This window comes from Hyla sarda, chromosome 10, assembly GCF_029499605.1.
Source record: "Hyla sarda isolate aHylSar1 chromosome 10, aHylSar1.hap1, whole genome shotgun sequence".
NCBI lineage: Eukaryota > Metazoa > Chordata > Amphibia > Anura > Hylidae > Hyla > Hyla sarda.
In genome coordinates, this window is record NC_079198.1 from 80,243,174 (window position 1) to 80,387,352 (window position 144,179).

Consider the following 144,179-nt stretch of genomic DNA (forward strand, 5'->3'; position numbering starts at 1 on the left):
GACGCCTTTCGGAAAAACGCATGTCAATGCGGGTGGCTAGATGAATAAGTTCATGCAGGTTAGCAGGAATTTCTCGTGCGGCCAGAACATCTTTAATGTTGCTGGATAGGCCTTTTTTAAAGGTCGCGCAGAGGGCCTCATTATTCCAGGATAATTCGGAAGCAAGAGTACGGAATTGGATGGCGTACTCGCCAACGGAAGAATTACCCTGGACCAGGTTCGCAGGGCAGTCTCAGCAGAAGAGGCTCGGGCAGGTTCCTCAAAGACACTTCGAATTTCCGAGAAGAAGGAGTGTACAGAGGCAGTGACGGGGTCATTGCACACCCAGGCGGTGTGGCCCATGACAGAGCTTTCCCAGACAGAAGGCTGACTACGAAAGCCACCTTAGACCTTTCAGTAGGAAACTGGTCCGACATCATCTCCAAGTGCAGGGAACATTGTGAAAGAAAGCCACGGCAAAACTTAGAGTCCCCATCAAATTTATCCGGCAAGGATAGTCATAGGCCGGAAGCGGCCACTCGCTGCGGAGGAGGTGCAGGAGCTGGCGGAGGAGATGATTGCTGAAGCTGTGGTAGTAGCTGCTGTAGCATCACGGTCAGTTGAGACAGCTGGTGGCCTTGTTGCGCTATCTGTTGCGACTGCTGGGCGACCACCGTGGTGAGGTCGGCGACAACTGGCAGTGGAACTTCAGCGGGATCCAGCGCCGGATCTACTGTCACGATTCGGCTGGCAGGAGGTGGATCCTCTGTGCCAGAGAGGGATTGGCGTGGACCGTGCTAGTGGACCGGTTCTAAGTTGCTACTGGTATTCACCAGAGCCCGCCGCAAAGCGGGATGGTCTTGCAGCGGCGGTAGCAACCAGGTCGTATCCACTAGCAACGGCTCAACCTCTCTGACTGCTGAAGATAGGCGCGGTACAAGGGAGTAGACAAGAGCAAGGTCGGACGTAGCAGAAGGTCGGGGCAGGCAGCAAGGATCGTAGTCAGGGGCAACGGCAGGAGGTCTGGAACACAGGCTAGGAACACACAAGGAAACGCTTTCACTGGCACAATGGCAACAAGATCAAGCGAGGGAGTGCAGGGGAAGTGAGGTATAAATAGGGAGTGCACAGGTGAACACACTGATTAAGCCAACTGCGCCAATCAGTGGCGCAGTGGCCCTTTAAATCGCAGAGACCCGGCGCGCGCGCGCCCTAAGGAGCGGGGCCGCGCGCGCCGGGACAGGACCGACGGAGAGCGAGTCAGGTACGGGAGCCGGGGTGCGCATCGCGAGCGGGCGCCACTCGCATCGCGAATCGCATCCCGGCTGGGAGAGGTATCGCAGCGCACCTGGTCAGCAGATCTGACCGGGGCGCTGCAATTGCGAGGATGTTGCGAGCGCTCCGGGGAGGAGCGGGGACCCGGAGCGCTCGGCGTAACATATACAGTCACTCACTAAGATATGATGGTACTTCCAGTAGATATCCACAGTCACTCACTAAGATCTGATGTACTTCCAGTAGATATCTACAGTCACTCACTAAGATCTGCTAGTATTTCCAGTAGATACTTACAGTCACTCACTAATATATGATGGTATTTCCAGTAGATATCTACAGTCACTCACTAAGATCTGATAGTAAGTGACTGTATATATATCTACTGAGAGTACCATGAGATCTTAGTGAGTGACTTTAGATATCTACTGGAAGTACCATGAGATCTTAGTGAGTGACTGTAGATATCTGCTGGAAATACCATCAGATCTTAGTGAGTGACTGTGGATATCTACTGAGAAGTACCACCAGATCTTAGTGAGTGGCTGTGGATATCTACTGAGAGTACCAATATCTGATGGCATTCCCAGTAGATATCTACAGTCACTCACTAATATATGATGGTACTTCCAGTAGATAACCACAGTCACTCACTAAGATCTGATGGTACTTCCAGTAGATATCTACAGTCAATCACTAATATATGATGGTATTTCCAGTAGTTATCTACAGTCACTCACTAAGATCTGATATCTACTGAGAGTACCATGAGATTTTAGTGAGTGACTGTAGATATCTACTGGATGTACCATGAGATCTTAGTGAGTGACTGTAGATAGCTACTGGAAATACCACCAGATCATAGTGAGTGACTGTAGATATCTATTAGAAGTACCACCAGCTATCACGCCCCCTCCCGTAGGCTTGCATTGAGGGGCGGAGCGTGACATCACACGGGGATGGAGGCGTGACGTCACACACCGCCGGCCGTGTGGTCGCCAGTAATCAGACCCGGAGCGAACACGCTCCGGGGACTGATTATAAACGGGGTGCCGCGTGCAAGATCACAGGGGTCCCAGCGGCGGGACTCCCATGATCAGGCATCTTATCCCCTATCCTTTGGATAGGGGATAAGATGTCTAAGCACCGGAGTACCCCTTTAATGAGTGACTGTGGATATCTACTGAGAGTACCAAGATCTGATGGTATTTCCAGTAGATTTTAACATTCACTCACTAAGCTCTTATGGTACTTCTTACAAATATCTACTGTCACTCACTAAGATCTGCAGGTACTTCTAACAGATATTTAGAATCTCTGTGCAGATACTGGTGACTTTTGCAATAGTTTGCGTACTGTTCTGACTGGCAGAAACAGACTCTGGGTTACCAACTCTCCATGTGTTTCAGTCTGTAACCCCTTTTTGCATAGGATGAGCATGTGCTCCCTCTCTGACCACACCCAGATCCTTCCTCCTCAAGCACCTTCCATCTCCATGTATATCTACATTTCTAGGTATATTTGATTTTGTTACAGTTTACAACCCTGTTTCCTTTAACACATCCTAGCCTTTTGCTTTGTCCTATGTAGAATGTGCCCAACCTCAGCTTGATTCTGACTATGTACCTGTGCTTCCCACCCTAACCCGTTTGCCCCTCCACTGACCAAGCACTTCCAGCCTAAGATCTCTGCCTAATCCCTCAATGCTTAACATTAGCTTCTCTTGATTCTCAAGACCTGACAACTTTTATACATGGACTGCTTCTAGAACTTGCATCTTGCTAGTTCCTTGCAGTTAAGTAGAGATCCCCATATGGTTAAAGAGTGAAAATCAGGGGCCTACTTAGACAACACCCTCATCCTACTTAGACAACACCCTTTTGCATTAATTCAAAACACAATCAGATTAATTCCAAATTTTTCCGAAAATGTGGATTTAGTTAAACAGCATGATCCTATATAAATGTACACCTATTGTTTTACATTGCTTTTCTTTTGCAGGAGTAACCATGTAGCTGACATAGCTGTCCTGTTACATGGTTAGAGACTAGGTGACATTCTAAATCCATATACAATTTAAAACACCACCTGTGAGAAAGGGGGAGGGGTGCACAGCTAAAGAGGGTGCCATTCCCCCTGAGTTGTACATAAAAGCAAAAACTCAGGGGGAATGGCACTCAGGGGGAATGGCACCCTCTTTAGCTGTGCACCCCTCCCCCTTTCTCACAGGTGGTGTTTTAAATTGTATATGGATCCAGCATGTCACCCAGTCAGAGGCTATATGCCCAGCAGAGGTGAGTTGGTATCTGAGTGTTAGGCTCAGAATTTGTGCTACAGTCCCATCCTAAATGAAGCCACCTCCCCATAGTGGATGAGGGACATGTTTTGATCAAAAAGTGCGCTAAGAGCCTCAATATTTTGAACAATGTGTGCTGCTGCAATCCTCTTTTTTGAATACTCTGTATCTGCCACAGCAGTGTGCACCCATGTATTAGGTTGTTGTGCTGGCTATTTTTCTTTTTGCTTGTATGTACAACTCAGGGGGAATGGCACCCTCTTTAGCTGTGCACCCCTCCCCCTTTCTCACAGATGGTGTTTTAAATTGTATATGGATCCAGCATGTCACCCAGTCAGAGGCTATATGCCCAGCAGAGGTGAGTTGGTATCTGAGTGTTAGGCTCAGAATTTGTGCTGCGGTCCCATCCTAAATGAAGCCACCTCCCCATAGTGGATGATGGACATGTTTTGATCAAAAAGTGCGCTAAGAGCCTAAATTTTTTGACCAATGTGTGCTGCTTCAATCCTCTTTTTCGTATACTCTGTATCTGCCACAGCAGTGTGCACCCGTGTATTAGTTTGTTGTGCTGGCTATTTTTCTTTTTGCTTATATGCTCACATGTAAGGTTGTCTTTGGGAAACAGAGAAATTAGTTCTGCCAGCATTGCTGCAGAGGTTGGAGGGTCGGGGTGGGGTGTTGTTAGGATTCGGCAGGCTGGAGGTGGATCCTCTGTGTCAGAGAGGAATTGGCGTGGACCGTATCGGTGGACCGGTTTTAAGTTGCTACTGGTATTCACCAGAGCCCGCCGCAAAGCGGGATGGTCTTGCTGTGGCGGTAGCAACCAGGTCGTGTCCACCGGTAACGGCTCAACCTCACTGACTGCTGAGAGCGGCGTGGGACAGGAGGACTAGACAGAGGCGAGGTCAGACGTAGCAGAAGGTCAAGGCAGGTGGCAAGGTTCGTAGTCAAGGGCAACGGCAGAAGGTCTGGTAACACTGGTAAGGCAAACTCAGAAACGCTTCCACTGGGCACAAGGCAACAAGATCCGGCAACGCTGGGAAGGGGAAGGGAGGTATTATAGGCATTGAGCAGATAGGAGCTAATTACACTGATTGGGCCAGGCACCAATTAGTGGTGCACGGGCCCTTTAAATCTTAGAGAGCTGGTGCGCACGCGCCCTAGAGAGCGGAGCCGCGCGCGCCAGGACATGACAGCCGGGAAACGGGACAGGTGAGTAGATTGGGATGCGACCCGCGAGCGGGCTCGTCCCGCTATGCGGATCGCATCCTCGCCGGCAGTGTCAGTGCAGCGCTCCCGGTCAGAGGGTCTGACCGGGGCGCTGCAGAGGGGAGAACGCCGCGGGAGGAGCAGGGACCCGGAGCGCTCGGTGTAACAGTACCCCCCCCTTAGGTCTCCCCCTCTTTTTATCTGCTTGTCCCTTCATACGAGACAAGGCCATTGGGAGCGACTCTTGAGTCTCCTTCCAGATAACGGAGAAGTCCTGGGTTACTTCCTCTAGGGCAGGAACTCCAGAAGAAGTGGGAAAGGGGAGGGGGGGCAGAGGGTGAAGCTTGACACGGGGCAGAGTGTTACCAGGAAGGGGGCTATGAGGAGGCAAGATCTCTGCTTCCTTTTTGCCGAAAAAATCTGAAAAATCCTGGTAAGCCTTGGGAGGGACCGGTAAGGGTGGAACCTCAGGAGTGAGACAAATGGGAGCAGATGTGAGGCATCGTTTGTGACAAGAAGGACCCCAATTTTTGATCTCCCCGGTGGTCCAGTCAAGGGTGGGAGAATGACATTGGAGCCATGGCAGACCGAGGAGGACTTCAGAGGTACAGTTGGGCAGAACAAAAAATTCAATTTTTTGTGATGCAGTCCAATGCTCATAAGCAGGGGTTCTGTGCGGTAACGCACAGTGCAGTCCAATTTTTCTCCGTTGACAGAAGAAATGTAGAGCGGCTTGATGAGACGGGTTACTCGGATGCTGAACCTATTAACAAATGAGGCCAAAATAAAATTTCCTGCAGAACCAGAGTCCAAGAAGGCCACAGCTGAGAAGGAGGAGTTGGCAGAAGGAGAAATCCGCACAGGCACAGTGAGACGTGGAGAAGCAGAATTCACACCAAGGGATGCCACTCCCACGTGAACAGGGTGCGTGCGTTTCCCAGACGCGGGGGACGAATAGGGCAGTCCACTAGGAAATGTTCGGTACTAGCGCAGTACAGGCATAAATTTTTATCTCTGCGACGAGATCTCTCTTCATGGGTCAGGCGAGACCGATCCACTTGCATAGCCTCCTCGGCGGGAGGCACAGGAGTAGATTGCAAAGGATTCTGGGAGAGAGGTGCCCAGAGATCAAGGTCCTTTTACTGGCGGAGCTCTTGCAGTCTTTCAGAAAAACGCATGTCGATGCGGGTGGCCAAATGGATAAGTTCAGACAGGTTAGCAGGAATTTCTCGTGCGGCCAGTACATCTTTGATGTTGCTGGATAAGCCTTTCTTGAAGGTCGCGCAGAGGGCCTCATCGTTCCAGGCTAGCTCTGAGGTGAGGGTACGAAACTAGATGGCATATTCGCCTACGGAAGAACTACCTTGGACTTGGTTCAGCAAAGCAGTCTCGGCAGAGGAGGCCCGGGCTGGCTCCTCGAAGACACTACGGACTTCAGTGAAGAAGGACTGGACAGTGGCTGTGGCAGGATCATTGCGGTCCCAGAGCGTTGTGGCCCATGACAAGGCCTTTCCAGACAGAAGACTAACTACGAAAGCCACCTTAGACCGCTCTGTGGGAAATTGGTCCGACAACATCTTCAAGTGTAGGGAACATTGAGACAGGAAACCACGGCAGAGTTTAGAGTCCCCATCAAATTTGTCCAGCAGGGACAAGCGGAAGCTAGGAGCGGCCACTCGCTGCTGAGGAGGTGCAGGAGCTGGCGGAGGAGATGGTTGCTGTAGCTGTGGCAGAAGTTGCTGTAGCATGGCGGTCAACTGCGACAGCTGCTGTCCTTGTTGGGAGATCTGTTGGGATTGCTGGGTGACCACCGTGGATAGGTCAGGGAGACTTGGCAGCGGCACCTCAGCGGGATCCATGGCCGGATCTACTGTTAGGATTCGGCAGGCTGGAGCTGGATTTTCTGTGACAGAGAGGGATTGGCGTGGAACGTATCGGTGGACCGGTTCTAAGTTGCTACTGGTATTCACCAGAGCCCGCCGCAAAGCGGGATGGTCTTGCTGCGGTGGTAGCAACCAGGTCGTGTCCACCGGTAACGGCTCAACCTCACTGACTGCTGAGAGTGGCGTGGGACAGGAGGACTAGACAGAGGCGAGGTTAGACGTAGCAGAAGGTCAAGGCAGGTGGCAAGATTCGTAGTCAAGGGCAACGGGAGAAGGTCTGGTAACACTGGTAAGGCAAACTCAGAAACGCTTTCACTAGGCACAAGGCAACAAGATCCGGCAATGCTGGGAAGGGGAAGTGAGGTATTATAGGCATGGAGCAGATGGGAGCTAATTACACTGATTGGGCCAGGCACCAATTAGTGGTTCACTGGCCCTTTAAACCTTAGAGAGCTGGCGCGCGCACGCCCTAGAGAGCGGAGCCGCGCGCGCCAGGACGTGACAGCCGGGGAACGGGACAGGTGAGTAGATTGGGATGCGACTCGTGAGCGGGTGCGTCCCGCTATGCGGATCACATCCCCGCCGGCAGTGTCAGTGCAGCGCTCCCGGTAACTGGGCTGACCGGGGCGCTGCAGAGAGGAAAACGTCACGAGCGCTCCGGGGAGTAGCAGGGACCCGGAGCGCTTGGCGTAACAGGTGTGTTTGTCAGTGCACCTTCCACTGCATCAAATTGGCCTGCATGACTGAAATCCTAAAAGGAAACCTCTTCTAAAGATGATGCACAAGAAAGTTCACAAACAGTATGCCGAAGACAGGCAGACTAAGACATGAATTACTGGAACCATGTCCTTTGGTCTGATGAGACCAAATAAACTTATTTAGTTCAGAAAGTGTCAAGTGTGTGTGGTGGGAGGGTCATGGTCTGGGCCTTCATAAGTGCTGGCACTGGGAGCTACAGTTCCTTGAATGAACCATGAATGCCAACATGTCTCATGACATACTGAAGCAGAGCATAATCCCTTCTTTTCACAGACTGGGCGGCAGGGCAGTATGCCAACATGGCAAAGACTCTTAACACGCCTCCAAGACCACCACTGTCTTGCTAAAGAAGCTGAGGGTAAAGGTGAGGGACTAGCCAAACATGTCTCTAGACATAAACCTGTGGGGCATCATTAATCTAAAGGTCTCTAACATCCATCAGCTCCATGATGTCCTCATAGAGGAGTGGAAGAGGATTCCGGGGACAATCTGTAAAGCTGTGGTGAACTCCATGACCAAGAGGCTTAAGGCAGTGCTAGAAAATAATGGATGCTAAACAAAATATTGACACTTTGGGCCCAAATTGGACATTTATGTCATGTACTTACTTTTGTTGCCAAGGTTTAGATATTAATGGCTGTGTGTTGTGTTATTTTGAGAAGACATAACATTAAACATTGTTATGCAGGCTATGCAATCACTATGTTTTATTATATCAGTAAGTGTCATTTCTTATAAACATATAATAAAATATTTACAAAAATGGGGAGGACTCACTTATGTTACATACTGTATATATTGAGAGAGAGAGAGGACATGAATGCAAGAGAGAGAGAAACAGTGAGATATGTGGATAGACAGACAGACAGATAGATTGACAGATTTTGAATGAAAATTAAACATTAAAAAGTTTGCTAGCTCTAAAATCCCATTAAAAGTTCCTAATAACTGTCTATTACCTAAAGAATACAGCACATTACATACATGAAACATTTGGAAGTGCCTCTGGAGTTATTTACTTGCTGTACTGAGATGAAGTGACCTGTATGGGTGACCTCAAATAAAACGCTCTTTCTTGGATCATCTTTTTACTGCACTACATCAGTGCTCTTCTCATTTATTTCTAAGCAACAAAAATTGAGATTGGTTTAAAATGACAGCAGCCTAATATCTCTTGTGCAGGGATAAAAATGGAAAAGAGAGTATGACAAAATCCATTCATGGATATGGAAAACGTTTCAAATCAAGATTGAGAAAATTCTATTGAATTTTAGATATTCCCAAGTGTTTTCTTGGAAAAAGACAACAACCAAAAAAACATTGCATACTTGTAATTGTAACATTTCTAGAATGTGATAGAGGACATTATACTGAGAAATTGCTTATTTTCAGAACAATCCACCATTTACGTAGCGTTTCAAGGAAAATATACAAGATCACATAACCCAGCATTTAAGATGAAGTCATAGATGTTTTTTTCCTGGCAGATTCTTTTCAGCTGAAGAAATTCAACCAAAACATTATGGATAGATCTAAAGTGCAAAAATCATAACACTTTCAATTTTGCACCTTCAGACCCCATAGGGGCTATACCATGCAATCTTTCGAATGAATACACTGTTTAATGCTATGACCTAGCATAGCATTGATCAGTGTTATCGGTGCTCTGCTGCTCCAGCCTTCTGAGGCTTCCTGGAGCAGTAGAGGAGCGATCGGACGGCAAGGAGGCAGGTGTCCACTTAGCTGATCAGGACATCGCGATTTTACGGCTTGGGTCCTGGCTGTTTTTAGCAGTCGGGACTGACTGGGTTTGAAGTGAGCTCAGCTCATCAGCACGCTTTAAGCACTGGTAACGGGACTAGGGCATACCTGTATGCCCTTAGTTCTTAAGGTGTTAAAGAGAATCTGAAAGCTGCATTCATCCATGACTTTCATTAGCATAATAGAAGGGCGGGGCCTATGGGGAATTATGTAGGAGGCAGGGGAACTCGGACAGCCGGCTCCCCACCTCCATTGTGCGCTGGGGTGCATTAGGAATAATAAGCATAACACAGCACCTAGTTACTCTGTTTCAGTGAGTAACCCCTCATTTTACAGCTTTTACCCGCACTGTAACCCAGTATACTGACTTTCGTGAAGGTAAACTAGCTGTCAGATTCCCAGTTGCCCAAACAGCACCAAATGTTTCCATGTCATTTGACAATGGAACCATAAGTAGAGGAGCCATTCACAGTGAAAGTGGTTAAAAAAGTTGTGTGTATGGCCACATTCACTGTGAATTTCTTGTAGAATGGCTAGGGCACGCAAATCTGTTTGAGCTTTACAGCATATAGCTTTGTTTTTTTATTTTTACAAAATAGGGTAAGGCTATGTTCACAACATTGTTTCAAGCTTAAAGCAAAAAACTAACTAAAAAAATGGCTGAAAATAACTGAGAAAGGAGTATGGACCACGAACATGTATCAGATCCTTTGTGTATATTTGTTGTTTTATGGTTATGTTTTTATAACTTTCCATAAAAATTTTGCCATCGGATGTTACTGGAACATAAGTTTTAATTGGTAATGGTCATGATCTAGGTGAGCAGAAAAGGAAAACGCGTATTTGTGAGAGTTCATTTAGAGCCGATGGAAGCCTGATCCCAAGGCTTTGAAGGTTCACACATTGTGCAGTGTGCACAAATGTGCAGAGTGTCCCCCCGGAATACACGGGCAGACATTCCATACGTTTGGATAATCCGGCAGGTGCTAGGACCGCTTGGAAATGCGCTGTCTCATAGACAGCAATGTATTATAATCGGAATCCACAGAAAGAATAGACACGTCTATTCTTTCTGCAGATGCTGAAATCAGGATTTCCTTCATGCGCACAGTGCAGCAGAATGTCATTGAAATCAATGGGACTTTGTTGCAGCTGAATGTCCATGCCTAATATTCCGATGGAATTTGGCACAGACATTCCGCAGTGTGAACGTACCCTTAGGAGCCACACTCTCTTCTAGAAAGTAAGTTATCTGCGAGGGGTACTTTGCATAAATTTTAAATGCCACTAAGGATTTTAAGTGCCGGCCCACTCTCCTGTTTTTCTGGTCTTTTTGTTTTACAGGAGAAGGAAGGGATGAGCAATGCATGGCATTTTTGGTGCCTGAATGCATGATAGGATGAGAAAGTAACACTGAGATTACATCAGGGCTGCCCAGCAATACTTTACAGCTAGCAGCAAGATCACATGACTGCAGGTTAGCCAATAATTGTTTGCATTATGTTACATACAGCTCCTAGGCCAATCAGGAGACTATGTAGGGGTGGGTTTAAGAGACTGATAAAACCCTAAGTACTGCATAATTATCTGTAGGGGAATCTATGTCATATAGACAACAGTATTCACCCAGTCACCCTATTGTACTGTTGCTTAATTCACACCTGGGCAAGTTGTTGGTGGTGCAGTTGCTCCCGTACCATTTTGTTGACTCAACGGCGAAGAGGAAACTAATGATGATTGAGCCAGGAGTGTGGCCACACCGTGGGTGAAAGGAAGCTGGAATTAACTTTTTCGTGATGCCAGGGCACCGTTAACCTCCACGGTCCGAGGGTGAGATAGCTTCTCCTGTGCCAAGTGTGGGGACAACGATGACACCGATGCCTGGTTAAGGATAACTATCTTTACTGTTGCAGGAATTAGTAAATCTGTGACAGTTCAGACTTTAATGCAGAGGGATATGCAGAGTGTAGCTCAGGGAGACTGTCACCTTGCTGAGACTTGTAGTAGGTTAAACTGCAGATTAGTGATTAGGGTAGCCCACGCTGGATTGAGGACCTTTGTGCTGACTGACTGAAGACTATGTCTCTCCCCAAGGAATCTGTGCTTACCACCTGTGCGCTGGGGTTTTCCTGAGATTGGCGTGGCTGCAGACTTTAGGCTTTTCTATTCAGGTATCCTCTCACTCTCTCCTCTCACACTTAACTAAACAGCTCCCCCCCTACACTGCATAATTGCTAATGTTGTGGGACTCCCATTGGGGCGTCAGGGTCACCTGGTCACTCTGCAGCATTCCCTTAAGGGACAGTACGTAATTTAACACAATATAACACAGGAATACAGCACAGTATAATAAATTATTCTACGGAGCGGTGAGCCTAACATGGAGATAGCAGGGATGCGCAAGGCAATCTTTAGGCAACATGACAGCATTTGGTGCTGGGAAACCTCAGGAGGAATGACCAAAGTTCACATCTGGCTGGCAGGAGGAATCGGATGAGGAATTGGGACCTGAGGAGGATTTTGAGATGAAATCTGTCAAAAAGAAAGGGGACATGGAATATACACAATGTGACAGTAATGATGATAATGAGAATCATGATGACCAACCTTGAGATAGAGGCAGAACAAGACAGGCCTTTAGAAAAGCTGGCAAGGATGGCAAACGGTATGCTTTCTTGCTTCTACGCTGATAGGCATATTGAGGGAGATTTAGCAAAACCTGTCCAGAGGAAAAGTTGCCCAATTGCCCATAGCAACCAATCAGATTGCTTCTTTCATTTTGCAGAAGTCTTTCCATACAATTAGAAATCTGATTGGTTGCCATGGGCAACTGTAAATTTTTCCTCTGCACAGGTTTAGAAAAATCTCCCCCATTGTGTGTTTAAAAGAAAGAGATGATTATTAGATAGCCACACTCTTAGGCTGCTTTCACACTATAAAAATTAATCCGTAATGACAACCGTCATACAAATCTGGAAAATTGGCCGTTAAACGGCCGTCAGAAAATCCCATTATAGTCTATGGGATCTTTTTTACAGCCGTTTTCAACCGTTATCGGCCCGGTATTAATAACGGCCGTTATTTTGTGACGGGCGATAGTAACGGGAGAAATAGTGCATGCACTGTTTCTTCCGTTCATTCACCCGTCACAAAATAACAGCTGTTATTAATAACGGGTGATAATGGGTTAAAATGGCTATTAGAAAAAATCCTATAGACTATCGGGACTACGGAATTTTCTAACGGCCGTTTAACGGTCGATTTTCAAGATTTTTATGACGGACGTTCATTACGGATGAATTTTTATAGTGTGAAAGCAGCCTTAGTGAGAACTTAATCAAAACCTGTGCAGAGGAAAAGTTGACTAGTTGTCCATAGCAACCAATCAGATCGCTTCTTTCATTTTTAAAGGCCTTGTTAAAAAATTAAACAGACAATCTGATTGGTTGCTATAAGCAACTGGTCAACTTTTCTTCTGCACAGGTTTTGACAAATTTTCCCTTAGACCCTTAATATAAAGCGAGAATGGGGAAATTGTTTTTCACCTTTTGAGAAGGAGCATCACTTGAACTTTTATAAGGAGGAGATACACAGTTAACTGGCCGCAGTTTTGAAGCAGCAAACACCTGTCGAACGTGTGTCTACTTTCCGCTCCACGCTGAGTCAACTCTTCACTTTCTCTGTCCTTGCAAGAGGCAGGAAAAGTAGCAGCAGAAGCATCTTCACATTGGAGTACATGATGACTGTTTTTACCTCCAGTATTCCACTCTGACATGAATCCCCAAAGGAATGTACACCCCCACCTGATCACACCTGATGCATACCTAAGCTGTGCCATTTCCCTAACAGACATCATGAGCCCGGACCTTATGGACTTTTGAGTTAACAGATTAGACTATTGACAAGAACTTGCCCAGTTTTTAATGGGTGCTCTGTCTTGTCTATTCTGTAGTGTAGCATCAGAGATAGAGGTGGGGCATGAGGAGGGATTTAGGTGGAATAGGGGTGCCGCAGAGGTGTGGCTAGGGGTGGAATCTCACAGGGGGCCCTCGCTTTATTTGGTCCAGGGACCCTGAGTGTGGTCAGTCTGCCCCTGGGTCCACCCATTACTGCTTCTACCCTGTGAATATCGTCACTAAAGAATATTAGGAGATGGATAGATGGATAGATAGATAATATAGATAGATAGATAATATGCATAAAAATTCCAGAAGAGCAGCACAACTAGTCAAAAATACTAATTAGTAGGTGGTGCATGCTGAAAAAAGACCTTGGTCCAGTGGACAACAGACAGTGGTAGACTGGTGATATTTGGAGTAGCCAGTGGAAAGAAGGTAGTGGTGGACTGATTGTAGTTGTAATAGTCAGTAGACAGTAGTGATGAGCGGCATATGCCATATTTGAATTTGCGATATTTCCTGAAAATATGCACGAATATTAATCCTATATTCGCGAAACTTGCATATTCTATATATACGCGGTTATTTTCGGATAACTATCTACCTATCTATATTATCTACAAATCCAGACTCCAGCAGCACACAGGTTTGGTGAAAGAAAAGTGGATATTTATTGCATCACCAGTTAAACAGAAGCAACGTTTCCTTGAAAGCTTGAAAACGGTGGCGTGAGGCCGCGGAAACTTTGCTTTTGTTTAACTAGTGATGCAATAAATATCCACTTTTCTTTCACCAAGCCTGTGTGCTGCTGGAGTCTGGATTTGCAGATAATTTAGATAGGTAGATAGTTATCTGAAAATAATCGCAAATATATAGAATATGCAAATTTCGTGAATATAGGATTAATATTCGTCCATATTTTCACGAAGTATCGCTTATCACTACTGTCTACTGACTATTACAACTCCAATCAGTCCACCACTACCTTCTGTCCACTGGCTACTCCAAATATCACCAGTCTACCACTGTCTGCTGTCCACTGGCTACTACATCTATCACTAGTCCACCCAACACTGCCTGTTGTCCTCTGGTTACAACTACCACTAGTACATCACAGCTTTTTGCCTGCCGGTTATAACTACCACCAGTCCACCACCTTGCTTCTTCTACTACAGCCAGGCCTACACATACACAACCCATGCTCCCAAAAGAAGGGATACTTTTTTGGTTTTTCATACAAAAGCTATTTCTTCTTTACTATTCTGGGTCACCAATCCTGTTGCAGCTCCCCAAATGATGAATTTTTGGAACAGCTGCATACAAGCCAGATATCACCAAGCACAATGCCAAGCTTCAGATGAAGTGGTGTAAAGCATGCCACCACTAAAATCTGGGGCAGTGCAAATATTCTGTAAAGTGAAAAATCATTCTTTACTATCTGGCATAGATATCGCAAATGCCAAAAGAACATTACTTTCCTGACTGCATAGTGCCAGCTGTAAAATTTGGTGGAGGAGGGATAATGCTATGGGATCATTTTTCAGGGGTTGTTCAAGACTAGAGATGAACAAACTTTTCAAAAGTTTGGCTCTGATGGTTCCCGAACTCCGGCAAAAAGTTATTGTTCTTAACCAACATGGCAACACATATGACTGGGGGTAAACGAATGGAATCCTGTGGTTACTAACAGGTTGAATAAAAAGACACTGCACTACTGATTTTTTATAAAGCTTTTAAAATTAATGTCCAAGAGTGATCCCTATTTGGAGGCAGATATCTGCTGGTGTTTATATGCCCACAGAGGTATAGAAAGAAGCAATGGCTTTTCCAAGTGGTCCTAAAGATTTAAGAGTAGCAACAGGTTTTGTGCCTAGAACATGAAGAGGCAATGGCTTTTTACCAGCTATAAAAGAGACACACTGCCAAATCTATTAGAAAGTCTTCCTAGAGGACTTGAAGCTGTTATAACTGCAAAAGGACAAACTCCATCTCAATACCTATGGATTTAAAATGCCAATGGTGCACCTGCCCCGGCCCATAGAATACAAGACCTTCTTAAACAACTGTCCTTTAGGATGCAAATAAAGTTGAAAATTCTGATGTAGCAGGAAACCATCATTAATTTGCCTCCCGTAAACTAAGTGTTAGGATTCGGCTAGCTGGATGTGGATCCTCTGTGTCAGCGAGGGATTGGCGTGGACCGTGTGGGTGGACCGGTTCTAGGGTTGCTACTGGTATTCACCAGAGCCCGCCGCAAAGCGGGATGGTCTTGCTCCGGCGGTAGCAACCAGGTCGTATCCACCGGCAACGGCTCAACCTCGCTGACTGCTGAGAAGGCGTGGGACAGAAGGACTAGGCCGAGGCAAGGTCAGACGTAGCAGAAGGTCGGGGTAGGCGGCAATGTTCGTAGTCAATAGCAACAGCAAGAGGTCAGGTACACTGGTAAGGCAAACACAGTAACGCTTTCTCTGGCACAAAGGCTACAAGATCCGGCCAGGAAGTGAAGGGGAAGTGAGGTAATATACACACGGAGCAGATGGAAACTAATTAGAGTGATTGGGCCAGGCACCATCATTGGTGCACTGGCCCTTTAAATCTTAGAGAGCTGGCCCTAAGGAGCGGAGCCGGACGTCACAGCAGGGGACCAGGACAGGTGAGTGACTTGGGATGCGATTCGCGAATGGGCGCGTCCCGCTATGCGAATCGCATCCCCGCTGGCAGAGTCAGTGCAGCGCTCCCGGTCAGCGGGTCTGACCGGGGCGCTGCAGAGAGAGGAACGCCGTGAGCACTACGGGGAGGAGCAGGGACCCGGAGCGCTCGGCGTAACACTAAGAGGGGGGTCTCACTTAATCTAAAGAGTGGAGGCGCAAAGAGGATAGAGGCTGAGAGTTCACTTCTAAACCATTGGGTAGCAGCGCAATGATGTCATAACTAAGAGGTCTGCTGGAGTTAAGGTGTGTAATGGGGGGGTATCTGCCTTTGTACATGGGCGGCAGTGGTCTGGCTATATACATTATGGGAAGGGGTGCTGCTTACACACATGAGGGAGGGGGATCTGCCTAAATACATAAGAGGACTGGGGTCTGCCTATGCATGAAGGAGGGGTCTGCCTATATACATGAGGAGGGAAGGAGGGTCCGCCTTTCCCAATGAGCACACTATTACAAGTTGCATCTTTGCAGTGTGCATGTAAAAGTCTGCGCATATTTTAAAACATGTGTTCTTGAACATTACTAATTATTCACCCGGATTTATCAATCTGCCTGAAACCTAAACCAATCGCAGCTTAGCTTTTCTTTGATAAATCCAAGTTGGGCCTTTAACCTTAATTTGCATGTGGAGATATATAATGTGTGTGTATATATATATATATATATATATATATATATATATATATTTATATATATATATTACACATGTCTGAGTATATTCATAAGATAGTTATATAATGTATGTAAACTGTTGAATATATATATATATATATATATATATATATATATATATATATATATGGATGTGTGTATAAAGGTCTGATTGTGTAAGCACAGTATATATGTTTATTATGTGTCTAAATGTCTTTGAACAGCACACCTCCAATCAATAGTCAGCTACAAGGAATGCCTGGGCCTGCAAGTGTCATTTCTGTGAAGCACTGACTGTAGGTTTGTTTGGAGGGTGGGGTGTCTCTAAGCAGCACACGCTTTGTCTCCACAGTACACAGAGCTGTGCAGCCATGTTATTTCTATTGGATTCTCCTCATCTGTTGTCTGAATTAAATAACTACTGCTCCCATTATCCTCATACAGTGAACACAAAGAGCTTCTCAAGCCCGTCATACAGCAAATGGTCTGTAAAATGCATTTTCCTGATTTATGCCATCCTCAGTTCTTCCATGCCCTCTCTCTCTCTCTCTCTCTCTCTCTCTTTCTCTCTCTCTCTCCCCTCTCTCTCTCTCTCTCTCTCTCTCTCTCTCTCTCTCTCTCTCTCTCTCTCTCTCTCTCTCTCTCTTTCTCTCTCTCTCTTTACAGAAAATGTATGTGGTATATTTGAGTTCTGCAATGTGTGGGCTGGAGAAGCTACCAGCAAGCATTGTTATATCACTGAACAGTATCTTCATTTATACAGCTAAAAAAAAACAAAAAACCTCATATGAATTATATTACATTTTAAAAACATTGTAAATCTTCTGTCATGTAAAGCAATGATAATCCTAGTGTGCTGTACACCAAGGCTAAAGTGAGGGGCTGTTCGCTTCTGTTCACTCCCTATTACATGAAGCAGGGAGATAGATCATGCAGCAGATTCCTCATCGCATGCCTCCTGCAACATGAGCTGTGCTGAGAAACCACCTTCCAGCTTCAGGTAACAGGGCTAAGGAGGTACTCCGGGTGGGGGACACCTCTAGTAGGTAGCTCCTTTGGGTAGAGAAGGGGGAAGGGAATCTTTAAATTTGAGTTTGCTTTCTGTGATCTTTTAATTATTGATTGATTTTTCTTTATCGCTTTTGTGCACCTATGCATATCCAGAAGTATGGCTGCCACAGCCTATTGTAATGTAGAGTTGCTGCATGGATCAGTTGTGATCTTTTACATGGTGAAGATTTAGTGAAGTTTACCTTTGTGCCACCTATTTTTCTGTATACTTTATCAATAAAGTTTGATTGCAGAAGCAGAAAAAAAAAAAATATGGTATCATCAACATTGGACAAACAGCTGTTGTAGTGAATCTCCATCTTAAATTGTATTGGGGGCAATTAAAGAAGAGCATGTACAGCTGTAAAAAAAAAATGCAATTCATGGGGTATCTGTGTTTACGTGTTCATCCATGGAGGTGACAATGATTCCTAGGAGGTGAGGGGAAGGAGTATGGGTGAATGAAGGGGATGGGATTCTATATTTCTGCATAAGCATTGAAGGGGTAATCTGCTGCTAGACATCTTATTCCCTATCCAAAGGATCACAGGGGCCCCCAGGATCTCCCGCAGCACCCGGCATTCTAAACAAATTCTGGTTTCCTGCGGCAGGGGTCGTGATGTCACGGCGACTCCCCTCATAGTGTCATGCCACAACCCCTCTATTCATGTCTATGGGAGGGGGCGTGGCGTGACATCACGTGGGGCGTGGTCCATGATGTCACGATCACGGCCTCCAGCTCCGAGCCTTCTGATCAAAATATTCAGAATGCTTGAGCACCTGAGTACCCCTTTAATGTTTCATACAAGAAGTAGCACGGCACTGCGTTTGTGGAGGAAACTAACGTGTTGGATGTGCGTTGGTGTAGCTGGGTGCTGCTGGTGGTGCTCTGACACAATAAGATTTTCATATGGTATTCAAAGAAAAGAGAAGAAATCGGCAACTCACCATCTCAGCTGGTATATTATTCTTTATTGAAGCATACTCACGTTACAATATAATAGAGGGAGAGGGTAGTGGGGGGATAGTGATGTGCGACCGAGCTCCTGTTTCGCACACTAAGTGTGCGAAACAGGAGCTTGGGCGCACATCACTATCCTCCCACTACACTCTCCCTCTGTTATATTGTAACGTGAGTATGCTTCAATAAAGAATAATATATACCAGCTGATATGGTGAGTCGCAAATTTCTTCTCTTCTCTTTGAATACCCCTTTAATGTTATTTTGTTCTCGGAGTGTAGCTAACCCTGTTTTGAAGCTCTCAATTGTTCCTGCTGTGACCAGTTCCTAAGGTAGACTGTTCCATAAATTCACAGTTCTTATGGTAAATAAGGCGTGTCGCACCTTGAGACTAAACCTTTTTATTTTTTTCTCCAGCCAGAAGGAGTGTCTTTTGAGGGAGTTTTACTTGGAACAGTTTTTACTCATATTTTTTGAATGGGCCATTTTGTACCCAAATAAGTTGATCATATCCCCCCTTAAATGTCTCTTCTCTAGACTAAACAAATTTAAATCTTTTTGTCTTTCCTTACGGCTAAGATGTTCTATGCCCCTTATTAGTTTCGCTGCGTGTCTCTGTACCCTTTCCAGCTCTATGACATCCCTTTTATGAACCGGAAAGTCACCTCCAAAAGGTTTTGCCAGGGAACTATTTTTATTTATTTTTTCTCCATACAATATTGTAACATCCTGGCAAAAACCTCAACAAGCTACCACTCACATCATATACCCTGGGTGCTGACATATAGCATATACATTGTATGATATTGTATCACAATATCACATTTTAGTCATTTTGTGAAACACATTTTGGGATATTATGATCCAAGGGGAAAGTTAGAATGGAGATATCTGTATTTCTAGAAAATGAACAATCATCTTAAATATTAGCTTGTTACAGTAGATACAGTTTTTGTTTAAATGGTCAAGTTGGAGATTGCAAAAATAAATCACATTGTATAAAATACTCTGGCCAGGACAGATATGTGTATTTATTCTGCTGCATGTACACATGGCCTTGAATTTAGTATAAAATATAAAGACTTAATTTCTTAAGTAATTTCATAATATATTATTATCAGCACTGCTTATCAGTTGTGGTTGACAGGTAACCCTACCCATGCTCTTTTGGTGGCCCCTGGCTCCTCTATTCCATTTGTGGCATTGTCTATGCTGTACAATAGATCATTTTTAATTATCTATTTATTGCAATAATGTCATCTCATCATAAACCCCTGTAATGTTAAAGGGGCCCTATAACTCCACACATTTGTGGCATATTGATTGGCTGTGAATATTTGACGACTGCTTGTCTGGTACTAAACCTCTAGACATCTTATCCCCTATCCAAAGTATAGGGGATAAGTGTTAGGATTCGGCAGACTGGAGGTGTATCCTCTGTGTCAGAAAGGGATTGGCGTGGACCGTGTCAGTGGACCGGTTCTAAGTTGCTACTGGTTTTCACCAGAGCCCGCCGCAAAGCGGGATGGTCTTGCAGCGGCGGTAGCCACCAGGTCGTATCCACCGGCAATGGCTCAACCTCTCTGACTGCTGAGATAGGCGTGGTACAAGGGATAAGGCAAGAGCAAGGTCGGACGTAGCAGAAGGTCAGGGCAGGCAGCAAGGATCGTAGTCAGGGGCAACGGCAGGAGGTCAGGAACACAAGCTAGGAACACACAAGGAAGGCTTTCACTGGCACAAGGGCAACAAGATCCGGCAAGGAAGTGCAGGGGAAGTGAGGTAATATAGCCAGGGAGCAAGTGGAAGCTAATTAGACTGATTGGGCCAGGCACCAATCATTGGTGCACTGGCCCTTTAAATCTTAGAGAGCTGGTGCGCGCGCGCCCTAAGGAGCGGAGCCGCGCGTGCCAGGACGTGACAGCCGGGGACCGGGACAGGTGAGTGACTTGGGATGCGATTCGCGAGCGGGCGCGTCCCGCTATGCGAATCGCATCCCCGCCGGCAATGTCATTGCAGCGCTCCCGGTCAGCGGGTCTGACCGGGGCGCTGCAGAGAGAGGGATGCCGCGAGCGCTCCGGGGAGGAGCAGGGACCCAGAGCACTCGGCGTAACAATAAGATATCTGATCGTGGGGATCTCGCCGCTGGGATGACTGGCAATGCGGGGCGGAGACTTGTGACGTCACGACCATGCCCCCTCAATGCAAGTCTATAGACTTGCATTGAGGGGGTGTGGTCATGACATCACGAGTGGGCGTGGCCGTGACGTCACAAGCCTCCGGCGCTGCACCCAATGCTCTAAACGAGCGCCGGGTGCAGCATGGAGATCGCAGGGGTCCCCAGCAGTGGGGTTTGGATAGGGGATAAGATGTTTTTGGATAGGGGATAAGATGTCTAGGGGCGGAGTACCCCTTTAAGGGATCATCCCAGATAAAGAAAATAAGATTACTATGGAGACTATTAGCAGAAATGAGGCAGTAGAACATGTACAGTCATCTTTTTTGTGAATAGGACATTCAGAAATAGATGATCAAGTCTACATAACTCTTTCTCCTCACCTCCTTTAATTTGCTAACAATGCAGTTCCCTTGAGAGAGAAGTTCTGCACGGTGTCTTTTCAATAGAAAAAGGAATGAGATAAGTCAGGACAGGGCCAGCTAGGACAGGGCCCCCTCTCTCCAAGGCCCCATAGCAGACACATTGTCTTTCACTTTGATACATATACCCTTGGTGACAGCATGTGTGCAGGCCCCTCTTTTTCTCAGATGTCCAAGATGTATGTATGGCCTCAGGTAAAGTCAAAGGCTGGATCTGGTACCCCAATAATGTACTAGGCTGACCTCCACTTTCTTCAGTATTTTACGTACAGTGCAGTTTACTTGACAGCCCAGCTCTGGTAATAGACTTTTAAAGTAAGATTCTCATGAATACAAAGAACATTTTTAGAAAATATGATAACTACTATACCCGTAACATGCTTTTTGTTTTGGTCCATACCTGAAGAATAATTTTGCAGACAATTTTCTGTAAATGCTACTAAAAAACCATAGGCTATTTTGTTTCTGTCACCCATAGACGAAGCAGTCAGCTAGCAAAAATGAGAAATGTAACTTTTGCTGATATTTATAACAGTTTCAGTGGTTACATAGTGTACTGTTTTCTCTCTGACAGACGCTGATGGAAGCCGCTGTTCTTTTGATGGCTATGTGACAGAAGTGGTAATGCTGATTTCATGTCGCATAGACTAGCTGGCATGTTTGCCTTTTTTGCTTTCTGACTGGTTGACCGGTGGTATACCAATGCAAAATAGCTTTCTAGCTTTCTGTTTTCACATCTTTGTTTTTAACCCCTTAACAACCATGGACGTAAATGTACGTCCTGGTGCTGTGGTACTTCGCGCACCAGGAAATACATTTAAGTCCTGTACATGACCGCGAGCATCGGAGCGATGATCGGATCATGTGCTGCAGGTCCAGGCTGCTTATAGCAGTCAAGGACTCGGCGGTAATTGCTGACATCCGTGATCGCTCAGATGTCTGCCATTAACCCCTCAGATGCCGTGATCAATACAGATTACAGCATTTGCTACATTTTATGCTGATTTGATCGCCCGCGGCACGGCCTTGGGGATCAGATCAGCTAACATGGCGGTGGATGGAGGTCCCCTCACCTTCCTGGCTTCTTCTGCTCTGGTTTGAGATCGAGCAGACCAGAGCAGAAGAGGACCGATAATACTTAGCAGTGCTATGCTAGGTCATCAAAATAGAGGGATTTTAAATGTACTTATTTGGTTAAAAAGTTTGCAATTTTTTGAAAGTGCAACAATAATAGAAAAGTATGTAGTCATGCATATCATTTTAATCATATTGACCCACAGAATAAATAACACATGTTATTTTTACTGTAAATTGTATGGCATGAAAACAAAACCTTCAAAAATTTGCCAAATTGTAGTTTTCTTCTTAATTTCCCCACACAAATAGTATTTTTTTGGCTGCGCCATACATTTTATGCTAAAATGAGTGATGTCATTACAAAGGACAACTGATCACGCAATAAACAATCCCTCATACTAGTCTGTGGATGAAAATATAAAATAATTAAGATTTTTAGAAGGCGAGGAGGAAAAAACGAAAATGTAAAAATGAAATTGGCCTTGTCCTTAAAGGGGTACTCCGCTGCTCAGCATTTGGAAGAAACTGTTCCAAATGCTGGAGTCGGGAGCTCTTGACATAATAGGAAGAGGGTCATGTGACACATGAAACTTATTGGGAATTTCACAAGAAAAACAATGATGTGCTTGGTTTTAACGTAACTTTATTCTTTCATGAGTTATTTACAAGTTTCTGACCACTCATAATATGTGTTCAATGTGCTGCCCATTGTGTTGGATTGTCAATGCAACCCTCTTCTCCCACTCTTCACACACTGATAGCAACACCGCAGGAGAAATGCTAGCACAGGCTCACAGTATCCATAGTTTCAGGTGCTGCACATCTCGTATCTTCACAGCATAGACAATTTCCTTCAGATGACCCCAAAGATAAAAGTCTAAGGGGTCAGATCGGGAGACTTTGGGAGCCATTCAACTGGATATGCAAAATTGCTACATGATGATGTGTTCCCCTCTTTATGCACTGAAGCTGGCATGTTCCCTGAGTTTTTCCAGCAAGATGGTGCACCACCACATTATGGGTGTCAGGTCCGAGCATTACTAGATGAACAGTTTACTGGAAAGTGGATTGGTTGTCGTGGGCCAGTTGAATGGCCCCCAAGGTCTCCAGATCGGACCCCCTTAGACTTTTATCTTTGGGGTCATCTGAAGGCAATTGTCTATGCTGTGAAAATACGAGATGTACAGCACCTGAAACTACGGATACTGGAAGCCTGTGCTAGCATTTCTCCTGCGGTGTTGCTATCAGTGTGTGAAGAGTGGGAGAAGAGGGTTGCATTGACAATCCAACACAATGGGCAGCACATTGAACACATTTTATAAGTGGTCAGAAACTTGTAAATAACTGATGAAAGAATAAAGTTACGTTAAAACCAAGCACATCATTGTTTTTCTTGTGAAATTCCCAATGAGTTTGATGTGTCACATGACCCTCTTCCTATTGAAAAAACAAAAGTTGGATTCAAAATGGCCGACTTCAAAATGGCCACCATGGTCACCACCCTTCTTGAAAAGTTTCCCCCCTCACTTAATATCACCAACCATTCCCATTTTATTAAGGTGTATCCATAGAAATGGCCCACCCTGTATATCATACACTAAATATTAAGTTACAGATGCAGCAATAATATACAACATTTGTAATGTATTTTATACCTTATTAAACCATAAAAAGTGTCAAACAGAAATACATAATAGGGTTATGCCAAAATGAAAGGGACACTTAAAGGGGTACTCCCCCAGAAAAAAAAAATTTAATCAACTAATGCGAGAAAATTAGACAGATTTGCAAATTACTTCTATTCAAAAACCTTAATCCTTCCAGTGCTTATCAGCTGCTGTATGTTCCACAGGAAGTTCTTTTCTTTATGAATTTCCTTTCTGTCTGACCACAGTGCTCTCTGCTGGCACCCCTGTCCATTTTAAGAACTGTCCAGAGTAGGAGAAAATCCCCATAGCAAACCTATCCTGCCCCGGACAGTTCCTATAATGGACAGAGGTGTCAGCAGAGAGCACTGTGGTCAGACAGAAAGGAAATTCAAAAAGAAAAGAATTTCCTGTGGAGCATACAAAAGCTGATACATACAGGAAGGATTAAGATTTTGTATTAAAAGTAATTTACTTTTTAACTTTTACTGTTTAACTTTCCGGCACCAGTGAATAAAAATAAAAAAAATAATAATAATGTTCTTAAACCAAAGGGAATTTTTCCTTCCCAGCATAACATGGTGAGAGTTCCTAGCTGCCCTGCTCCGCTTCTTATCAGATGGCTCAGTTTCCCAGATCAAATGCCTGCTCTGGTTCTCTAGTATTAACCAGGTAAAATACTGTATGTGACCAAAAAAGGGGTCACCTAATATTATAAAGCAATAGCAACTCTGAGAATGAAGGTATCACAGAGTTTAAGACTGGGCACCATTGTTTTTAGAGGTAGCACTTTGTATAAAGATGGGTATATGTATTTTGGATCTATCATGTTTTCTGGATGCTGGACTTTCTCCTCAGCAGTTTCCACTGACAGGCCTAAGGGTATGTTTACACTAACGGGTTTACAGTAAGTTTCCAGCTCCAAGTTTGAGCCCCAAAGGGTTTTCAAAGCAGATTACATTGATTTCAATGGAAAACCTGCCTTGGCTCAAACCTGCAGCTAGGAACCCATTGTAAATCTGCCCATATATACATATCCTTAGGCTGCCATCACAAGTGGAAAACTACCACTGCATCTCTTGAACCAAAGCCAGATGTGGAATTATAAGGATAAGAAAATATAAATTAAAGACTTATACTTCTCATTCCTGCTGAAACCACTTCTGGCTTTGGCTCAAAAACTGCAGTGTCAGTGTTCAAAGTATAACCTGACAGCAGCTTTCTCTTTGCCACCTGGTTAAATAGGTTACAGATTCTTGCACAAAAAATGGCCAAGGCTTCACTGTGAAAGGAAAGTCAATAAAGTGCAAACAGTTCTGCACCAGAAATGTTGCCCCTTTAGTCTCATAATCAGTGGGGGTCTCTAGAGGTTGTACCCCCAGTAGTCCTAAAGTGAAGCCATATCCTAGTGAGGGGAAACACCTTGTAATGGGAGATCAGTTAAACTACTTTAGATTGATTTTTTTTTTCTCTATAAAAAGAAACTGTGCTAATCTTTTTGTTTTTATTGCAGAAATTAGACAATGGCATCAATAAAATCCAGCAGAACGTGGGCGGACATCCAGGAAAGGTAATTGAGTAAATAATATAGATATAACACTAGGAGTTATGTAATTTCCTATTTTTCTATCTGGCCAAGAAAAGAGTGCCATCCTTCATTTCTCAAGATGGCACAGTGCATCAATGTTAATAAGCATCAGGATGAAATCTATTACTAAAAGAAGCTCCTGGGACCTCTCTGTATCAGAAGCATTTTGTATCAGAAACATGAAAAGCTTTTCAGTTATCATCAGTTATTTGCTTTACATACAGTACTGAGTTATACCTCAACCACAGGGTGATATTAGGACTACTGTGGGATATTAGCCCTGTAGAGCCGGCAAATAACTGTGAAAAAGCAGTGATACAGACATATAGTTCAAACAGGGCTTTTACTGTCTTTATTCTTCCAGCGCAAAACAAAATACAGACTTTAGTTACAGGCATAAACAAATACAAAATAAATCCTGTTTGTCCAGCACTTACTACACATAAATCTTCATCTATATAGGAGGCTCACTATCAGCCATCCAACAAAATAGGCATCAACAATAGGTTACTCAAATCAAGATAACATCCCCTCTGAGGCTGCACACCTCACGACTCCAACTCTCATCAGAGGTTTCTCACAGCCTCAGCTTTCAGACTGAGTTATACCTTGTTTTACAGCCCATCAATGAGCTGTCTTCAGCACCTGTACTGATCTGGGCTACACTGAAAACCTGAACTGGCCAAGAAAAGGGATGAAAGGTCCCACTTCCAATCCTGCCTTCCATCCCATCCATGATAATTAAATACAAAGGATAGGGGATAAGATGCCAGATCGTAGGGGTCCCGCCGCTGGTCCCCAGCGGCGGGACCCCCGCGAACAGGCATCTTATCCCCTATCCAAAGGATAGGGGATGAGATATCTAAGTGCCGGAGTACCCCTTTAAGGCCAGGTAACAGGATTTATCAAAGTCCTTAGCAAGCTTAGTGTTGCCAGGGATATTACCTATAGTTGGAAATCCCATATCTGACCCAGCTTTCCCTGGAGGAGATATGTACTTCCTAAAACCTGGTAGCAACATACAGATATATTGAGGACATATAGCAACCCATGAACACCATTCCTGTCATTGTTTTACACTACCGTTTGAACGAGTTGTACAGATCCATAATAATGAATCCATAATATTTTGGGTCAGGCCATATTTTATTTGATGTTATATTATAGAGATATTGCCTCTTAGAAGCATTGTTTCTAGAAAAAAAAATTATAAAAAACCTTAATACCATGCTTCAGCACTATGAAAAGGCACTTTATTACAGAACATTGAGCACCAATTGAACCAGAGGGACAGCTCTGTACTGTGCTTGAGGCTTTAAAGTTTTTGCAGTAAAAATATATTAGCATTTTGCATAAATAAAAAATTACCATTTTGCATAAATAAATAAGCCATGCATACAGTTATTAATGTAATGAGAGTAAAACAAGCTATCCATAAAGGCAGCTGGTATAGCAAAATCAAGGTTAACTCATCCCAAAAGAAGAGTGCAGATTGAATGGTAACTTTTGTTTCAGGCTAATAAAAAATATGCATCAAAAATTTGAAACCTATCTCACCAATGAATAAATTTGCCCAGAATCTGGGCCATTATAAAGCCAATACTTCTGACCAGTGGCACTCGCTTCCTTTTATGTCACTTACTATACCAAAAAAATGAACTAAACACAATGCAGTGCCTCTTTAACCAGGGGGAAAAAGAACTTTGGGGCAAGGGGATATACCAAAACTATGTCCATTGTATGGGGTATAACAAAATAAACCTTTACTTATCTCTAACACTCCCACGGTGCCTCCAGTGTTTTGCTGCAGTCCCCCATAGTCATTATCTTCCTGAACTGTAGTGCGACTGGGCCCAGTGTGTCACACTATCGCTCAGCAAAGTAAGCAGTAAGGTCCGCATTAGCCAGCAATTCACTGAGTGGCAGTGTGACACACTCGGCCTTGGTGCTTTCCGAGCCCGACAGTCACGCTGCAGCTCATAAAGACGACCACTGCAGGGGACTGGAGCATAACACCAGAGGCATCACAGGAGCGCTGGAGGTGAGTACAGGTTTATTTTGTTATACCACACACAATGGGCATAGTTTTGACCCCCCCCCCCCCCCAAGCTGCTGGATAACTCATTTTAAGCAGCGTGATCAAACTCTGCCCTTCCTAGTATGACCTAATGTTAATGTCCAGGTGGGTCCACCCTGGGTGTGTTATGTCGACACTTGAACTAGGTGCTTACTAAACTTTCTGCAATTGCTTTCCAATAAACACCAAAACATTGGGAAGACCCAACCGAAATAAATGAAGATAAACATGTAAGGAACAATAATTCTACATATAGGCTGTCTATATACAATCTCCTTCTACATAAAATCTATGACCAGAAACCTTGAGTAAAGATACTCAGCTGTTCCAATGCATTTTAACAATTATGTATCCTCAGGAGACTATAGTGGTCTTATGAAGTTAAAACTGTAAGATAGTGAGCAGGTCCACACTTACTACAACAAAATAACCCCTAGGGGTAAAAAAAAAAAAAAAAAGCCTCTGTGTTCCATGTGTCACACTAATTTGTTAAAACTTAACCTTTAATTGTGAACAAATAATAAAGTAGGAAACACAAGTATTAAAATCACAATACCACTGTGCTCATTTACGTCTATGAGATAAGCCCATCAGTGTGGGTGGGATGACCCTATTGATAAATCTATGCAAGGATGTTAATTGCACCTCATGTTGTATTGAGGTGACAAAACAGAGTCACTCAAAGGTGCTTCCTAGTGCAAAGGTCACAATAGTCACTGTTAAAACACTTATATATGTGGCAATACTATTATCTGATATCTCCCCTCAGAGAGGTGTTTGGGGAGGTCCCACACCACGGCAACAACCACCTGCCGTGCACTGCAGGTGTATGTCTTAGAACTGAATATATTGGGCACTTTAGAAAGACATGGTGTCCAGTGGAATGGCTAAAATACACAGCTGTCACCTCCCGACATGTTTCGCCACTTTAGTGGCTTTATCAAGGAGACAGTGTAGGTATTATTTATATCAAAACTGCCTCCCAGGTAGATGCTCACCAACAACTTGAGGGTGGTCTTTGGATGAGGCCTATCTTACTGACAACCACTGTTGTTGCTTATGCATTAACAGTGGGGCAAAAAAGTATTTAGTCAGCCACCAATTGGGCAAGTTCTCCCACTTCAAAAGATGAGAGGCCTGTAATTTTCATCATAGGTATACCTCAACTATGAGAGACATAATGAGAAAAAAATCCATAAAATAACATTGTCTGATTTTTAAATAATTTATTTGGAAATTATGGTGGAAAATAAGTATTTGGTCAATAACAAAAGTTCATCTCAATACTTTGTTATATACCCTTTGTTGGCAATGACGTTTTCTGTAAGTCTACACAAGGATTTCACACACTGTTGCTGGTATTTTAGCTCATTTCTCTGTGGCTGTCGCTGGGCAACACAGACTTTCAACTCTCCAAAGGTTGAAATCTGGAGATTGGCTAGGCCACTCCAGGACCTTGAAATGCTTCTTATGAAGCCACTCCTTTGTTGCCCGGGCAGTGTGTTTGGGATCACTGCCATGCTGAAAGACCCAGCCATGTTTCATCTTCAATGCCTTTGCTGATGGAAGGAGGTTTTCACTCAAAATCTCATGATACATGGCCCCATTCATTCTTTCCTTTACACGGATCAGTGGTACTGATCCCTTAGCAGAAAAACAGCCCCAAAGCATGATGTTTCACCCCCATGCTTCACTGTAGCTTTGGTGTTCTTTGGATGCAATTCGGCATTCTTTCTTTTCCAAAAACGACGAGTTGAGTTTTTACCAAAAAGTTCTACTTTGGTTTTAACTGACCATATGACATTCTCTCAATACTCTTCTGGATCATCCAAATGCTCTCTAGCAAACTTCAGACGGGCCCGGACATGTACTGGCTTAAGCAGAGGGAGACATCTGGCACTGCATGATTTGAGTCCGAGGCGGCATAGTGTGTTACTGATGGTAGCCTTTGTTACTTTGATCCCAGCTTTCCGCAGGTCATTCACTAGGTCACCCTGTGTGGTTCTGGGATTTCTGCTCACTGTTCTTGTGATCATTTTGACACCCCAGGGTGAGATCTTGCATGGAGCCCCAGATCGAGGAAGATTATCAGTGGTCTTGTATGTCTTCCATTTTCTAATAATTGCTCCCACAGTTGATTTCTTCACACCAAGCTGCTTGCCTATTGTAGATTCGGGACTCCCAGCCTGGTGCATGTCTACAATTTTGTTTCTGGTGTCCTTTGATAGCTCTTGGCCATAGTGGAGTTTGGAGTGTGACTGTTTGAGGTTGTGGACAGGTGACTTTTATACTGATAACAGATTCAAACAGGTTCCATTAATACCAGTAATGACTGGAGGACAGAGGAAACTCTTAAAGAAGAAGTTACAGGTCTGTGAGAGACAGAAATCTTGTTTGTTTGTAGGTGACCAAATACTTATTTTTCACCATAATTTGCAAATAAATTCTTTAAAAATCAGACAATGTGATTTTATGGATTTTTCCCCCCCATTATGTCTCTCATTAGGCCTCTCCTATCTTTTTAAGTGGGAGAACTTGCACAATTGGTGGCTGACTAAATACTTTTTTGCCCCACTGTAAGTGTTGGCTTTTACATTTCTATTAATACCCTGGAATGTTGTGTATTGGTATTACTTTTTGGTTGGTTATTGGTTTATTAGTATTATTATTAGTATTATGTCAATAAACAACTTTCTAGAACTTTTACTTTTTAAAGAGAGTAATTGTTACTTACCTTGAAGAATAAATTATACACATACACTTAACCATTGTTTCCTTCACAGTTTAAGTCGTGTAAGACAACAATATGGTCTCTTACCACGAGCAGAATGGGATGATCTCATTGCCGTGACCTCGTATGAAAAGGCTATGTCAGCAAAACACAAGAACAGGAGTCTGCCGAGGCCATTTCTACCAAGGTAGGTCTCAATTACATCTTATAGAAATAATTGATCAATTGACTTTTTACTGGAGGAAAGAGATCAAATCTTCCCAAACCCTTAAGTTGATGCTTGTAACGCAGGTGGTTGGCAGCTGCCAGCATGCAGCGTGTCCCGCCGCTTACTTTCACTGACCCGCACACTCAGCTCCTCCTCTCTGCTGTAGACTCCCGACATCATCCTCAGTACTGTCACAGGCTGCAGCAGTTACTGGTGCACATAGGCGTGCGCAGCCTATTGCATTAGGGTGTGCACCATAAAGCACAAACTCACGCCGCGCGCGTGCATATATGTATATATACGCACACATACACACAGTTAGTATAGTTCCCCCACATTAGGTGCAGTATAGTCCTCCCCACATTAGGTGCAGTATAAGTCCCGCCACATTAGGTGCAGTATAGTTCCCCCACATTAGGTTGGCAGTATAAGTCCCCGCACATTAGGTTGGCAGTACAGTTCCCCCACATTAGGTTGGCAGTACAGTTCCCCCACATTAGGTTGGCAGTACAGTTCCCCCACATTAGGTTGGCAGTACAGTTCCCCCACATTAGGTTGGCAGTACAGTTCCCCCACATTAGGTGCAGTACAGTTCCCCCACATTAGGTGCCACCTAATGTGGGGGAACTGTACTGCACCTAATGTGGGGGAACTGTACTGCACCTAATGTGGGGGAACTGTACTACACCTAATGAAGGGGAACTGTGCTGCACCTAATGCGGGGGAACTGTACTGCACCTAATGCGGGGGAACTGTACTGCACCTAATGTGGGGGAACTGTACTGCACCAGTACAGTTCCCCTACATTAAGTGCAGTACAGTTCCCCCACATTAGGTGTAGTACAGTTCCCCACATTATGTGCAGTACAGTTCCCCTACATTAGGTGCAGTACAGTTCCCCTACATTAGGTGCAGTATAGTTCCCCCACATTAGGTGCAGTATAGTTTCCCCACATTAGGTGCAGTATAGTTTCCCCACATTAGGTGCAGTACAGTCCCCCCACATTAGGTGCAGTACAGTCCCCCCACATTAGGTGCAGTACAGTTCCCCCACATTAGGTGCAGTACAGTTCCCCCACATTAGGTGCAGTATAGTTCCCCTACATTAGGTGCAGTATAGTTCCCCCACATTAGGTGCAGTATAGTTCCCCCACATTAGGTGCAGTATAGTTCCCCCACATTAGGTGCAGTATAGTTCCCCCACATTAAGTGCAGTATAGTTCCCCCACATTAAGTGCAGTATAGTTCCTCCACATTAGGTGCAGTATAGCTCCCCACATTAGGTGCAGTATAGTTCCCCACATTAGGTGCAGTATATCTTTCCACATTAGGTGCTGTACAGTTCCCCCACATTAGGTGCAGTATAGATCCCCCACATTAGGTGCAGTATAGTTCCCCACATTAGGTGCAGTATATCTTTCCACATTAGGTGCAGTACAGTTTCCCCACATTAGGTGCAGTATAGTTCCCCCACATTAGGTGCAGTATAGTTCCCCCACATTTGGTGCAGTATAGTTCCCCCACATTAGGTGCAGTATAGCTCCCCACATTAGGTGCAGTATAGTTCCCCCACATTTGGTGCAGTATAGTTCCCCCACATTAGGTGCAGTATAGCTCCCCACATTAGGTGCAGTATAGTTTCCCCCACATTAGGTGCAGTATAGTTTCCCCCACATTAGGTGCAGTATAGTTTCCCCCACATTAGGTGCAGTATAGTTTCCCCCACATTAGGTGCAGTATAGTTTCCCCCACATTAGGTGCAGTATAGTTCCCCCACATTAGGTGCAGTATAGTTCCCCCACATTAGGTGCAGTATAGTTCCCCTACATTAGGTGCAGTATAGTTCCCCTACATTAGGTGCAGTATAGTTCCCCCACATTAGGTGCAGTATAGTTCCCCCACATTAGGCTGGCAGTATAGTTCCCCCACATTAGGCTGGCAGTATAGTTCCCCCACATTAGGTGCAGTATAGTTCTCCCCACATTAGGTGCAGTATAGTTCCCCCACATTAGGTGCAGTATAGTTTCCCCCACATTAGGTGCAGTATACTTTCCCCCACATTTGGTGCAGTATACTTTCCCCCACATTAGGTGCAGTATAGTTTTCCCCACATTAGGTGCAATATAGTTCTCCCCACATTAGGTGCAGTATAGTTCTCCCCACATTAGGTGCAGTATAGTTCCCCCACATTAGGTGCAGTATAGTTCCCCCACATTAGGTGCAGTATACTTTCCCCCACATTAGGTGCAGTATAGTTTTCCCCACATTAGGTGCAGTATAGTTCTCCCCACATTAGGTGCAGTATAGTTCCCCCACATTAGGTGCAGTATAGTTCCCCCACATTAGGCTGGCAGTATAGTTCCCCCACATTAGGCTGGCAGTATAGTTCCCCCACATTAGGTGCAGTATAGTTCTCCCCACATTAGGTGCAGTATAGTTCCCCCACATTAGGTGCAGTATAGTTTCCCCCACATTAGGTGCAGTATACTTTCCCCCACATTTGGTGCAGTATACTTTCCCCCACATTAGGTGCAGTATAGTTTTCCCCACATTAGGTGCAATATAGTTCTCCCCACATTAGGTGCAGTATAGTTCTCCCCACATTAGGTGCAGTATAGTTCCCCCACATTAGGTGCAGTATAGTTCCCCCACATTAGGTGCAGTATACTTTCCCCCACATTAGGTGCAGTATAGTTTTCCCCACATTAGGTGCAGTATAGTTCTCCCCACATTAGGTGCAGTATAGTTCCCCCACATTAGGTGCAGTATAGTTCCCCCACATTAGGTGCAGTATACTTTCCCCCACATTAGGTGCAGTATACTTTCCCCCACATTAGGTGCAGTATAGTTCCCCCACATTAGGTGCAGTATAGTTTCCCCACATTAGGTGCAGTATACTTTCCCCCACATTAGGTGCAGTATAGTTCCCCCACATTAGGTGCAGTATAGTTTCCCCCACATTAGGTGCAGTATAGTTTTCCCCACATTAGGTGCAGTATAGTTCTCCCCACATTAGGTGCAGTATAGTTCCCCCACATTAGGTGCAGTATAGTTCCCCCACATTAGGTGCAGTATACTTTCCCCCACATTAGGTGCAGTATACTTTCCCCCACATTAGGTGCAGTATAGTTTCCCCACATTAGGTGCAGTATACTTTCCCCCACATTAGGTGCAGTATAGTTCCCCCACATTAGGTGCAGTATAGTTTCCCCCACATTAGGTGCAGTATAGTTTTCCCCACATTAGGTGCAGTATAGTTCCCCCACATTAGGTGCAGTATACTTTCCCCCACATTAGGTGCAGTATACTTTCCCCCACATTAGGTGCAGTATAGTTCCCCCACATTAGGTGCAGTATAGTTCCCCCCCATTAGGTGCAGTATAGTTCTCCCCACATTAGGTGCAGTATAGTTCCCCCACATTAGGTGCAGTATAGTTCCCCCACATTAGGTGCAGTATACTTTCCCCCACATTAGGTGCAGTATAGTTTTCCCCACATTAGGTGCAGTATAGTTCTCCCCACATTAGGTGCAGTATAGTTCCCCCACATTAGGTGCAGTATAGTTCCCCCACATTAGGTGCAGTATACTTTCCCCCACATTAGGTGCAGTATACTTTCCCCCACATTAGGTGCAGTATAGTTCCCCCACATTAGGTGCAGTATAGTTCCCCCACATTAGGTGCAGTATAGTTTCCCCCACATTAGGTGCAGTATAGTTTTCCCCACATTAGGTGCAGTATAGTTTCCCCCACATAGTTTCCCCCACACCAGCTCGTGTTCCGTGTTGGTCACTTACCATTCCGGCCGGCGCGCGCATCCTCTTCCTTGAATCTCCGCTCCTCTGTTGCTATGGGCGCACGCACGGGACGTCAATGACGTCCCTGCGTGCGCTACTTCCCGGCGGCCCCTGTGTTTTGAAAGTTAACACGGGGGCCACTGTAGAAAGGTAACCGGGACATCCTTGTGTCCCGAAAAGATCTTTCGGGACACAGGGATGTCCCGAATGTGACGGGGGGGTCCTCTGCGGGCTGCTCATGGTGGCCTTGGATGCCTCCCTGGGCTTGATTAGGGTGTGCCTGGGCACAACCGGCACACCCCGTGCGCAAGCCTATGCTGGTGCACCCTGTAGGGGCCATACACGTGCAAAGACTGTCTTCAATCCCTGCCAGGCACCACCTACATAAAAACACTCCTTCCTTTCTGTGGTGCCTGAGAGAAAGTGTAGTTTTACTACTAGCAAGGGTATCCACTGTTGATCTGATCTACTGTGCTCCCATGTTCCTGACCCAAGCCCGTTACCGTATTCTGCCTCTGTCTGATCCTGCTTGCACCTTTCTGGTTCTCCAGGGCATGACCTGGATTGACGACCACACCTCTGTCTGTTGATCAAGCCTACTTCACCTGGCTGTTTCTCAGCTCCTCAGTGCTGCTGTTCTAAGCTATAACACCAAGTCTGCTTCATCAGACTACCATCTATAGTGTCAGCTCTACCCACCTGCCTGTATACTCGATCCTTGGGACCGGGGTGTTCTTGCCTGCCTTACCAGCTTTCACTTAACAAGTAGTGTTGAGCGGCATAGGCTATATTCGAATTCGCGAATATTCGCGAATATATGGACGAATATTCGTCATATTCGCAAATATTCGCATATTCGTAATAGTCTCGTTATTTTTCGCATATGCGAATATTCACACATACGAAAATTTGTATATGCAAAAATTAACATATATGAAAATTCGCATATGCGAAAATTAGCATATGCAAATTTTCGTATATGCGAAAATTCGCACACCAGTCTCACACAGTAGTATTAGAGCCTTCTTACACCACATAAGCTGGAAGCAGAGAGGGATGATCACTGTGATGTGTACTGTGAAAAAAAAAAAAAAAAAAAACGAATATTCGTAATTACGAATATATAGCGCTATATTCGCGAATATTCGCGAATTCACGAATATGCGATATTCGCGAATAAAATTTGAATTGCGAATATTCGCGAGCAACACTATTAACAAGGACCACACTTGAGGCTGTGACCTGGTGTCTCCACACAGCTGAAGTCCAGTTTCTGCATCCTGGAGTGGGATAAAGGGTGAAAATCAGTCAAACATTTAGACTCTGCTCCCAAGTTTGTCCCAAAGCTAAAACCGTCAGTTGGGACATTACAATCCTAAAGTATACTGTCATGTTCTATTTAGGTGTTCACATATTATAGAAACAGTACATGAAGTTACCATAGGTCCTTGGCAGGAAGCTAGACAGAATTCTCCTTAATAGAAGAATGGCATTCTTAGCAAAAAAAAAAGTAGTAGCAGTGGTCCATATCTTATGAAAGTACATACAGGGGGTAATATATATTAGATCCTTCTGTCTTCAGTGGTAAAACCCATCATCATTGTGCCATTGCTTCTAACTATCAAACACTTACCACATCATCTCTCAGTATAGTCAACCAACTTTATAAGGATATACAACATTTTTTAAAACTTTTTTTTTATTCTTGCTCAGCCCATGTTATGGTACATAAAACCCCTTGGGGGATATTTATCAAAGTTGTCTATGTCCCGCATCAATATAGACCAAACTACAGAGTGTTTGGCCGGTCTATTGTGCGCCTAATTTATCAAAAGTCGCACGGCTCTTGATAAATTCTGTGCACAGACTTCATGATCTATGCTTTAGTCTATATTTAAACCTGCTCCAACATGGTCTGACATTTTGGCGTACTTTCAGCCCATGCGACTTGTCGCTGAAAAGTCGCTTTTGAAAAATTCAGCACCAATGCATTTTTCAATGCATTTCAGTCTAAAATAGACTAGCATACATCATGTTCTAAAAATCCTCTGGAGCAAAAGTCGCAGAAAAGTCGCACATATTTAGACTGTGACTTTCTGTGCGACAATTGTAGACAGGAAAAAACAGTCTAAATCCTTTGAAAAATATCCCCCTTTATGTTGTATTATATGGCTATATGGTTATATTAGTTTGTGTTATATGGATTCAATTACAAGTTAAGTCCATCAGAGAACCAATTCTTTTAAGCTTTTCTCTTCTCTCCAGAGGAAAACTTTAAAATGGCTTACTAATGGGCTCTAGTAGTCACTTGCCCAAGATGGCCCTACTAAATGTAGACTACAATGCTTATAGAACTATGAGACCTGTTTCCTTAAATTTAACTGTTATAGAAGACATTAGGCATTCTATACCGTACACAATAATTTAATAAAAACATAGCTTGTTACAAGGTCAATGAGCTTTAAAGGGGTACTCCACACTTGGACATCTTATCCCCTAGCCAAAGGTTTGTGTGTAAGATGTATGATCGCGGGAGGTCTAGTCGCTGGAATGCCCCCATGATCTCCAAGCCAGGACCCCGGCATTCTGAATATTCATGTTTAGAATGGCGGTATCAGGCGGCTGTGTCTGTGACGTCACACCCCCTCCATTATTGTCTATGGGAGGAGGCATTCTGAACATAAATGAGTGCTGTCCCAGAGATCACGGGGGTTCCAGTGGCCAGACCCCCACGATCAGACATCGAATCCTTTGGATTAGGGATAAGATGTCTAGGGGTGGAGTACCCCTTTATAAGAGGGAATAAGTGTTTTGTCCCATAATAAATAGCATGCAACAGGCAAATAGTTCAGCACTCAGAGGTTAACTTATTGGGTGGAGCTGTGCTGCTGAATTCTTATATTCAATTTACGTTGTTTTAAATGTAAAATCCGGACAGTGCATAAACATTGGTTTGAGGCTGAATATATCCTCCAAATCTGTATTTGGGTTTGATATTTCACAAAGTTTACCCCTGCTGTTTTTATATGCAGTAGTGAACTTTGAAGAGAAAATGTATTTTATTTATATTGCTAAGCTGCCGGGGTACTTCTTGTCTGCACATTGACATCTGTGGAGAAGCACGCTCCCTCCTTTGTCTGACATTTTCATTATAGGGTCTTTCATATTGTGTAATTCTTTTACACAGTGACTTGTTGTTCTACCTCTGTTCACTTCTTGGGAACTATATTTATTTTGTTCAAATTGTATATCATCACACTGAAAGTATAAGGAAACATGCAATAAATCAAGTTCGATTGCATAGTAAATGTATCTACAGGGTAATAATAGCAGCAATATAGGCAGAGTGTTAATGACTTGATACTTATATGAATGTGTTTATTTCCCTCTATTCTTTCTCCAACCATTTGTTACAAATTACATGCTTGTTTCACATAAGTACTGTTGTCTAGACACAGCACATGCAGATTTGCTCATTTTCAATCATTTGCCAAATGAACAAGTTTGTAACTAAGAATGGAGAGAGTTCATTGGAAAGCTTATGTTACTTAAATTTAATGTATTTGCTTTAGGCTAGGTTTCCACCTTTTTAATGTTTTTTTTTTTTTTTTAACAAAAATGCCAATAAAAATGCCCATTCTGCCGCAGTTTTTTTTAATTTTTGTGAAAAAACGCTACGGACAAATGTTAGCTGCAAGTCAATAGGGAATGGCATATCAACTTGGCGTTTTTCAGTTTGGCATTTTTTTATATCCTTTTGGTGTTTTTCAGCTATTTTTGGCTCCTTGGATGTTTTTTAAAAGCAACCTCTTGTTTAGACTTTGGCGTTTTTTTTAAGGAAAATCTTAGAAGTCTATGGAAGTGAAAAAATGCCATGTGGGTTTTAACTTTGACATTTTTGCAGGTGGTTTTTATTCTTTTTTGGACTTAGCATGATGGAGATACCTTTTTTAATAAAATTTCGGAGGGTACAATTAAAAAAAATTATAAAAAAAAATACAGTAGTGATGGAAAAAATAGTATTTAACAAAATTTTTATTATTTGTGACAAAATTTTTGTTCATTTTTAGACAGGAATCAATTTATGTGGGCGGATAGGGAACTAAAAATGGAGCCAACAATAATAAAAATTTAGAAAGGGGCCATTTAAATGTAAAAATAATCTATTTTTTAAACTTTTTATCAGTAATGTATTTTAATAATGTGTTTAATAACAGATTATTCCATGATGGGAGTAGTAGTACCTGTACTAATAGACAGATAGCCCGGGTGTCTCTTCTGACACCTGTTGCGATCCTCCTATATAATATATAGATGCGGGCAGCACAGCGGCTTCTCTGACTTTGACTCTGACTTTGACACAAGCCGTTCTCTAGAGGATTTCTTCACTCACTGGTCATGGTAACATGAGACACTGCTTAACAAAAAGTTGGCTGCAAAATTACTGACACATAGATTCCAAATGAAGAATTGCAATTGGTATTTCTAAATGAGAATAAATATGTTGAATTGTGGTGATACTATGTATTTAATAGAAATGTTTTGTATCACATATCTTATAAGTCTAATTTTGTTTTATTTTAATATCCCAGCCTCACATCCAAATCCAACTGGGATCTCAGGAAATTAGACTTGGAATATGTTGACACGAAGAGACGTAAACAGCATGAGGGGTAAGTTTTGGAATAAATATTAGAAGCTAGTTAGGCTGGGTTCACATATGTCTGGGATCCAGCATAGATGATCTCAGCCTAGATCTCGACGCAACTGATGCCATTACTGATAACAACGTGTATCAGTTGTCAAAAGTTGTATGGCATCCGGTGTCCATTGTTTCATCCAGCATCTCAATTTTGACGCCAGAGGGTTCGACATGCCGGACAGCACCAGACAGGAGAATGCAGCAAACTGTGTTCCCCTTTCTGGTGCCATTCAGCGTGTCCAACCCTCCAGCATCAAAATTGATATACTGGTTGATTGTAAGCTGTCCCTTAATATCTCGTTCCCTGCATGGAGCTCCTATATATGTTTGGTATTTCCACAACAGAAAGGTAATTTCAAGTTTTTATGTCCTTGATACAATGGCCCTGATTTACTATTGTAAACTTGACATGATTCGTTGGGTTGTTAACCAGATTCTGTCTGTGCCAAAATTTGTGCCAGAAATGAAAGAAACCTGACCAACTCCCCATTTTACTGAGAAAACCCCCAAAAAGGGGTGTAACCACTGGGAAAAGGGCTATGGCTACCAAAAAGGGAGTGTTCCCAACCTTTTCACAAAAACCAAACATATTTACTAAGGTTTACACAATGTGGTGGATTTGAGCTGAGGAAAACCCACAGATCAGAGCATGTGTAAAAAAAATTATATAAAAAAAGCTAAATGTAGGGGAAAAGTGCAAAATGTAGGGAAACCTTAGTAAATGCTGTGGAAAAAATTGTAGGGAATTAAAACCCTCAAAGAAACCTACAGAACACTCTTAGTAAATCAGGACCAATATCTGTTATTAGAATGCCATCTTTACATGTAGTTTATAGTACTGTTACCTTCTGACGAGGAGGCATTCCTAGACTACGTCCTGCACCAGTTCCCTAGTACAATGCAACCTTCACCATTGATAAACCGCACCAGCATAATGGGGGTAATTTATTATTAAATGGGCACTGTCACCAACTTTATTTTTTGATATGTTGTAGTACTTATGTACTACAACATATCTCTAATATATAGAAATAGAAAGATCATCCAGCTCTCCACCGCCGCCTCAGTGCGCGGACTCGTGCGGACACCACGTAGACGAACAATTGAAAAGTAGAACAATGTCCAGCACAAAGCACGATGCAAGATGAAATTTATTGTAGATACACACGGCAAACAGCAACACGGATCATGGAGTAGAGTGACGCGTTTCAGCAACCTTAGTCGCCTTAGTCATACAATGGTATACTCAGGTCAGCCTGGCTCTTATAGTGGGTGGCACCGCCCCCCCCACCAGGTGAAAACACCTGAGTGGAACGGGGCGGTGCACAGCCACACACAAAGGCCAGGCCGGCGTCTGCGTTCACATTAGACAAAAAGGAACACTAAACAAGATATACATAGCTCACAAATAAAATAAACTGTGAAATATCATAGATAAAGAAAAATATACATAAACAAAATTTCTAGGGATAAAGACTGACCGACATGTATAGAAAAACCATATAGTAACAAATCAATAGTTTAAAAATACACGGTAGTATACATTGTCAGTCACACCCTAAGTGTGCTCAAGTTTATCAATGTTGGACACAGTATAGAACCAATACCATCATCATTTTTAAGATATCAAGCCAAGTCACTTCAAGTATGGCAAATAATGTTAATATGTAAAGGGAAAGGAAGGACTTGGTACAAATAAACTGGTAAGAATACTTAAAAGTTATAGTTATATAGATTAAGAACTAATCCCCTGGATATACCCCACATCCGAAAACAATGACTGAATAAATGCGAAGATAATCGTGAACTAGTATAAGTTATAGTATAAATGTTAGCCATCTGTATGAGCGGATGCGGGACAATCCCTGGGAAGATGTCTAGGTTCTATAGAAAAACGTAATGGGGGAAAGGGAGAGGGCCACTCATCCAAAGTCTATACAACCACATATGGTTGGATATGATACGTTTATAATATAAAAGATAGAGAGCATATATTGTGGTAAATATAGACCTATGGGAAATATCAACTAATGGAACAGGAGGACTATGAACTGTAGGGAACTGAATTGTGAGGTCTACTATGTGGGAGGGAGTATATGAAATAGCTGTATTGTATATTGAGCTATGACATCCCTGTATATATGGGTTCAATGAGGGGATAGGAACAAGGGCAAGACATCAGATAAACAGTTCAAGAAATAAAACGAACTATCTGAGCGTATATTTCATTATATGCAGATCTAATAATACAACATGGTGTCTTGCCTTTTGTTCAAGCCCCTAGGAGACCTAGTATCAAGTTTTAAAATCCAAAACACCTCACGGTCAAGTAACTTCTTTCTATGGTCCCCACCGCGCAAAGGCATGGTAACTTTTTCTATGCCCTGAATATATAAGCTGCGAGTTGACCCAGAATGTTTCTCTGCACAATGTCGACTCACCATGGAAACGTGCCGGGAGTTAAAATGGGGGATGTCCGACAGGTGCCTCCGAATTCTCACCTTCAGGGCACCCGTCGTGCACCCCACATATTGGATGTTACACTCCCGGCACGTGATGAGATAAACGACATGGTGTGTGTTACAGTTGACAAATTGTGTCATGTTGAATTGCTCACCATTGGATGCTGACACAAAGCTCGTGCTGTTAAGCATAATAGAACAGCAAGTGCATCTGCCATGACCGCATCTGAACGAGCCCTGGTGTTGCAACCAATTAGTCTTGTGACTTCTAGTGTTCAAAAAGAGACTAGGAGACACTTTATTAGATATAGTTTTAGCTTTCTTAGATATACATCTGAAACCACCACTGAATATTTCAGAAAAAGATGGATCACCTGAAATCATGGGAATGTATTTTTGCACTATATTGCGGATAGCATGAAAGTCATCACTATATTGGGTCACAAACGTAATGGGGTGATGTCTTTGCATCACCATATCGTTATCGCTGGTGGGACAGGGCAATCTCTTCCCACCAGACAGAAGTTTTGGGCGATCACGGTCGCGGGCAATGTTTATCGCCCGTTGAATGTGCCGATCGTGGTAGCCTCTTGATCTCAAACGGGATGAGATAACTCCGATCTCACGATCAAAGTCCTCCTGTCTAGAACAATTACGTCTAGGACGTATCATCTCACCCACGGGTAAATTTTTGGTCACGTGGGTGGGATGACACGAATCGGCTCGTAGGATAGAGTTCACATTGGTTTCCTTCCTATATGTGGACGTCTCAATTTTTCCGGTAATAATATCACCAGTCAGATATAGGTCCAGGAAGGAGACAGTGGGGACATAAGATGATACAGTAAATTTGAGGTTAAGAGCGTTATCATTTAGATACTCTGAAAATAATTCCACGGCCGACACATTCGAATCCCATATAAATATGAGGTCGTCGATGTATCGGCCGTAAAATAAAATGGATGAAGAATAAGGATTGCTGGGGGCGAAGATAGTCTCCCTCTCCCACCAACACATGTAAATGTTGGCGAGAGAGGGGGAGAACTTCGCCCCCATCGACGCTCCGGTCGTTTGCAGAAAAAAATGTTGGTCAAATTTGAAAAAGTTATGTGTTAGTAAAAACTCTACCACTAAGATAACATATTCGCATAGATCAGCCGAATACCGCGAATATGTTTTCAAAAACCAGTCCAATGCTGGTCTGACTAATGTGTGAGGTATAACTGAATAAAGGGAGGTGACATCAGCAGTTATCCATATATAATTATCTCGCCAGGTTATATCCTCACACATAGTCAAAATGTGTCCGGTGTCTTTGATATAGCCCGGGATTTGGCCGATCAGTGGTTGGAGCAGGTTATCCACCCATGAGCACATTCTTTCATTTAGGGAAGATATCCCTGCCACAATCGGTCTCATGGGTGGGGGAAATATGCCTTTGTGGACCTTGGGGAGCGAATGGAATATAGCAATAACTGGATGTTTGATTTTGATATACTCAGCTTGACGCTGATCAATAAATCCATTGGCTACCCCAAGATCCACAAGGTTATCCAGAATAGGTTTAAAGGAGCAGGTGGGGTCACCGGATAAATTTTTGTAAGTGATAGTATCTCGCAACATGGTCATGTTCAATTTGCGGTAAAGTCCTTTGTCAAGGACTACAACTGCCCCCCCTTTGTCAGCCTGTCGGACGATAATATCGTCCGACATGCTGAGATGGTCAAGTGCTGACTTCTCTTGGGGGGATAGATTACCAGCTGATTTACAATTTTTCTTTTTCGATAGCATCAACAACTCTCGTTCCACCACTTCTTGGAAGTGGTCAAGGACGGGAGTCCTCGACATAATCGGGTAGAAATCCGGGTTAGAGACAATAAATTCAGGTACCCCATCAGTGTGAGGCATATTAAACAGTTGTTGTAACTCAGAAGCAATGCATTGATCACTGAAAGTGTATACATGTTGATTGGTATTAGAACTGGAAGGGAACGTACTAGTATCTGTAATATAATTATCAGACATAGCCACATTATCATGCAAACTACTTATATTCAAATCGCTATTTATATCGGCATTAACATGACTGTCAGACATATTATGGAAGTGCTTCTTAATCGTAATGTCTCTCACTAGCTTGTTAATGTCCAACAAAGTGTTGAATAAGTTGAAATGACAGGAAGGTGCAAAGGTGAGCCCTTTTGAGAGAACACTCAGTTCATAAGAAGATAATGTCTTTGCTGATAAGTTGAAAACGGGTATAGAGCTCACCTCCTCCTGTAAGACCGCGGGCTTCTTCTTGGACGACCGGTGCTTCCTCCCCGCTCGGCGTTTTTTGATGACGTAGAGCGACTCACCGGTACCTTAGATGACGTGGGTAACGGGGAGGAGGAAGCTGCCGGAGTGACAGGTCCAGAGGCGTCGGTCTGATCTCCAGAATCCATAGAGTCGCCATCCGTGCATGTAAAGCTGACTTTAGAGTCTTTAGTGGAAATGGGATTCTTATTCTTAGAGGTATGCTTGCGCCCGCGACCCTTTTTTAGGATGGATTTGGGATTGGGTCTATTATCCATTGTTGGCCACTGGTAAACCGTACTGGTTTGATAATCCTGTAAATCCCTCATGAACTTTTTCTGTTTGACCTCTGTGATGACTGACTCAGCTTTAGCAATATTCTCTCTGATTTTGCTATCTTGTTCCATGAAAGTGGGGTGATTTTCATATTGTTGCAGTGACAGTTGCAGTTTTGTGATATTTTCATCAACTTCCAACAATGCTTGTTCTTCATAGGCAATAATTAAATTCATAAATTTGAGTGATGATTCTGTCATAAGTTGTTCCCAATCAGCCTTAAATTGCTCCCCAAACACAGTGGTGGGAAACTTTCTCAGTCGTAGTTGTCACGATGCCGGCTGGCAGGTAGTGGATCCTCTGTGCCAGAGAGGGATGGCGAGGACCGCGCTAGTGGACCGGTTCTAAGCCACTACAGGTTTTCACCAGAGCCCGCCGCAAAGCGGGATGGTCTTGCTGCGGCGGTAGTGACCAGGTCGTATCCACTAGCAACGGCTCACCTCTCTGACTGCTGAAGATAGGCGAGGTACAAGGGAGTAGGCAGAAGCAAGGTCGGACGTAGCAGAAGGTCGAGGCAGGCAGCAAGGATCGTAGTCAGGGGCAACGGCAGGAGGTCAGGAACACGGGCTAGGAACAGACAAGGGAACGCTTTCACTAGGCACTAAGGCAACAAGATCCGGCAAGGGAGTGCAAGGGAGGAGACCAGATATAGCCAGGGAGCAGGTGGGAGCCAATTAAGCTAATTGGGCCAGGCACCAATCATTGGTGCACTGGCCCTTTAAGTCTCAGGGAGCTGGCGCGCGCGCGCCCTAGAGAGCGGAGCCGCGCGCGCCAGCAGATGACAGCAGGGGACGGGAACGGGTAAGTGACCTGGGATGCGATTCGCGAGCGGGCGCGTCCCGCTGTGCGAATCGCATCCCCAACGGCCATGACAGAGCAGCGCTCCCGGTCAGCGGGACTGACCGGGGAGCTGCAGGGAGAAAGACGCCGTGAGCGCTCCGGGGAGGAGCGGGGGCCCGGAGCGCTAGGCGTAACAGTACCCCCCCCCTTAGGTCTCCCCTTCTCTTTGTCCGGTAACTGCCCCCCCTGGGATGAGGACACCGGGAAAGGATGGAGGGATTCCTCAACGGCAGGCAGAACAGCAGGAGTAGGAATGGGGAGAGAGGGCAGAGGGCGAGACCTGGCACGGGGCAGTGTGACACCAGGACGAGGGCCATGAGGGGACACAGAGGCTTGCCTGATGGGACTGGGAGGGGGGGAGAGGCATTTCCTGTGGCAGGCAGAGTCCTTAATGACCTTAGGGGGACCGGGTACAGGAGGAACCACAGGGTCACGGCAAGGGTTACTGGGAACCGGTTTTAGGCAGTCCTTGGAACAAGAGGGCCCCCAACTCTTGATCTCCCCAGTGGACCAATCCAGGGTTGGGGAATGGTGTTGAAGCCAGGGTAGTCCAAGGAGAATTTCGGAAGTGCAATTGGGAAGGACCAAAAATTCAACTTTCTCGTGATGAGGTCCGATGCACATTAGGAGGGGCTCTGTGCGGTAACGCACGGTGCAGTCCAACCTGGCTCCGTTGACTGCGGAAATGTGTAGTGGCTTGACAAGACGGGTCACCGGAATGCGGAATTTATTCACTAAGGACTCCCGAATAAAATTCCCAGAAGCTCCAGAGTCCAGGCAGGCCACGGCTGAGAGGGGAGAGCTGGCTGAAGTAGAAATCCGAACAGGCACCGTGAGACGTGGAGAAGCCGACTTAGCATCAAGAGACGCCACACCCACGAGAGCTGGGTGCGAGCGTGCGTTTCCCAGACGTGGAGGACGGATTGGGCAATCCACCAAAAAATGTTCAGTACTGGCACAGTACAGACAAAGATTCTCTTCCTTACGGCGATTCCTCTCTTCCAGGGTCAGGCGAGACCGATCCACTTGCATGGCCTCCTCGGCGGGAGGCCTAGGCGCAGATTGCAGTGGAGACTGTGGGAGAGGTGACCAGAGATCTAAGTCTTTTTCCTGGCGGAGCTCTTGATGCCTCTCAGAAAAACGCATGTCAATGCGAGTGGCTAGATGAATGAGTTCATGCAGGTTAGCAGGAGTCTCTCGTGCGGCCAGAACATCTTTAATGTTGCTGGATAGGCCTTTTTTAAAGGTCGCGCAGAGAGCCTCATTATTCCAGGATAGTTCAGAAGCAAGAGTACGGAATTGTATGGCGTACTCGCCAACGGAGGAATTACCCTGGACCAGGTTCAGCAGGGCAGTCTCAGCAGAAGAGGCTCGGGCAGGTTCCTCAAAGACACTTCGAATTTCCGAGAAGAAGGAGTGTACAGAGGCAGTGACGGGGTCATTGCGGTCCCAGAGAGGTGTGGCCCATGACAGAGCTTTTCCAGACAGAAGGCTGACTACGAAAGCCACCTTAGACCTTTCAGTAGGAAACTGGTCCGACATCATCTCCAAGTGCAGGGAACATTGCGAAAGAAAGCCACGGCAAAACTTAGAGTCCCCATTAAATTTGTCCGGCAAGGACAGGCGGAGGCTAGGAGTGGCCACTCGCTGCGGAAGGGGTGCAGGAGCGGGCGGAGGAGATGGTTGTTGCTGCTGTAGCTGTGACTGAACTTGCTGTAGTTGTGACTGGAGTTGCTGTGTCATGGTGGTCAAGTACGACAGCTGGTGATCTTGTTGGGCGATCTGGCGAGCTTGCTGGGCGACCAGCGTAGGGAGGTCAGCGACAACTGGCAGAGGAACTTCAGCGGGATCCATGGCCGGATCTACTGTCACGATGCCGGCTGGCAGGTAGTGGATCCTCTGTGCCAGAGAGGGATGGCGAGGACCGCGCTAGTGGACCGGTTCTAAGCCACTACAGGTTTTCACCAGAGCCCGCCACAAAGCGGGATGGTCTTGCTGCGGCGGTAGTGACCAGGTCGTATCCACTAGCAACGGCTCACCTCTCTGACTGCTGAAGATAGGCGAGGTACAAGGGAGTAGGCAGAAGCAAGGTCGGACGTAGCAGAAGGTCGAGGCAGGCAGCAAGGATCGTAGTCAGGGGCAACGGCAGGAGGTCAGGAACACGGGCTAGGAACAGACAAGGGAACGCTTTCACTAGGCACTAAGGCAACAAGATCCGGCAAGGGAGTGCAAGGGAGGAGACCAGATATAGCCAGGGAGCAGGTGGGAGCCAATTAAGCTAATTGGGCCAGGCACCAATCATTGGTGCACTGGCCCTTTAAGTCTCAGGGAGCTGGCGCGCGCGCGCCCTAGAGAGCGGAGCCGCGCGCGCCAGCAGATGACAGCAGGGGACGGGAACGGGTAAGTGACCTGGGATGCGATTCGCGAGCGGGCGCGTCCCGCTGTGCGAATCGCATCCCCAACGGCCATGACAGAGCAGCGCTCCCGGTCAGCGGGACTGACCGGGGAGCTGCAGGGAGAAAGACGCCGTGAGCGCTCCGGGGAGGAGCGGGGGCCCGGAGCGCTAGGCGTAACAGTAGTCCTCTGGGAACCATGTTGTTTTCAACATATTTCTTAAGGGTGGAGACATCCCACCAAATACGAGTCTCTTTGGTGAGAGCCCTCTCCATTTCCTCTATTAGAATCTTAAGATCCACTGTTGCTTTCGTACCTGTGTCTTGCATGTTGAACATCAGGGACATCTTTGCAATGCGTGCTTGGCGGTCGTCATCCACGGGTTTCAGGCAGGCACTTGTAGCCATTTTCGCTCCTGAACACGTATCTCCGGGATAGTATGGTGGGTGCACGGATAGTCCGATAGATTATAGAAATAGAAAGATCATCCAGCTCTCCACCGCCGCCTCAGTGCGCGGACTCGTGCGGACACCACGTAGACGAACAATTGAAAAGTAGAACAATGTCCAGCACAAAGCACGATGCAAGATGAAATTTATTGTAGATACACACGGCAAACAGCAACACGGATCATGGAGTAGAGTGACGCGTTTCAGCAACCTTAGTCGCCTTAGTCATACAATGGTATACTCAGGTCAGCCTGGCTCTTATAGTGGGTGGCACCGCCCCCCCCCCCCCCCACCAGGTGAAAACACCTGAGTGGAACGGGGCGGTGCACAGCCACACACAAAGGCCAGGCCGGCGTCTGCGTTCACATTAGACAAAAAGGAACACTAAACAAGATATACATAGCTCACAAATAAAATAAACTGTGAAATATCATAGATAAAGAAAAATATACATGAACAAAATTTCTAGGGATAAAGACTGACCGACATGTATAGAAAAACCATATAGTAACAAATCAATAGTTTAAAAATACACGGTAGTATACATTGTCAGTCACACCCTAAGTGTGCTCAAGTTTATCAATGTTGGACACAGTATAGAACCAATACCATCATCATTTTTAAGATATCAAGCCAAGTCACTTCAAGTATGGCAAATAATGTTAATATGTAAAGGGAAAGGAAGGACTTGGTACAAATAAACTGGTAAGAATACTTAAAAGTTATAGTTATATAGATTAAGAACTAATCCCCTGGATATACCCCACATCCGAAAACAATGACTGAATAAATGCGAAGATAATCGTGAACTAGTATAAGTTATAGTATAAATGTTAGCCATCTGTATGAGCGGATGCGGGACAATCCCTGGGAAGATGTCTAGGTTCTATAGAAAAACGTAATGGGGGAAAGGGAGAGGGCCACTCATCCAAAGTCTATACAACCACATATGGTTGGATATGATACGTTTATAATATAAAAGATAGAGAGCATATATTGTGGTAAATATAGACCTATGGGAAATATCAACTAATGGAACAGGAGGACTATGAACTGTAGGGAACTGAATTGTGAGGTCTACTATGTGGGAGGGAGTATATGAAATAGCTGTATTGTATATTGAGCTATGACATCCCTGTATATATGGGTTCAATGAGGGGATAGGAACAAGGGCAAGACATCAGATAAACAGTTCAAGAAATAAAACGAACTATCTGAGCGTATATTTCATTATATGCAGATCTAATAATACAACATGGTGTCTTGCCTTTTGTTCAAGCCCCTAGGAGACCTAGTATCAAGTTTTAAAATCCAAAACACCTCACGGTCAAGTAACTTCTTTCTATGGTCCCCACCGCGCAAAGGCATGGTAACTTTTTCTATGCCCTGAATATATAAGCTGCGAGTTGACCCAGAATGTTTCTCTGCACAATGTCGACTCACCATGGAAACGTGCCGGGAGTTAAAATGGGGGATGTCCGACAGGTGCCTCCGAATTCTCACCTTCAGGGCACCCGTCGTGCACCCCACATATTGGATGTTACACTCCCGGCACGTGATGAGATAAACGACATGGTGTGTGTTACAGTTGACAAATTGTGTCATGTTGAATTGCTCACCATTGGATGCTGACACAAAGCTCGTGCTGTTAAGCATAATAGAACAGCAAGTGCATCTGCCATGACCGCATCTGAACGAGCCCTGGTGTTGCAACCAATTAGTCTTGTGACTTCTAGTGTTCAAAAAGAGACTAGGAGACACTTTATTAGATATAGTTTTAGCTTTCTTAGATATACATCTGAAACCACCACTGAATATTTCAGAAAAAGATGGATCACCTGAAATCATGGGAATGTATTTTTGCACTATATTGCGGATAGCATGAAAGTCATCACTATATTGGGTCACAAACGTAATGGGGTGATGTCTTTGCATCACCATATCGTTATCGCTGGTGGGACAGGGCAATCTCTTCCCACCAGACAGAAGTTTTGGGCGATCACGGTCGCGGGCAATGTTTATCGCCCGTTGAATGTGCCGATCGTGGTAGCCTCTTGATCTCAAACGGGATGAGATAACTCCGATCTCACGATCAAAGTCCTCCTGTCTAGAACAATTACGTCTAGCACGTATCATCTCACCCACGGGTAAATTTTTGGTCACGTGGGTGGGATGACACGAATCGGCTCGTAGGATAGAGTTCACATTGGTTTCCTTCCTATATGTGGACGTCTCAATTTTTCCGGTAATAATATCACCAGTCAGATATAGGTCCAGGAAGGAGACAGTGGGGACATAAGATGATACAGTAAATTTGAGGTTAAGAGCGTTATCATTTAGATACTCTGAAAATAATTCCACGGCCGACACATTCGAATCCCATATAAATATGAGGTCGTCGATGTATCGGCCGTAAAATAAAATGGATGAAGAATAAGGATTGCTGGGGGCGAAGATAGTCTCCCTCTCCCACCAACACATGTAAATGTTGGCGAGAGAGGGGGAGAACTTCGCCCCCATCGACGCTCCGGTCGTTTGCAGAAAAAAATGTTGGTCAAATTTGAAAAAGTTATGTGTTAGTAAAAACTCTACCACTAAGATAACATATTCGCATAGATCAGCCGAATACCGCGAATATGTTTTCAAAAACCAGTCCAATGCTGGTCTGACTAATGTGTGAGGTATAACTGAATAAAGGGAGGTGACATCAGCAGTTATCCATTTATAATTATCTCGCCAGGTTATATCCTCACACATAGTCAAAATGTGTCCGGTGTCTTTGATATAGCCCGGGATTTGGCCGATCAGTGGTTGGAGCAGGTTATCCACCCATGAGCACATTCTTTCATTTAGGGAAGATATCCCTGCCACAATCGGTCTCATGGGTGGGGGAAATATGCCTTTGTGGACCTTGGGGAGCGAATGGAATATAGCAATAACTGGATGTTTGATTTTGATATACTCAGCTTGACGCTGATCAATAAATCCATTGGCTACCCCAAGATCCACAAGGTTATCCAGAATAGGTTTAAAGGAGCAGGTGGGGTCACCGGATAAATTTTTGTAAGTGATAGTATCTCGCAACATGGTCATGTTCAATTTGCGGTAAAGTCCTTTGTCAAGGACTACAACTGCCCCCCCTTTGTCAGCCTGTCGGACGATAATATCGTCCGACTTGCTGAGATGGTCAAGTGCTGACTTCTCTTGGGGGGATAGATTACCAGCTGATTTACAATTTTTCTTTTTCGATAGCATCAACAACTCTCGTTCCACCACTTCTTGGAAGTGGTCAAGGACGGGAGTCCTCGACATAATCGGGTAGAAATCCGGGCTGTGCACCGCCCCGTTCCACTCAGGTGTTTTCACCTGGTGGGGGGGGCGGTGCCACCCACTATAAGAGCCAGGCTGACCTGAGTATACCATTGTATGACTAAGGCGACTAAGGTTGCTGAAACGCGTCACTCTACTCCATGATCCGTGTTGCTGTTTGCCGTGTGTATCTACAATAAATTTCATCTTGCATCGTGCTTTGTGCTGGACATTGTTCTACTTATCTCTAATATACTTTTATTATTATTTTTTTCATTAAAAAGGTTTAATTTACAGTTAAAAACCGGCCACTGAAAAAGGACTGATTTTGGAGCGGCAATCAGTCCTTTTTCAGTTAGGCTGCACTCGCTCCCTGCCTGTCAATCAGACAGGCGGGAGCGAGCGCATTGGCTCCCTGGCCACTGGCTGGGAGGCCACTCCTCCCGCACATCGCCGCCGCCGCCTCGTTGCCGCCGCTGTCCCTGCACGCCCGCTGCCGGACTCTGCAGTAACTGCAAGTGCAATGAGGAAACGCGGTATGCGGGGCGGGGGGGGGGAGGAGGGAACAGGATAGTGCCGTAGCGGTGGTGGGGGGAACGGGCTAGCAAAAAAAAAAATAGGATGGTGGGAGCTACCCTTTAACTCTTAGTCACTTTTTATCTAGTTAGAAGCTACTTGAGTTAGCGCCTTATCTTAGACCAATGAATGAATTCTAAAGACACTTTTATCCTCAGTTATGCCTTTCACAACAGTTTTCATTTTGTCTATCAGGTAACGTATCTTTGAAAAGTCGTATGTAGATCAGACAAATTTATGACGTGCGACTTTTGTACACTGCCTTCAATTTGTCAACTAAAGCCTTGATTTACACTGTGACAAATTTAATAAAAGCTATGTGATTCATGAATCAGCCCATGAACAAAGACTAATACTACACCTAAGAATAAACCTCAGAAGCCGCACATTTTGATGCAAATGATAATTCAGGGCCAATGGGGGAGATTTAACAAAATTTGTCCAGAGGAAAAGTTGCTAAGTTGCCCATAGCAACCTTTTCAGAAATGAAAGAAGTGATCTGATTGGTTGCTATGGGCAACTCAGCAACTTTTCCTCTAGACAGGTTTTGATACATCTCCCCCAATGTGCCCAGTGATGTCACCAAACATAAATGATTCTTACTACTGCCTTACAGACCCTGGATATTACACACAATTATATGCCTAGTAACATAGGGGTAACAAAGCAGATGCAGAGGAGATGGAGAATAAACTGTAAGGCCATGATAATGGTGTCATAGTACAAGGATAATAAACACAGCATAATATTAGCATATTGTATACAGTGATGTCACAGTAGATAAATAATAACAGCAGTGCTATCACAGCACGGGGGTAATAAATCCATTCATATGGCCAAAGGAAAATGTATGGCATTATAGCCAACTATCACTATGGACACTTTTGAAATCAATAGAAGCTTCAGGACTTCACATGGGCTCGCATTTTGCCTGTGTGAACATATTCTTGTTACGCCGAGCGCTCCGGGTCCCCGCTCCTCCCCGGAGCGCTCGCTACACTCCTCTCACTGCAGCGCTCCGGTCGGTTCCACGGACCCGGGGCGCTGCGATACCGCCTCTGGCCGGGATGCGATTCGCGATGCGGGTAGCGCCCGCTCGCGATGCGCACCCCGGCTCCCGTACCTGACTCGCTCTCCGTCAGTTCTGTCCCGGCGCGCGCGGCCCCGCTCCCTAGGGCGCGCGCGCGCCGGGTCTTTGCGATTTAAAGGGCCACTGCGCCGCTGATTGGCGCAGTGGTTCCAATTAGTGTTTACACCTGTGCACTTCCCTATATCACCTCACTTCCCCTTCACTCCCTCGCCGGATCTTGTTGCCTTAGTGCCAGTGAAAGCGTTTCCTTGTGTGTTCCTAGCCTGTGTTCCAGACCTCCTGCCGTTGCCCCTGACTACGATCCTTGCTGCCTGCCCCGACCTTCTGCTACGTCCGACCTTGCTTCTGTCTACTCCCTTGTACCGCGCCTATCTTCAGCAGCCAGAGAGGTTGAGCCGTTGCTAGGGGATACGACCTGGTCACTACCGCCGCAGCAAGACCATCCCGCTTTGCGGCGGGCTCTGGTGAAAACCAGTAGTGACTTAGAACCGATCCTCTAGCACGGTCCACGCCAATCCCTCTCTGGCACAGAGGATCCACTACCTGCCAGCCGGCATCGTGACAGTAGATCCGGCCATGGATCCCGCTGAAGTTCCTCTGCCAGTTGTCGCTGACCTCACCACGGTGGTCGCCCAGCAGTCACAACAGATTGCGCAACAAGGCCAACAGCTGTCTCAACTGACTGTTATGCTACAACAGTTACTACCACAGCTCCAGCAACCATCTCCTCCGCCAGCTCCTGTACCTCCTCCGCAGCGAGTGGCCGCTTCTGGACTACGACTATCCTTGCCGGATAAATTTGATGGGGACTCTAAGTTTTGCCGTGGCTTCCTTTCCCAATGTTCATTACACTTGGAGATGATGTCGGACCAGTTCCCCACTGAAAGGTCTAAGGTGGCTTTCGTAGTCAGCCTGCTGTCTGGAAAAGCCCTGGCTTGGGCCACACCGCTCTGGGACCGCAATGACCCCGTCACTGCCTCTGTACACTCCTTCTTCTCGGAAATTCGAAGTGTCTTTGAGGAACCTGCCCGAGCCTCTTCTGCTGAGACTGCCCTGTTGAACCTGGTCCAGGGTAATTCTTCCGTTGGCGAGTATGCCGTACAATTCCGTACTCTTGCTTCTGAATTATCCTGGAACAATGAGGCCCTCTGCGCGACCTTTAAAAAAGGCCTATCCAGCAACATTAAAGATGTTCTGGCCGCACGAGAAATGCCTGCTAATCTTCATGAACTTATTCACCTAGCCACTCGCATTGACATGCGTTTTTCCGAAAGGCGTCAGGAGCTCCGCCAAGATATGGACTCTGTTCGCACGAGGCGTTTCTTCTCCTCGGCTCCTCTCTCCTCTGGTTCCCTGCAATCTGTTCCTGTGCCTCCCGCCGTGGAGGCTATGCAGGTCGACCGGTCTCGCCTGACATCTCAAGAGAGGACACGACGCCGCATGGAGAACCTCTGCCTGTACTGTGCTAGTACCGAACACTTCCTGAGGGATTGTCCTATCCGCCCTCCCCGCCTGGAAAGACGTACCCTGACTCCGCACAAAGGTGAGACAATCCTTGATGTCCACTCTGCTTCTCCACGTCTTACTGTGCCTGTGCGGATGTCTGCCTCTGCCTTCTCCTTCTCTTCGGTGGCCTTCTTGGACTCTGGATCTGCAGGAAATTTTATTTTGGCCTCTCTCGTCAACAGGTTCAACATCCCAGTGACCAGTCTCACCAGACCCCTTTACATCAATTGTATAAACAATGAAAGATTGGACTGTTCCATACGTTTCCGCACGGAGCCCCTTCTAATGAGCATCGGATCTCATCACGAGAGGATTGAACTTTTGGTCCTCCCCAATTGCACCTCGGAAATTCTCCTTGGACTTCCCTGGCTTCAACTTCATTCCCCAACCCTGGATTGGTCCACTGGGGAGATCAAGAGTTGGGGGCCCTCTTGTTCCAAGGACTGTCTAAAACCGGTTCCCAGTAACCCTTGCCGTAACTCTGTGCTTCCTCCAGTAACCGGTCTCCCTAAGGCCTATATGGACTTCGCGGATGTTTTCTGCAAAAAACAAGCGGAGACTCTACCTCCTCACAGGCCTTATGATTGTCCTATCGACCTCCTCCCGGGTACTACTCCACCCCGGGGCAGAATTTATCCTCTCTCTGCCCCAGAGACTCTTGCCATGTCTGAATACGTCCAGGAGAATCTAAAAAAGGGCTTTATCCGTAAATCCTCCTCTCCTGCCGGAGCCGGATTTTTCTTTGTGTCCAAAAAAGATGGCTCTCTACGTCCTTGCATTGACTACCGCGGACTTAATAAAATCACGGTTAAGAACCGCTACCCCTTACCCCTCATCTCTGAACTCTTTGATCGCCTCCAAGGTGCCCACATCTTTACTAAATTGGACTTAAGAGGCGCCTATAACCTCATCCGCATCAGAGAGGGGGATGAGTGGAAAACAGCATTTAACACCAGAGATGGACACTTTGAGTATCTGGTCATGCCCTTTGGCCTGTGCAACGCCCCTGCTGTCTTCCAAGACTTTGTTAATGAAATTTTTCGTGATCTGTTATACTCCTGTGTTGTTGTATATCTTGATGATATCCTAATTTTTTCGGCCAATCTAGAAGAACACCGCCAGCATGTCCGTATGGTTCTTCAGAGACTTCGTGACAATCAACTCTATGCTAAAATTGAGAAATGTCTGTTTGAATGCCAATCTCTTCCTTTTCTAGGATACTTGGTCTCTGGCCAGGGACTACAAATGGATCCAGATAAACTCTCTGCCGTCTTAGATTGGCCACGCCCCTCCGGACTCCGTGCCATCCAACGTTTTTTGGGGTTCGCCAATTATTACAGGCAATTTATTCCACATTTTTCTACCATTGTGGCTCCTATTGTGGCTTTAACCAAAAAAAATGCCGATCCCAAGTCTTGGCCTCCTCAAGCGGAAGACGCCTTTAAACGACTCAAGTCTGCCTTCTCTTCGGCTCCCGTGCTCTCCAGACCTGACCCATCTAAACCCTTCCTATTGGAGGTTGATGCCTCCTCAGTGGGAGCTGGAGCTGTCCTTCTACAAAAAAACTCTTCCGGGCATGCTGTTACTTGTGGGTTTTTTTCTAGGACCTTCTCTCCGGCGGAGAGGAACTACTCCATCGGGGATCGAGAGCTTCTAGCCATTAAATTAGCACTTGAGGAATGGAGGCATCTGCTGGAGGGATCAAGATTTCCAGTTATTATTTACACCGATCACAAGAACCTCTCATACCTCGAGTCTGCCCAACGGCTGAATCCTCGTCAGGCCAGGTGGTCTCTGTTCTTTGCCCGATTTAATTTTGAAATTCACTTTCGGCCTGCTGATAAGAACATTAGGGCCGATGCTCTCTCTCGTTCCTCAGATGCTTCTGAAATTGAACTCTCTCCTCAACACATCATTCCTCCTGACTGCCTGATTTCCACTTCTCCAGCCTCCATCAGGCAAACTCCTCCAGGAAAGACCTTTGTTTCTCCACGCCAACGCCTCGGAATCCTCAAATGGGGTCACTCCTCCCATCTCGCAGGTCATGCGGGCATCAAGAAATCTGTGCAACTCATCTCTCGCTTCTATTGGTGGCCGACTCTAGAGACTGATGTGGTGGACTTTGTGCGAGCCTGCACTATCTGTGCCCGGGATAAGACTCCTCGCCAGAAGCCCGCTGGTTTTCTTCTTCCTCTGCCTGTTCCCGAACAACCTTGGTCTCTGATTGGTATGGATTTTATTACTGACTTACCCCCATCCCATGGCAACACTGTTATTTGGGTGGTCGTTGATCGATTCTCCAAAATGGCACATTTCATCCCTCTTCCTGGTCTTCCTTCAGCGCCTCAGTTGGCTAAACAATTTTTTGTACACATTTTTCGTCTTCACGGGTTGCCTACGCAGATCGTCTCGGATAGAGGCGTCCAATTTGTGTCTAAATTCTGGAGGGCTCTCTGTAAACAACTCAAGATTAAATTAAATTTTTCTTCTGCATACCATCCTCAATCCAATGGACAAGTAGAAAGAATTAACCAGATCTTGGGTGACTATTTACGACATTTTGTTTCCTCCCGCCAGGATGACTGGGCAGATCTTCTACCTTGGGCCGAATTCTCGTATAATTTCAGAATCTCTGAATCTTCCTCCAAATCCCCGTTTTTCGTGGTGTACGGCCGTCACCCTCTTCCCCCCCTCCCTACCCCCTTGCCCTCTGGTCTGCCCGCTGTGGATGAAATTTCTCGTGATCTTTCCATCATATGGAGAGAGACCCAAAATTCTCTCTTACAGGCTTCTTCACGCATGAAGAGATTCGCGGATAAGAAAAGAAGAGCTCCTCCCATTTTTTCCCCTGGAGACAAGGTATGGCTCTCCGCCAAATATGTCCGCTTCCGTGTCCCTAGCTATAAGTTGGGACCACGCTATCTTGGTCCTTTCAAGATTTTGCGCCAGATTAATCCTGTCTCTTACAAACTTCTTCTTCCTCCTTCTCTTCGTATTCCTAATGCCTTTCATGTTTCTCTTCTTAAACCACTTATCATTAACCGTTTCTCTCCCAAATCTGTTCCCCCCACTCCTGTCTCCGGCTCCTCGGACATCTTCTCCGTCAAAGAAATTTTAGCATCTAAAAAGGTCAGAGGGAAAACCTTCTTTTTAGTGGATTGGGAGGGTTGTGGTCCAGAAGAGAGGTCCTGGGAACCTGAGGACAATATCCTGGACAAAAGTCTGGTCCTCAGGTTCTCAGGCTCCAAGAAGAGGGGGAGACCCAAGGGGGGGGGTACTGTTACGCCGAGCGCTCCGGGTCCCCGCTCCTCCCCGGAGCGCTCGCTACACTCCTCTCACTGCAGCGCTCCGGTCGGTTCCACGGACCCGGGGCGCTGCGATACCGCCTCTGGCCGGGATGCGATTCGCGATGCGGGTAGCGCCCGCTCGCGATGCGCACCCCGGCTCCCGTACCTGACTCGCTCTCCGTCAGTTCTGTCCCGGCGCGCGCGGCCCCGCTCCCTAGGGCGCGCGCGCGCCGGGTCTTTGCGATTTAAAGGGCCACTGCGCCGCTGATTGGCGCAGTGGTTCCAATTAGTGTTTACACCTGTGCACTTCCCTATATCACCTCACTTCCCCTTCACTCCCTCGCCGGATCTTGTTGCCTTAGTGCCAGTGAAAGCGTTTCCTTGTGTGTTCCTAGCCTGTGTTCCAGACCTCCTGCCGTTGCCCCTGACTACGATCCTTGCTGCCTGCCCCGACCTTCTGCTACGTCCGACCTTGCTTCTGTCTACTCCCTTGTACCGCGCCTATCTTCAGCAGCCAGAGAGGTTGAGCCGTTGCTAGGGGATACGACCTGGTCACTACCGCCGCAGCAAGACCATCCCGCTTTGCGGCGGGCTCTGGTGAAAACCAGTAGTGACTTAGAACCGATCCTCTAGCACGGTCCACGCCAATCCCTCTCTGGCACAGAGGATCCACTACCTGCCAGCCGGCATCGTGACAATTCTTAAAGGGGTACCCGGCCCCTAGACATCTTATCCCCTATCCAAATGTCTGATCGCGGGGGTCCCGCCACTGGGGATTCCAGCAATCTCGGCTGCGGCACCCCAGACATCTGGTGCACGGAGCAAACTTCACTCCTTGCCAGATGCCTGGTGATGCGGGGCAGAGGCTCGTGACATCACGGTCATGCCCCACTCGTGGCGTCATAGCCATGCCCCCTCAATGCAAGTCTATGGGATGGGGCGTGCCAGCTGCCACGCCCCCTCCCATAGACTTGCATTGAGTGGCCGTGACATCATAAGCCTCCGGTGCTCCGGTGAGCGCCCAAAGCTCTAAACGAACGCCAGGGTGCAGCAGGGAGATCTTGGGGGTCCCCAGCGATCAGACATATTATCCCCTATCATTTGGATAGCGGATAAGATGTCTAGGGGTGGAGTACCCCTTTAATGGCAATTCCTTTAGGGCCCTCTAGGGCTATGGTACAATAGCAACCTTTTTTTCTATCTATTGTTATACACTGTATCAGCATGCTGCCATGGCTTATCGAAGAATTTTTGAAAATGATGTTGTATTAAAAAGGTGGGGTTCCACAGATATATTCCATTGATAGGTCCCGTTTCTGGATGAGAAATTATCCCTTATGCATAGTCATTTTCTATCCCAGGTGTATGGGTCATGCAGAAAAGCAGATTAATTCAATGGAAATGCCAGTCGCGGGGAACATTTGTAATGTATCACAATCTGTAGCAATGGAATCTGTACATGTTATTATATATTTTTTTCCCCACTGACAATTAGAACAGCGTCTGATCTGGTAGATATCATCTCATAATATTCAGTGCTGCAGCCCTACAGCAGCTGTTGTGCACTTTGTCTGGATTACTTTTTTCAGCAATATGTACTGTAATAGAAAGGCATCTCGAGCCTCTTGAACTGATTACAAGCATTGCAATTTCAGAAAATGGAGTCAACCTAGGGCACAGTCTCCAAATAGAATGTAACATCTTTTGTTTAGAGCACAGAGCTAAAAGCATACATAATACTGCATAATTCTGAGATCAGTGTAAGCCGTTACAACATCTGCTCATACAAGATGTTGGAAAGCCTACTGGAGCAGCAAAAAACCATTAACTGCTATACAGTGCTACATAAGAAGGACAGAGTGGAGCCCTATATTATTTCAGCAAGGAAATGTATACCTTAAAGCGGGTATTCGGCCCCTGAATATCTTATTCCCTATCTAAAGGATAAGAGATAAGATGTCTGATCGCGATCTCGGCTGCGGCACCCCAGACATCTGGCGCACGGAGCGAACTTGGCTCCATGCCGGATGCGGGGCGGAGGCTCGTGATGTCACAGCCACACCCCACTTCTGATGTCACGGCCACACACCCTCAATGCAAGTCTATGGGAAGGGGCGTGGCAGCCATCAATCCCCCTCCCATAGACTTGCATTGAGGGGGCATGGCCGTGACGTCACGAGCCTCTGGCGCTGCACGCGATGCTCTAAACGAACAACGGGTGCAGCAGGGAGATTGCAGGGGTCCACAGCGGCGGGACCTCCACGATCAGACATCTTATCCTTATCCTTTGGATAGGGGATAAGATGTTTAGGGGCAGAGTACCCCTTTAAGATTTATTAAAGGGAACCAGTCAGGTGGAATTCCGCACGGAAATTCCAACGTCCAAACATAACCTAATAGAGAGATTTCCAAAATGTTTTGTGTTTTGAACCCAGTCCTGGTTTTGGTAAAATACTGACCAAGATAAGGACTAAAATACTGTGTGTAAATCCAATCGATTAGTTAGCCAAAACCAGGTCCAAAACACAAAAAAAGTGCAAATATTTTGGTCCATTTACGGCAGTATACAGCTTAAAATGAAGCTCAATTAACAGTGTGGATACAATCGAATATAAGTCTTTCTTCTTTCTCCTTTTTTTTTCCTTCTTAAATTCTTTGAAACTTATGTCCATAAAAACATGCATGTGTTAATCCAGTCTAAAGGCTTCCTTAAAGGGGTACTCCACTGAAAAACATAAAAAATAAAAATAAAAAATCAACTGGTGCCAGAAAGTTAAACAGATTTGTAAATTACTTCTATTAAAAAATCTTATTCCTTCCATTCATTATCAGCTTCTATGATGATCCACAGGAAGTTCTTTTCTTTTTGAATTTCCTTTCTGCCTGACCACAGTGCTCTCTGCTGACACCTCTGTCCAATTTAGGAACTGCCCAGAGCAGGAAAGGTTTTCTATGGGTACTTGCTCCTACTCTGGACAGTTCCTAAAATGGACAGAAGTGTCAGCAGAGAGCACTGTGGTCAGACAGAAAGGACATTCAAAAAGAAAAGAACTTCCTGTGGATCATACAGCATCTGATAAGTACTGGAAGGATTAACATTTGCACCACTTGATTCTGGCACTATTTGATTTAAAATAAATGTTTTCCAGCGGAGTACCCCTTTAATGCACTGTTCTTAGAATTTCAGACTTTTAGATCATACATTTTATATTTCCTGTGTTTTCTTAAATATAAAATGCATTTTAGGTCATTTTTTGTGGCAGTTTTAGGTAATATTATGTGCATTAATTGACATTTTCAAAGCCTTTAGAGAAGCTTATTGAAGAAAATACTGTATTCATAACATTAAATACAGTACAGTACTGCATTAAACTTAAAAAAAATTATATGCAGTGCTTAGATGTCAAGATATCATCTGAAAGGAAAAAAGTACTAAAAACACTTTTAAAATTGTCACAAAACACCCTACAAAATGTTTTTATTGGAAAAAAAAAAAAAAAAAAAACACAGTGTGAAACCAGCCTAGAGGGGTGATTTCTATATGATGAGTGTGGATAATATTTTAACAAAAACATTTAATATTGTTTTGAAATTATAGTTTCTTTTTTGGAAATTAATGTCTAATAATGTTTGTTGTAAATCTTATTTTAGAAGAAGAAGTGCAAAATATGATTCTTCCTACCACAAACCCCTGTTATTAAAGAATAATGAACATGAGAGAACAAAACCAACTTTAGTAAGTAAATTTCTTATATCTATAAAGTTCTTATATCTATATATCTATATATATATATATATATATATATATATATATATATATATATATAATATATACAGTACAGACCAAAAGTTTGGACACACCTTCTCATTCAGAGTTTTCTTTATTTTCATGACTATGAAAATTGTAGATTCACACTGAAAGCATCAAAACTATGAATTAACACATGTGGAATTATAGACATAACAAAAAAGTGTGAAAATATGTAATATTTTAGGTTCTAGACAACTTTTGCTTTGATTACTGCTTTGCATACTCTTGGCATTCTCTTGATGAGCTTCAAGAGGTAGTCACCTGAAATGGTCTTCCAACAGTCTTGAAGAAGTTCCCAGAGATGCTTAGCACTTGTTGGCCCTTTTTGCCTTCACTCTACGGTCCAGGTCACCCCAAACCATCTCGATTGGGTTCAGATCCGGTGACTGTGGAGGCCAGGTCATCTGGCGCAGCACTCCATCACTCTCCTTCTTGGTCACAGCCTGGACGTGTGTTTGGGGGTCATTGTCCTGTTGAAAAATAAATGATGGTCACACTAAATGCAAACCGGATGGAATAGCATGCCGCTGCAAGATGCTGTGGTAGCCAGGCTGGTTCAGTATGCCTTCAATTTTGAATAAATCCCCAACAGTGTCACCAGCACAGCACCCCCACACCATCACACCTCCTCCTCCACACCAGCACACCTGTGAAGTGAAAACCATTTCAGGTGACTACCCCTTGAAGCTCAACAAGAGAATGCCAAGTGTGTGCAAAGCAGTAATCAAAGCAAAAGGTGGCTACTTTGAAGAATCTAGAATATTACATATTTTCAGTTGTTTCTCACTTTTTTGTTATGTCTATAATTCCACATGTGTTATTTCATAGTTTTGATGCCTTCAGTGTAAATCTACAATTTTCATAGTGATGAAAATAAAGAAAACTCTGAATGAGAAGGTTTGTCCAAACTTTTGGACTGTACTGTACTGTATGTATATATATATATATATATATATATATATATATATATATATATATATATATACCCACCACTCCATGCAATGTAAGCAAAACAGGACCCCCCATTCTGCTAATTAATAAAGGTCCTGGTGTTTCAACCCCCAATGATCTAGTAGTAATCCAGTAGTTTGTTATTACCAGAATACCCCTTTAGGGAAAGGAGCATGATTGGCTCAGCCATGGGCACGGCATATTCACTGCTAGGCATCCCAGAAAGTAATGGCAGCATTTGGTATGTGATTATTATATATTATGACCTTTCTGTAGAATTATAAATGCCCCTAACTTGCAATATAGTGTTGAAACTGAATTGAAGGGATTTTTCAGGGAAAACTCATTGGTGGTCTATTCACAGGATATGCCAAGAAAATTTCATCGGCAAAGGGCCGACACCCATTGATCAACTGTTCTACACTGGTTGTAAACAATGTATGGAAGCCACCATTTTGCTATCGATAGCCTTTCCTAAGGATAAGTCATTCATGGGTTTCCCCTTTAAAGGAAAACAGTCACCCGTTCTCCTACACTAAACCCAATACACCGGGTTATAGTGCGGGTGAACCAGAGACTGATGCAGGGTCTCATATACATACCTGCAGTCCGGCGCCCTGGTCCCTCTGAAGATCCTCTTCTTACTGCGCTGAATTGCGCGCTGGAGGCGGGTCCGTTGGCTAAATTTAAATATTCATGTTCACTGGTCATGTGAGCGCTTGTGCCTACTCAGTGCTCATGTGACCAGCGATCATAAATATTTAAATCTCGCCATCGGCCTGCCTCCAGTACACAATTCAGTGCAGAAAGAAAAGGATCTTCAGAGGGACCGGGAGTCAGAGACCCCGCACCGGTCTCCTGTTCACCCGCACAATAACCCGCTGTATTGGTTTAGTGTGGTTGAACGGGTGACCGTTTTCCTTTAAATCTGGTCTGGATGGACGCAATTTGTAACTACACACACTCATCAGAATAATATTATGTACTACTGAAGAACGACATGACCATCTGAGCTGCAGCATTTACAAGATAACCTCCTCACCAGCCGCTGACCTTTCCAGATCAATGAACATGAAATATTTAAAACTTGAAAAATTGCTCAATTAATAAATAATGTTCAGTCTTATCACCATGTTGTGACTTTTACCGATTTTACTTTTTCTAGGAACACAATGCATATAGATATATCACAGAAAATAAACGTTTTGCCCAGGATTTTGTGGACTCCTTGATATCTGAGATTTTGATGGATGAGATTATCCCTGATGTTCTTATAGAAGCTCTAACTAGTACACAGGTAAGAGCTAGTGTTGTATTTTTAGTGATATATATATATATATATATATATATATATATATATATATATATATGTGCCAGTTCAACAGCTCCTAGGCAATGTTCAGTCATTGGGTCAAGCAGAGGTAAATTGAGAATCTTCTGGCACCTTGGAAATAAGCATTATGGGTCACTTACCATCCACAATACCACAAACAAATGTTTTTTTGTTCTTTATTCCCAATTATACTGACAAAGGACATTATGCCCCTATAATTAAGTGACAGAATGATGTGGCATTATGACAGTACAGTAGTGAACACCAACAGAATTTAATTAACTATTTGTAGTGGTCGATGCTGAACCAAGAACAGGTAGGACAATCCCTACAAATAATTTTAGAGAACTAAGCTGCAGTAAAGGACTATCCAGGAGAAAACTTGTTTTTATATAAATCAACTGGCTCCAAAAAGTTAAACAGATTTGTAAATGACTTCTATTAAAAAATCTTAATCTATTCAGTACTTATGAGCTGCTGAAGTTGAGTTGTTCTTTTCTGCCTAAGTGCTCTCTGATGACACTTGTCTCGGGAGCTGTCCAGAGTAGAAGCAAATTCCCATAGCAAACCTATTCTGCTAAGTGCAGTTCCTGAGGCAAGCAGAGATGTCAGCAGAGATGTCAGCAGAGAGCACTGTTTCCAGACAGATAAGAACAACTCAACTTCAGTAGCTGATAGTTATTGGAAGGATTAAGATTTTTTAATAGAAGCAATTTACAAATCTATGTAGTGAGATATAGACCTGCACTGCTGATAGTCCGGAAAAGTGCAAATGCTTTAACAGGTGAATAACTAAGACTTGAGGTGGTGCTCAATCAGCAGAGCAGACGTGTAACTTCAAATATTCAATGAAGAAATGATCAGATGGCACTCACCAAGGTCGTGATTTCTTATCCTTTATTCATAAAGCATGAAACGAAGGTGCAGTGTCAGGCAGGTGTACTGGCAAGGACGCCGGGAGCCTCCGCATGGAGGTAACAGCTGTATCGCACTTCAGTGCTTCTTCAGACCAGAGGCGGCTCTCTAATTAGGCGATATAGGCGGCCGCCTAAGGCCTCGCGCTAAAGGGGGCCTCGCGGCCACCTAAATCGTGTAGTTAGAGCAGTGATTTTGGCGACATATTTTTTTTCAAATGTCCCGCCCCGGCCTGCGCGCAGGGGGGAAGGGAAGCCTGCGTTCGCACTGCGCACACAGAGTCCTCCTGTGTCCCCTGCATGACCTGCGTGACCCTCCCCCTTGAGGCGCAGTGAGCCGAAAATGGTGCCCAATGGCGGAGCGAGCTGCATTTGCGCCGGACTGCCGTGGAACTGCAAGCTGCATGGGCTGGTGTGAGGTGAGATTTCCGAAGGTACTGTACCCTTTCCACCCCCCTGTTACCCCTTCTCAACCCTGTCCAAACCCCCCACCCCCACCGTCACCCAGGTCCACCCTCTGCACCCCCCCCCCGTCATCCATGTCCGCCTTGTCTACCTCCTTGTCCATCCCTGTCACCCATGTCCTACCCCCCCTGTCACCCATGTCCACCCCCCTGTCATCCCTGTCACCCATGTCCTACCCCCCCTGTCACCCATGTCCTACCCCCTGTCACCCATGTCCTACCCCCCCGTCCCCCATGTCCACCCCCCCTGTCATCCCTGTCACCCATGTCCTACCCCCCCTGTCACCCATGTCTACCCCCCGTCACTCATGTCTACCCCCCCCCTGTCACCCATGTCTACCCCCCGCCCCCCCCTGTCACCCATGGCCATTCATTTTGTGGTGTTGGGAAACCCCTTGGAGCTCTGCTGGCTCATTGAGGATCAGAGGCCCTTTAAGTGGTGTTACTCTGGTAGCTCTGGATGTAAATATAGCAATATACTCAATGATATAAGTATCCAGTCCAGTGTTTCCCAACCAGGGTGCCTCCAGCTGTTGCAAAACTACAACTCCCAGCATGCCCGGACAGCCTAAGTTTGTCCAGGCATGCTGGGAGTTATAGTTTTGCAACAGCTGGAGGCACCCTGGTTGGGAAACACCAGTCCAGTCCATACTCAACCCACACCATGGCCAGTTAGGATGTCAGGTGTGTACACTGTCCGTAATAATGTTATAATAACATGTCCACCCTCCTGTCACCCCTGTTCACCCCCCTGTCACCCCTGTTCACCCCCCTGTCACCCATGTCCACCCCCCTGTCACCCATGTCCACCCCCCTGTCACCCATGTCCACCCCCCTGTCACCCATGTCCACCCCCTGTCACCCCTGTTCACCCTCCTGTCACCCCTGTTCACCCTCCTGTCACCCATGTCCACCCACTGTCACCCATGTCCACCCCACCCTCTCACCTATGTCCACCCTCCTATCATCCCGTCACTCATGTCCACCCTCCTGTCATCCATGTCCGCCTTGTCCACTCCCCTGTCACCCATGTTTTACCCCCGTCTACCCCCGTAGTCTACCCTGTCACCCATGTCCACCCTCCTGTTCACCCATCTGTCCCTTTGTTACCCCAGTCCACCCCTCTGTCACTCGTGTCCCTCTTTTACCCCCTTGTCACCCTTGTCCACCCCTCCGACCCCCTGTCTCCCATGTCCACCCTCCTATCATCCATGTCCACCCCCCCATCCAACCCTCTGTCACTCCTGTCCATCCCTGTCACCCATGTCCACCCTCCATTGTCCACCCCCCTGACCACATCCTTGTCACCTATGTCCACCCCCTATACACCCCTCTGTCACCCCTGTTAACCCCTCTGTTACCACCTTGTCACTACTGTCCACCCCTCTGTCACCACCCATGTTCGCTCTTCTACACCCATCTGTCACCCTTGTACACCTCCCTACACCCCTCTGTACACTCCTCTACACCCCTCTGTCACCCATATACACTCCTCTACACCCCTCTGTCACCCATGTACACGCCTCTACACCCCTCTGTCACCCATGTACACCCCTCTACACCCCTCTGTCACCCATGTACACCCCTCTACACCCCTCTGTCACCCATGTACAGTCGTACCGGTTAAAATACCTGCATGACGTCATGGGAGGGGGTGGGGACTATACAATGTTAAAAAACATATATAATGTGTAAAAATAAGTGAAAAATATTAAAAACAAGTCTCACGCTGGAGGACTGACAACAAATGCTAAGGTTCATATGAAAATGCTTAAATCTAATTTATCGTTTAAGCCCAGACTGCCTTGGGCGCCTGTCCATCCCGTCTTTATGATTAACTCTTTCTAGGCCAAAGAATTTTAAATCAAGTGGTTTACCATTAAGTGCTTGCCACATGTGTTCTATAATTCTGGGGGACCCCTTTTTGCTACGTAATGAGTACAGATGCTCGCAGAATCTGATGTGCATGGCTCTGGTAGTGCTTCCGATATAAAATTGTCCGCAAGTACAAATCAGGCCATAGACTACATAAGTAGTTGTGCAGCAAATTAAATCTTTGCAATGTACTGAAGTGCCTCCTATTTTAATATAGGAACTGCAGATCAGTTGCGGACACCATTTGCAACCTCCGCATTTGTGTTTACCTTTTAAATGTAACCAGTTTTTAACTTTTTTTAGTGGAGGGCACAAATTTACTGTTGGTCAGGGTGTCGCTTAAATTTTTTAGTTCTCCTGAATGCAATCATAGTTACATAGTTACATAGTTAGTACGGTCGAAAAAAGACATATGTCCATCAAATTCAACCGGGGAATTAAGGGGTAGGGGTGTGGCGCGATATTGGGGAAGGGATGGGATTTTATATTTCTTCATAAGCATTAATGTTATTTTGTTCCATGAATTTATCTAATCCTGTTTTAAAGCTGTTAATTGTTCCTGCTGTGACCAGTTCCTGAGGTAGACCGTTCCATAAATTCACAGTCCTCACGGTAAAGAAGGCGTGTCGCCCCTTGAGACTAAACTTTTTCTTCTCCAGACGAAGGGAGTGCCCCCTCGTCCTTTGGGGGGGTTTAACCTGGAACAGTTTTTCTCCATATTTTTTGTATGGGCCATTAATATACTTATATACGTTTATCATATCCCCCCTTAAACGTCTCTTCTCAAGACTAAACAATTGTAACTCCTTTAATTGCCCCTCATAGCTAAGATGATCCATGCCCCATATTAGTTTAGTCGCGCGTCTCTGCACCCTTTCCAACTTCGCAGTGTCCCTTTTATGGACAGGTGCCCAAAACTGAACAGCATATTCCAGGTGAGGCCGTACCAATGCTTTATAAAGGGGGAGTATTATGTCCCTGTCCCTTGAGTCCATGCCTCTTTTTATACATGACAATATCCTGCCGGCTTTGGAAGCAGCAGCCTGACATTGCATGCTATTCTGTAGTCTGTGATCTACAAGTACACCCAGATCCTTCTCTACCAGTGACTCTGCCAATTTAATCCCCCCTAAGACATACGATGCACGCAGGTTATTAGTACCCAGATGCATAACTTTACATTTATCCACATTGAACCTCATTTGCCAAGTGGATGCCCAGACACTTAGTCTATCCAAGTCATCCTGTAACTTATGCACATCCTCTATAGACATAGGATTTTGTTGTGTGTAATTAGAAAGTAATGGATCGTTTTTTTAACAGAAACCAGTGTTTATTAATAGTAGATTTTATAGTATCAGCCAGTGGTCCGTATTTAAAGGAGAATGTAAATCTATCGGATTTTTTATTTTCCTTTTTATTTTTAGGTTTTAACAGATTAGTTCTATTTTGTGTCAACGCTCGATTATATGCTTTTTCTAATACTTTTTTGGGGTAATTTCTGGCTGATAATCTATTTGCTAGATCTATTGCTTGTTTTTTTAAACCTATCTCGGTATTGTTGATTCTTTTTAATCTCAACATTTGTCCACATGGAATGGCTGATTTTATATGCTCTGGGTGATAACTACTGTAGTGCAGTAAGGAATTCCCTGCCGTGGGTTTTCTGTACCCAGTGGTTATCAACTCTTCATCGCTTGTAGAAACTAGTACGTCGAGGAATTCTAGATATGTTGCGCTTGTTTTATATGTAAATTTAAAATTTCTGTCGTTAATTGAGATTTAAGCATTTTCATATGAACCTTAGCATTTGTTGTCAGTCCTCCAGCGTGAGACTTGTTTTTAATATTTTTCACTTATTTTTACACATCATAAATGTTTTTTTTAACATTGTATAGTCCCCACCCCCTCCCATAACGTCATGCAGGTATTTGTACCGGCAACACGCCGAGGGCGGGTATGGTCTGAAGAAGCACTGAAGTGCGATATAGCTGTTACCTCCACGCGGAGGCTCCCGGCATCCTTGCCAGTACACCTGCCTGACACTGCACCTTCGTTTTCATGCTTTATGAATAAAGGATAAGAAATCACGACCTTGGTGAGTGCTATCTGATCATTTCTTCATTGAATAATTTACAAATCTGTTTAACTTTCTGGAGCCAGTTGATCTAAAAAAATACCCCTTTAAGGAGTTAAATGCATGGCTTAAATCTTGAAGTCAAAGAAAAGGGTTTGGGTTCTTTGAGCATTGGACTGATTTTCCATTGGGATATAAATTCTCTTGCATAAATTTATGGGGAGAGGTTATCAACTGGCGTGCACCCGCAAAACTGCATGCTCTGCAGGTTTTTGTTTTGTGCATTGACATGTGAGGTAGTTATTATCTCATGTTGCTCTATTTTCATGAGATCTCTACTGGCTTATTCCTTTTTCTTGCTGTGTTCTTACAGGGGTGTGGTGTGTAAATTCTGACTGATGAGGTAAATTAAGTATTTATGTGTAAATCTTAGTGCAAATGAACCCCAGTGACAGACTTGTGCATTGTGTTTGAGCTTTTCACAGTTTTTTGCACGAGGGGCATTTTGCCATTTAAACAACTGGAAAAATCACACACTTATGCAGCCGATTTCACATTGCACAATAATCTGCACTGATGATAAATTGTTCTGCGTGTTTGGGGAAAAACAGAGTGATAGACTATTTAAACAATAGGAAGGAAGAAAAAATTAGAAAAAAATGGGTGATCAATTAGAATGGGGTTAGATTATATTGGAGAGAATAAAAGCAGGCTGTAGTCCCCCTACAGTTTGCTTTTTTTTCTCACCAATACAATCTGACCCCTTTCTAATTGGACAGTGGATAAGGAGAGCCATGTGTTACAGACCAACCCCAAAGCCAAATGTGCCCATGACATTTCAAGAAACTGTATACTGTACTTAACACTATGGGGGGCTCTGCGCCAGGTGCAGATTAAGCTGCAATATTTTGTGCAAATCGCCTTGTGGGTCTTGATTCTGATAGGCATGACTTTGTGTGAAGGGGTTGTGGCCTCCCAGCGCTCAGAATTTACTACAGTTTACGCCTGCTAATGAAATTACATTTTAACTAAAGTGTAGGGTAGGGTCACACACACAGCACATCAAATACACAGAGTGACTGCAGAGCAAGCTCTCTGCTCCCTGTAGCTCTGTGTGTGCGCTCATAGCGGCAGATTTCCGACAGCAGTCACTAGCTGACAAACAGCGCTACCTGCCCGCAGCAGGGAACTCGCTCTTCAGTCGCTCTGTGACTGCCGGTAGCGCATCCGCAACGCCAAACATGCTGCAGATGTGCTGTTTGTGACCCGACCCTAGAAAGGTTTATTTCAGCAGAGTGACAACTGTGTGACCACACTAGGAGCTGGTCAAAATAAAGACAGAAAGGCTTACCTGTCATAACTATGTAATTCTTGAAAAAAAGCCATGTGTTTTTACTTACTTATGTGACTATTACTTATATTCATGTTTTTTTTTTCTTCTTTTATGTTAAAACCCTCAGATGTCAAAGAAGAAATATAATGGCAAGAAAACAAGACATTGGAAATCAGAGTATGTATACAAAGTGATGTTCTTTTGTACTATATTAGTGGAAATTTTAGATTCTTCTATTCAAGAACACCAGGTTCTACTTGCCAATATTTATGCCAGTTTTCAGACTGTGACATGTGCATGTGATCGCTGAGGCCATAAATTGGCTGCAGCGGCCATGCACAGGGTATGGTTATGTCACTGGGGCATTTCTGCCGTACACTTTGGGGTGAATACAGCAGAGGAAGGAGAACAAACAAGGGTGAGTATATCTTCTTTTAGTCCTGCTATTCCATGCTAACTAGCCATTTAAAAAAAATGTCAGGAACCCCCCTTTGATGTGGACTGGATACACATGATCAAACATAACTCCTAACATTGTCCATCTTACATCAGTTTAATGTAAGTATAAGACAATTTACTCACTTCGATAACTTATTTTGATACCTTACACTGATACCTTACCCAGATGCTTGAGTCAGATATCAAACTCTGTTACATGATCCTGTTACCAGACAATACATGAGTCCGATACTTGACTCTGACATCTAACTCTAATACCTGACACAGATTCTTAACTCTGACCCCTGACCCTGGTACTTGCCCATGACATCTGAATCTGCTACTTTACCCCGATACCTAACTCTAATACTTGACATACTTTTCACTACAGCATAGAACATATTTACGTGTTAATTTTATTTATTTTTAATGTCTACTTCTTAGCTTCTACTTATATTGTATGTGCTATTTATTATTAATTTTCATGTTTATTTTGAAGTTTAGCCAGGGACACCATCAGGGCAATACAGCTAGTACTACTTTATGCGGCCCTGGGTTTACAGAGAAAACAAGAAACCGGCTATAAAATACAATTCCCCTGCCCTGAAACATTGCTTACTTCCCTATCTGCTGCCACTCCCATGTTATGGTTGTCATCCTGATGAATGTGGTCTGGTGACAAGCTGTAAAAGGCATATGGTGGAACATATTGCTAAATTACACTAGATTTTGTTCATATCTGCGCTGTGGTTACCTTTCATAATGGGAAACATAATGTTGCGTGCAGCAATTTTTTTCTTATCAAAAACAATAGAAATTAGCAACATAAAATGACACAGATGTGAATATAGCCGAGCATTAAAAGCCGGGCTTTATTAGGGTTCATACAAGCTACGGACATTCCGTTTAAAATTTCCAAGAGGATATTATGAGTGAAATTTGCTTGCAGCAGCTTCCCATTGGTTTCAACTACTTTTCTACAATATAGAGTATAGACAGGCGGACCCTATTTTACCCTATATGATGTATTGCCAACAGTTGTAAGGTACAATTTGGTAACAGGTTTCCTTAAAAAATGAATAATATAAACACCTAAATATGTAGCTGTTGCAGCAGTGAAATGGGATTTTCCTTCCTTTTTTGCAAAGAGCCTTTAAGTGTTTGTAAAAACATTTATGTTACGCCGAGCGCTCCGGGTCCCCGCTCCTCCCCGGAGCGCTCGCAACATCCTCGCAACTGCAGCGCCCCGGTCAGATCTGCTGACCGGGTGCGCTGCGAATCCTCTCCCAGCCGGGATGCGATTCGCGATGCGGGTGGCGCCCGCTCGCGATGCGCACCCCGGCTCCCGTACCTGACTCGCTCTCCGTCGGTCCTGTCCCGGCGCGCGCGGCCCCGCTCCCTAGGGCGCGCGCGCGCCGGGTCTCTGCGATTTAAAGGGCCACTGCGCCGCTGATTGGCGCAGTTGGTTCAATCAGTGTGTTCACCTGTGCACTCCCTATTTATACCTCACTTCCCCTGCACTCCCTCGCCGGATCTTGTTGCCATTGTGCCAGTGAAAGCGTTTCCTAGTGTGTTCCTAGCCTGTGTTCCAGACCTCCTGCCGTTGCCCCTGACTACGATCCTTGCTGCCTGCCCCGACCTTCTGCTACGTCCGACCTTGCTCTTGTCTACTCCCTTGTACCGCGCCTATCTTCAGCAGTCAGAGAGGTTGAGCCGTTGCTAGTGGATACGACCTGGTTACTACCGCCGCTGCAAGACCATCCCGCTTTGCGGCGGGCTCTGGTGAATACCAGTAGTAACTTAGAACCGGTCCACTAGCACGGTCCACGCCAATCCCTCTCTGGCACAGAGGATCCACCTCCTGCCAGCCGTATCGTGACAGTAGATCCGGCCATGGATCCCGCTGAAGTTCCACTGCCAGCTGTCGCCGACCTCACCACGGTGGTTGCCCAGCAGTCGCAACAGATAGCGCAACAAGGCCACCAGCTGTCTCAACTGACCGTGATGCTACAGCAACTACTACCACAGCTTCAGCAATCATCTCCTCCGCCAGCTCCTGCACCTCCTCCGCAGCGAATGGCCGCTTCCGGCTTACGACTATCCTTGCCGGATAAATTTGATGGGGACTCTAAGTTTTGCCGTGGCTTTCTTTCACAATGTTCCCTGCACTTGGAGATGATGTCGGACCAGTTTCCTACTGAAAGGTCTAAGGTGGCTTTCGTAGTCAGCCTTCTGTCTGGGAAAGCTCTGTCATGGGCCACACCGCTCTGGGACCGCAATGACCCCGTCACTGCCTCTGTACACTCCTTCTTCTCGGAAATTCGAAGTGTCTTTGAGGAACCTGCCCGAGCCTCTTCTGCTGAGACTGCCCTGCTGAACCTGGTCCAGGGTAATTCTTCCGTTGGCGAGTACGCCATCCAATTCCGTACTCTTGCTTCCGAATTATCCTGGAATAATGAGGCCCTCTGCGCGACCTTTAAAAAAGGCCTATCCAGCAACATTAAAGATGTTCTGGCCGCACGAGAAATTCCTGCTAACCTGCATGAACTCATTCATCTAGCCACTCGCATTGACATGCGTTTTTCCGAAAGGCGTCAGGAGCTCCGCCAGGATATGGACTTTGTTCGCACGAGGCGTTTTTTCTCCCCGGCTCCTCTCTCCTCTGGTCCTCTGCAATCCGTTCCTGTGCCTCCCGCCGTGGAGGCTATGCAAGTTGACCGGTCTCGCTTGACACCTCAAGAGAGGACACGACGCCGCATGTATGCCTGTACTGTGCCGGTACCGAACACTTCCTGAAGGATTGTCCTATCCGTCCTCCCCGCCTGGAAAGACGTACGCTGACTCCGCACAAAGGTGAGACAGTTCTTGATGTCAACTCTGCTTCTCCACGCCTTACTGTGCCTGTGCGGATATCTGCCTCTACCTTCTCCTTCTCTACTATGGCCTTCTTGGATTCCGGATCTGCAGGAAATTTTATTTTGGCCTCTCTCATCAACAGGTTCAACATCCCGGTGATCAGTCTCGCCAGACCCCTCTACATCAATTGTGTTAACAATGAAAGATTGGACTGTACCGTGCGTTACCGCACGGAACCCCTCCTAATGTGCATCGGACCTCATCACGAAAAAATTGAGTTTTTGGTCCTCTCCAATTGCACTTCCGAAATTCTCCTTGGACTACCGTGGCTTCAACGCCATTCCCCAACCCTTGATTGGTCCACAGGAGAGATCAAGAGCTGGGGTACTTCTTGTTTCAAGGACTGTCTTAAACCGGTTCCCAGTACTCCCTGCCGTGACCCTGTGGTTCCCCCTGTAACCGGTCTCCCTAAGGCTTATATGGACTATGCTGACGTATTTTGCAAAAAGCAAGCTGAGACTTTACCTCCTCACAGGCCTTATGACTGTCCTATTGACCTCCTCCCGGGCACTACTCCACCCCGGGGCAGAATTTATCCTCTGTCCGCCCCAGAGACTCTTGCTATGTCTGAATACATCCAGGAAAATTTAAAAAAAGGGTTTATCCGCAAATCCTCCTCTCCTGCCGGAGCTGGATTTTTCTTTGTGTCCAAAAAAGATGGCTCCCTACATCCTTGCATTGACTACCGCGGACTTAATAAAATCACGGTAAAGAACCGCTACCCCCTACCTCTTATCTCAGAACTCTTTGATCGCCTTCAAGGTGCCCACATCTTTACCAAACTGGACTTAAGAGGTGCTTATAATCTCATCCGCATCAGGGAGGGGGACGAATGGAAAACCGCATTTAACACCAGAGATGGACACTTTAAGTATCTGGTCATGCCCTTTGGCTTGTGCAACGCCCCTGCCGTCTTCCAAGACTTTGTTAATGAAATTTTTCGTGATCTCTTGTATTCCTGTGTTGTTGTGTATCTGGACGATATTCAGATTTTTTCTGCCAACTTAGAAGAACACCGCCAGCATGTCCGCATGGTTCTTCAGAGACTGCGAGACAATCAACTTTATGCTAAAATGGAGAAATGTCTGTTTGAATGTCAATCTCTTCCTTTCCTAGGATACTTGGTCTCTGGCCAGGGACTACAAATGGACCCAGATAAACTCTCTGCTGTCACGATTCGGCTTACAGGTTGTGGATCCACTGTGTCAGCGAGGGATTGGCGTGGACCGTGCTGGTGGACCGGTTCTAAGAGGCTACTGGTGTTCACCAGAGCCCGCCGCAAAGCGGGATGGTCTTGCTGCGGCAGTAGAAACACGGTCGTATCCACTAGCAACGGCTCAACCTCGCTGACTGCTGAGAAGGCGTGGGACAGAAGGACTAGGCAGAGGCAAGGTCAGACGTAGCAGAAGGTCGGGGCAGGCGGCAAGGTTCATAGTCAAGGTGGATAGCAGGAGTTCAGGTAACACAGGCTTGGACAACACTAAACACTTTCACTGGCACAAGGCAACAAGATCCGGCAAGGGAGTGCAGGGGAAGTGAGCAGATATAGCCAGGGAGCAGGTGGAAGCCAATTAAGCTAATTGGGCCAGGCACCAATCATTGGTGCACTGGCCCTTTAAGTCTCAGAGAGCTGGCGCGCGCGCGCCCTAGAGAGCGGAGCCGCGCACGCCAGCACATGACAGCAGGGGACCGGGACGGGTAAGTGACTTGGGATGCGATTCGCGAGCGGGCGCGTCCCGCTGTGCGAATCGCATCCCCGACGGCCATGTCAGTGCAGCACTCCCGGTCAGCGGGACTGACCGGGGCGCTGCAGGGAGAGAGACGCCGTGAGCGCTCCGGGGAGGAGCAGGGACCCGGAGCGCTCGGCGTAACAGTACCCCCCCCCCTTAGGTCTCCCCCTTTTTGTCCGACAACTGCTTTACCTGGGACGAGGACACCGGGAGTGAATGGAGGGTTTCCTCAAAGGCAGGCAGTACAGCAGGAGTGGGAATGGGGAGGGAGGGCAGAGGGTGAAGCCTGGCACGGGGCAGTGTCTCACCAGGACGGGGGCCATGAGGAGGCACTGAGGCTTGCCTGACGGGACTGGGAGGGGGGGAGAGGCATTTCTTATGGCAAGCAGAGTCCCAGTTCTTGATCTCCCCGGTGGTCCAGTCAAGGGTGGGAGAATGAAGCCGGAGCCATGGCAGACCGAGGAGGACCTCAGAGGTACAGTTGGGAAGAACGAAGAATTCAATCCTTTCGTGATGGGGTCCAATACACATTAAGAGGGGTTTTGTGCGGTAACGCACGGTGCAATCCAATCTGACTCCGTTGACCGCGGAAATGTAGAGCGGCTTGACGAGACGGGTCACCGGGATGCAGAATTTATTCACCAAAGACTCCAAAATAAAATTCCCAGAGGCACCAGAGTCCAAGCAGGCCACGGCTGAGAGGGAGAAGTTGGCAGAAGGAGAGATCCGCACGGGCACCGTGAGACGTGGAGAAGCAGATTTTGAACCAAGAGACGCCACACCGACGTGAGCTGGGCGCGTGCGTGCGTTTCCTAGACGTGGAGGACGAATAGGGCAATCCACCAAGAAATGCTCGGTACTGGCACAGTACAGACAAAGATTTTCTTCCCTACGGCGATTCCTCTCTTCCTGGGTCAGGCGGGACCGATCCACTTGAATGGCCTCCTCGGCGGGAGGCCCAGGCGTAGATTGCAAAGGATACTGTGGGAGAGGTGCCCAGAGATCTAAGTCTTTTTCCTGGCGGAGCTCCTGATGTCTCTCAGAAAAACGCATGTCAATGCGTGTGGCCAAATAGATAAGTTCTTGCAGGTTGGCAGGAATCTCTTGTGCGGCCAACACATCCTTGATGCTACTGGATAGGCCTTTTTTAAAGGTCGCGCAGAGAGCCTCGTTATTCCATGATAATTCGGAAGAAAGAGTACGAAATTGGATGGCGTACTCGCCCACTGAAGAATTACCCTGGACCAGGTTCAGCAGGGCAGTCTCGGCAGAAGAAGCTCGGGCTGGTTCCTCGAAGACACTACGGACTTCAGCGAAGAAGGACTGGACTGTGGCTGTGGCAGGATCATTGCGGTCCCAGAGCGGTGTGGCCCAAGACAAGGCCTTTCCTGAAAGAAGGCTCACTACGAACGCCACCTTAGACCGTTCTGTAGGAAACAAGTCCGACTACATCTCCATATGCAGGGAACATTGAGACAAAAATCCACGGCAGAGTCTAGAGTCCCCATCAAATTTGTCCGGCAGGGACAAGCGGTGGCTAGGAGCGGCCACTCGCTGCGGAGGAGGTGCAGGAGCTGGCGGAGGAGATGGTTGCTGCTGTAGCAGAGGCAGAAGTTGCTGTAACATGGCGGTCAACTGCGACAGCTGCTGTCCTTGTTGGGCAATCTGCTGCGATTGCTGAGCGACCACCGTGGGAAGGTCAGCGAGACTTGGCAGCGGCACCTCAGCAGGATCCATGGCCGGATCTACTGTCACGATTCGGCTTACAGGTTGTGGATCCACTGTGTCAGCGAGGGATTGGCGTGGACCCTGCTGGTGGACCGGTTCTAAGAGGCTACTGGTGTTCACCAGAGCCCGCCGCAAAGCGGGATGGTCTTGCTGCGGCAGTAGAAACCAGGTCGTATCCACTAGCAACGGCTCAACCTCGCTGACTGCTGAGAAGGCGTGGGACAGAAGGACTAGGCAGAGGCAAGGTCAGACGTAGCAGAAGGTCGGGGCAGGCGGCAAGGTTCGTAGTCAAGGTGGATAGCAGGAGTTCAGGTAACACAGGCTTGGACAACACTAAACGCTTTCACTGGCACAAGGCAACAAGATCCGGCAAGGGAGTGCAGGGGAAGTGAGCAGATATAGCCAGGGAGCAGGTGGAAGCCAATTAAGCTAATTGGGCCAGGCACCAATCATTGGTGCACTGGCCCTTTAAGTCTCAGAGAGCTGGCGCGCGCGCGCCCTAGAGAGCGGAGCCGCGCGCGCCAGCACATGACAGCAGGGGACCGGGACGGGTAAGTGACTTGGGATGCGATTCGCGAGCGGGCGCGTCCCGCTGTGCGAATCGCATCCCCGACGGCCATGTCAGTGCAGCGCTCCCGGTCAGCGGGACTGACCGAGGCGCTGCAGGGAGAGAGACGCCGTGAGCGCTCCGGGGAGGAGCAGGGACCCGGACCGCTCGGCGTAACATCTGCCGTCTTAGATTGGCCACGTCCCTCCGGACTCCGTGCCATCCAACGTTTTTTGGGGTTCGCCAATTATTACAGACAATTCATTCCACATTTTTCCACTATTGTGGCTCCTATCGTGGCTTTAACCAAGAAGAATGCCAATCCTAAGTCCTGGTCTCCCCAAGCGGAAGACGCATTTAAACGGCTCAAGTCTGCCTTTTCTTCTGCTCCCGTGCTCTCCAGACCTGACCCATCTAAACCCTTCCTATTGGAGGTTGATGCCTCCTCAGTGGGAGCTGGAACGGTCCTTCTACAAAAAAATCCTTCCGGGCATGCTGTTACTTGTAGGTTTTTTTCTAGGACCTTCTCTCCGGCGGAGAGGAACTACTCCATCGGGGATCGAGAACTACTGGCCATTAAATTGGCACTTGAGGAATGGAGGCATCTTCTGGAGGGATCAAAATTTCCAGTTATCATTTACACCGATCACAAAAATCTCTCCTATCTCCAGTCTGCCCAACGGCTGAATCCTCGCCAGGCCAGGTGGTCGTTGTTCTTTGCCCGTTTTAACTTTGAAATTCATTTTCGCCCTGCCGACAAGAACATTAGGGCCGATGCTCTCTCTCGTTCCTCGGATGCCTCGGAAGTAGAAGTCTCTCCGCAACACATCATTCCTCCTGACTGTCTGATTTCCACTTCTCCAGCCTCCATCAGGCAAACTCCTCCAGGGAAGACCTTTGTTTCTCCACGCCAACGTCTCGGGATTCTCAAATGGGGTCACTCCTCCCACCTCGCAGGCCATGCGGGCATCAAAAAGTCCTTGCAACTCATCTCTCTTTTCTATTGGTGGCCGACTCTGGAGACGGATGTTGTTGATTTTGTGCGGGCCTGTACTGTCTGTGCCCGGGATAAGACTCCTCGCCAGAAGCCTGCTGGTCTCCTTCATCCTCTGCCTGTCCCCGAACAGCCTTGGTCTCTGATTGGTATGGACTTTATTACAGACCTACCCCCATCCCGTGGCAACACTGTTGTTTGGGTGGTCGTTGATCGATTTTCCAAGATGGCACATTTTATTCCTCTTCCTGGTCTTCCTTCAGCGCCTCAGTTGGCTAAACAATTTTTTGTACACATTTTTCGTCTTCACGGTTTGCCCACGCAGATCGTCTCGGATAGAGGCGTCCAATTCGTGTCAAAATTCTGGAGGGCCCTCTGTAAACAACTCAAGATTAAATTAAACTTCTCTTCTGCTTATCATCCTCAATCCAATGGGCAAGTTGAAAGAATTAACCAGGTTCTGGGTGACTATTTACGGCATTTTGTTTCCTCCCGCCAGGATGACTGGGCAGATCTTCTACCATGGGCCGAATTCTCATACAACTTCAGAGTCTCTGAATCTTCTGCTAAATCCCCATTTTTCGTGGTGTACGGCCGTCACCCTCTTCCCCCCCTCCCTACTCCCTTGCCCTCTGGTTTGCCCGCTGTGGATGAAGTGACTCGTGATCTTTCCACCATATGGAAAGAGACCCAAAGTTCTCTTTTACAGGCTTCATCTCGCATGAAAAGGTTTGCCGATAAGAAAAGAAGAATTACCCCCATTTTTGCTCCCGGAGACAAGGTATGGCTCTCCGCTAAATATGTCCGCTTTCGTGTCCCCAGTTACAAACTGGGACCACGCTATCTTGGTCCTTTCAAAGTCTTGTGCCAGATTAATCCTGTCTCTTACAAACTCCTTCTTCCTCCTTCTCTTCGTATTCCCAATGCCTTCCATGTCTCTCTCCTTAAACCTCTCATCATCAACCGTTTCTCTCCCAAACTAGTTTCTCCCACTCCTGTTTCCGGCTCTTCTGACATCTTCTCCGTGAAGGAGATACTGGCCTCCAAGACGGTCAGAGGGAAAAAAAATTTTTTGGTTGATTGGGAGGGCTGTGGTCCAGAAGAGAGATCCTGGGAACCTGAGGACAACATCCTAGACAAAAGTCTGGTCCTCAGGTTCTCAGGTTCCAAGAAGAGGGGGAGACCCAAGGGGGGGGGGTACTGTTACGCCGAGCGCTCCGGGTCCCCGCTCCTCCCCGGAGCGCTCGCAACATCCTCGCAACTGCAGCGCCCCGGTCAGATTTGCTGACCGGGTGCGCTGCGATTCCTCTCCCAGCCGGGATGCGATTCGCGATGCGGGTGGCGCCTGCTCGCGATGCGCACCCCGGCTCCCGTACCTGACTCGCTCTACGTCGGTCCTGTCCCGGCGCGCGCGGCCCCGCTCCCTAGGGCGCGCGCGCGACGGGTCTCTGCGATTTAAAGGGCCACTGCGCCGCTGATTGGCGCAGTTGGTTCAATCAGTGTGTTCACCTGTGCACTCCCTATTTATACCTCACTTCCCCTGCACTCCCTCGCCGGATCTTGTTGCCATTGTGCCAGTGAAAGCGTTTCCTAGTGTGTTCCTAGCCTGTGTTCCAGACCTCCTGCCGTTGCCCCTGACTACGATCCTTGCTGCCTGCCCCGACCTTCTGCTACGTCCGACCTTGCTCTTGTCTACTCCCTTGTACCGCGCCTATCTTCAGCAGTCAGAGAGGTTGAGCCGTTGCTAGTGGATACGACCTGGTTACTACCGCCGCTGCAAGACCATCCCGCTTTGCGGCGGGCTCTGTTGAATACCAGTAGTAACTTAGAACCGGTCCACTAGCACGGTCCACGCCAATCCCTCTCTGGCACAGAGGATCCACCTCCTGCCAGCCGTATCGTGACAATTTATATTGGGGACTGGGCCTAATCTAAGTTAATTAAAAAACAGTATATGCTAGAAAATGTGCAGAAAATAGAAACAAAAAATAAGAAATAAGAAGCTTTATGTGAGCATAATAACTGACTAGTCATATGTCAGAGTGAAGCATCAGAGTCAGATGTCAGAATCACTTACCACAGTAAAGCATCAGAGTCACTTATCAGAGTGAAGCATCAGTCATAAGTCAGTCACTTACCACAGTATGCATCAGAGTCACATGTCAGAGTCACTTACCACAGTAAGGCATCAGAGTCACATGTCAGAGTCACTTACCACAGTAAAGCATCAGAGTCACTTATCAGAGTGAAGAATCAGTCATAAGTCAGTCACTTACCACAGTAAGGCATCAGAGTCACATGTCAGAGTCACTTACCACAGCAAGGCATCAGAGTCACATGTCAGAGTCACTTACCACAATAAGGCATCAGAGTCACTTATCAGAGTCACTTATCAGAGTGAGGCATCAGAGACAGTTATCAGTGTTGGGAACTAAAGCAAACATCTGTGAGCTCAGAACATCTGTAGCACAAATCTGACCATCAGTTACATGGATGAAGTCCAGGGTGTAGACTGCAGAGGATTGTGTAGATTAAATTGAATTGTACCATCAAAGAAAAATGGCAACTAATACAAGGTTTAAGAATGTGCCTCCAGATACCATGCAGTTGCATCAGAAGCTAATAGGACATCTACAATATTTAACAGCTACTGTAAATATAAGTTATCCATTAAAGGCCAAAATTGCCCTGGTGGATTCTGGCTTCTGACGTGTTGCATTCTATTTTGCTTACACTTGGAGAGGTTCCTTAAATTCTGGGCCGCTGTTTAGCTACTGATATATGAAGGGGATACTGACCTAAAAGATTGGGGTCTGAAAACATGGAAAGAAATTAGCAGCAAATGTTTTTGTTTCCTGAAGGTCCTGGCATGCCTTTCCTCTAACAGACAGACTATTGATTTCAATGAGAACAGTGTAATGCTTCATTTCCCATGTAGTGGTGCTGCATGAAAAATTGTTACACAAACTGTATGTTGATCATACCCATAGAAAGTTGAGTTCTTTTCTTCACCATAGTGATTACGGAAGGTCAGCTGGGTCCCTCTCAATGTCTATTCTGGATGAACTGCTCATTGAAATCCTGAGAGATCTATCTGCTCATGTACTGAGGAGGATGGTGAGAGGTTTTGTGGATGACCATCTAGTACGGGCGGCGGTGCATGATTGTGTCGATGAAATTCTCACCAATATCATCCAAACAGAACTGTTATCATTGGTGAGTAACTGAATGGCATATACAGCTAACATTTCATAGTCTATTCTATCTCAGACATGCGTAAAGGGCATGTTATCTTTTCATAAACTGTTATAGACTCAAATACCAGAAGCAAACAGCAAAACCAGGAATAATAACAATTCCAATACAAATAAAAGTTTAAAGGGGTATTCCGAGCTGTAGTTTATATTTAAAAATGTGCTTAGCCTAGGAGAATACAAAAAAAAACATGGACTTACCTTCCTCCCTAATCTCCCAGTTGCACAGCTAGTCCCATTGCGCAGCATTTTTTGTGTTTGGGGTCAGTGCATGTATTTCTCTCTCAGCCAATCATCAGCTGAGACAGGCCTCACCAGAGCAGACGCATGATCAGAGAGGAAGGTGGGTCTACGTTGTTATATGTCTTCTTCAAGGCCGTGCAGATTTCTTAATAAAAATTACTTCTTTAAGTTCAACATTGGTAAATCAATCAGAATTACCTAACCTTACATTTCATAGTTTAGTATTATTTATCATATTTATTAAAGAAGCTGTCCCACAACGTAAAAAGCATTTTCTCTGTCCACTCCCTGTTACTTCTCTTCCCACATATAGGAGGTGAACTGTGTTGCTGGACCTGGTCTTGCATTGTGATCATTGTATGGAGGCAAAACCATGTTGCTTTAACATTACCAACAGCAAAGAATGTGCTTCTTATGTCGATGGATAATCCCTTTAACTAGTAAACAACTTTTTAAAGGAAAACCATTAAAGGGGTACTCCAGAGGAAAACAAATGTTTTCAAATTAACTGGTGCCAGAAAGTTAAACAGATTTGTAAATTACTTCTATTTAAAAATATTGATCCTTCCAGTACTTATCAGCTGTTGCATGGTTTACAGAAAGTTGTGTCGTTTTTTCTAGTCTGACCACAATGTTCTCTGCTGACACCTCTGTCCATGTCAGAAACTGTCCAGAACAGGAGAAAATCCCCAAAGCAAACCTCTTCAGAACTGGACAGTTCCTGATGCAGACAGAAGTGGCAGCAGAGAGCACTTTGATAAGACAGGAAAAATATAAGTAATTTACAAATCTGTTTAACTTTCTGGTACTAGTTGATTTGAAAATATTTGTTTTCCAAGAGAGTACCCCTTTAAGGAGGTCAACTAATTCGCTTGGATCCAAGTTCCCTAACCCACCACCCTCAGCTGTTACCAATAGAGGAAGCCACTTCTTGTCAGACATACTGTATACCCAGTAACAGCAAATCAAAAGGAAGGCCATCGATGTAGTGGATAAACAGACTTGGTCTGCCAAAGAAAAAAAAAACAGCTATCTCTTCTTATTTATGATATACTAGCTGAGTACCCGGCGTTGCCCGGTTTTTCCTTCCTCATCCTTGTTGGGGAGAAAAATCAACAAAGGAGGAAGCTTTGGACTTCATATCCCATCCCCATATATTGTTGTCATATCCCAACCCCATATACCGTCCTCATATCAGTCCTCCTATCCTGTCCTCATACCCAGACCTCCTATCCTGTCCTCCTATCCCGACCTCCTATCCCGACCTCTTATGCCGTCCTCCTATCCCGTCCTCATATCCCGACCTCCTATCCCGACCTCCTATCCTGTCCTCCTATCTCAACCTCCTATGCCATCCTCCTATCTCGACCTCCTATCCCGTCATCCTATCCCATTCTCCTATCTCAACCTCCTATCCCGTCCTCCTATTTCGTCCTCCTATCCCGTCCTCCTATTTCGACCTCCTATCCCATCCTCATATCCCGTCCTCCTATCCCGTCCTCCTATCCCGTCCTCCTATCCCGTCCTCCTATCCCGTCCTCCTATCCGTCCTCATATCCCGACCTCCTAACTCAACCTCCTAACTCGACCTCCTATCTCAACCTCCTATCCCGACCATGCCGTCCTCCTATCTTGACCTCCAATCTCAACCTCCTATTTTGACCTCCTATCCCGTCCTCATATCCTGACCCATAATATGTGTACCAGGTATTGAAATATCTCCAGCCGTACAGAAGTTATGTGAGAACATACATTTCCCATTGGTTTGCATGAGACTTTAAACAAAAAACCCAACCCTCACAAATGGGGGTAGTTAAGGGTTAAGTTAACTATCCTATATTTTATTATTATTATTTTGGAAGTTATGCAGTAACATGTATTTCCCATAGACTTGTATAGGACTTTAAACATAAACCCCACCCCTGGCAAATGGGGGTGAGTAAGGGTTAAATTACCTATCTTATGTTTGTTGTTGACATATAAGTAACATGTGTGCCAAGTTTTATGTTAATATCTTTAGCCGTTTGGAAGTTTTTGTGGAACATACACACATACACACACACATACATTAGCCCTCATTTACTAATGTCAACCCGACTTTTTTTGTCGGGTTGTGCGACCAAATTTGTGTCGCATAGCCCATGCGACACAAATTTGGTCGCACAACCCGACAAAAGATATCATCACTCAGAGTGTTTTTTAAACCCGTCAAAATGGGTGTGGTTATCACAAAAGGGGCGTGTTCCAGACAAAAAAGAAAAAACACTTGGAGTATAATGAAAAACTCACAGGAAAACCTGTGAATTTTCCTTCACTAAAATCCGACAGCTCTGAGCTGTCTGGAAATTACTGAAAACCGAGTGAATCCTACCCCCATCATGGAACAGGGTCTGTTCCATGTTGGGGGTAGTAGTACAGGGGCTAAGGGGTTGATTGCATTGGGTCTCACTTCTGAGACCCGATCCGATCAAAAGTTATTAAGCTCGGGAGCGGGCGGCATGGTCCGCTCCCCAGCAATGTACGATGGGTTTTACTTCCATTTTCAAATTCCCCGCTGGGATCCCTGAATGGCCGGTACTGAGGAGCCAATCAGGGATCCCTGCGAGCTGCGGTGGGGAAAGATATATAGAATCGCTGGGGGGTTTTGTATATGTCCCCCCAGTTTCTATATATATCTTGCCCCCTGCTGCGCTATATGTTATGCCCCCCGCAGCGCATGTGATATATATATATATCCCCCACGCATAGCGCTATTATATACCCCCCGCAGCGCATGTGTACATATATATATATATATATATATATATATCCCCCCGCATAGAGCTATTATATACCCCCTGCAGCGCATGTAGATATATATTATATATGCCCCGCACAGCCCATCTATATACATATGCCTCTGAAGCGCTATTAATGACTAATGCAGTGGTCTCCAACTTGCGGACCTCCAGATGTTTCAAAACTACAACTCCCAGCATGCCCGGACAGCTGTTGGCAGGTTGGAGACCACTGCGCTTCCGAGGCATATGTATATAGAAGCGAAGTGGGGACCAGACATATAGCGTTATCTGGTCCCCACTTCTATACACAATCCTCAGCAAACACCAGAGCTGCCCCATCGCCTCCCCCATCCCTGGTGTTATAATTACCTGTTGCTGGGGCCCGGGGTCCGCGATCATTCTGGCATCCGTGCTGTTGCTGTGCGCTGTCACTGTGCGCACTGACGAGTGACGTCCCCAACGCATGTCGTGATGTCACCGTCAGTGCACACAGTGACAGCGCACAGCAACAGCGCGGATGCCAGAATGATCGCAGACCCCGGGCCCCAGCAACAGGCAATTATAACACCAGGGATGGGGGAAGCGATGGGGCAGCTCTGGTGTTTGCTGAGGATTGTGTATAGAAGCGAAGTGGGGACCAGATAACGCTATATGTCTGGTCCCCACTTCGCTTCTATATACATATGCCTCTGAAGTGCAGTGGTCTCCAACCTGCGGACCTGCAGATGTTGCAAAACTACAACTCCCAGAATGCCCGGACAGCCAACGGCTGTCCAGGCATGCTGGGAGTTGTAGTTTAGAAACATCTGGAGGTCCGCAAGTTGGAAACCACTGCATTAGTCATTAATAGCGCTTCAGAGGCATATGTATATAGATGAGCTGTGCGGGGCATATATAATATATATCTACATGCGCTGCGGGGGGTATATTAAAGCGCTATGCGGGGGGATATATATATACACCCATGCGCTGCTGGTGTATATAATAGCGCTATGTGGGGGGATATATATATATATATATATCACATGCGTTGCGGGGGGCATGTGATAGCGCGGTGCGGGGGGCATATATACAAATTACCGTGCGACACAATTTTTTTCCCAGTGCGACACATTAGTTAATCAGGGAGAAAAATACACGGAGTAAATCAAGAAACACTCAGAGATAAACCCGACACTCTTAGTAAATGAGGGCCATTGAGTTTTATATATATATATATATATATATATATATATATATCCTAAATACAGAATTTTCTACCACTGTATCAAGGTAGAATGGTCTTTTAGACGCTGTTTACACTACTGATTCCATCATTAGAGGCATTGAATTCAACAGAGGCCGAATGTATACTAAAAGGATGTGCTTTTTCAATCATTTTTGCTTTTGAATTTTATGGACGTGTAATGTATACTAGTGATGAGTGGCATTGGCCATAGGCATTGGCCATATTCGAATTTGCGATATTTTGCGAATATATGGCTGAACATTCAACATATATTCGTTATATATTCGTTGTGCATTTGCGCATTCATAATCGCAAATGCGCGTATTCGCGGAAGAAAACAGTGAAGTGGTGGGCAACTTTACTATTGGTTGCTAGGGATGTTGATAACCTCTGACAAGTGTATTTGCATCATTCTCATTGGCCCACAAGCTAAAAGAAGGAATATGCAAATATGCGCATATGCAAAATATTCGCGCCCCACAGTCTCACACAGTAACTAGTATTGGAGCATTCTTTAGACTACAAGCTGGAAGCAGGGTGGGATGATGATCACTGGGACGTGTTCTGTAAAGGGAAAAAAAACTATTTGTACATTCGTAATTTTGAATATATAGCGAATGTATTCTCAATATTCTCGAATTTGCGAATTCGTGAATTTGTGATATTAACGATAAAAATTTGAAAGGTGAATTTCACGCCCAACACTAATGTATACGCATCCCAACATATTCAGTATGCCAGCTAGAGATGTTGTGAGATTTGTGCCTAATGGATTCACAGGATGATGTTGGGGTACTTAGAACTTCCCACAGACCTGTTACACATAGGGGGGGGATTCATCATCATCAGTGTATGGTAGAGCTTTTTTTTTACCCCTTTCTGCTGCGTGTATTTGTCATTTACCTGCGCAAAATGTACTAAACTTGCGCACTGGTCTCTGTGAATCATGTGCAGTAATAGAATCCAGCCCATCTCAGCTCTTGAAAAAAATATAAGGCAGACTTGTACGTGTGCTCGGAGCTGGTGAATATTTGCGCAAGAAAATTACACTTGCATCCTTTTTTTGCGCAAAAAAAAAAAAAAGGCCCAGTTAATCAATTCATGTCTACCAGAAAAACAGCTCTACGGTACACCTGAAGGGTGACATCTTCAGAAAAAGTTCCACCAAAAAAGGCACACAAAAAGAACGCAGGAAATATCCTTGCGCAAGATTTTGCGCAAGAAAATACACCTAAAATGATTCTATATAGATTGATGAATCCCCCCCCCCATACTGTATATTAATGAATTGTTTTCAAAGAGATTTCTTGGAATAATAAAATAATTCCTAAACATAAGCAATTCCCTAAACTTCAAAATAACATAAAATCCCAACATAATCCACAAGATAATCAAGTAGAAGTTGATATTTACCAATCCTTATAAAGCTGGCATTTAAAAACAACTGCAAATGAGAAGTATGGGCCCCCTCAGACCCCAGAGTCTGCTGTGACCCCTACCTATGCACCTCCTTTAGCTATGTCCCTCATATAGGACATATCTGTAAGCTTATATTCTCCTCTATGTTGTCACCCCGTAGGTATCAGATTCAGGATAAAGTAAGAGTTTCTTTAAATGTGCTGTATATTTGGAGCTTTCTAATCTATTATTAATGAAGTGATAGAAACTGGAGCCCAGAGGAAACAGAAGAAGGTCAGAGATCATTAATCAGAACTAAAGTTTATGGACGTTATTCATGGAAATACATTATCGATCTATAACGCAAAATATTACAGAGGTTAAATGCAACAATGTTCTAAGCCATAAAACTGGAGGCTTTTTAATTTTCAATATGATGATGGTTTATGTGACTGTCAAATATAATAACTGCAATAATTACAAATCACTGGACAGGGATGACCTGAATGAACTGCAAGAAAAACGGCTCATCCGCAACTTAATATAGGTTAAGTGTAAGTGTTTGCGCAGTGGCTTGTATCCATAATGAAACCATTTTACATGATTTCTTCTTAAAAATGGAAGGGGTCATACTATGGCCTAATGTAAAGATCAAGTGAACTATATGTACCAGTAATACAGCCATAGCTAGACCAGTCTATGCCTGGTGCAAAGGTTCAGTCCTATAGATCTAAAACAACCAGTCCGAAACAAATACCGTATATACTCGAGTATAAGCCGAGTTTTTCAGCACGATTTTTCATGCTGAAAACGCCCCCCTCGGCTTATACTCTAGGGAACTCTCCGCCTGTCAATCCCTTCTCAGTGGTCTTCAACCTGCAGACCTCCAGCCATCGGCTGTCCGGGCATGCTGGGAGTTGTAGTTTTGAAACACCTGGAGGTCCGCAGGTTGAAGACCACTGCGGCCTTCGTCATCATCCAGACCCCCCTTTAGTTTTCTACTCACCTCGCCTCGGTGGGAAGGAAGGGTGAGTTGTTCTGGGCCATCTATGCTGCAGGGACCGTCCGGTGGGGAGGGTTAGTTGTTTCAGGCTGTCCATCTTCACCGGGAGGCCCTCTTCTCTGCTCCGGGCCCGGCCCCGAACTAGTGACGTTGCCTTGACGACAACGCATAGGGACTTTCATGCGCAGGGACGTCCCTGTGCGTCATCGTCAAGGCAATGTCACTAGTCCGGGGCCGGGCCCGGAGCGGAGAAGAGGGCCTCCCGGTGTAGATGGACAGCCTGAAACGACTAACCCTCCCCACCGGACGGTCCCTGCAGCATAGATGGCCCGGACCAGCTCACCCTTCCTTACCACCGAGGGGAGTTCAGTAGAAAACTAAAGGGGGTGTCTGGATGATGACCAAGGCCCGGCAGTGGTCTTCAACCTGCGGACCTCCAGACGTTTCAAAACTACAACTCCCAGCTTGCCCGGACAGCCGATGGCTGTCCGTGCATGCCGGGAGTTGTAGTTTTGCAACATCTGGAGGTCCGCAGGTTGAAGACCGCTGATAAAGGGATTGACAGGCGGTGATGATGAATGGGGGGGGGAATGATGACAGTGGTCTGGATGATGACAGGGGGGGATGATGACAGGCGGTGATGATGACAGGCGGTGATGATGAAGGGGGGATGATGACAGGGTGATGATAAAGGCGGGGGATGATGACAGGCGGTGATGATGAAGGGGGGGATGATGACACGGTGATGATGACGGGGGTTTTAATGACGGGGGTCTGGATGATGACAGGGGGGGGATGATGACATGGGGGGAGGATGTATTTCCTACCCTAGGCTTATAGTCAAGTCAATAACTTTTCCTGGGTTTTTGGGGTGAAATTAGGGGCCTCGACTTATATTTGGGTCGGTTTATACTCGAGTATATATGGTAAGTGTGCTGGTCTACTCTCTATATCTGGCACTTTGCACTTAGGTACCAACCCTGACCAATATACTCTGTTATACTGTTGCTATTTTAAATTCTACACATTATTTTGATGCCATATTTGTAGTCATGTGCTATGACATCACTGATGTTCTTAGCTCATAGCTGTATCATCACTACATTTAGTATCCCTGCTATATGACATCATTTACCTGTCTGTATGCAACTGTATCATTTGTATGCCCTTATTGTGTTTACTATACATTTACTATGATATCACCGTGTTTGTTAACACAGTCAGTCATCATCTCACCATTGCAAGTCTTCTAAATGTGTACAGACCAGCTGGAGAGTATTGCATCTTATAGTAAAACCCAATTAAAGAAGAGATGTTCAGCACATACAGAATCCAATTGAAATATATATATATATATATATATATATATATATATATATGTTTATATATATATATATATATATATATATATATATATACACAAACAGCCAACATGACGACAGGAGAACAAATGTCCATCTTGCACTGATCTGTGTATAGCACAGTCCTTATCCAAATTAGATCTCACATTGAAAACTATACAGCGCTGATTTGTTGTGAGACTTGTAAAACTTGACTTTTATTCATTACCGTTAAAATCTGAATAATATAAAAAAAAAGTGCACGTAGTAAAAATTATTACCAATGGCTACCATCCACATGTTTTAACGCAACAACCAAAGAGGTGAGTATTAGTTATAGATAGACCTCCAAAATTTGCAATGTCCATATGTCTGAGCATACATAAATCCTGGGTGTTAAGTATATTGTGTAGTATTTACAGTTTCAATTCAAACACAGGTAGGTGCAATCATACAGGCAAACATTATTCCATGACAGATGAAACTAGGATTAGTGTCACAACCACATAACATGGGTTAGTCCTGTTAGTTCAAATAACATGCATCCACATCACAGATAAGTCATGTTAGTTTGGACAAAATGCATCCACTCCGTGCTCCATCATAATACAGATTTTTCTTAACTTAGTATAGACAGTGTATTCTAATCCTTAAGTCTCAAAAAGCAGTGTGCAATAGATCTGATAAGATTAGTACATTCATCAAGTAGCCAGATATAACAGTCTTAATGGCCGTGTCTCCTCTTATTGCAGCATGCCCACATTACCCATTAGCGTGTCTTAATTGCACATATGGTATCCCCACGTATTGCACATTAATTACTGAGCTGTCAGATATTGCACCTCTGTATTACCAATAACTTTACAATGTCCCATCATACAATTACACATTTAGAATATTCCTTTTATAATGAGTTTTAAACCAGATCTCCAGAACTTGCTTCATGCATCTGTATGCTGCCAAGGAGGTAGATTAATTTAAAGATTCAACACGTTTCCTGCTTTGGAATTCATCAGGAATCTAGTAGAACAGCATTTCTTGCTTGTAGAGTATTCACTCGCTGTAGCATGTCACTGATGCGCGTTGTGGACATGACTCTGATGGCGGCCGTGTGCCGATCAATGGGACGGGAGGGCACCAATTATAAACCAAGCCTCGGTTTGAAGTGTGCTGCTTAGTAACGCAGTGGCTTGTGTATTAAAGCTGAAGCATGATGTGTATTGCAAAGAATTACAGTGCGCGTTTCTAGTAGATAGCATATATTAGATCACCTGGATGTATAAAGAAGTTGTATTTTTATAAGATAAAAAGAAACATCCAACCTGTTTTAGAGTTACCGCTAGAGATGAGCGAACTTTATAAAAATTCAATTCGGACGATTTGCCGAATTTTGGAAAAAATTTGTTTTGGGTCGAATTTATTCACGGCGAATCTATATTAAAAAACGGCTATTTCTGGCCTACAAAGAGCCTGAATAAGGATATAGAATACTTTGCTTTGTTCTAACACGCATATGGAGTGTGCTGGGATAGTGAAATAATACTGTTGTTCAGGCATTGCTATTAGAATCACTGCCGCAGAGCAGCACAATGACAGCCTGGAGGTGGCATCAGTATGAGGAGACCATATAGTTGCTGAATGACACAATGTGGAGGTGTTGGCAACATGAGGAGACCATATAGTGGCTGAATGACACAACTTGGATGTGGCTGAAGCATGAGGAGACCATGTAGTGGCTAAATGACACAGCGTGGAGGTGTTGGCAGCATGAGGAGACCATATAGTGGCTGAATGACACAGCGTGGAGGTGTTGCAAGCATGAGGAGACCATATAGTTGTTGAATTACACAGCCTGGAGCTGGCAGAAGCATGAGTGGACACTAGGGCTTCACAATCCCTGAGATTAACCCCTTAAGGACCCAGACCATTTTCACTGTAGGACACAACCATTTTTTGCACATCTGACCACTGTCACTTTAAACATTAATAACTCTGGGATGCTTTTACCTTTTATTCTGATTTCGAGATTTTTTTTTCGTGACATATTTTACTTTATGTTAGTGGTAAAATTTTGCATAATTTCTTGGTGAAAAATTCCAAAATTTGATGAAAAAATTGAAAATTTTGCATTTTTTTTTACTTTGAAGCTCTCTGCTTATAAGGAAAATGAATATTCCAAATAAATTATATATTGATTCACATATACAATATGTCCACTTTATGTTTCCATCATAAAGTTGACATGTTTTTACTTTTGGAAGACACCAGAGGGCTTCAAAGTATAGCAGCAATTTTCCAATTTTTCAAAAAAAATTTCAAAATCGAAATTTTTCAGGGACCAGTTCTGTTTTGAAGTGGATTTTAAGGGCATTCTTATTATAAATACCCCACAAATGACCCCATTATACAATCTGCACCCCTCAAAGTATTCAAAATGACATTCAAAAGGTTTGTTAACCCTTTAGGTGTTTCACAGGAATAGCAGCAAATTGAAGGAGAAAATTCAAAATCTTAATTTTTTACACACGCATGTTCTTGTAGACCCAGTAATTGAATTTTTACAAGTGGTAAAAGGAGAGAAATCTTCCTAAAATTTGTAACCCAATTTCTCTCGAGTAAGAAAATACCTCATATGTGTATATCAAGTGTTCGGCGGGCGCAGTAGAGGGCTCAAAACGGAAGGAGCGACAGTGGGATTTTGGAGAGTGAGTTTTTCTGAAATGGTTTTTGGGGGGCATGTCACATTTATGAAGCCCCTATGGTGCCAGAACAGCAAAAAAAAAAAAAAAACACATGGCATACTATTTTGGAAACTGCACCCCACAAGGCATGTAGCAAGGGGTCCCCTGAGCCTTAACACCCCACAGGTGTTTGATGACTTTTCGTTAAATTTGGATGTGAAAATTATTTTTTTTTCACTAAAATGCTAGTTTTCCCTCAAATTAATTTTTTTACAAGGGATAATCAGACAAAATTACCCCAAAAATTTGTAACCCCATCTCTTCTGAGTATGGAAATACCCCATGTTAGGATGTAAAATGCTTTGCGGGCAAACTACAATGCTCAGAGGAGAAGGAGTCACATTTAGCTTTTGAAAAGCAAAATTTGCTGAAATGGTTTTTCGAGGGCATGTCCCATTTAGGAAGCCACTATGGTTCCAGGACAGCAAAAAAAAATAAAACACATGGCATACTATTTTGGAAACTACACCCCTCAAGGCACGTAACAAGGGGTCCAGTGAGCCTTAACACCCCACAGGTGTTTGACGACTTTTCGTGAAAGTTGGATATTTAAATGATTTTTTTCCACTAAAATGCTAGTTTTCCCCAAAATGTTAAACCCTATCTCTTCTGAGTATGGAAATAGCCCATGTGTGGACGTCAAGTGCTCTGCTGGCGCACTACAATGCTCAGAAGAGAAGGAGCGCCATTGAGCTTTTGGGAAAAAATTGTTTGGAATAGAAGTCAGTGGCCATGTGCATTTACAAAGCCCCCCGTGGTGCCAGAGCAGTGGACCCCCCCACATGTGACCCTATTTTGGAAACTACACCCCTCACACAATTTAATAAGGGGTGCAGTGAGTATTTACACCCCACTGGCGTTTGACAGATCTTTGGAACAGTGGGCTGTGCAAATGAAAAATTACATTTTTCATTTTCACGGACCACTGTTCCAAAAATCTGTCAGACCCCTGTGGAGCGTAAATGCTCACTGTACCCCTTATTACATTACGTGCGGGGTTTAGTTTCCAAAATGTGGTCACATGTGGGTATTTATTTTTTTGCGTTTATGTCAGAACCGCTGTAAAATCAGCCACCCCTGTGCAAATCACCAATTTATGCCTAAAATGTACATGGTGCGCTCTCACTCCTGAGCCTTGTTTTGCGGCCACAGAGTATTTTACTCTCACATATGGGGTATTTACGTACAAAATTGCGTTACAAATTTTGGGGATCTTTTTTTCCTTTTAACGTTTGTGAAAATAAAACGGATGGGGCAACACCAGCATGTTAGTGTAATTATTTTTTTTTACACTAACAAGCTGGTGTAGCCCCCAACTTTTCCTTTTCATAAGGGGTAAAAGGAGAAAAAGCCCACCAAAATTTGTAACGCAATTTCTCCCGAGTACGGAAATACCCCATATGTGGCCCTAAACTGTTTCCTTGAAATACGACAGGGCTCTGAAGTGAGAGAGCGCCATGCGCATTTGAGGACTAAATTATGGATTGCATAGGGGTGGACATAGGGGGTATTCTGCGCCAGTGATTCCCAAACAGGGTGCCTCCAGCTGTTGATAAACTCCCAGCATGCCTGGACAGTCACTGACTGTCCAGAAATTCTCGGAGTTGCTGTTTTGCAACAGCTGGAGGCTCCGTTTTGGAAACACTGCCATACAATATGTTTTTCATTTTTATGACAGGGGACAGTGTAAGGGGTGTATATGTTGTGTTTTACCCTTTATTATGTGTTAGTGTAGTGTAGTGTTTTTAGGGTACGTTCGCACTGGTGTGTTACGGCGAAAAATTTGCCCCAGCCCAAACTTGAAGCAAGAAACTTACTGTAAAGCTGCCCGTGTGAATGTACCTTGAACCTTCACATGGGGGGGGGGGGGCAAACCTCCAGCTGTTTCAAAACTACAACTCCCAGCATGTACTGACAGACCGTGCATGCTGGGAGTTGTAGTTTTGCAACAGCTGGAGGCACACTGGTTGGAAAACCTTCAGTTAGGTTCTCTAATCTAACTCAGTATTTTCCAACCAGTGTGCCTCCAGCTGTTGCAAAATTACAACTCCCAGCATGTACTGATCACCAAAGGGCATGCTGGGAGATGTAGTTATGCAACAGCTAGAGGTATGCGACTACAACTCCCACCATGCCGACACAGCTGTTTGGGCATGCTGGGATTTGCAGTTTCGCAACATCTGGAGGGCTACAGTTTTAGAGAACACTGCAAAGTGATCTCCAAACTGTGACCCTCCAGATGTTGCAAAACTACAAATCCCAGCATGCACAGACTGCAAACAGCTGTTTGTGCATGCTAGGAGTTGTAGTTTTGCAAGATCTGGAGGTCTTTTTGCTAGATAGTGGTCTCAAACTGTAGCCTTCCAGCTGTTGCAAAACTACATATTCCAGAATGCCCAAACAGCTGTCTGGGCATGCTGGGAGTTGTAGTTTTGCAACATCTGGAGGGCTACAGTTAGAGACCACTATCTAGTGGTCTCAGACTGTACCCTCCAGATGTCGCTAGGCAACTCACCGTCTTCCGTAGGATCCAGCCGCACGACGTCGCCGCCCGCCGATCTCCGTCGCCGCCCGCCGATCTCCGTCGCCGCCCACCGATCTCCGTCTCCCGCAGCCTCCAGGTCGGTAAGTGGATCTTCGGCGCCGGTCCCTGTCGGGTTTCAGCAGGCATCCCAGTCCGATCCACGCCCGGTGCGCAGCGGGGGCCAGAATTCTCCATGACGTACGCATACGTCATGGGTCCTTAAGTACCAGGGTGTCATGACGTGCACGTCAAGGGTCCTTAAGGGGTTAAAAGATGAATTTTGAACTTTAAATTGAAGATTTATATAATGCTACCATAAAAATGTTTAGGCCCAGGCCCAGCAGCATCAGTCAACATATATTGTCTGAATGACTCAGCCTGGAGATGGCTGGATCATGAGTAGACCCTATAGTGGCTGAATAGCACAGCCTAGAGGTGACTGAAGCATGAGGAGACTATAATGTGGCAGAATTTAAGATTTTGACATTTTGAAATTGAAATTTTAATTCCCAAGTTTTAGTGCCCCGGGCCCCGACATGTGGGTACAAAGGACCAAATCAAACAAGGAGTCACATGTCACATGGTAGCACAATGACAAAGCTTGAAGGTAGCATCAGTATTAGGAGACCATATAGTGGACTGATTGATTGCCTGGAGTTTGTGGCAGCATGGGGAGACTCTATATACATTGTCTGAATGGCACAGCCTGGAGTTGGCTGAAGCATGAGGAGACCATATAGTGTCTGAATGGCACAACCTGGAGCTGGCAGCAGCATGAGTAGACACTAGGGCTTCACAATCCCTAAGATGAAAAGATGCCTTTTGAAATTTAAATTGAAGATTTATGGTAGCCAGTGCTACCAAAAAATTTTAAAGGCCCAGGCCCAGCAGCATCAGTAAACCATATATTGGCTGAATGACACAGCCTGGAGGTGGCTGAATCATGAAGAGACCCTATAGTGGCTGAATAGCACAGTCTAGGGGTGGCTGAAGCATGAGGAGACTATGTAGTTGCAGAATGGCACTGCCTGGAGGTGGCTGGAGCATGAGGATACCGTATAGTGTCTGAATGGCACAGCCTAGAGTTGGCAAAAGCATGAGGAGACCATTGAAATTTAAGATTTTTAAATTTTAATTTAAGATTTTGAAACTGAAATTGAGGATTTTGAAATTGAAATTTTAACTCCCAAGTTTTAGGGCCCTGGCGTGTGGGTACAAAGGACCAAATCAAACAAGGAGTCACATGTCACATTGCAGCACAATGACAGAGCCTGGTGGTGGCATCAGTATGAGGAGACCATATAGTGGCTGAATGACTGCCTGGAGTTTGTGGGAGCATGGGGAGACCATATAGTGTCTGAATGGCACAGCATGGAGCTGGAAGCAGCATGAGTAGACACTAGGGCCTCACAATCCCTAAGATTAAAAGATCAATTTCAAATTTTAATTGAAGATTTATGGTAGCTAGTGCTACCATAACATTTTTTAGATCCAGGCCCAGCAGCATCAGTAAACCATTTATTGGCTGAATGACACAGCCTGGAGGTGGCTGAATCATGAGGAGACCCTATTGTGGCTGAATGGCACAGCCTAGAAGTGGCTGAAGCATGAGTAGACTATATAGTGGCAGAATGGCACAGCCTGGAGGTGGCTGAAGCATGAGACCATATAGTGGCTGATTTTGAAATTGAAATTTAAGATTTTGAAATTAAAATTGAGGAGTTTGAAATTAAAATTTTAACTCCAAAGTTTTAGTGTCCTAGGCCCGTTGTGTGGGTACAAAGGACCAAATTAACAAGGAGTCACATGTCAGCACAATGAGAGAGCCTTGAGGTGGCAGCAGCTGCATGAGGGCCATGCCAACTGAGGGTTGAGTCTGAGGAACCCACTGACTGTTGACTTGGGGCGTCGGATGTCACTTGGGATGAACTGGATGACCGAGTGAACCGATCAATCATGGCTGCTGGGTTGCTGGTCGAGACACGACTGCTAGCTGACACCGAGAGCTCAGACCTCTCGCTGCGACCCTGATGAATGTAGGCCTCTGCCACTCCACTGTGCATGCCCTAACTTTACTCTGCCTGACATACATATTGCGTATATGAAGGGAGTACAATATGCTTCACTACTCTTAAAACAGTATTTGTCTAGAACAGCAGCAGGTATATACTATTGACTGTCCTTTCACAGTATATAGGCCCTTGACAGATTAACAGGTTCAAAATAGTACACTACTTAGATGTAGGTATGTGGTATGCACTTTTGAGGGCAGAAAAATGTGCTACAGTACACTTAAAAATACTTATTTTTTTCTATGTCCCAGATTCCAAAATTCCTTTATAATCTGAAAATGTCAGAATACCACCTGACATTCAAAACAAGAAAATGATACATACGTTCTCTGAAGAAAAGGATCCTTCATTAGATGACAATATGAGAATTGTGTGTTCCAGTGACATTAGCTCATTGGAGGAACAGGAAAACATGATACAACTTAATTCTGCAACTGAAGAACCACAACAAAGAATGAACTACTTAAAGCCTACTGGAACTGAGGAACTTCAAAATGGTAAATCTACCACCTGGAATAGTCAGTCAATTCCAACAGCCGGTGGTCAGTATCCACAGTTCCCTGTTTCTGCTAGTCCTTGGCAATATTACTTTTATTACTAATATCAATATGGCAATAATTCTGGGAGAGTAACTCAAGGATACCCACATGTTTCCTACAATACACAGTCAACCAATCCTTATAATCAGTCATCTGCATTTGCAGTGCCAATTTTTTATAATACAAATCATCCTTACTCTGATTTCAATGGACAGATTCAAGCACAGATGTATTAAGTTTCTGGCCCCTTTGGTGCCAATTTGCCATACACGTATGCAGATCCATCCTCTTCTTCAAATCAGAATCCAGTGCCAAATCCATACTCTTATAGTTCTACTGGAAATGCAGGCTGGCCGTGGAGTTCTTAGCAATAATGAAGAAAACACGATGAAAGATGAAACAAGAAGAAAAGATGAAACAAGACAATGATCTCTATCTTCAATCTCTGAAATGTTAATTGAAAAAAATTAGCAGTTGACTACTTGCAGTAGTACTATTTATGCCAATGATATTTGTAGTTTTTGGCACATTTCTTAACTGTGCTAAATTTTTTGTATGTTTCTGCATTATATTATCCAAAGTTAACATGTCTCGCTAGTATTTCATTTTTATAAGCAAAATACTTATTTTTATATATTTTTCAATTTTTTTATACAAGAGTTTTCATAAGGGGACTTGCTTAAAGTGACTTTAACTATTTTATATATTTGTTTGTTAGGAGTCACAACATATGATTGTGTTGTTTTGTAATTGTTATTTATATTTAAAAAGATTTTGTGATTTAAATAATTGTTATGTGTTTGCTGTCTTGTATTAGAAAACTGAATTGACACTTTTCAGCTCTTAAGTGAAAAATGAAATCAGCACCCTTATCATCTCTTGAACAGCAATTGAAAAGTAAATAGTTAAAGAAAACATCCCCTTTGAAAAAGTTTGGAGAATTTAGTGTTCTCCAACAAAGTGAAAAAAAAAATACTAAAAATACATATTTTTTGCACAACACCAGCAGTACACAACAGTGCTGCAGCACACAGTCGCTGTGTAATAAACCCAAAATTGCACTCTCTCACTGACTATTAGGAATGGACTGCTGGGTATGTATTATACCATCTACAGACTAGAATAACCAGCAGACCATTTGTTGTGGAACAAAGAGGGCAGAAAAATGTGTTACAGTTTGCTTAAAAAACATATTGGAGTAAAACACCAGCCGGTGATTACTTTTGCCTGGACTTTCACAGTATTTAGGCCCTTGACAGATTAACAGGTACAAAATAGTACACTACTTAGATGTACGTATGTAGTATGCACTTATGAGGGCAGAAAAATGCGGTATAGTACAATAAAAAAAATTATTTTAGTAAAACACCAGCTGGTGATTACTTTTGCCTGGACTTTCACAGTATCTAGGCCCTTGACAGATTAACAGGTACAAAATACTACACTACTTAGATGCACGTATGAGGTATGCACTTATGAGGGCAGAAAAATACGCTACAGTACGCTTTAAAAACATATTTTAGTAAAACACCAGTTTGTGATTACTTTTGCCTGGACTTTCACAGTATCTAGGCCCTCAACAGATTTACAGGTACAAAATAGTACACTACTTAGATGTACGTATGTGGTATGCACTTATGAGGGCAGAAAAATGCGCCACAGTACACTTAAAGTATCTGAGTACAAAACCAGCCGGTGATTACTTTTGCCTGGACGCTCCAGGTCTGATGACTGCTGATCACGGGACCAGAGTATTGTGACATCACGGCTCCAACCCCGTGTTACAATACTCTGGCCCCATGATTGGCAATACACAGACCCGGAGCGAACATGCTCCGGGGGGCTGATGGTAACGGGGTGCTGCATGAAAGACCATGGGGGTCCCCAGAAGCGGGACCCCTGCGATCAGGCATCTTATCCCCTATCCTTTGGATAGGGGATAAGATGCTTTAGCGCTGGAGTACCCCTTTAATCATGAACAACAAAGATGATATAAAAGAAGAACTTTATTGGATTGTGAATGCAATGGACGTTGCACTTATACCAAGTTTGTTTTTCCTATTTAGTAACATAATTTTCTGCATTATCCTGTACTTTGATTTTACTGTGTGCATCATTTCTAAACTGTGATATCACTAAGACTTTAATTCCTTCCCATACTTTGTTCATTGTGCTTGTTCTTTGACGTCATTTGGTTTATCATCCATGTTATATCCATGTACCTCTATAACTCTATATTGTGATGTCTGCTTGTATTATATTTAGACTAACAAATCATTGTTTATTAACCCTGCCACCAGATCATGCTGTGCTATATGTGAGGCAGCTGTACAACAACAAAACCATCTCCTGCTTTAGGACTCCTTTGATAAAAAGTTTCATTCTGTCCTGTATCTTTTACAAATAAAACAAAAAAAACAGACACAAAATACATGAAAACTTTACCAACTGAATGTAACTTTGGCTTTACCAGGCTTTGGGAAAGACAAACACTTCTGTTAAAATTATCAAGATGCTGTAACTGACTGATCTGTGGTGTCTTATGGTTAGCGGTTGAATCTAGCCTTTTTTTTAGGCAAAATGTGGTCTGGAGCTCCTCCCACCTGATATAACTTTCACATACTGAATATAGGAAAGTGAAGGAATTAATTGTGTATCTAACAAAATGCAATCCCATGCAATACAGAAAGGGAGCTGGTCTGGTTTTGCACATACTAAATATTTAACAAAAGTCTGATTGATGGGAAACCAACAGCTACAGTATGACTGCCATTATTCAAAAAATTGTCTAAACACACGTGGTCACCACTATGGATATCACATTACTGCTATAATTTTTACATAAAACACAGTTTTTAGAAGTCACATTACTATGTTAAAGTATTCCAAATGACTATAGTTGAGTCACATTCTTAATACATAGATTTTGGGTCGGCACGTTACCATCAGTCATGTACTGTAGTTCACCTATTTTATCCAGCTGTTTTTGTTTGGGTATATTTGTAGATGAGATGCTATAATGTTGTTGTTGAATATTCAATTTATTCTTTCAATCTTTACTTCATTTATTTATATTCCCTTTTTCAGGTAGATGAATTAAACACAGAAAGAGAACATGACAGATTACTTGATAATCTTATTCAGAGCGTAATTGATAAGGAAGTGAAAGACGCTGTTTTCTCAGTTCTCACCGAATGTGACAGTCAACTCTCTGAATTTCACAAAGATCAGGTAATAATATATATCATTATATAAAAATAGCTTAATGATGACAGCATACAAAAAAGTATGGGATTTAAAGGGGTACTCCAGCAGAAAACTTAATTAACTGGTGCCAGGAAGTTAAATAGATGTGTAAATTACTTTTAATAAAAAATCTTAATCCTTCCAGTAGTTATTAGCTGCTGAATACTACAGAGGAAATTCTTTTCTTTTTAGAACACAGAGCTCTCTGCTAACATCATGACCACAGTGTTCTATGCTGACATCTCTGTCCATTTTAAGAACTGTCCAGAGTAGGAAAAAATCCCCATAGCGAACATATGATGCTCTGGACAGTTCCTAAAATGGACAGAAATGTCAGCAGAGAACACAGTGCTTGTGATGTCAGCAGAGAGCACTGTGTTCCAAAAAGAAAATAATTTCCTCTGTAGTATTCAGCAGCTAATAAATACAGGAAGTATTAAGATTTTTTAATAAAAGTAATTTACAAATCTGTTTAACTTTCTGGCACTGATTTAAAAGAAAAAAGTTTATGTATAGCTTTTACAATAGGTACAGTATAGGGAGACAATGTGGGAAAAAGCCGGTACAATGGAGGAGCTGCTCAAATGGCAAAATCACAGAAATACTCAGGCGGTGCAGGATAACAACATTTTATTGAGAGTAATAGGACAACGTGTTTCGGCATCTGCTGATGCCTTCCTCAGGTCCACTTAACAGTTCTAGAACAGTAAAATAAGATATATCTATATATCCAAACATAATTGTATATATATATATATATATATATATATATATATATATATATATATACGGTATCTAGATAAAAAAAACATATATATAGCGTAAAGTATGGTGAAGAAAATATATATAGAATAAAAAAATATATATATTTTTTCTATATATTTGTCTAAAATCTCGCCAACAGGTATAAAAGGCAAATAAAATAAATAAATATAAATGTATCAGCAGTGTCACAATAAATGGTACATAAGCTGACAAATAAATAAATAGATACCTTAATAAAATGATATGCATAAGACATAAATTGTTAAAAGGGTTGTTTCTTATGATAAAAAACTATTAAAAGTCTGATCCATAGAGAATTAGAGTGCAAAAGTAATTGTACTATCAGGAATGATGAAAAATGTATGTGTATATAAAAAAATATGTGGCTTATGTTGTATATATTTGTACATTTGGGAGGTTCCAGGTAGTGAGGGGTTAAGAGATTAGCTAGTAGCATTTGCACAGAATAAAAACTTACCCCAAACTTCATTGGTGTTCAGTGTGAGAGAGCTAGGGGAGGAAGGCAGAAGGTCGAGGGTTAAAGGAAGGACCAAGCTAGTATAATGTGCAGTGGAGTGGAGAAGCAGAGCATTGCTCGCCTCTAGGAGAGGAAAGAATACATGGATAATGATCCTGTCCGGCGTCCGCACCGCTGCTGGTATGAGCAGTGTGCTGGGAGCGTGCGCATATGACTGCAAATGCCGGCACGTCACTTCCGGTTGGTTGCCTCAGCAACCACGGACGCTAGGCTGGAGAGATGCGCTCCTGTCAGCTGGTGAGCTGCCGGGAGGATCGCAATTGTGTTGTGCGGACCGCTGGCAAAGTCCACTGTGTCAGTGAACACTGACAGCGATCGCTGAGCCGGTATGTGGATTGCTGCCAGTGTTCACCGCTGTGTCAAAAAGAGAATGAGGGAATAAAAGAAAAGAGGACAGCTCCTCGTGTGATACCGTAAATCAAGTGAACCCAAGTGGATCCCCCAACAGGGTGTGCTCTCACCTGGTGACCCTCTTGAGGGTTAAGCGTGTCTCCCCTTTTGAGGGGTATTTGTTGGTGTCTGTGCTGCAGCCGAAGGTGCCTAGACCGGTGTCCTGTGCAGGAACCCGTGAGGTGCTTGGATGAGGAAGGAGAAAAAGAAGGCCCTTGCATCCGGTGCTACACAGGATCCTGTGTAGCGCCGGATGCAAGGGCCTTCTTTTTATCCTTCCTCATCCAAGCACTGCTGTGTCAGTCAGTGATGTTATGTGAAGTGGTAAACTGCAATGCTGTGGGGGTCGGGAATGACCTGATTGCTATATATATAATGGTATGCCGTGGTGGATGCTGGCATTGTGCAGGAACAGGCGGTCTGCCTCTCCTATAGATACCATATTGCTGAATAGGCTCCTGAAAGGGTTATTAGGGTATGGAGAATATATATGAAGAAAGTATAGGTGGCAGATGGGAAGATGGGTGTGTCATATGGGAATGTGTTGGGAACACTGAGGAGGGATATATGGAACTGGTAGGGATATATGAATCTGGTAGGGATATATGGACCTGATGGAATGGATGGAAATAGGAGAAAGAGGGGGGGATGGAGAATTATAGACATTTGTGATGAATTGATATATGAGTAAATCTGTATGGATCCATATGGGATTAAATGGGTGTGGGTGTAAATGATTTCGTTTAGTAGACAGAATGAACATATACTTAAAGAAATAGATAAATATACACATAGATGATGGTACAGTGTATACAGAATCTTGCACATGATATAATGAAAAAAACGCTGTTGTCATAATATAATATTGCACTGTCATATACTGTTAAAGAAGTTCATCTAGCTTTTATTTAAAGTTCAATGCACTCATTTAGTCCATCTGGCTGGAGGCAGTGCATTTTGTAGATCCAAAATGCCTCTCTCTTGTTCAATACAGCTGTCCTATTTTCTGTGACGGGTGAAATTTGTTCAATAGGAGTGATCCTGATTAGGTTGAAGTCTTTATTGTGTTTTTCGGCCAGATGACGGGAGACACTGTGCTTTTGAAAACCAATGGAACAGTTGTAACGGTGGCCATTGAGCCGTTTCCGCAAAGATTGAGTGGTCCTCCCTATATATTGAAGGCCGCAGTTGCATTCTATTAGGTAGATGACAAAAGTAGATCCACAGTTGAGATGTGATTTGATGGGGTAGGTGGCGGCAGTGATTGTTGAAGTGAAAGAGGCAGTGTTGTGACTGAAATTGTTGCAACATAGACAATTTTTTTTATCTGCATTTTTATGACCCCATCTTCAGTGGGGTTATTGTGGGCTGTGGATTGGTGGTACATTTCTTCCTTAGTCGGCTGGGAGCTAAAAGGTTCTTCAGTGTCTTAGCTCGTCTGAAAGTGATCCCAGGTGCTGGAGGGATGATTTTTTTCAAAATTGGGTCATGTAAAAGGATGTGCCAATGTTTTTTGAATATATTTTTAATCCGGTTATGAGATTGATTGTACGTGGTGATGAAGTTGGTGGAGAATTCTTTGGGGTTGTGCATGGAGCTGTTGAAATTAGATGAAAAACTGATGCTGGGGTCTTTGGGAGGGAGAAGGGTACTCTTTTTGGTGATTAGATTCCGATGATATGCATCCTTTAGAATCAGGGCCGGGTAATTTTTCTGTAAAAAACTTTGTGTAGGATTTTGGATTGGGATTTGTAGTCCTTAGTACAATTTCTTCTGATACGGAGGTATTGGCTTAATGGGATGTTATTGAGCCATCTGTTATAGTGTGCGCTTTTGTAGTCCAAAAAACTGTTTGTGTCCACTTCTTTGAAGTGGGTGCATGTGATGATGGAATCTTCTTCGTGGCTGATTTGTAAATCAGGGAACACTGTCGACTCGGGACTGCTGTTCGGGGAAAACTCCAAACCCCAATCGTTGTTATTGAGGTGTGTGATGAATTTTTCTGCTTGTTTGGCACTTCCACTCCAAATAAGAAAAAGATCATCAATATATCTTTTGTAGTATTTGATATGGGGGTAATGTTCAGTGGAGCCAAAAATATAGGTGGTCTCAAAACCCCCATAAAAAGATTTGCGTAGCTAGGGGCTACTCGGGTCCCCATAGCTGTTCTGCGTTGTTGATGGTATATGGAACCCTCGTGAGTGAACACATTGTGTGTGAGAATGAAACGTAATCCGTTTAGTAGAAACTGGATCAGTTCGTTCTTCATTTTTCCCATCTGATGGAGGTAATTGGATGTTGTCTTTAACCCCAGTTCGTGCTGGATATTTGAGTACAAGGAGGTTACATCTAATGTCAAAAAGATGTATCCAGGTTGCCATTGGATATCTCTGAGATCTCTAATGAGACTTGCTGAGTCTTTCAGATAAGACGGTAGAGTTGTTACAATTTCTTGTAAATAGAGATCTAAAAAATGAGAAAGTTGACTTGGTCAGGCACGTACAGTATATGTTCCAGCATCACTTCTAAATGGCTTTAGATATTTCTAGGAAACTTGGTATACATGTTACTTATATGTCAACTTAAAATATAGAATAGTTAAATTAACCCTAACCCACCCCTATTTGTGATGGTCAGAGTTTTTGTCTAAAGCTCCATGCAAGTCAATAAGACTTCCAGTACCTTACTCCACAAGCTTTGCTCTGCTTCTCCTGGTGAGTGCGTGAGTCCAGCTTGTAAACCATACCTCCTAAAAGCCATGACCCCTCTATATTTGGCCTATTTTTTATTTTGTTTTGGCTCAAGACAAAAAAACACCATATTAGCCCAATACACCCACATCATCCTTTAAACACATGTTCTTCATCACAACTAAATCCCACTTTACTCCACATGCTCTGCATTTCTGGGTGAATGCATCGGCCTTGCTTACAAGCCATGCCCCCTTCCAGAATCCACACCCCTTCTATTTTTACCTACAATCTCTTCACCCCTTAACGACGCAGGACGTATATTTATGTCCAGCGCCGGCTCCCGCGATATGAAGCATCACAGCGCGTCGGTCCCGGCGCTCATCAACGGCCGGGACCCACGGCTAATACCACACATCGCTGATCGCGGCAATGTGCGGTATTAACCCTTTAGAAGCGGCTGTCAAAGCTGACCGCCGTTCTAAAGCAAAAGTATCCCGGCTAGTCAGTCGGGCTGTTCGGGACCGCCGCGGCATCCCAAACAGCTTACAGGACACCGGGAGGGCCCTCACCTGCCTCCTCGGTGTCTGATCGAGGAATGACTGCTCCGTGCCTGAGATCCAGGCAGGAGCAGTCAAGTGCCGATAACACTGATCACAGGCGTGTTAATACACGCCAGTAATCAGCATAGGAGATCAGTGTGTGCAGTGTTATAGTTCCCTATGGGACCTATAACACTGCAAAAAAAAAGTAAAAAAAAAGTGTTAATAAAGATCATTTAACCCCTTCCCTAATAAAAGTTTGAATCCTTTTCCCATAATAAAAAATAAAACAGTGTAAATAAAAATAAAAATATGTGGTATCGCCACGTGCGTAAATGTCTGAACTATAAAAATATATCATTAATTAAACTGCACGGTCAATGGCGTACGTAGAAAAAAAATTCCAAAGTCCAAAAAAGCGTATTTTGGTCACTTTTTAAACCATTAAAAAAATGAATAAAAAGTGATCAAAAAGTCTGATCAAAACAACAATCATACTGTTACAAACTGCAGATCACTGCGCAAAAAATGAGCCCCCATACTGCCCTGTACGTGGAAAAATAAAAAAGTTATAGGGGTCAGAAGATGACATTTTTAAACGTATAAATTTTCCTGCATGTAGTTATGATTTTTTCCAGAAGTACTAAAAAATCAAACCTATATATGTAGGGTATCATTTTAACTGTATGAACCTACAGAATAATGATAAGGTGTCATTTTTACCAAAATATGCACTGCGTAGAAACGGAAGCCCCAAAAAGTTACAAAATGGCGTTTTTTCTTTGATTTTGTCGCACAATGATTTTTTTTCCCGTTTACCCGTGAATTTTTGGGTAAAATGACTGATGTCAATGGAAAGTAGAATTGGTTATGCAAAAAATAAGCCATAATATGGATTTTTAGGTTGAAAATTGAGAGGGTTATGATTTTTAAAAGGTAAGGAGGAAAAAACGAAAGTGCAAAAACGGAAAAACCCTGAGTCCTTAAGGGGTTAATCACAGCTGAGGACCTGAGAATTGCATAAGAGGATGGGATATGAGGTTAGGATATAAGAATAGAATATAAGGATGGAATATAAGGATGGCATAGGATGGGATATAAGACGGAATATGAGGAAAGGATATGAGGACGGGATATGAGGTCAGGATATAAGAATAGAATATAAGGATGGGATATAAGGATGGGATATGAGGAAAGGATATGAGGACGGGATATGAGGACGGGATATGAGGACGGGATATGAGGATGGGATATGAGGATGGGATATGAGGTCAGGATATGAGGATAGGATATGAGGACAGGATATGAGGAAGGGATATGAGGATAGGATATGAGGACAGGATATGAGGAAGGGATATGAGGAAGGGATATTTGGACGGTATATAAGGATGGGATATGAGGACAGGATATGGGGAAGGGATATGAGGAAGGGATATGAGGTCAGGATATTAGGATAGGATATGAGGACGGGATTTGAGGTCAAGATATGAGGTCAGGATATGAGATTAGGATATAATGACTAGTGTTGCTCGCGAATATTCGCAATACGAACTTTATTCGCGAATATCGCATATTCGCGAATTCGCGAATATTCGCGAATATAGCACTATATATTCGTAATTACGAATATTGTTTTTTTTTTATTTTTATTTTTTTCACAGTACACATAACAGTGATCATCCCTCTCTGCTTCCAGCTTGTGTGGTGTAAAGAAGGCTCTAATACTACTGTGTGAGACTGGTGTGCGAATTTTCGCATATGCGAAAATGTGCATATGCTTATTTTCGCATATGCAAATTTTTGCTTGTACGGGTTTTTGTATATGCAAATTTTCGCATACGTTAATTTTCGCACACGCGAATATTTGCATATGCGAAAATAAAACGCGAATATTCGCGAATATATGATGAATATTCGTCCATATATTCGCGAATATTCGCAAATTCAAATATGGCCTATGCCGCTCAACACTAATAATGACAGGATATGAAGATATGATATGAGGATGTCATTGTTACTTTGCCTCTCCCACAAAGTTTTGTGTAGGAAGACCAGGCAACTCTGGATATTTTGCTAATTTTAACAAGTCTTTAGAAGTCACTTAACTATGCTGAAATATTGAAATCATTATAGTTGAGTTACATTATTAATACATAGATCTTGGGTTAATATTGACAGATCATAGTGACAGCGAACAAACACGTTGTAGACATATTTCTTCTGGAACACTTACTGGGCATGATTGGAACACATGAACCACTGGTGTTTGGGAAGGATCCAATGCAGTGTCTGCTGGACAGTAAGTTTTCATAATATATTTATAACTCATACCTTTCTCTTTATTTGCACTCTGAGCAATATGTCAATCTTATTCCTCAGTTGTTGTTTTTTCCTGGCCGATGTATGTACTTGCATGTCATTTGTATATGGTTTGCTATTATTTTGTTAATTATCCAGAAGATCACCTTTCAGGGTTCTATGCCTTTAATTTCAATGTGGTACCATTTAACAAAAAAAGAAAAAAAAAAAAAAAGAAAATCAAATTCTGTGTCACAAAATAACATTCTGTGTGACAAAGTCAAATTCTGTGACTAAATAAACTTTTGATTGAAAAGAGTAAAGTGTTAGAAAATAACATTCTGTACAGTTCTGTCTTACCAAATTATATTCTGTGTGACAAAATGCCATTCTGTACAACAAAATAAAATTCTGGGGAAAATCTATGCCAGTCAAACAAATAATTTTTTGTTCAGTGATCACAAAAACGCTCTTTGTGTGACCAAAAAAGGGTTTTGTATGACACAAAAATATTTTTTGTGCCAAAAAAATTACATCTTACATAAGAATAGGTTTTGTGACACAGAATTAATTCTGTACACACAAAATAAACAGGAATCAGAAAAGGATTTTTGTGTATTCTGTGAAAAAAATTGATTTTGATTTTGTACACAAAATGAAATCCCAAAATCCCAAAATGAATTCTCCATGCACAAAACCTATTTTTGTAACCACAATGGCTTCTCTAATCACAAATATCTAATCTGTGCCCACAAAATAAATGTTGTGATGAAAAAATAAATTGTGTGATCACTAAGTTCATTTTATGACACATTGATGAAATGTCACATTGTGGACAATGGGCACCCCATAAGTTTAACCCCTTTTGTCTTGATTCCCCCCCCCCCTATCTCTACCTGCATATGCTGCTCTACCTGCATATGCTGCTTTGTTGGAAATGGTCTTGGACTATCTGTTGTAGTTAAGTACAAATAGCAGTGGTGTTATCTTAGGATCTACTATTCATTTTTTAAAGTTTAGTAGTTGGGGATCCTGAGCAAGGCAACCATATTCCTATATTGTAGACCCTTTTATAGAGAAATATATGTTTTTTGTTTATATCATTTGTATGTGCACAAAACTGAAATTATATATACTTTTTATTCCATTAAAGGTATCATGCTTGATGTACTTCTAAGAGAGCAAGTCAGCATTCAACAAGTGCAACAAAACACCTTGGAAACCTATCCTGCAATGCTTTCCCACCAAAATACAGTTAGCAAAGTGGTATGTTCTCTTCTACCCTCAGTTATGGTACATGCACTCATTGTTCTCGTGTTTTGCTGAGCATTTGAGAAAATTATAGCAGAAAATATGTAAACACACCCTTACTTTTCCCTTTACATGCATACAGCATTTAACCCCTAAAGAACTGGCAAAGTGCATGTACATCGAAGTGCACTGGTACAATGAAGGGCTCTGTGATCACTGAATCTCCCAACAAAGTGATAGAAACAAGTCGGCTGCTGTAATTAGTTATTAGCCATTAACCTTTAAGATTCCATGATCAATACTGATTACAGCATATAAAGTATCTGTTGGACTTATGTGGGACTCATCAGACCACCCACAGCACAATTGTGGGTGTCCGGTGAGTCAAAATGGCAGCCAGAGGTCTTCTTACCTTGAGGATGCAGCTTTTCTGGAATCCATGTGTGTGGTCTGTCTTCTAGCTGACTATACAAATGGATCGCAGATTATACTGATCAGTGCTATGCCAATGCCATTACGTACCAATAAATAGTAATAATCTAATTAATAGACTGCTATAAATAGACCCCAGTAGAAAAGAAAAGAAATTAAGAAAAAAATGTAAGCAAAAAGTGAACAAGCCCCCTCCCCCCTAATCCTAATTAAAAAAAGTTCAAAATAAATAATCATGTTTAGTATTGCCCCTTGCATACATGTCCAAACTATTTAACCACTTAAGGATGCAGAGTGTATATGTACACCCTGCACCCACTCTCCTTCTATGACAGAGGCTCAGTTATCAGCCGGCGGGACCTGTGTGTAATGCCGGACTTCACCGATAATGGTGCTGCCTGGCATTAACCCCTTAGATGCCGCAATCAAGGGATTTCCATGTCTAAAATTAAAAAAAACTGTCCCAGCAGCTCAGCGAAGCTGATCAGGACCACCGCAGTAGGACGGCAGGAGGGCCCTTACCTGCCTCCTTGTCATCCAATCGGTGTTCTGATGCTCCCAGCCAGCCATGGCAGGCTGGAGGAATTAAGCACCGAAAACACTTATCAATGCTATGCTACGGCATAGCATTGAACAGTGTATGCAATTCAAGGATTGCATGTAATAGTCCTCTATGGGGATTAAAAAATAGTGTGAAAAATGTAAAAAAAAAATAAGTTAATAAATGGGAATTAACCCTTTCCCTAATAAAAGTTTATATCACCCCCCTGTTCCCATAAAAAAAAAGAAACAAAAAATAAAAACATATGTGGTATTGCGGCATGCATACTTAAAAAATATAACATCCAAACTATAAAAATATATAGTTAATTAAACCAAACGGTCAATGGTGTATATGTAAAAAATAACCCCAAAAGTCCAAAATTGCATTCTTTTGGTCACTTTGTATACCCTAAAAAATGCATAAAAGGCTATCAAAAAGTCACATCAAAACAAAAATGGTACTGATAAAAACAAATTTTCTTACAAAATTAATATTTTTTAAGTAAAACAAAATCAAGCCTATATAAGTTGGGTATCATTTTAATCATATGGACCTACAGAATAAAGATAAGTTGTAATTTTTACCAAAAAGTGCGCTGCATACAAAACAGAAGCTGCCAAAATTTACAAAATGTCTTTTTTCTTTTTAAAATTTTGTCCCGTAGATTTTGAGGTGAAATGATCGATATCATTACTACCGTAAGTAAAATTAGTAGCACATACTGTAAAACAAGCCTTCATATAGATTTGAGGTGGAAAACTGAAAGTGTTATAATTTTTAGAAGGTGAGGAGGAAAAAAGGAAAGTGCAAAATTAAAAGAAAGTCCTTAAGGGGTTAAATATAATGTCAATGATCCCGTACAGTGAACGGTGTTAACATAAAAAAGTATATCAAGTCCAAAATTGTTGATTTCTATTCACATCACATACTATAAAAATTTAGTAAAAAGTGACCAAAAGTAACATATATGCTAAAGCGGCACCAAAAAAAAAAAATGAGAGATCACAGCGCAAAAAGTTAGCCCCTTATACAAACAAATAAGAAAGATAAAGGGGACCAAAATAAGACAATTTTAAACATGTAAATTTTATTAAAATTTGACATTTTTACATTTTCAAAAGCAGTACAGTAATAGTTTAAAGCATGGGGATCATTTTAATGATATTGAAAGAATAAAGAGAATATATTAGCTTTACCTTAAAGTGCAATGCGTAGAGATGAAATACACCAAAAGTTGCAAAATTGCAGTTTTTTTTTTTTTTTTTTTTCTCCACAAAAGTGTGGCTGGTAACATTATGAGGACACTTACTGTGGCTGGTAAAGTTGGAAAGGCACTGACAATGGATGGTAATGTTATGAACACTTAGGGCCCTTTTAGACAGTTGGACAGCTGCCAGAATATGAGCACTGATCTTGATGATAAGGGTACGTTTACATGTACTTAAAGGGATAGTCCAGCATTTTCTTCCTTATTCAAAGTCAGAGGGTAAGTCTCTGAACATGGAGGATGTCCAACAGCTGCGACTCCTACCGCAAACTCACGCACAGTGCCCCAGCTCTCCTTATGAATGGAGCGGGGGTTGACACCCCCCCACCATGCATCTCTATGTTAGAGCCAGAGATACATGAATAAACCACTCATGCATCTCAGTCTCTCCCATTGCACTGTGCAAGAGATTATGGGGGGGGGGGGTTGCAGTGGTCCAATCAATTTGCAATCAGACACTTATCCTCTATACTTTGAATAAAGAATAAAAAGGGAAATGTTGGACTACCTCTTTAAGTTCATGTGAAAGTTTCCATAATGAGTGCAGATTAACGAGTTCAGTGGCAGGATATGGCTGGTAATTCTATCAGGACACTAGCTGTAGCTGGTGATGTTCTGTAGGACACTGTATATGTATATGGTAGTGGTACAAGGGCACTGACTGTGGTTGGTAATTCAGAACACTAGCTGTGGCTGAAGATGTCATAGGGGTGCAAATGTGACTGATAATGTGATGGGGGAACTGAATGTGGCTGGTACTGGTTTAACATTGCTGATTGTAGCTGATAATGGGTACTATTATAAGAGAACATTGCCAGCACATGTGCACACAAGCAAAAACCAAACCAAACACAGTTTTCACACGCAGTCAGGAAAAGAATCCGATTAAAAGAGTTATCCAGGGATAGAAACCCAGAGCTAATTTCTTCAAAAAACAGCACAACCCTTATCCTCAGGTTGTGGTATTACAGCTCAGTTCCCTTGAGATGAATGGAACCAAGTTGTAATCCCACACACAACTTGAGGACAGGGGTGGTGCTGTTTTTGGAAGAAATTAGCCCTGGGTTTCTATCTCTGGATAATCTTTTTAAAGTATTTGCTTGTGTACATGTGTTGGACTCTTAACATTTCCGTTTCCATCATGCTACAGTATGTTACCTATCTTGTTTTTTTTGTTTTTTTCAGGCACTTGAAGTTATTCTAACAGAATTACACATGATTCTGGTGGAAGATATGGAAGACATCTTTGAATATGAAAGAGATGTAGAACTTTGATGACGAAAATTGTTTTTAGTAGCCTGTGGGTTATTTCAAATGGTCATTAGAAGAAATAACTTTATTCACCAATGTGTATACAATAGTGCATTGTTCAGGGAGTCTACAGTCTGTGCCTCTGCAGCTGTTGTTAAACCATAAGGGCATCTTGGGAGTTCCAGTTTCACAACAGCTGGATAGCCACATTTTACAGGTACCATATGCAAACACTGCCCAAAGAGATGATCAACCTAACTTTTTTTTTTTTTTTTTGGTACTGATTACTTTAATACAATATAGGAAATACATAATAAATGTCATTAATATTTAAAACTAACTTATTGTTAGAACTTCAAGAAATGACTGGACAACAGTTCAGGGGTGGTACAGATTATAGCATAGATGCTGGTCTATGGAACCACAAAAACATCATGACAAGGAAGAGGAGTAAAAGGAGTACTCCGCCCCTAGACATCTTATCCCCTATCCTTTGGATAGGGGATCTCCCTGCTGTACCCTGCATTCGTTTAGAGTGTTGGGTGCAGCGCAGGAGGCTCGTGATGTCAAGGTCATTCCCCCTCAGTGCAAGTCTATGGGAGGGGGCGTGACGGCCATCATGTCCTCTCCCATAGACTTGCGTTGAGGGGGATTGGCCGTGACGTTACGAGCGGGGTGTGACTGTGACGTCACGAGCCTCTGCCCCGCATCGCCAGTCATCCGGGAACCAAGCGAAGTTCCTGCCTGGGGTGCCGCAGCCGAGATCGCGGGGGTCCCCAGTGGCGGGACTTCCGCGATCAAACATCTTATCCCCCATCCCCCTTTGGTTAGGGGATAAGATGTCTAGGGGCGGAGTACACCTTTAAAAAGACTATCCTAGAAGATGACTAGCCGGGAATGGATTTTGAAGTGGCCCAATAGAAGGCCACATCTGTAGGGCACACCAGGAGGCAGAGGAGAGAGGTTATAGCAGAGAGCAATCACTAAAAGTAACCCAGCAAGATGCCCACCAGGAAAGGCTTTACGTCAGCAGGAAAAAGCTGAATGTGTGTGGCAGGGCAGGCGAGGAGCAGGACACGGACACAGTGGCAAAGTGCTGGTGGTAGCTGACTGTTTGCATTACGTTACCTACATAAGTTTCCGTAGCAAATCAATTTCTTTTGCAAATCAATATAAAACATGAGGGAGAAGTGTATATTAAAAAGGCCCATATGACATAACCCTTAAGATGTCATTGTAATACCATAGGTGCCATTGTATATAGATAAATTTGGTTCACTTCATATGTTAGTGATTATAATGTTATAGCTGATTGGTGTATATCATTGTAATCTGTATACACAAATGTTTTCTTTTGGATAATGATACACCAAGTAGGCAATGTTTCTCTTCTTGTAAAGTATAGCATGACACCTTCTTCGATGTTATGATGTGAGAGACAAAGGTATGAAATGGTTGGAATTTTAACTCTTTAAAGACAATTCAAATGCAATTTTATATATTATGATATATTCACAACAACTAGGAGAGGTTGGCTTTCAAATGCATTTAGTCAAATTTAGCGACAATTAAGTCATTATTACCAGCAGATGTCTCATTAAGATGTGCTTCAGTGAACTGTCAAGGTTGTTTCCAGGTTGCATTATATACTGTATATAAATTAAAATGTTTAAATGTCCTTTATTAATGTCAGTTATGCTTTGCTGTTCGTGGTATGAGATTAATATAATGCATCACAGCAGAAACAGTCCCATTACCATGCTGGCTTACTTAAACTAACCACAAAAAAAATCTTAATGCTTAGCATCTATAAAGCTTTTTTCATATGCATCATAGCAGATGATGAATTTGTGCAATGTTAGGTAAGTAATAAACAGCATTAGGTTGTAAGAGAGAGAGAGCATAAAGGGTTTAAAGATTTAAGGCCCTTAGGAAAGCCAGGTTAAAATTCTGCAACATGTCCAGCAGCTAATCCACACCAAATTGTGCAGATTTGTTGCAGATTTTCTGCAGAGATTCCTCTGCATATTTAGGCACAATTTATGTGCATTTTACTGCAGATTTCAAATCCATACTATACCGCAGGTTAATTTCTGACTTGATTTTTTGCAAATTGTTTCTATAGTGAAAATATAAAAGGGGTAAGTATCTTCCTTGAGGAGGCACAATTTCTGGTGTGTGGAGATTTAACCCCTTAACCTCCTGAGCGGTAATCCCGAGCGTGACTCGGGGTTAATTTTCCCTGCCAGGATCGGTAACCCCGAGTCACGCTCGGGGTAGAATTGCAGAGTTCCCGGCCGGGCTGCACGATATATCGCAAAAGCAATGCGATATAGCGATGGGGCCCCCGGGAAAACTTGCGATTATCTGCTCTGGTCGGCTCCCGTTGCGGGGGCCGGCCAGAGCAGGTAAAGAAAAATACTAAAAGTCAGTGTTTCCCTACCAGGGGGCCTCCAGCTGTTGCAAAACTACAACTCTCAGCATGCCCGAACAGCCAAAGGCTGTCCGGGCATGCTGGGAGTAGTAGTTTCACAACAGCTGGAGGTACCCTGTCAGAAAAACACTGAGCTAAATGTAAAAGGAAAAAGTAGTAAAATAAAAAAAACTTTTGCTTACCTAGTCCCGGTCCCTGAAGATGTTGTTCCCCTCTGTGTGCTCTGGTCCCTGCTCTATTCATCTTCTAGGACCTTTCACTTTTCAGCCAATCACAGGCCGCAGTGGTTTAAAGCCTGTGATTGGTTGAAGGTGAAAGGGCTTGTTCTGCAGCAAATACACTAGGTTTGAAATCTGCCCGGCAAACCTAGTGTATACTGCTGCAGGACAAGAAGGTGACAAGGGGGGGGGGGGGGGAGAATGTGACAAAGGGGGGGATGTGACAAGGGGGGGGAGAATGTGACAGGGGGGATGTGACAGGGGGGGGGATGTGACAGGGGGGGATGTGACAAGGGGGGGGAATGTGACATGAAGGGGGGGGGGAAATGTGACAAGGGGGGGAATGTGACAAGGGGGGGGGATGTGACAAGGGGGGGGGAATGTGACAGGGGAGGGGGAATGTGACATGAAGGGGGGGATGTGACATGAAGGGGGGGATGTGACAGGGGGAAGGGAATGTAACATGAAGGGGGAGAATGTGACAAGGGGGGGAATGTGACAAGGGGGGAATACTGTGACAAGGAGGGGGGAGAATGTGACGGGGGGATGTGACAAGGGAGAGGGGGAATGTGACAAGACAGTGGGAATGTGACGGGGGAGATGTGAAATGGGCGGGGGGGAGATGTGAAATTCAGTGCAAAAAATTGTACCGTTTTTGGTACAAATTTCCAGAAAGAATCATACCGCCAGGGAGGTTAAAGGAGTACTCCAGTGAAAAACTTTTTCTTTTTTTTAAATCAACTGGTTCCAGAGGAAATTATTTTCTTTTTGGAACACAGAGCTCTCTGCTGACATCACGAGCACAGTGCTCTCTATTGAAATCTCTGTCCATTTTAAGAACTGTCCAGAGTAGGAGAAAATCCCCATAGCAAACATATGCTGCTCTGGAAAGTTCCTACAATGGACAGAGGTGTCAGCACAGAGCACTGTGCTTCTGATGTCAGCAGAGAGCACTGTGTTCCAAAAAGAAAATAATATCCTCTGTAGTATTAAGCAGCTAATAAGTACTGGAAGGACTAAGAGACTAAGATTTTTTTAATAGAAGTAATTTACAAATCTGTTTAACTTTCTGGCACCAGTTGATTTAAAAAAAAAAAAAGTTTTCCACTGGAATACCCCTTTAACCCATTAAGGACCAGGCCAATTTTCACTGTAGGACCAGAGCGTTTTTTGCACATCTGACCACTTTCACTTAAGCATTAATAACTCTGGGATGCTTTTACATTTCATTCTGATTCCGAGATTGTTTTTTCAAGACATATTCTATTTTATGTTAGTGATAAATTTTGTCGATACTTGCATAATTTCTTGGTGAAAAATTCCAAAATTTCATGAAAAATTTGAAAATTTTGCATTTTTCTAAATTTGAAGCTCTCTGCTTGTAAGGAAAATATAATTTTTTTTAAATAAATTACATTTTGATTCACAAAAACAATATGTCTACTTTATGTTTGCATCATGAAGTTGACATGTTTTTACTTTTGGAAGACATCAGAGGGCTTCAAAGCTCAGATGCAACTTTCCAATTTTTCACAAAATTTTCTAAATCGGAATTTTCATGGGCCAGTTCAGGTTTGAAGTGGATTTGAAGGGCTTTCTTATTAGAAATACCCCATAAATGACCCCATTATAAAAACTGCACCCCTCAAAGTATTCAAAATGACATTCAGTAAGTGTGTTAACTCTTTAGTTGTTTCAAAGGAATAGCAGCAAAGTGAAGGAGAAAATTCTAAATCTTAATTTTTTAGTTTTTGAAAAAAAGGGGTAAAAGGAGAAAAATCCTCTCAAAGTTTGTAACCTAATTTCTCTTGAGTAAGGAAATACCTCATATGTGTATGTAGAGTGCTCTGTGGGTGCACTAGAGGGCTAAGAAGGGAAAGAGCGACAATGCAATTTTGGAGAGTGAGTTTTTCTGAAATGGTTTTTGTGGGGGAAGTCACATTTAGGAAGCCCTTAAGTTGCCAGAACAGCAGAACCCCCCCCCCACATGGCATACCATTTTGGAAACTACACCCATCAAGGCATGTAAAAAGGGGTCCCTAACACCCCACAGGTGTATGACGATTTTTCGTTAAAGTCGGATGTGTAAATGAAAAAAATTTCCCCAAATTTACCATTTTTATAAAGGGTAATGGGAGAAAATGCCCTCCAAAATTTGTAACCCCATCTCTTCTGAGTATGGAAGTACCCCATGTTAGGACGTAAAATGCTCTGCGGGCGAACTACAATGCTCAGAAGAGAAGGAGTCACATTTGGCTTTTGGAAAACAAATTTTGCTGAAATAGTTTTTGGGTGGCATGTTGCATTTAGGAAGCCCCTATTGTGCCAGAACAGCAAAAAAAAAAAACACATGGCATACTATTTTGGAAACTATACCCCTCAAGGAACATAAAAAGGGGTACAGTGAGCCTTAACACCTCACAGGTAGTTCACGACTTTTTGTTAAAGTTGGATGTGTAAGTGAAAAAAAACATTTTTTTTTCACTAAAATGCTGTTATTTTTCCCAAATGTTAAATTTTTACAAGGGGTAATAGGAGAAAATTACCCCCAAAATCTGTAACCCCATTTCTTCTGAGTATGGAAATACCCCATGTGTGGACATCAAGTGCTCTGCGGGCACACTACAATGCTCAGAAGAGGAGGAGCGCCATAGAGCTTTTGGAAAGAGAATTTGTTTGAAATGGAAGTCAGGGGCCATGTGCGTTTACAAAGCCCTCCGTGGTTCCAGAAAAGTGGACCCCCCCACATGTGACCCCATTTTGATAACTAGACCCCTCACAGAACCTAATAAGGGGTGCAGGAAGCATTTACACCCCACTGGCATTTGACAGATCTTTGGAACAGTGGGCTGAGCAAATGAAAAATAAGGCTCACTATGCCCCTTGTTACGTTCCGTGAGAGGTGGGTATTTATTTTTTGCGTTTATGTCAGAACCGCTGTAAAATCAGCCACCCCTGTGCAAATCATCAATTTAGATCTCAAATGTACATAGTGCACTCTCACTCCTGAGCCTTGTTGTGCGCCCACAGAGCACTTTATGCCCACATATGCGCTATTTCGGTACTTAGGAGAAATTGTTTTACAAATTTTGGGGGTCTTTTTTTCCTTTTACCGCTTGTGAAAAAAATAAAAAGTATGGGGCAACATCAGCATGTTTGTGTCATTTTATTTTTATTTTTACACTAACAGGCTAGTGTAGACACCAATTTTTCCTTTACATAAGGGGTAAAAAGACAAAATTTGTAGTGCAATTTCTTACGAGTACAGAACTACCCCATATGTGGCACTAAACTGTTTCCTTGAAATACAACAGGGCTCTGAAGTGAGAGAGCGCCATGCGCATTTGAGGACTATATTAGGGATTGCATAGGGGTGGACATAGGGGTATTCTACGCCAGTGATTCCCAAACAGGGTGCCTCCAGCTGTTGCTAAACTCCCAGCATGCCTGGACAGTCAGTGACAGTCAGTCAGTTTTGCAACAGCTGGAGGCTCTGTTTTGTAAACACTGCCGTACAATACGTTTTTCATTTTCATTGGGGGGGGGGGCAGTGTAAGTGGGTGTATATGTAGTGTGTTACCCTTTATTATGTGTTAGTGTAGTGTAATTTAGGGTTTTAGTAGGGTACATTTGCACTGGCAGAGATTTTCAGTGAGTTTCCGCTAGGAGTTTGCGCTGCAGCAAAAAATTTGCCGCAGCTTATACTTGAAGCAGGAAACTTACTGTAAACTCACCCATGTGAATGTACCCTGTACATTCACATGAGGGGCAAACCTCCAGCTGTTTCAAAACTACAACTTCCAGCATGTACTGACAGACCGTGCATGCTGGGAGTTGTTCCTTTCCAACAGCTGGAGTCACACTGGTTGGAAAACCTTCAGGTTCTGTTACCTAACTCAATATTTTCCAACCAGTGTGCCTCCAGCTGTTGCAAAACTACAACTCCCAGCATGTACTGATCGCCGAAGGGCATGCTGGGAGATGAAGTTATGCAACAGCTAGAGGTACGCAACTGCAACTCCCAGCATAGGATAAAAAAATTAAATAAAAAATTTGTAACCCAATTTCTCTCGAGTAAGGAAATACCTAATATGTGTATGTGAAGTGTTCGGCAGGCGCAGTAGAGGGCTCAGAAGGGAAGGAAAGACAATGGGATTGTCACGAACTGGCAGGACTGGTAGTGGATCGTCTAGACCAGAGAGGCGATGGCACGGGCCGTACCAGGGGAACGGAGTCTAAGGGACTACTGGTCTTCACCAGGGCCCGCCGCAAAGCGGGATGGACTTGCTGCGGCAGGTAGCACCCAGGTCGTTCCCCCAAAGCGGCTCGACCTCTCTGGCAGCTGATATGGCGAAGTACACAGGGAGCAGGCAAAGGCATAGTCGGACGTCGCAGAGGTCAGGGCAGGCGGCAAGGGTTCACAGGCGAGAAGACAGTAGCAACGGGTTCGGCAACAGGCAAAGAAATACAGGCTACAAGGAACGCTTTCTCAGAGGCACAAGGCACAAAGATCTGGCAAGGGCAGGAAGGGGCAGGCAACTTTTATATGGAAGGAGCAGGGGTCATTAGCCAGCGCACCAATCAATGGTGCGCTGGCCCTTTAAATTTTCTGAAGGTGGCACACGCGCGCCCTAGAGAGCGGGTCTGCGCGCGCCGGGAAGCAGAGAGTGTCGGCGCAGGGAACGAGGCGCCAGGTAAGATGGACTGGGACGCGGCGCGTGAGCGGGGACCAGCCGCCACGGCAGCCGCATCCCCGACACAAGGGATCCCGTGTTCCCGGTCAGTGTGTCTGAGCGGAAGGCACCGGGATCCCGAGGAGAGGGGGAGAGAAAGCGGGCGCTCCGGTCTGTAGGCGGGGACCAGAGCGCTCGCTGTGACAGTACCCCCCCCTTAGGTCTCCCCCTCTTTTTGGTACCCAGAAAACTAAGGATGAGGCTGCGATCCAAGATATTCTCCTCAGGCTCCCAGGATCTCTCCTCAGGACCGCAACCCTCCCAATCAACCCAAAAAAATCTTTTCCCCCGAGAGACCTTGGTCGCCAAGATTTCCTTGACCGAGAAAATATCAGAGGTGTCGGCGACCGGGGTAGGAGAAGAAAGCTTGGGAGAGAAGCGGTTGAAGACAGCAGGTTTAAGAAGGGAGACATGGAAAGCGTTATGGATTCGGAGGGAGGGAGGAAGATGAAGTTGATAAGAGACTTGATTAATACGACTCTTGATTTTATAGGGACCCAAGTAACGAGGACCCAATTTGTAACTCGGGACCCTTTGTCACCGGGCGGAAATCTGGAGGAGCCCTGCGTCTCTTGTCAGCTTGAAGTCTCATACGGGAGGAAGCCTTGAGGAGAGCAGCGTGAGTCTCTCGCCAGATGGAGGAAAAATCCTGTACCAGAGTGTCAACGGCAGGTACGGAAGAAGGAGTAGGATATCGTGGCAGAGGTGGAAGAGGATGATGGCCAAAAACTATAAAGAAAGGAGACTTGTTGGAAGCAGAAGATTGTTTGTAGTCAGGGACGTGCACAGACATTTTGAAGGGCAGGGGCTCAAAAAAAGAGGGCACTTTTCATAATTTAAAAAACGTCTGCCAGACTTAATGGGCAGATGTGCTGCGGCCCAGGGATACAGTGGACTCCCACCGGGACTATTCGACATTCCTATGCCCATAAAAGTTGGTGCTTTTGTAAAATCGAGTCAAGAACAGTTTCTATGAAGGTCTGCCATGTGTATATACACTTTGGCTGTGCTACCAGTCTTATTTACAGAAAACATGTGACAGCTGCACTATAATATACTGTATTATAGAGGAGATTTATCAAAACCTGTGCAGAGAAAGAGAGGTGCAGTCGCCCATAGCAACCAATCATATCGTTTTGCAGAAGGCTTTTCTTCTGCAAAGGTTTTAATAAATCTCCCCCTATATGCCCCGGTCTGCTCTATATGACAGAACCCATCCCCAATCACCCAGCACCTATCACCAATCACCCAGCACCCAGCACCCATCCCCAATCACCCATCCCCAATCACACATCCCCAAATCACCCGTCCCCAAATCACCCAAGATGGCGGCGGCGGCGACAGGTGAGTAGATCTTCAGCCGCGGTCGGGCCCTTTACAGCAATGCACGTCGCCGTAAAACGACATGCATTGCTGTAATGGGACCCTGTAAACTACAACTCCCAGCATGCCCAGACAGCCCTTGGCGTCTGGGCATGCTGGGAGTTGCAGTTTTGCAACATCTGGAGGTCCACAGTTTGGAGACCACTGTGCCCTTCCAGATGTTGCAAAACTACACATCCTCATCATGCCCTTACTGTCCAGGCATACTGGGAGTTGTAGTTTTGCAACATCTGGAAGGGCACAGATTGGGAACCACTGTATTAGTGGTCTGCAAACTGTAGTCCTCCAGATGTTGCAAAACTACAACTCCCAGCATGCTGGGAGTTGTAGTTCGGCAACATCTGGCTCTAAAGATGTTGCCGAACTACTACTCCCAGCATGCCTGAGAATGCTGGGAGTTGTGGTTTTGCAACAACTGGAGGCACACTGGTTGGGAAACATTGTCTGTTTCCTTACTCAGTGTTTCCCAACCATGTGCCTCCAGCTGTTGCAAAACTATAACTACCAGCATACACTGATAAACTGTGCATGCTGGGAGTTGTAGTTTTGTAACAGCTGGAGGCCGGGTATAGCACAGCATACAGGATGGAGGCAGGGAAGCTCCGCCTCCATTGCGCACAAAACTGACTTCGAATACTAGCAATGTGGGGCAATACCTAGAAAATGGAAAGACCAATTTTTGTATACTGCACTGTAACCTAGTGTATTGGGTTTAGTGCGAGTAAACAGCCTGTCAGTTTCCCTTTAATTATATACCGTATGCCCCTTAATTACCTATATACTGTGCCACCATTCATCTATTAATTCCCTATATACTGTGCTACCATTCATCTATTAATTCCCTATATACTGTGCCACCATTCATCTATTAATTCCCTATATACTGTGCCACCATTCATCTATTAATTCCCTATATACTGTGCCACCATTCATCTATTAATTCCCTATATACTGTGCCACCATTCATCTATTAATTCCCTATATACTGTGCCACCATTCATCTATTAATTCCCTATATACTGTGCCACCATTAATTAACTAAATACTGTGCCACCATTCATCTATTAATTCCCTATATACTGTGCCACCATTCATCTATTAATTCCCTATATACTGTGCCACCATTCATCTATTAATTCCCTATATACTGTGCCACCATTCATCTATTAATTCCCTATATACTGTGCCACCATTCATCTATTAATTCCCTATATACTGTGCCACCATTCATCTATTAATTCCATATAAACTGTGCCACCATTAATTAACTATATACTGTGCCACCATTCATCTATTAATTCCCTATATACTGTGCCACCATTCATCTATTAATTCCCTATATACTGTGCCACCATTCATCTATTAATTCCCTATATACTGTGCCACCATTCATCTATTAATTCCCTATATACTGTGCCACCATTAATTAACTATATACTGTGCCACCATTCATCTATTAATTCCCTTTATACTGTGCCACCATTAACCTGTTAAGGACATAGGACGTTCTCTAACGTCCTCACTACCTGGGCTTTAATGCCCAAGGACGTTAGAGAACGTCCTGTTGTATTTCCGGTCTCTGCCGCTCGCCGGGCAGAGATCGGAACTGGATGCCTGCTGAAATCCTTCAGCAGGCATCCAGAGCAATGTAGGCCCCCCATGTCGGCGATCGCCGCAAATCGCAAGGGAAATCGCCCTTGCGATCTGCGGCGATACCGGGCTGATCGGGTCTCTGGGACCCGACCGCCCGGTAATTTTGCATGATCCCGGCTGTCACAGATAGCCAGGACCATGCTGGAGCCTAGGAGCGCTTACAGTGAGTATCAGGCTGCAAGTTTGCGATGCAGCAAATTTTGCACGGCAGCTCAAACTCGCAGCGGGAACTCGCTGTAATCCCCCGCCCGTGTGACTGTACCCTAAAAACACTACACTACACTACCACAAAATAAAATAAAAAGTAAAAAACACTACATAGCCCCCCTCCCCTCCCAATAAAAATGAAAAACGTCCGGTACTCCACTGTTTCCAAAATGGAGCCTCCAGCTGTTGCAAAACAACAACTCCCAGTATTGGTGGACAGCCGTTGACTCTCCAAGCATTCTGGGAGTTTTGCAACAGCTGGAGGCACCCTGTTTGGGAATCACCGGCGTAGAATACCCCTATGTCCACCCCTATGCAAATCCCTAATTCAGGCCTCAAATGCGCAAGGCGCTCTTACTTTGGAGCCCTGTCGTATTTCAAGGCAACATAATAGGGTCACATATGGGGTATCGCCGTACTCGGGAGAAATTGTGTTACAAATTTTGGGGGGATTTTTCTCCTTTAACCCCTTATGAAAAGGTGAAGTTGGGGTCTACAACAGCGTGTTAGTGTAAAAAAATAAATTTTTACACTAACACGCTGGTGTTGCCCTATACTGTTCATTTTGACAAGAGGTAAAAGGGAAAAATGCCCCCCAAAATTTGTAATGCAATTTCTCCCGAGTACGGAGATACCCCATATGTGGGCGCAAAGTGCTCTGGGGGCGCACAACAAGGCCCAGAAGGGAGAGTGCACCATGTACATTTGAGGTGATTTGCACAGGGGTGGCTGATTGTTACAGCGGTTTTGACAAACGCAAAAAAAACAAAACCCCACATGTGACCCCATTTCGGAAACTACACCCCTCACGGAATGTAATGAGGGGTGCATTGAGAATTTACCCCCCACTGGTGTCTGACAGATCTTTGGAACAGTGGGCTGTGCAAATTAAAAATTTTGTACAGCCCACTGTTCCAAAGTTCTGACAGACACCAGTGGGGGGTAAATGCTCACTGTACCCCTTGTTATGTTCCTCAAGGGGTCTAGTTTCCAAAATGGTATGCCATGTGGGGGTTATTTTGCTGTCCTGGCACCATAGGGGCTTCCTAAATGCGACATGCCCCCCGAGCAAAATTTGCTCTCCAAAAGCCAAATATGACTCCTTCTCTTCTGAGCATTGTAGTTCGCCCGTAGTGCACTTCAGGTCCACTTATGGGGTACCTTTATACTCAGAAGAGATGGGGTTACAAATTTTGGGGGGTATTTTCTGCTATCAACCCTTGCAAAAATGTGAAATTTGGGGGGAAACACACATTTTAGTGAAAAAAAAATTTTTTTTTTTACATATGCAAAAGTCGTGAAACACCTGTGGGGTATTAAGGTTCACTTTACCCCTTGTTACGTTCCCCAAGGGGTCTAGTTTCCAAAATGGTATGCCATGTGGTTTTTTTTTGCTGTTCTGGTACCATAGGGGCTTCCTAAATGCAACATGCCCCCCAAAAACCATTTCAGAAAAACGTACTCTCCAAAATTCCCTTGTCGCTCCTTCGCTTCTGAGCCCTCTACTGCGCCCGCCGAACACTTTTCATGGACATATGAGGTATGTCCTTACTCGAGAGAAATTGGGCTACAAATATAAGTATACATTTTCTCTTTTTACCCCTTGTAAAAATTCAAAAATTGGGTCTACAAGAACATGCGAGTGTAAAAAATGAAGATGGTGAATTTTCTCCTTCACTTTGCTGCTATTCCTGTGAAACACCTAAAGGGTTAAAACGCTGACTGAATGTCATTTTGAATACTTTTGGGGGTTCAGTTTTTATACTGGGGTCATTTGTGGGCTATTTCTAATATGAAGGCCCTTCAAATCCACTTCAAACCTGAACTGGTCCCTGAAAAATAGTGAGTTTGAAAATTTTGTGAAAAATTGGAAAATTCCTGCTGAACTTTGAAGCCCTCTGGTGTCTTCCAAAAGTAAAATCATGTCAATTTTATGATGCAAACATAAAGTAGACATATTGTATTTGTGAATACATTTTTTTTGTATTTGGAATATCCATTTTCCTTACAAGCAGAGAGCTTCAAAGTTAGAAAAATGCAAAATTTTCAATTTTTCAGCAAATTTTGAAATTTTTCACTAAGAAACGATGCAAGTATCGACAAAATTTTACCAATAACATAAATTAGAATATGTCACGAAAAAACAATCTCGGAATCAGAATGATAGGTACAAGCATTCCAGAGTTATTAATGTTTAAAGTGACAGTGGTCAGATGTTCAAAAAACGCTCCGGTCCTAAGGTGTAAAATGGCCTGGTCCTTAAGGGGTTAATGAACTATATACTGTTCCACTATTATTTAACTATACTGTGCCACCACTAAGGGTGCATTCACACGTGCGTATTTTCTGCTGCAGATTTGCTTTAGCAGATTTCTCTTCCCATTATCAATGGGAAGCAAAATCTGCAGCAGCAAAATCTGCAGCAAAAATAGGCACATGTGAACGCACCCTAAGGATCTATACACAGCGCCAGCATACATAAAAATATAATGTTGCAATATAGTGAAATATATACTGTGCTTACATTCCTCCAATAATTCCCTAATAATGTGCTTCATACAATACATACAAGCACATAACATAAAGACACATACAGTACATAGGTAATATACACACATACAGTACATAGGTAATATACACACATACAAAGAGACACTTTGACACATACATACAGGTACAAATATACATAAAGAAACATAAATACACAGACACACATATAACATGGAATATATACTAAAAGATATAGCCAATAAGCACATCATACATACAGGTACCACATACAATCACTCACAGATATATACACAAATACATATATAAATACACACACACACACACACACAGATTAACTTGCTCATATATATATATATATATATATATATATATATATATATATACACATATACATAGATTCACTTGCTCATATATATATATATATATATATATATACACACACACACACACACACATACAAAGATTCACTTGCTCATATATATATATATATATATATATACACACACATACATAGATTCACTTGCTCACATATATAGGCATATACATAGAGATAGACACACACACACACACACAAACATATGCTGTATATACATGCACACACACTGACATACAATCACTCACATATATACACAGTCACTAGTGTTGCTCGCGAATATTCGCAATTCGAATTTTATTTGCGAATATCGCATATTCGCGAATATTCGCAAATATAGCGCTATATATTCGTAATTACGAATATTCGTTTTTTTTTTTTGTTTTTTTGTTTTTTTTTTTCACAGTACACATCACAGTGATCATCCCTCTCTGCTTCCAGCTTATGTGGTGTAAGAAGGCTCTAATACTACTGTGTGAGGCTGGGTTCACACTACCACGGTTTTAGGTCCGGTTGTAAAAGCGCATACGGCGCAAAAATGAGCCGACCGGACCGAACGTTTCACTCCGGTCGGCTCATTGAAGTGAATGGCATACGGGAGCGCATACGGTTACATACGGGAGCGCGAGCTTTTAGCTCCCTCCTGCCGTATGCGCTCCCGTATGGGACAAAACGTAGTGTGAACCCACCCTGAGACCGGTGTGCGAATTTTCGCATATACGAAAATTTGCATACGCGAATATTCGCATATGCGAATTTTTGCATATGTTAATTTTCGCACACGCGAATATTCGCAGATGCGAAAATAAAACGAGAATATTACGACTATGCGAATATTCGCGAATATGACGAATATTCGTACATATATTCGCGAATATTCGCGAATTCGAATATGGCCTATGCCGCTCAACACTAACAGTCACTTACAATAAGGCCCCAGCCATCACTCTCTGAACATACATAGAGATACACACACACACATATATATATATATATATATATATATATATATATATATATACATACACACACACATATATATACATACACACACTGACATACAATCACTCACATATATTTTCAGTTACTTACAGTAAGTAAGGGCTCCATCCCCCTCTGCACAGGCTGGTTGTGTCCGGACATGCTGTGGGCGGGGCTTCTCTCTGCCTCCTTTGCTCCTGTCTCCTCCGTGTGGAGAGAAGCTTAGAAATAGCAGATAATGACAGGGTGAGTGGCGCCCCCTTGCTGCAGGGAGGGCACAGCACCCTCCATTAAACCACATACAAATCTCCCCAGCAATGGATCATTTTTACTTCACCTGTCACCCTGAGTCTGTAGCTCCTTTTGTGAGGGCATTAGAGGGGCAGGTGAGGTAAAGGGCAGGGGCTCCAGCCCCCTTTTACCCCTATGTGTGCACGTCCCTGTTTGTAGTTATAGGAGAACTCCGCCCAGGGAAGTAGATCCGCCCAATCGTCATGGCGTGAGGATACAAAGTGACGCAGATAGTTCCCCAAAATTTGGTTCACCCGTTCCACTTGGCCGTTCGACTGTGGGTGGTAAGAAGAGGAAAAGTCCAACTTGATCCCGAGCTGACCACATAGGGCTCTCCAGAATTTGGAGACAAACTGCACCCCACTATCTGAGACAATATGTTTGGGTAATATATAAGAAAGAAAAGACACACCCGCCCCTAGTGCAGTACTTTAGAAATCAAGGCAAGGGGAAGGGGTAATATTCTACTTACCAGAGGGTGTTGCGCTATGGGCACAACACCGTAATGAGCGTAGGTATGGATGCACGCAGCCTGTATCGTCCGGTCATAGCCTCGCTAGCCGGCAATGGGAACCAATGTCAGGGAAGGTAGAAAAAAGATCCTTTCTCGGCGCAGTTGCAGAGTCATATGCAGGTAGCAGTGTTCATAAGTAAAGCATAACAAAGTTTATTCGGCACACAGTGGCAACGCGTTTCTTGCCCGTATCAGGCACTTCCTCAGGCAAATGTGCTTATACAGACATACAATGGCAGCAGGTTAAATAGACGGTCTTACGTATTTTTCAAAGGTCACAGTCAATTAGGCTATTCAGAGAACATAGTCTCTGGCCCAGCCGTAAGATGCGCAAACAATAAAAACCTTACATACTAAAAGTTTTCACATAATTCATAGGGGGAGAAAGAGAGCCCCTCGCAAATGTCCTAAAAATCTATATAAAAGAGTGAACAATAGAAAATTACAATATGTGGTTGAAATCTAACAGTCAAAAATAGGTGTATCTCTATAATCATTCCAATAGAGGCGCAGGCTTGTTAGTATCGTCTCTATTTGCACAGGCATGGAGGGAGCGCTATATGAACCATAGCGGTGTTTAGAATGGGCGGAGTCTCACCTTGCAGCCGTATCAGCCGATTGGTTGTCCATCCAACATTGACATATCGATGTTAAAAAATACATGTCAGAGTCCAAATGCACCCACAGGTAAGTAAAAGGTGCCGTCCTTTGGATATTTTAACGGGACTGTATATGAATAATTTATATCTATTAAAAACTATAAAAAGGTGAATATGACAATACTTATAAATGAAAAGAAGACATTGCCTAATTAGACTATAACTTAAAACCAATCCTAGCCTCTAACCATAATCATCAAGATAAATGAAAATGGTACCAGAATAGGAGAGACCTGGAGAGTCGGAAACTGTGGGTCTAGTACTTGATATTGCATTCTGTCTGAACTGAGCCATAGGATGATACCGGGTTAAAAATACCAGATTACCAATACCAGATAGAAACTAGTTAAATTATATGGTGCTGGAACAAATAACCCAAGGTAAAATAAATAGCAAACATGTAGTTAAAAGAATCCTACAGGATGATGCAAGGAAAATATGGTCCGATGCATTAAAAAGACCCCTACATATATGCTTGAGATGTAATAATATATGTGCACACAATTACAATAGTACCCCAAACAAACAGATTGACCAAGGTAAATACATACCCTAGGTGTGGCAATTATCACCGTGTGGGTATGGCCATATAACTGGGAAATAATATATGAAAATAATCATAAATGGAGGCAACCTAAAAGGCCATTGTTGGTTGCATACCCTATCCTTGTTTGGGGAAATAGTAGGTTAGTAAAAGGACCTTAGCAGATCAACCTGAGAAAAAGGGGTGGATAGAAGATTACCTGCGTTACTAAACTAAGATGGTCTCCGATATCTCATTCAGTCCTTGGGGTTGTAGTGTGTTACATTTATAGATCCAATATACTTCAAGTTTTTTAAGAATCTCAAAACGGTTGGATCTATGCTATTCTTTTTGTCCCTTATGTGCCAAGTTAAAATGCCTGGACAGGCTATGTAACCTGAAACCCGTCTTAATGTTGAATCTATGCTTGTTTACACGATTCCTGAGTTTCATAGTCGTCCTCCCTATATACTGAATCCCACATTGACATTGGATTAGGTATACCACATAGTCTGTTTCACAAGTCAAATGGTATTTTATTTGGAAAATTTCTCCAGTGGTTTTTGGGGTAAAATACTGCTGTCTATGTATGATTTCTTTACAACACAGAAACTTCTTTTTTTCCACATCTATAACTCCCTAAGGGCCTTGTTTCATGTTTTCTGGGGTGATATTGTTTTAATTGACTAGGTGCCAGGATATTTTTCAATGTCAGAGCTTTGCGAAACGTGACTCCTGGTTTCGAATCCAGTGATGATTTCAAATGGTGGTCCCCTTCTAGGATATACCAGTATTTCCTCAGTATGTTCCTAATTTGGGGTGCAGATCTGTTATACGTGGTAATGAAATTTAGTCCCCAGTTTTTCTTTACACTTTTTTTCCCCTCCCTCTTTGTTGGTTGGTCCACCTTTATCTTTTTTTGTAATAAGACATTCTTCCTGGGTTAGATTCTTTGTTTTTTTATATGCATCAGATAGAAGGTCCTGCAGGTATTTCTTCTCCTTTCTTTCTATTTCTTTTATGTCATCATCCACCTCTAGAATAAACCAATTTTTTCTAACTGCTCTTTCAATGATTTTATTTACAGGTGTATTCTGAAATGTAAAAGTTAACCTTTTTGGAGATTTGTCAGTTTTTAATTGTTTTTTTTATTTTTTTCGTTCGTGTTTTTTGTTCTGCTTTCTCTCTTCCTTTTTTAACAAGATTTTTAGGGTATTTTCTTTCATGCAACCTATCTTCCAATTCATCGGCTTGTTTTTGATATGTACTGTCATGAACATTATTCCTTTTTAAACACAGAAATTGCCCATATGGAATGCTATTTATTACAGCTGCTTATGCGAACTATGATAATGTAAAATTGAGTTACGTGCTACATCCTTTCTGTAACCTTCACTTATCAGTGTACTTGTCAGAAATAGCAATTAATAAACCACTAATGTCATATAGAAGGAACAAAACGTTAGGGGATAAGCTAAAACAACAACGTTCAGGTGAAGAAAAGAAAAAGAAAGGTAGTGACTGGCTTAGTGAACAAACACCAAAAGGGAACTTCCAATGTAAAAACTGCAATTTTTGCAAGTTTAACCCCTTAAGGACCAATACAAATAAACCTGTACGCCCCTGAAAGACCAGGCCTGTTTTTTCAAATCGGCGATGTCTGTCTTTATTAGAGAATAACTCTGGTAACGTTTTGCCAATCACGATAATTCTGACATTGTTTTTTTGTCATAAGTTGTCCTTCATGTACATAGTAAAAGCCGATATCATTTGTAGTTTTTTTTTACAATGCAAAAAATCATGAAATTTTTTTAAAAAATTAAGATTTTTTGCTATTTTAACACTAATAGGTTGCATATATTTATACATACTGACCAAATAGTTTATGAAACTTATACTTTCAGATGTCTACTTTATTTTGACATCATTTTTTTTGTTTTTAATTAACATTTTAAATTCGTTAGAAGCCTAACAATTTAACTTGAAATTTAGAAAATTTAGAAAATTTGAAAAGTACATCTTTTTTTGTGTGCTATGCAAGGTTTGCAGAAATTAAAAGGTAGTAGAACATAGGAACACCCCCCAAATGACCCCATTTTAAAAACTAGACCCCTCAAGGTATTCGCTAGGGAGTACAGTGAGTATTTTAACATCATAGTTTTTTGGCAGGAATTATTACAAAGTCAGTGTTAAAAATTCGAAATTTGCAATTTTTCACAAATGCATCATTTGGGGGGCATATTTTTTGTACATCACTTCTGATATTGAAAGAAATGCACCCTATATTTTATTTAGCTGCTTGTCCCATGTTCGGAAATACCCCCGCTTTGGCCATATATGGTTACTTGGCCGCGTGGTAGGACTCAGAAGGAGAGGAGCGCCATTTGGCTTTCAGGGCAGAACAGTACCCCCACCCCCACAAGTGACCACATTTATATACCGCACCCCTACAACTTATTGGCTGCACCAGGGACCTCTCTGATTGGTCCTTGGTCGGCTGGCAGTATAACGCGTCTGTCTGTGACAGTTAAGGCTCCTGATGGATATATCCGCCATGTTGTGGGAATAAGCACCCGCTCATGGTGAATTTATCCATTACTGCTGCGGCTGGGTAGCTCAGTGTGTCCGCTCATGACTGCTGGCGGGAAATCCGCCGCTATGAGTGGACACACAAAGCTACCCAGCCGCAGCAGGGAGCTCATTATCGTGACTGCTGCATAATGTGTAGGATCACATGGTGGACATCCGCAGCATATTACATGCTGCGGATGTCCGCCAATGCGATCCTACACATTATGCATTTTTTTAAATTAGATTCATTTAATAAATGTATTTTTAATATATATATATATATATATATATATATATATATATATATATATAATATATATATATATATATTTTTTTTTTTTTTTACACTTTTATTACATTTTTATTTATTTTTACACTTTTATTTTATTAATTTATTTATTTTTACACTTTTTAATGCTTTGGAATACTTAGTATTCCAAAGCATTGCAGTTATATGCTGCCTGCCAGGTGTGATGCACATCATGCGGTTATCGATTTATTTATAAAAATATCTCGGATCTTGATGTGTAGATATAGTTTAAATTGCTTATTTCGATAAATATGTACCTTTAAATCAATATGAATATCGGTAGTATTGGTAGATTAGCCTTTAGACCATTCAAGATCGAAATTCAAATGTTACTTAAAATGTGAAATTTAAAGCCGCATTGTTTGCATCCTTGTGTGAACTCTCTCCGAACGATTAAATGTGATCATGATTCCCAATGCCAGGTTTTGTAACCAACTGTTTTTAATTAAGATCCATGTGGTCATGTGACCAAACTCATGTGTATTTTAACCTGCATTATTGAGTGTATGTCTATCTACGACTAAGCACCTGAGTGTGCGAAACGCGTCAGATTGTGTCCTGCCTAAGCGTGTGAATAAAGCCATTGACAAGTTTTACCTGCATCTTCTCGAGTGCCGGACGTTTTCTTTTCTGTGAGAGTTCTACTAAGCCGGGAGCGGTACCGGTGTCCGCGGCACGAGATAGTGCAGCAAACGCGAGAGTGGTGAGCAGCCTGACCTTATCTGCATATATATATATATATATATATATATATATAATATATATATATATTTTATTTTTTATTTTTTTTTACACTTTTATTACATTTTTATTTATTTTTACACTTTTATTTTATTAATTTATTTATTTTTACACTTTTTAATGCTTTGGAATACTTATATGCTGCCTGCCAGTTTTCACTAGCAGACAGCATATTAGGACGTGCCACGTCCTACAGGCAATACCCAGGGCAGACCTGCTGCCCAGGTATGCAGCAGCACCCCGCGATGCTCCGGGGTGCTGCAGAGGAGACAGAGGGAGCTCACTCCCTCTGTCAGAACTCCTTACAGCGCGCGGTCACTTCTGACCGCGGCTGTAAGGGTTAAACTGCCGGGAGTGAAGTGAACTTCACTCCCGGCAGTGCGGCAGGCCCCGGCCAGCTGCGTATTACACGCAGCACCCCGCGATCGCGATGCGGGGTGCTGCAGGAGTGACAGAGGGAGCTCCCTCCCTCTGTCATAACACTTACAGCCCGCGGTCACTTCCGACCGCGGCTGTAAGGGTTAAAACTGCCGGGACCGAAGTTTACTTCGGTCCTGGCAGCGCTGCAGGGTCCCGGCTGTGTGATACAGTCGAGTCCCTGCCGCGATCTCGTGGGTGCACTGGGCAGCACCCACGAGAAGAATGGACGAGTATAGACGTCCAGGTGCGGGAACGCCCGCCAACCTGGACGTCTATACTCGTCCGTGGTCGTTAACGGGTTAATTTATGCCAAAGATCGTTTAGGATTGGTCCTGTATACCACACAGTTAATGAGTTGATCACCTGTAAAACAAAAAACGTTGTGTATATAATCTTCTGTCCGTGTGGATTCTATTACATTGGAAAAACCATAAGACAATTATGTGCTAGGATTAGGGAGCACTTCTACTCCCTGCGCACAAAGAAAGGTGCACCCAGATTTATTTCACATGTAATAGAGACACAAGGAGGAAGCCCTGAAACACTGCGTTTTGCTGGCATTGAAAGAGTCAAGCACAACCAGGCATCAAGACAGAGAAGAATCTCCTTAGAAGAGAAACACACTGGATAATGTCAACTGATGCCCTGGGGGTTCTGGGACTCAATAATAAGGTGGATGTTTCAGTTTGTTTTTGAATATACAAAGAGTACGCTTTTGATCAATGATATCACCGCTATAAGTGTCAAATAATCAGATATCTACTCCTTCCCCTCTTTTCCCCTCCCACGGTGGTTTACGTCACAAGGTGTTAAGCAGGTGATAGTTGATAGTGATTATTCACCTGTAAATAAGGTGAGAAGTTCCGGCTCTGTGTCAGGCCAGTTGAAGCACTTATTCAGTGCGAAACAGCGTTGTCGCCTCTCAGTGGTACAAGCCCCCCCCCCCCCGTTTGTTACCATCTATGTCTTCTCCCTGGGCAACATGTTTGTAAGTATGTGCTAAATAAAATAATTTTGCTGAAATAAGAAGATTGGTGAGTGGCCGACTTTTTCTACATATCTGTAACTATATCTTAATTTACAAATCTGTTTAACTTCCTGGAGACAGCTGATATGAAAAAAAAAAACTTTTTCCACCGGAGTGCCCCATTAATGTCGCCCTTGATCCTACAGTGGAAACCTCTTGTGGCTCCTCTCACGTTAGGGCTACAGCCTTACCTAGCCTTCGCGCTCTCCTCCACGATCATGTACTGGTCAACACTTGGTGTGTTTGTCACCCTGGAGAGCGCAATTACTCTTTTTATTCCACTGCATATGACATGTACTTCCACCTGGACTACTTCCTCCTTAGACACCGGGACCGCCACCTTTTGAGACACTTAGAAATTGACACTATGGCCCTGATTTATCAATCAGCCTGAAAACCTAATTGTCTGTTTTTCCCCATAACAACCAATCAAGGCTTAAATTTCACTTTACCAGAGATTGTTATGATTCAAAAGTTGAGCTGTGATTGGTTGTTATGGGAAGAACCAGACAATTAGGTTTTCAGGGTGATTGATAAATCTCCCCCTGTAACTTTCTTGGATCATGCCCTGGTTGCCCTTACAATTACTTTCCCAGCATCTTATCCATTGCAGTGGCAGTGGAAATTGAATCCATCCCTTCTGAGAGGCATTGTGGTGGTCAAGGACTGTAAACTACGGTATCCAAATTCTTTTGGAATAAAGTGTCTGATTAGGTGCCCCCATGTTCGAAATGGGAGGCCCATAAATGTGTTGCCCGGGGTGTTCTGGTGAAACATGGGGCTCATATTAAAAAGGAAAAGGCGCTCCAATTCTCTCGACTGCTGCGGGACCTGGAGACGCTGCACAAGGCATCCCCTACTGATGATCTCCGAGTGGAGTTGTTAAAGAAGAGAGACACTGTCCAGTCCCTCCTCCTTGACAAGCCCAAGGCCACGCTCACTAAATGTAGCAGACACTTCTATTATTTTGGGAAAAAATGTGGGAGGAAGTTGGCTCGGGTACTGCATAAACAACAGGCAAGGTTCTACATTCCATCTATACGCACCCCCTCACAATTCTTGGTCCATCTTTCTACTGACATAGCTTAGGCGTTCAGGGACTTCTACACAGAACTGTACTCCATTAATACTTCTAACCCGGCCACTTTAAGCCATAGCTTTCCGGATAGGATTCGAGAGTATGTAGCCATCTCGGGCATGCCTTCTCTTTGTGAGGAGGATGCCCTTGCCCTGAAAGCTCTTATTCAGGAGGCCAAATTATCTCTGGCAGTTAAGCATTCTCAGTCGGGGAAGGCCCCTGGCCCTGACAGCTTCACTCTGGGCTACTACAAAACCTTCCTCGATTTGCTCCCTCCCCATTTCTTGTCAGCTTACAATGCACTGGCTGGGGGGACCAATCTACCTGCTGATGCTACCCGAGCTCAGGTCACTGTCATATCCAAGGAAGGGAAAGATGCATCTCGATTAGCACCAGCTATCAACCCATCTCTCTCCTCAGATCAATCTGAAAAAGGGGGTGATTTCCCCTGAAACGCATCATTGTGCCTGTATTTTATTTTATTTTATTTATTTAAATAAACTGCTTGAATGTATATCTGGAGTTTCTTCTCTGCCTTCCTTGACCAAAAGTAGCAGCGCCAGGTACAAGGCTTTTTGCACCACCATTATTGGACCCTTCTCAATGTGGACCTGAAACTCTTTGCCAAAGTTCTGGCATCCTGCTTATTGGGTCTTCTAGGTGGAGTCCTTCATCTGGACCAGGCGGGGTTTATGCCAGGCAGAGAAGCTTGTGACAACACTATAAAGGCACTTAACCTGATCCATGCCACTAAATCGTCAGGTATACCCGCCATCAACTGATGCTGAAAAGACATTCGATCGGGTTAATTGGACCTTTATGGAGGAGATAATCAGGTTCCTTGGGTTGCACTCGAGCTTCCTGAACTGGATTCTTGCTCTCTATTCCTCCCCCTCTGCCTGTGTCAGATCAATGGTATTCCATCTGGAGAATTTATTATCCCTAATGAGACAAGATGGGGATGTCCTCTTTCCCCTCTGATTTTCATTCTCACCTTGAAGCTGCTGCTCTGCCAAATCAGATTGAATATAAATGGGTCTGGAATCGCTGTGCAAGAGACCTGTTATGCTGACGACCTCTTTTTCTTCCTGACTAACCCCCAGATCTTTCTCCCAATACTCATGAGGGAATTGGAAGGCTTTTCTCAGCTTTCCAATTTTAAGGTCAACATTTCTAAACCAGAGGGCTTAAATGTGTCTTTCCTCTCGACAAAGGTCTCTTTGCTCCAAATTCCTTCTCCTTTCACTGGGCCTCCCAAGCCCTTACTACCTTTGTGTGCTGCTTCCATGTGATTTGGGTATGACCTATCAGCTAAACTTCCCTCTTCTGCTTAGTGATGTTCAATCTCGCTGCTCCTTTTGGACTAGTTGGACTTCACCTGGTTCGGTAGATGCACTGTTTTCAAGATGACAGTCCTCCCAAAGTTTTGCTACGCCTTTCAATGTCTCCTGGTGCGAATCCCAATGGGGTTCTTCCGCTCATTGGTCTCCCTCCAAAATACATTGGTCTGGGGTGGGAAATCTGTCTGCTTGAAGTGATCAGTGCAGTGTCTTCTGAAGTTGGCAGGTGGGGTGGGCCTCCCTGAACTACTGTCAGGCCGCTCTACTCACTATAGTGGTGGACTGGTGTCACTATGCCTAGAGCTATGCCTTGGGTTGGCCTAGAACAATCCTTTACCCTGAATCTATCTGCTCCGCAACAGGGCCCTTGCACCACACTCTGCCGATACTGTACACATTGCTGATTTCTCCACTGGACCAATCTCCCCCTGGGTTTCTTCTTAAATGAGAATCTGATCTTCATGTTTTTTAGACCAGAGTAGAGGTCTTGGAACTACTCGCTGGTTCGTCAATCCATGCTTAGCTCCCGCTTCCAGGAAGATGGGTATAAAATCCTCTCCAACAGGGAACAGCGTCCCCACCTAACTACACGCTATCTGGCGAGCCCAGTTGTTGGCGATGCAGCTCTTCTGAGGGCTCCTTCCTGCACATATTCTGGTTCTGCCCTTCCCTATCGTCCTACTGGGAGGGTAGCTTGCACTCTATTAAATTAGTTACCAGTTTAACAATGGACCTCACACCTGCACTTTTCCTTCTCCATCATTGCGAGATTTCCACCACAACTTACAGGCAATCTCTGTTGCGGTTTCTGGTGATGGCGGCCAGGACTTGTAAATCCCTGCTTTCATACGCCCATTAGTTAAGACGTATCACTAAGCAGTGCTATCCGTGACCCTAGACATTCTTGGCATGCTACATTACCACGGTTGCCGAGACGCTCCCCCTAGTGGCGGGGAGGGAGCATGTTTCCAGTACCAGCGCTGCCATTGTGCGCCGCGCTTAGCTCACGGTGCAAGTGCACAGAGATGAAGTCACACGCCACTTGGCACAGCCCTCTTAACGAGCGGCCGACACCTCATTCATCCAAACTGCCACTGCAGTAAGGAGTCAGATGGCAGCCTGATCATCGAAGTCATGAGTGGCCGGTAACACAGCGTGTAAGGCAGCAAGCTAGACGGGCACTCCCGTCCGCAGCTTACACTTAGACTCCCAAGCAGGGAGTTTAGCCATCGCCATCTGGCTTCCCCTGCAGACCCGAGAGATCCCCACTATACCGTGCATTACTTCTTAGTAGCACAAGCGGGATAGGACACAGCATGTGCCTATGTTTTCTCTGTTTTTGGGCATCCATATATAGGCTGCCAATAGTATTATACATGCATTTGTGCCTTGTTTGTCCACAGGTTGTTGGCACATAAGGAGATATAGCACCTCTTTCCTACTGGTTGGATATATTTTTGCTTATACCTATGCCACTACTTGCTTGAGTGACTAATGCTTGCAATGTTTTCATCTATCTTAGGCATTTTCTGTTTGGCGTGCTCTCAGTGATTTTCATATTTATTATTACATGATTCTGTGTGACTGGGTAGTGGCTACTACCACAGCACACAAACGCTTATTTGTGTTCACCCCCCCCCCCCCCTCCAATGGTTTCTCCCCTAAGGAAGTCACCTTTAATCAGGTGACAGAAACGCGTTGGTTTGTCTGGGGGATATTGTTACTGTAAGCTAAGAGGTCAGATTGGCCCACTCTATATCTGGTCAACCTGACCGCCATATGTGATACACTTGCTCTTGTGGGCAGCAGTGTCTGGGTCTACTCACGGGACTGCTTGCTTGATGGTGGCAGCGGGAGAGGGATTCTTTCCCCACTGCACATACCCAGGTACTAACCGCTGTACCAATTCTTTGATTTCTTTGGCACATTATATTACTATATTAATATTAAATGTTATGTTTTAAGCTACTCAGGTTTACAAATATGACATACCCCTGCTCTGGAAGCAATTGACTTCTGCATCCCTGGCTCTTTGGGTGTTCAAAGTAAACGATCTGATGTGCATGGAGGATTTGATGTCCTCCATTCATGGGCCTCATAATGGACTACCCACGGATGGAGTTCTGTGAATCTGTAGCATATGCAGACCTACTACATTCCTCAACTCAGACTGAGACCCTTGCTGTAACCCCTAAGGGTTGATCATACGAGAGACTGTGAGTGCTGTCACTGTGCCTGTTCTCCTTGTTTGGCCTCTCCATGTGGAGAAGTGTCCTCCCTCACCCCTACCTACCTCCCTTCTCTACTTCCTCTCCCTCTGCTCACTAGACCCGCCTCCCTGAATCCACTTTCCCGATTCGGCCGATTCGCCAAATTTTCCCGAAAAGTTTGTTTCTATACGAATTTGTTTGCGGCAAATTGGTATTAAAAAAGGCTATTTCTAGCCTACATACAGCCTCTATAGGAGTATAGAACACTTTGCTGTGTCCTAAAATACATATGGAGTGTGCTGGGGTAGTGAAATAATGCTGTTATTCAGAATAGCATGCAGATTACCGGCATCGCTCTTAGAATCACTGCCGCACAGCAGCACAATGACAGCCTGGTGGTGGCATCAGTGTCAGGAGACCATATAGTGACTGAATGACATAGCGTGGAGGTGTTGGCAGCATGAGGACACCATATAGTGGCTGAATGGCACAGCGTGGAGGTGTTGGCAGCATGAGGACACCATATAGTGGCTGAATGGCACAGCGTGGAGGTGTTGGCAGCATGAGGACACCATATAGTGGCTGAATGGCACAGCGTGGAGGTGTTGGCAGCATGAGGACACCATATAGTGGCTGAATGGCACACCGTGGAGGTGTTGGCAGCATGAGGACACCATATAGTGGCTGAATGGCACAGTGTGGAGGTGTTGGCCGCATGAGGACACCATATAGTGGCTGAATGGCACAGCGTGGAGGTGTTGGCAGCATGAGGACACCATATAGTGGCTGAATGGCACAGCGTGGAGGTGTTGGCAGCATGAGGACACCATATAGTGGCTGAATGGCACAGCGTGGAGGTGTTGGCAGCATGAGGACACCATATAGTGGCTGAATGACACAGCGTGGACATGTTGGCAGCAAGAAGAGACCATTTAGTGGCTGAATGGCACAGCGTGGAGTTGGCTGATGCACAAGTACACTACACACCAGGGCTTCACAATCCCCCCCCCCCCAAAAAAAAAAAACAACAACACAATATATGAAATTTTTGACAAAGATTTCTCATAGGTAGCACCCGCTATCCAAAAATTTTAAATTTCCAGACCCAGGCCCCACCTCTGCGGCATCAGGAACCCATATATTGCCTGAAGGACACAGCCTGGAATTGGCTGATGCCCCAGTACACACCCGGGCTTCACAATCCCCTCCAAAAAAAATTTTAGACATTTTTTAAAGAATTACCTTGTGTAAGAACAAGCGCATATTCAACAGTTCACAAAACTCTATAATGCAGGACGGTGGACCACCCAAAGACATTCTTCTCAAAAATAATAAACCACACAATGTTTGAAATGTTTTTACAAAAACTAAGTCAATATGTGTGTAAGCGCATCTGTCTCCAAAAGATCAGATCACCAAAGGACATTTTTCGCCCAAAATGATGAAGCAGAGTTAATCCCTATCCGTATTATTTTTTTCACTAAAAAAATCACACGCAACAAGCGTTCCTGTTACGCCGAGCGCTCCGGGTCCCCGCTCCTCCCCGGAGCGCTCGCTACACTCTCCTCACTGCAGCGCTCCGGTCAGATCCACTGACCCGGGGCGCTGCGATACCGCCTCCAGCCGGGATGCGATTCGCGATGCGGGTAGCGCCCGCTCGCGATGCGCACCCCGGCTCCCGTACCTTACTCGCTCTCCGTCAGTCCTGTCCCGGCGCGCGCGGTCCCGCTCCCTAGGGCGCGCGCGCGCCGGGTCTTTGCGATTTAAAGGGCCACTGCGCCGCTGATTGGCGCAGTGGTTCCAATTAGTGTTATCACCTGTGCACTTCCCTATATCACCTCACTTCCCTTGCACTTCCTTGCCGGATCTTGTTGCCATCGTGCCAGTGAAAGCGTTTCCTTGTGTGTTCCTAGCCTGTGTTCCAGACCTCCTGCCGTTGCCCCTGACTACGATCCTTGCTGCCTGCCCCGACCTTCTGCTACGTCCGACCTTGCTTCTGTCTACTCCCTTGTACCGCGCCTATCTTCAGCAGCCAGAGAGGTTGAGCCGTTGCTAGTGGATACGACCTGGTCACTACCGCCGCAGCAAGACCATCCCGCTTTGCGGCGGGCTCTGGTGAAAACCAGTAGTGACTTAGAACCGATCCACTAGCACGGTCCACGCCAATCCCTCTCTGGCACAGAGGATCCACTACCTGCCAGCCGGCATCGTGACAGTAGATCCGGCCATGGATCCCGCTGAAGTTCCTCTGCCAGTTGTCGCTGACCTCACCACGGTGGTCGCCCAGCAGTCACAACAGATAGCGCAACAAGGCCAACAGCTGTCTCAACTGACCGTTATGCTACAGCAGTTACTACCACAGCTTCAGCAATCATCTCCTCCGCCAGCTCCTGCACCTCCTCCGCAGCGAGTGGCCGCTTCTGGACTACGACTATCCTTGCCGGATAAATTTGATGGGGACTCTAAGTTTTGCCGTGGCTTTCTTTCCCAATGTTCATTGCACTTGGAGATGATGTCGGACCAGTTTCCCACTGAAAGGTCTAAGGTGGCTTTCGTAGTCAGCCTTCTGTCTGGAAAAGCCCTGTCTTGGGCCACACCGCTCTGGGACCGCAATGACCCCGTCACTGCCTCTGTACACTCCTTCTTCTCGGAAATTCGAAGTGTCTTTGAGGAACCTGCCCGAGCCTCTTCTGCTGAGACTGCCCTGTTGAACCTGGTCCAGGGTAATTCTTCCGTTGGCGAGTATGCCGTACAATTCCGTACTCTTGCTTCAGAATTATCCTGGAATAATGAGGCCCTCTGCGCGACCTTTAAAAAAGGCCTATCCAGCAACATTAAAGATGTTCTGGCCGCACGAGAAATCCCTGCTAATCTACATGAACTCATTCACCTAGCCACTCGCATTGACATGCGTTTTTCCGAAAAGCGTCAGGAGCTCCGCCAGGATATGGACTCTGTTCGCACGAGGCGTTTCTTCTCCCCGGCTCCTCTCTCCTCTGGTCCCCTGCAATCTGTTCCTGTGCCTCCCGCCGTGGAGGCTATGCAGGTCGACCGGTCTCGCCTGACACCTCAAGAGAGGACACGACGCCGCATGGAGAATCTCTGCCTGTACTGTGCTAGTACCGAACACTTCCTGAAGGATTGTCCTATCCGTCCTCCCCGCCTGGAAAGACGTACGCTGACTCCGCACAAAGGTGAAACAGTCCTTGATGTCTACTCTGCTTCTCCACGTCTTACTGTGCCTGTGCGGATATCTGCCTCTGCCTTCTCCTTCTCTACTATGGCCTTCTTGGACTCCGGATCTGCAGGAAATTTTATTTTGGCCTCTCTCGTCAACAGGTTCAACATCCCGGTGACCAGTCTCGCCAGACCCCTCTACATCAATTGTGTAAACAATGAAAGATTGGACTGTACCATACGTTTCCGCACGGAGCCCCTTCTAATGTGCATTGGATCTCATCACGAGAGGATTGAACTTTTGGTCCTCCCCAATTACACTTCTGAAATTCTCCTTGGACTTCCCTGGCTTCAACTTCATTCCCCAACCCTGGATTGGTCCACTGGGGAGATCAAGAGTTGGGGGCCCTCTTGTTCCAAGGACTGCCTAAAACCGGTTCCCAGTAACCCTTGCCGTGACTCTGTGGTTCCTCCTGTAACCGGTCTCCCTAAGGCCTATATGGACTTTGCGGATGTTTTTTGCAAAAAACAAGCTGAGACTCTACCTCCTCACAGGCCTTATGATTGTCCTATCGACCTCCCCCCGGGCACTACTCCACCCCGGGGCAGAATCTATCCTCTGTCCGTCCCAGAGACTCTTGCCATGTCTGAATACATCCAGGAAAATTTAAAAAAGGGCTTTATCCGTAAATCCTCCTCTCCTGCCGGAGCCGGATTTTTCTTTGTGTCCAAAAAAGATGGCTCTCTACGTCCTTGCATTGACTACCGCGGTCTTAATAAAATCACGGTTAAGAACCGCTACCCCCTACCCCTCATCTCTGAACTCTTTGATCGCCTCCAAGGTGCCCACATCTTTACCAAACTGGACTTAAGAAGTGCTTATAATCTCATCCGCATCAGAGAGGGGGATGAATGGAAAACGGCATTTAACACCAGAGATGGACACTTTGAGTATCTGGTCATGCCCTTTGGCCTGTGCAACGCTCCTGCCGTCTTCCAAGACTTTGTTAATGACATTTTTCGTGATCTCCTATACTCCTGTGTTGTTGTATATCTGGACGATATCCTGATTTTTTCTGCCAATCTAGAAGAACATCGCCAGCATGTCCGTATGGTTCTTCAGAGACTTCGTGACAATCAACTCTATGCCAAAATAGAGAAATGTCTGTTTGAATGCCAATCTCTTCCTTTCCTAGGATACTTGGTCTCTGGCCAGGGACTACAAATGGATCCAGACAAACTCTCTGCCGTCTTAGATTGGCCACGCCCCTCCGGACTCCGTGCCATCCAACGTTTTTTGGGGTTCGCCAATTATTACAGGCAATTTATTCCACATTTTTCTACCGTTGTGGCTCCTATCGTGGCTTTAACCAAAAAAAATGCCGATCCCAAGTCTTGGCCTCCTCAAGCGGAGGACGCCTTTAAACGGCTCAAGTCTGCCTTTTCTTCGGCTCCCGTGCTCTCCAGACCTGACCCATCTAAACCCTTCCTATTGGAGGTTGATGCCTCCTCAGTGGGAGCTGGAGCTGTCCTTCTACAAAAAAATTCTTCCGGGCATGCTGTTACTTGTGGTTTTTTTTCTAGGACCTTCTCTCCGGCGGAGAGGAACTACTCCATCGGGGATCGAGAGCTTCTAGCCATTAAATTAGCACTTGAGGAATGGAGGCATCTGCTGGAGGGATCAAGATTTCCAGTTATTATTTACACCGATCACAAGAACCTCTCCTACCTCCAGTCTGCCCAACGGCTGAATCCTCGCCAGGCCAGGTGGTCTCTGTTCTTTGCCCGATTTAATTTTGAAATTCACTTTCGGCCTGCCGATAAGAACATTAGGGCCGATGCTCTCTCTCGTTCCTCAGATGCTTCTGAAGTTGAACTCTCTCCTCAACACATCATTCCTCCTGACTGCCTGATTTCCACTTCTCCAGCCTCCATCAGGCAAACTCCTCCAGGAAAGACCTTTGTTTCTCCACGCCAACG

General features: G+C 44.3%; 1 protein-coding gene across 3 annotated transcripts; it reads left to right on the forward strand.

The window, feature by feature from the left end:
- The first annotated feature begins 16,789 nt into the window (after positions 1–16,789).
- Positions 16,790–114,517, forward strand: LOC130294081 (uncharacterized). Of its 3 annotated transcripts, none has more exons than XM_056543500.1 (12): positions 16,790–16,907; positions 25,266–25,322; positions 30,201–30,335; positions 38,745–38,825; positions 61,050–61,134; positions 63,326–63,457; positions 70,284–70,333; positions 81,527–81,725; positions 100,719–100,862; positions 107,981–108,101; positions 109,254–109,366; positions 112,780–114,517. In XM_056543500.1, the coding sequence occupies exons 2-12, from the start codon at positions 25,276–25,278 to the stop codon at positions 112,867–112,869; spliced, it is 1,197 nt and encodes a 398-aa protein (XP_056399475.1). In that variant the 5' UTR covers positions 16,790–16,907; positions 25,266–25,275; the 3' UTR covers positions 112,870–114,517. The 3 variants fall into 3 exon arrangements, with proteins under 3 accessions (XP_056399475.1, XP_056399476.1, XP_056399474.1); XM_056543499.1 differs by lacking the exon at positions 16,790–16,907 and adding an exon at positions 17,227–17,423; XM_056543501.1 differs by lacking the exons at positions 16,790–16,907; positions 100,719–100,862 and adding an exon at positions 17,213–17,423.
- Positions 114,518–144,179: the final 29,662 nt, after the last annotated feature.

Excerpts from the sequence above, each read along its gene's own strand:
- LOC130294081 (XM_056543500.1), top strand. The coding sequence starts at position 25,276 with ATGGCATCAATAAAATCCAGCAGAACGTGGGCGGACATCCAGGAAAG. Across the intron at positions 25,323-30,200 it reads TGGGCGGACATCCAGGAAAG|TTTAAGTCGTGTAAGACAAC; the intron begins GTAATTGAGTAA and ends TTTCCTTCACAG. Across the intron at positions 100,863-107,980 it reads CTGAATTTCACAAAGATCAG|ATCATAGTGACAGCGAACAA; the intron begins GTAATAATATAT and ends TAATATTGACAG.